General features: G+C 42.4%; 1 protein-coding gene and 1 non-coding gene across 4 annotated transcripts; both read right to left on the reverse strand.

Annotated features, from left to right (window-relative positions):
• Positions 1–33,540: 33,540 nt before the first annotated feature.
• Positions 33,541–92,776, reverse strand: ITGB8 (integrin subunit beta 8). 3 transcript variants are annotated; one of them, XM_048510825.1, is made up of 14 exons: positions 91,985–92,776; positions 66,871–66,956; positions 64,634–64,660; positions 59,939–60,185; positions 59,445–59,610; positions 57,625–57,783; positions 49,354–49,449; positions 49,163–49,252; positions 47,847–47,981; positions 44,799–45,201; positions 43,411–43,636; positions 41,031–41,131; positions 37,303–37,469; positions 33,541–37,197 (listed from the first exon to the last, which is right to left on the reverse strand). In XM_048510825.1, the coding sequence occupies exons 1-14, from the start codon at positions 92,059–92,061 to the stop codon at positions 37,075–37,077; spliced, it is 2,103 nt and encodes a 700-aa protein (XP_048366782.1). In that variant the 5' UTR covers positions 92,062–92,776; the 3' UTR covers positions 33,541–37,074. The 3 variants fall into 3 exon arrangements, with proteins under 3 accessions (XP_048366782.1, XP_048366781.1, XP_048366780.1); XM_048510824.1 differs by having other exon boundaries at positions 47,847–47,978; positions 64,489–64,660; XM_048510823.1 differs by having other exon boundaries at positions 64,489–64,660.
• LOC125441384 lies at positions 37,707–37,819 on the reverse strand. Its single transcript, XR_007245841.1, has one exon. It is a non-coding gene; the product is annotated as a U5 spliceosomal RNA (small nuclear RNA).
• Positions 92,777–115,778: the final 23,002 nt, after the last annotated feature.

A 115,778-nucleotide genomic window follows, 5' to 3' on the forward strand; every position in this document is an offset into this window, starting at 1 on the left:
CAGAGCAATCAAAAGGGGATGTAAGAAATTGACTTTAGGTACATTATGGCTTGTTTTTCCTTTCCTGTTAGTAAAATATATTTGTGCTGCCAAGGTACCTTGCCTCACTTCTTTGACTAGATCCATACAAAAAAGAATCCTTGCCTTAGACAAAAATGGCCTCTGGCAAAACAACAGGTCCGCTGAACCTCCCCCCCCCGCCCCCACCATTTCACTTACAATAATGTTATGAAAACATATCAGTTTGCCATCTAAATGTGTATCAAGCAGAGATTTTCTACAAATAGCTATAATAATGAGAACAATGCTGATTGCAATGAAGCCATGATTTAGGGATTGTGAAATTATAGTACAAGGGATCAGTAGTGTCTTAGTATTGGTTTTTACTGTTTTCTAGCCCAGTTTAATCACTTTGGAGACCTGATAAAGCAAATGAATGTGTGTTTAAGTGTCCTCGGTTTGCTTCTGACTTATGGTGACCCTATGCATTAATAGCCTCTCAAATGTCCTTTTGTTAACAAATATTGAAACTTATTACAACAGAGGCAGTTAGGGGACGCAATTCATACTGCTAGTTAAAAGTTTCATTTTTTCATTTGAAGACATCATAATAAGTATTAACAGAAATGTCCATATACTAGTAAACAATTAAAAATAGCACAGTTTTACCAGGTTTGGATAGGTCATCCATTGTGTGATTTTTCCACTGATCCTTCATTGCTCAGTTCTATATAATGAGTTAAGAGTAGAAAACTGTGTTCACCACAAATCTGCATAGAGAAACCACAATGAATCTTACTAAAGTAACACACTCATTCTAAAAACAGATACCCACTTGAGGCAGTTCACCAAATAAAATGGAAGAACAAAATCATATAACCACACAGCATAAGAACAGAATAAAACTGAGTGAAATATTCCAGTAATGTTTATAAAACAGTCCTTAGGCTAGAATCAAGATTGTAAATACAGGTAAAGAAGATGGAACTCCTAATGCGCAGCTTACCAAAGGTTTTCCCAATAGTCCAACCTTGTGTTATGGAAATGTTTCCTGTGAAATGATTCCCATCATTTCCCCACTTGAGTCTTCAGTTGCATTTATTCTACACTCTGCTGCTGAAAACGTATTATTCCTAATGGTGGCGGGATGTCATCTGTGATGCAGAAGAACAAGCCTTCTTCCCCTTTTTTCCCTTTTGCACAGGCGCTGAAGCACCACCATGCATGATGCAGTTACATTAAAGTGGCAACTCAAAAAAATGCCTCAGCTTCCATTTCTAACTGCACAAAATGGAAGCCACGCCACCCTCCCCAATCCCTGCTGCTTCATCATGATTACATGCTAATTCAGTTCCAAGGTTTACAACATCGACTATATTTAAAAGAAGAGGAAGAGTTTGGATTCCTTTCTCTCCTGTAAGTAGCCTCAAGGTGGCTTACAAACTCCTTCCCTTCCACTCTCTATGGCTCCTTCCGCATACGCAAAATAATGCGTTTTCAAACCACTTTCACAACTGTTTGCAAGTGGATTTTGCCATTCCGCACAGCTTCAAAGAGCACTGAAAGCAGTTTGAAAGTGCATTATTCTGCATGTGCGGAATGAGCCAATGACAGACATAGCCCAAAGTTACCACGCAGGCTTCATGTGTAGGAGCAGAAAACAAATCTAGTACACCAGACAAGAATCCACTGCTTAGGTGGAAGAGTGGGGAATCAAACCCATTCTCCAGATCAGATTCCACTACTCTTAACCACTACACTATGCTGGCTTTCCAATATTTCTTCAGTATTTACAAGTGGGTTGTGATCCAAGTATAAAATTAGTTAGCAAATTTCTGATTATACATTCTTAATACATGTAATCCTGTCTAGACCTACTTCAAATGGGAATTCAAAACTTTGCGTCTGATAGCATTGTTTCCTTATACCAGTCGTATGCAAAAATGTTTGCTCATAAAAACAATTTTATATTTATCCTACCAGTAGAATTGTGGCTGTTATTATAAACATACATCTTCCTTGTCCATTCCACATGTTGAGTAATATTATTTCTCACTTAAATACAGATAAATAAAAGTGCAGTAGAGATGCTAATTAGAATCAAGGCCAAGCTAAAATAAAACATTGGCAACAGTTTTAGAGTTAAGAACAGAAAAGCAAAATCCTGGGTAGTAAATACAATCAAAGACATTACACAGCCCTTCCATGGCAATTACACTACAAACCAGGAACCAATAGGACACATTTCCCAAAAAATTGCTCGGATTGGAAATTGCAACTGCTGCTTCTGCATGCAGATTTCTAATTCCCCCATGCTTACCCTCTGATATGTTTGTAGGAGAGGTCTTCAACTTGAGGACTGGCAGACCAGATTTCACAACTGCTATTTTACACACTATAATTTCAAGTGTCCAAATACCAGTGCTAGAAGCCTCCAAACTAACTGGAAAATTTGGTGCTAAATGACAACACCCATTCAATGTACATTTCAGAAACCCATTCGAGTCGGGAAAACCAATGGAATACAGCTACCTTATCTCACTGAGGAGGTATTTATACCCCTCTTTCTCTTTGCCTTTGGCCATTCAGCAGAAAGATGAAAGGCAGTTTCAAGTGTTTTTTTAAAAATCTCCTATCTGAAGAAAAACTAGAAACGTTTGAAAACCCAGAGTTGAAGCATACCAGGCAAAAATATTATTCCTTTCGGAAAAGTTCAAAAAGGGTTTGAACATTTTTACTTTTCCCTTTTGCCCTTTTCACGCATTCTAAAATTAAGCATTTTTGTCATTTCATAATTTCCAACACAAATTTAAACCCCTACAATGTTAAAATGTTTAAAATCTTCAGGAGTCCTGACTGTTTGAGCTGTCTGACAAGATAAGCTATCTACATTTGAAAACTTCTGTCTGTCAATGAGAATGTCTAAGAAGAGGCCATTAACTCGGAAGATACTGCCCACCTCTCAGATGATAAGAAGGAAATTCCAGGTTGCAGGAAGTCCTATTGTCTTACTTTACCTGAAGTAGAAAACCACAGCAGGCGATCGATCACAGAGGTGATTCTATGAAAGCATTTGAGCTCTCTTTATTCTTGGGCGGAGAGGCGAGTAAGGGGGGCGGGGGAGTTCCGTAGACTTTGAGCAACTTTACAAGAGCCTGCAAGTGACATAAAATGTTCACAATCCATCAGGCTGTGAAAGAGATGCTGCTTGTCCCCTGCTGGGGTGAAAAGAAAGGGTCCCAGTAGCTTTCTTCTAATAGGAGGATGGACTTCGTTATTTGGCTTACTCGTCCCATCCCACATCTGCTCACCTGGGCTGGGCTGAACCAGATCAAGCCAACGCCTGCGGCGATTCTTCGGTGGCCGAGCCGAGGCTTCGACTGTCTTCTCCCCAGCTAGGCGACAGCGCTTTAGGCGCTTTAGGCTTGCAGGGTAGAGGTGACGCTCCTCGCGCGACAAGCCCATGCCCGGGGTTCACTGCACAGGATGCTTGCAGAATTCCTCAGAGGACCCTTTCCTTAAAAGACAGGAACACCCCGCAACGTGCATTCGATTCCTTGGCCAATTTGAATCCAGTTTGGAGAGGGTCTTCTAAAATGCAAAGATACAAACAGCTCTTGTAAAAGACGGATTAAAATAAGCGACACACTAGTAAGCCTAGCATTTTGGAATGGTCGAGAATACAAACGATTAGCTGAGAGCTGCTGAGGCTGCCTTGCTTCCAACTTTACTAAGGAGGATCCTGGATTTCTCACTTGGATCCGAGGAGTAGGAAAGTCAGTAAAAACGACAACAGACTTCTTACAGAGGAACCTCTGCATCCCAGTCCAACTAGAGCAATGGTGGCGAACCTATGGCACGGGTGCCAGAGGTGGCACTCAGAGCCCTCTCTGTGGGCACGCACAGAATGCCCCACCCCAACATCTAGGCTGGCCTGGGCCGCTGGGCTCGATTATTAGTGTTAAACTAAGACCAAGTTTTGGGGAAGCAGTGTAGGTAACCCTGTTAAGCGCTGTTAAACTCCACTAATTTTCATGCAAAGAACAAAAGCACAGTCCTTTACCTGGGAGTAAGCTCGCTTGCTGGCAATGGGGCTTGCTTCTGAGTAAACCCTCCTAGGGTCTTGATTCACCCGTTGGAAGAGATGCACAGCTGCTTCAAAGCAAAGCCACCGACTACCACCAAGCTTACTCCTGAGTAACGCATGCCTCGGAGCCAACCGTTTTTTCTAAACTAACACCTCAGTATTCAGGCTAAATTGCCGTGTTGGCACTTTGCAATAAATAAGTGGGTTTGGGGTTGCAGTTTGGGCACTCAGTCTCGAAAAGGTTCGCCATCACTGAACTAGAGAGATTCACAGGTGGAAAGTGTTTTTGACATTATGCAACCAATACAGATGTGTCCCCACAACCTCGTGGCTCCAAATAATAATAATAATAATTTCAAAAATGTACATTTAGAACTCCAAGTTCTAAATCATTTCAATTAAAACTTAATGAACTGAAAACTAAGAAATGAAAACGAGATGACTGGATTTAGAATCCACTCTTAAAAGGTTAAAAGATCACGAAAAGGTTTCATGGAGAGATGGTTTTGTGTCCTCTGATTTGGCGTTCAGTGATACTTTCTACCTCTAATAAGGAGGGTTTTCCCAGTAGGTTTGAATCCCATAGGGATAACACTGGGAAGAGCTCTAGAAATAAACAACAGCCACATTTTTGGGGGGAACTCCGCTAACTGGTATTTCGACTAACTAATGCTTGCATGTGCTTATTGCCTGAAGAGAAATCCAGTTGAACCTCTGGCAATCGGAATCCTTCCTACTCATGCTATTTTTGGATTTTCCCTAAAGTGATATTTCTCGTCTTATACAGAGACTTGGGAGTTCTAAATCTACATTTGGGAATCCCCTTGTTTGTTATGTGTTATCCACCTTGTGTAATTTTCTTTATTGTTGGTATTTTAGTTTTTTGATATAGACTTCTAAATTATTTCTATTAAAGGTATAGCTTTAACGCTGTTTTTTGAGCCAGACAGAGGTTTTCTTTTTGCAGTATCTATACTGTTTCTGGCTCATTCTTGTATATGTTTTGGGATCCCCTTGTTGTTTGTTATGTGTTATCTACATTGTGCAATTTTCTTTATTGTTGTTATTTTTGGTTTTTTAATATACATTCTAATTATTTCCATTGAAGGTACAGTTTTAACGCTGTTTTTTGAGCCAGACAGAGGTTTCCTTTTTGCACTAACCAAAGGTCACCCAGCTGGCATGTGTTGGAGTGCACAAGTGGTGGCGAACCTTTGGCACTCCAGATGTTATGGACTACAATTCCCATCACCCCCCTGCCAGCATGGCCAATTGGCCATGCTGGTAGGGGCTGATGGGAATTGTAGTCCATAACATCTGGGGTGCCAAAGGTTCGCCACCACGGCACTAGATAAACCTATACAGCTCAAGTGCAGAGTGGGAAATCAAACCCAGTTCTTCAGATTAGAGTGCACCTGCTCTTAACCACTACACCACACAGTGCACATGCTGACCTGGAAAGCTGTAGCCCTAGCAGCATTATTAGAAACTAAATAGGGTCAGTCCTGGTTGGTATTTGGACAACCAATCTGCAAGGAATACCAGAGTTGTGAAGCAGAGGCTGGCAATGACAAACTAGCTCCCACTGTCTCTTTCCTTGCAAATTCTTAAGAGGAGCAGCAGTGGCGTAGTGGTTAAGAGCAGGTGTGCTCTAATCTGGAGGAACCGAGTTTGATTCCCCGCTCTTCCACTTGAGTTATGGAGGCTTATCTGGGGAATTCAGATTAGCTTGTGCAATCCAACATACGCCAGCTGGGTGACCTTGGGCTAGTCACAGTTCTTCAGAGCTCTCTCAGCCCCACCTACCTCACAGGGGGTTTGTTGTGAGGGGGGAAGGGAAAGGAGTTTGTAAGCCCCTTTGAGTTTCCTACATGAGAGAAAGGGGGGATATAAATCCAACTCTTCTTCTTCATCATCATAATTCAGCTGTGACTCGATGGTGTGTGTGCACGTACACACTCACAGTGTGCAATGCACTAAACAAATCAGGAAGCTGACCAGAATGCTGGAAACAAGCAGCCAATTTTCTCCATGTTGCCACCTGGAACATGCTTTCTAAGAGCACAGCTGAGCAGTGTCTGGATGCCATTTTGAATCTCTGTATGCACTAAGTGCTAGGTCACTTTTTAAGGAGTTTTGGTTTATATTTCAGAAGTGACTGCTCAGAAGGGCAAGTAACTTGGTCTGTGGGCTTCTCTGAAATGGAAAGCAAATAGGAAAAGCATTCTCTTATTAAAAATAAGAGACACAAAATGGAAGATAAAACGAAGAAAAGAAAGGCTGAGAAGAAAAACAAAGATAAGGGGGAAGCTGTTTTCAGGAGCTAAATGGCTGACTCACAGTGCTGACTCCAGATTTTTTCAGAACGAGTGGGTCTAAGACCCAGACCCTTCCACTCCACCTGTCAAATTTGAAGGCCCCCAATATCTGGAGAGGCAAAAGCTAAGAAAATCTTGCTCTGCAGCCAGCAAAAACAGCATTCAGTCAGGGAGCACTCAGAGTAAAAGGCCATTCCACCGGAAGTCCTGAAACAAGCATTCTTGATATGAAAACATTTGTGTTATAGGAAGTTATGTTCGGCTAGTTTAGAGTAGCTTCTGTAGAAAATACTGTCGTGCTGAGATTAAAGAGGGGGATTGTTTCCAAGCCTTTCATCTCCCTGACGAGAAGAGAGTCACTTGCTAAAATTTCTGGGTGTACTCAGATTTAAAAAAGCTACCAGCTTTCACAGTTGTTATGTAACTGCTTAGACCTCCCCGCTTACTTAAAACATGCTTATCCTAAGGGGTGTGTATGTGTGTGTGTGTACTATTCATAATTCAAAAAAGGAAAGGGAAGAAAAACATGGTGACACCCCCCCCCCCCTTTCCTTTTGAAAGTGCAGGTTTATAATGTGTCTCTTACAAGTCTAAGCACAGTTTTAGTTTTCACTAAATGTTAAACGGAACGTAAACTCTTCCAGAATACTGTAAACATAAAAAAGCTTTGTTCAGTCTTCATTGTTAGGACTATATCTGCTTGAGACATAAAGAGACTTTCTTACGTTTTATGGATCTTATTCTGCCCGTCTGTCTAATGATACAATTTTGCCTTCTTAAAACTGAGGATATTGTGGAAATTAATTTGAAGGGCAGAAAAAGACCATTCAATTTCTAAAAATCCAAGCCCCCATATTGATTGTGGGAACCAATCCTGAAATGTGCACCACTCAACTAATTTAGGAGAGAAGTATCAGTGTGCCTGGGGGAGAGGAGACAGAATACACATGCCAACTTCCCTTGAGACAAGGTTGTTTATTTTTCTGTAGATTTCGAATAGCGCTCTCCTCCCCCAAGCTAGGGTTGATGACTCTGGTTTGGATGCACTGATGTGGAAGGGGCTGCATTTGCACATGTTCGGTCTCTTTGGGTCAAGTGCACATTAGCTTGGGGTCAGATTCTCAACTGCGCAGGTTTCCCCTTTTTCAGAACTCAACAAGATCAGGCAAAGCGCATTTTGCTTCCTTTGGCATTTCCACTCATCCCTGCCTTCCTCCATCTCCACAGGAGCAGTTCTGCCTGCACTTCAATAGGCCCCCTTTTTCTGCTGCTTCTGCTCCCTTTGTGCCAAATGAGTTGCTGCCCTAGTTGCAGTCTGAATTTGCTATACAGCTGTTGAAAACAACCAGTCAAACTTGAGAAAGCAGCTAACCAATCAAAGGCCAGAGATCAGAGGCATATCTTTTTTCCATTTAGTTTTTATTGAATTTTGTTCAAATATTTACATCAGTCATATAACAATCAGATTTATAACTGTATTTGTCTTATCTTTATAAAATAATATATAATACTATTAATAATCCAATAGTAATAAAATAAATAAATAAAATTCTAAAAAAATGATAATACAATAAATTTATCTCCACTTTTACTATTTCTAATTTAGTATATTGTCTATAGTATCTATTCAATTTTGTTTGTAGTTTCTTAACTTTACAGTATTCTATTGTTTTAATTTTTAATATTCTATCAGTAAAACATATACACCCTAACTTTGTTCATACCATTTACATTCCAAGAGGTTATTTTGCATTTCATTTTTAATAAAAATATTTATTTATTTGTTTATTTATGTATTACTTTTTGTTTTTTAAGATATTAATTCATTGAAGTTTATGAATTTTTATAATATGCTAAATCAGAGGCATATCTAGGAAAAATGGAGTCCGAGGCAAAATCTGTTTTCCTTCTGCCACCCATATGGGCAGCCACCCTCCCCCATCATGACCAAACAATTTTTTTTGCACCAGTTCATCTCAATGTCATCATCACATTATAGAACATGCCCCAACTCACAAATCTGAACTCAGCAATGGTCCATGCGGAAATAAAAATTTTGACAACATGTTCAAAATGCTTTCAAAATGTTTAACAACTGTTATAACACTTTAAGGTGTTTTAAGTGTCATATGACTGAAAATACTTTCAAAATGCTTTATTACTGCTGTGAAAATGTTTTATGGTGTTATATTCAGCACCCCCAATTTCCCCCCCAGCATTAGAAATACAGCACAGAGCCAGGAATGAAAGGAGAGAGAGAGGGAATGGACAGGGACAAATTTCAAGTTATGTTTTTTAAAGTAGTTGCACACATTGAAATTTAATACTGACAATACAAGGCACTTACTAACAGTCTTACTAACTCACAGTCTGTTTTCAGTGATCAAAACACTTCACTGGTTGTGGTGGGTTTTCCAGGCTGTGTGGCCATGGTCTGGCGGATCTTGTTCCTAATGTTTTGTCAGGGATGTAGGTATAGATTTTTTTATGGGGGAGATTCGGAGGGTGGGGCCCCATGTGACAAAACAATGTATGCCCCAGCAGCACACCACTGAACCCTGCATGGAGGCCTGCACGGAGGCTGGGGGCATGGCTTGGGGACATGGCACCACTCCCAGCCTCCATGCAGGTCAGCTTTTGTCCTCCCCAGGGCTTGGGGAGGGCAAAAGCCAGCCTGAACGAAGGCCGGGGGTGGGGTTTGGTGGCGGGCCATGGGGACAGCAGGAGCTGGCCTGCAGGGAGGCTGGGGGGCAGGGGTCGAGTTTTGAACCCCCTGGATCAAACTTCACAAAGCCTGGGTTTTTCATTGTCTGCATAGAATTCTATGCCAAAAGTTACTTGAGAGTTCAGATTTCAGAAACCTTTAATAGGCATTAGAAAAAAACCCCAAACAGTTGAAACTAAATAAAGTAACAGTTAAAAGAACATTATTACAGTGCAGCAGAACACGTTTTGAGAATGTGGCTACAGCTTCGGATAGTTCTACCTCAGGATTATTCAATAACTTAATCATTTTTATCTTGTCTGGAAGAGATGCAAATCCTGCAGGAAATAATGCAACCAGGTCAGATCTAAGATTATTATGTTTAGGGCAGTGAAGTAAGACATGAGCAGGTGATTCTGGTATATGGAGACAGAACAGGCAGTGTCGCTCACAATGAGCGATATTAGAAAAATGACTGCCAAAAGGTACTTATTGTGCCTCACCTGTTTCTCCTCATGTTGTTCAGCAGCTAGGGATCAGTTCTCATAGCTTGTACCAGAGGAGCCTCCCATCCTAAAAGTTCTTTAGCCATAACAGCTAATAAGCAGCAGGACAGGGTGAGCGCACATTGTCATTACATGTCTCATAATATTTCTGAGAGCCAGTGTGGTGTAGTGGTTAAGAGCAGATGACCTCTAATCTGGAGAACCGGGTTTGATTTCCCGCTCTCCCACTTGAGCTGTGGAGCCTTATCTGGTGAACCAGATTAACTTGTGCACTCCAATGCATGTCAGCTGGATGACCTTGGACTAGTCACAGTTCTTCAGAGCTAACTCAGCCCCACCCACCTCACAGGGTGTTTGTTGTGGAGGGGGGAGGGAAAGGAGATTGTAAGCCCCTTTGATTTTCCTTACAGGATAGAAAGGAGGGATATAAATCCAAACCCTTCTTTTCAATTATGCCTTTCCTATTTACCAGCAATCTACTATAGCTCTGCTACTTAGTAAGAGCCTAACCAACCATAGATGAGGCCAGTTTACGAAACAACCACCTCTAACAAGGCAATATGAAGCAGGCAAAAAAAGAAGTTGCACCACAGCCAATCAGGCTGGCTCTCCATTTCTGCTCAGCATACACTCATCTAATAAACTTTTGAGGGCACCAAAGAAGGGACCAGGCTAGAGCCTGCAGGAGCCACTTTGAATAGCAGTATCTCCTCCCCATTGCCCAAGGTGTGAAGCACAAACTCTCAGCCATGGACAGCACGCCAAGCTTGGCTCCCATTTTGTGGAGGGAGCTGTGCTTCTTCAGGAAGCTGTTCCCCTTCTAGACTTACTAGAGGTTAAAGCTCATGCATGTGTTGTTGACTTTTGCACAGCTAAACAGAAATTCACCATTGCAATGTAGTCTCCCATTTCACATATTGCAGAAGTGTATCAGGGATGGGGGGAATGGTGCCCAGGGCAAAACCTGCTCTGGGCACCCCCACCCCACCATGCTTGTGGGCAGGGGTGGCTCAGTAGTGAAGAAGGTAGAACTATGCTGAGTGCTCACCCCTCATCTTGGTCACAAATCTGGCCCCTTCGGCGCCTCCATGAAGCAGCAAACAGGCACCAGGGCTGGGCGTCAGGCAGGGGAGGGACGTTCAAGCCACCCCCACCCCCGAGCCCTGCCCCCGAGGGTCAGTGCAGGGGAGGAGGGGGTGGGGGTGATTTTTGCACACTCCCACTGTTGCGCCCAGGTCATCTGACCCCCTGTCCCTGTGGCCCTGCATGCCCCTGACATACTGCCACTTGCTGAAGAATAGGACATAGAACAATTTTGATTTTTTGGTTATATCTTCAAACACATGAACAAACACATGGCTAGAATCACTGACTGTTGGGGGCTTTTTGGGCTGTGTGGCCAAAGTCTGGTAGTTTTTGCACAACGACCAGCAAAACTATCAGGTCATGGCCACACAGACCAGAAAACCCACAACAGCCAAATGAACAATCACTTTCTTATTCCTCATTTCAGATGTGAAATTATGGGGAATATACTCTTCCATTAGAGACTTTGGGGTAAGGTATTTAACAGAATATTCTAGAGGTAATGGGTCTAGTAACTAAAACCCAACTGGAAAAAAATAGGTGAAGGATCTCATCATACATGAACATCTAATTAACATATAATTAACAAAATGTCCACAAATAGTATGGACAGCAGGCTTGTAGACATGCCATGCCATTTTGTTGACAGAACCCTGCCTAGATTGAGGAGTATTCCTTTAAGCTGCATGTAGAACTTTAACCAGCAGCTCCTTTAATGTAGTAGACAGTGGAAACAGGGCTCTCTTTCTTATGTGATAAAGATGTTTGCCAAACTGCCCAGTGGGCCACATTCACAATAACCCATGTCTAGTGTACATGGTATCATACGGTCCTGCTGCCCAGGCCTGCAAAGTTGCCCCAAAGTGCTATTTTAAGTTTCAACATATGGCAAGTCACCGTCCAACAAAATTATAAACAGAACTTGTTGAATGGAATTGAATTGTACTTCTTTTGTGCTCTCACTGCAGTCTATTGACTTTTCTGAAATTCTATTCCTTGATGACAGGGTGATCTTATTAATTAATTAATTATATTCAATGTATTTGCCACCCATCTCTTTAGAAAGTAAGCCCAACATATAAAACAAATAAGTTTCAGCCAAGAACTCCTGTTGACATGAAGGTGATCAGATTGTCACCTTTTAAAACTGTGACAGGGCAGAAAACGGGAGCATCCCAGAAGGCAGTGCGGCAGTGCAGGAGGCTGCTGCACTGCCTTCTGGGGTGCTCCCCTCTTTCCTGTCCTGTCACAGGCAGTCCCAGCAAGCCCAGAGAGCGCCAGGCAAGAGAAAGTGTAATCCTGTGGCCGCGTGCACAGAAGGCTGCCACACTGCCTTCTGGGGTGCTCCCCTGCTCTCACGCCCAGTGACAGTAAGTGAAAAGGGCAGCCACTCTGGTGAAGGCAATTTCGGGACAATTATAAAAAACCCCTCAAGGATCTATATGATCAGATTGGTTTAAGCCATTGGGACTGTCCCGCCAAAAGCGGGACATCTGGTCACCTTACCATAACACCCCCCCCACTTCCAGAAGACCCACTTAATCCATTGAAATAACACTTAAAACTCTTGACAATGCACTCAGAAGAGGATAAGGGGAATAAGCCAGATCACTTGTTTGTGTCATTTTGTTGTTCTTTAAAATCATGATTCATTGACACAATTTAGCACAAATGAATTTTTCTTTTCTACCACTTCCTTTTACATTTTGGGCGTTTCCACATGGCCACAATTGGGCTCATGACATCGATGTTGTGGGAGAAAACAACCGGGAAGATCTACGCCTCCGGAGCGCTGCTGTCTGGTCGACCTACTGTCGCTGCTGCTGTCTGGCGTGCTGCCTGTGCCCTGCATACGCCACATGCCCTGGGTGTCCGCTCTGGTGTCACCAGGCCATCGGCGACAAGCCCAGGGAGGGAGGGTGCCTTCAAGCCACTGCCATTCACACGGCAGCAGCTCGAAGCCACTGTTTTCCGTAAACCTCGCTCGGGAAGCGAGGTCGGAAAACGGCGGCTTCGCGCCACTCGGGAGGCGTGAGGGCGGCACGGCTGCAAAGCAGCTGCGCCCCCCTTGCGAACAGCTCCCTGGGGATGGCGTTTTTGCTGTCCCCAGGGTGCTGTTTCTGGCCCGTGCGGAAAGGGCCTTTGTAACATTCTGCTTGATGAATGAGTTTTGAAAACTTGTACATTGGTTTGTATCCTTTTGGTTGGTCCGAATAAAAGATGGATTATGTTTTTGTTTTTCATTTTGGATCAGAACAGCTGCAAACACCTTAGGCCTATGTGAAGAAATGGCTCCTCCCCTTCTTCCCCTCTCAAAGCAGGTATCATAGATTTGGAGGACTTAAAAATGGCAGAGGGACATCAGGAAGAGCTATCTGAAAAAAAGATATATATTAACCTAGAGTGACCCTGAGAGAGGAGTGGGACCTGGGAACTGACAAAACTGCTGGGAACAGAGTGGTGAGGTCTCTTTCTGCTGGGTCTCTGAAGGGAGCAGAGCTCTTGCCTGGGCTATGGAGAGAGCAGCCATTTTTGGACCATGTGCTTGCCCAGGGACCTGACCCAGCCTTCCAGGTAATGGGAGCTCTGTCAGAATTGTAACCTTCTAAGCTTAAGAGCCTATCCTGTTTTAACAACTGTTAGGGTATGTTTAAATTAAGGGATAGAGGAATTGTGTTTATATCTCATTTGTTTTTTAAACCCTTGCTTGATCTGGTGCAGTGCTAAAGCCTACTTGTAACCATTTTATTTTTAATAAATACTTTTGACCCTTAGATGTGGGGAACAGTTCTCTGTACCACCTAGGCCTCCGCTGTTGTGGATGTGCTATCAGAAATATTTTTCATCTGTTATCTCCATGAAGGAACAACTAAAGGCAGACTTAAGATGCATAAATAACAAACTTCAAACAGCTAGTATTTGTTGAGGTATTTGTTTCCAAGAACCTCATACAAGTGCCACTTATGACAAAAATCTATAGTTTGAGAGATGAAGGGCCCCCACATTGTATGACATTTTGTTCTGAGCGCACAAAAATTCAATACCACACTATTGTTCCATTGCGTTTATAGAGAATTTCCAAGTACATTTTTGAGAAGACACAATCATTATGGGGCATTTTTAGTCGCCATCCCTGTGGCTTCATGGTGTATGATGCAGCTGACTAAATTTAGAGAGATTTTCAGATAGTGTAAATGTTGGCTCAGATTTGTCTGTTCTCATGTGAAGGAAAAACTATGAGGTGGTACCACGTTTGACTATAGAATAGTTGCTATCACCTGTAAAATCAATTTTTGAACCCCCCCTCCACTTTATGTGTGAACAGGCAGACACAAGAATACTTCCATTTTACCTACTCACATGTCTAACACATTTCATAACTCATACTGCTGAACTGTTGACACAATGACTGAGATGACATATAACCTAGAAGCAATTTGAGCTAGCTATAGCTTGTAGAAATGTATTCAATTACTGACAAGGTCAAGCCAGTTTGTTTGGGAGCAAGGATTGTTGACTTCAGAAACCATTTTGGCAACTATTGCCAAAGATGTCAATGCAAATTCCTGTTAGAGTGGGTGAGGGGCGAACCATACAATAATTTGAGGATAGTATAAGGATAGTATAAGGTCCAGTCCCTAGCATCTCTAGTTAAAAAGGACCAGACTCTGAAGAGTCGCCACGAGTCCAAGCATTTAAGACTGACCTTGATGGCCTGATGGTCTGATTCAGTATAAGGCGTTTTCATGCGCGTGTTTTCCATTATCTTTGACTCCTCCTTTCAATGCTGTGCCTCTATCATTCTTGTTCATTTCAGTTTCTGCTTTTCAGGTGCCTACTTGCTTTTGAAATCTCAGAGTATTTATTTCCCATAGCACCTGGGAAAATAGGGGAGTGCTGGGGAAGATGAGACAGGATGACAAAAGCAAGCTTTTTCTTATTTCACAGAAAATTTAATCAATCTGCAGAGGTGTTGGAGATATATATATATTCAACACCTCTGCAGAATCTATCTATCTATCTATCTATCTATCTATCTATCTATCTATCTATCTATCTATCTATCTATCTATCTATCTATCTATCTATCTATCTATCTATCTATCTATCTATCTATCTATCTATCTATCTATCTATCTATCTATCTATCTATCTATCTATCTATCTATCTATCTATCTATCTATCTATCTAAAATATTGATGTTACCTAAAAGGCAAGCCAAGGCTCTTCACCTTTCCAAGGAAATAAGGAAAGTGATCTTTTCCCCTCTTTTGAGGGTCTACAAATCATTCCAAGTCTGAAGTCGCTTTGTGATTTCCAGAGAGCACCACCTCAGGCTACAGCAGAAAAATGTGCTCTGGGCTACATCTTAACAAATTCTTTCTAGCTTGAAATATTTCTCATTCATCAGCTTTCTGCTCTATACTAAATGAAGATAGCTTGAATTTATACTGATAACCCACAAGATGAATGAGAGGAACAATATTAACCCAACATAGACTTTTTTTACAGAGGTAGGATGTTATATTGTTTCAGTAAATCCTATACTATATTTGGAATACTAGTGTGTGTTTAGTGCCTTCAAGACACAAGTAGGCTTTTACAAATCCGTTTTGCTACTGTTAGGCAATCATGTATTTGAATAGGATTGCAACTTATCCAGACTAGACAGTATGATTTGGGCCATTCATAATAATAATAATTGTAAGTATTGTTAAGTTGCAACCTTACAACCTTACAACGGCAACCTCTCATCAGGTTTTCAAAGCAAGAGATAAGCAGAGGTGGTTTGCTGTGGTCTTCTTTGATGGTCTCCTGTCCACAGGGGCTAACCATGCTAAACTTCTAAGTATAGATGACCATGTCCTGTTCTGGGTTTTTCAAATTACTATTTGTGTTATTATAGTTATGAATATTTATGTATGGACAGTTTTAAGTTAACAAAAGAAGTAGGTGAACTGGCACCATACCTCATTTTGACTAGTATATACCCTGTATCAACTGTAAACCAAGATAGAAATAAAGCAGGTCAAAGGACCTGAAAAAATATTCATATGATGTTTTCACCATACCAGTCTTTCTTGGGGCGTAGCTGCCTAAAAGGGCACCTGGGTCAAGCACAATGGCTTGCCCCACCCCCAGGCACCGCTTGTACTGAGCCTTTCAAAAGCAACATCTCACACATTACCTTTCAATTGGCCATGCTGGTAGGGGCTGATGGGAATTGTAGTTCCTGAACATCTGGAGAGCCACAGGTTCCCTACCCCTGCATAGAACGTAACATCATCTATTCCTGTGTACTATTTGATAACTCTGCATGGGATTGGGGAAGGGGGTTTACACATGTAGGTATCCTTCCGCATTCATCCTTCCTACCATCTGTATACTCAGGCACATCTATGGAGTGCTGTTTTACAAATAGAGAGAGATTTCTAATTAAATGAATCTATTTTTATTAACTACAATACAGGACAGAAAGGAGAGGCAATTTTCAAAATGTAACACAAACAAATAACCCCCCCCCTCTAAACATCACCAAAATCCTACAAAGATAAATTAAATAATTCATAGTGGATCCAGCAACATAATCTAGACCCCTTCCGCACATGCAGAATAATGCACTTTCAATCCACTTTCAGCTTGGCAGTGAAAGAAGCCTGGCTGGCCCCTTCCGCAGCAGCCATGTAAGTGTGCCAGGGTGGGTGGATGGTGCGGGAATCTACCGAACCGGTAGATAAATTAATAGAATCCCACCACTGCCCTAGTCCACAGATATTTATGCAACAATAAATCTATTTTGTTTTTAAGAAGCCATGAGGCTCTTTGTTCCTTTTGCTACAGCAGATTAACATAGCCAACTTGTAGAAGTTTCCTTCCTCACCATTACTATTAAAAGACTGCATTTTGCTAAAAGGAAAAAAAAGTACAGCTTTCTTTTATGGCTTCCTGGATGCCTCCTGTTTAATTTTTATGAAGGCTATCAAAATTATAGTTTTTTTTTTTTATGGGAGCCAACATTCTAAACACTGTCAATGAACTCTTAAAGTAAATATAGATTCATCAAATGCACATCCTAGGCATTTTAACTTTTCTATTCCGTGTTGCTTTTGTATAACATTTGGAAGAAGATTTGCTCACTTAATGTGCCAATTAATGTCAGTATTTTGGATTCAAATCACAACTTGTGCTGAAGTCCCAGTCTGAGACCATGGAAACTTCTGCTAGTCCTAGGTGGTGCTTATATTGTCAAGAGTGTTTTCTGTCCAGAGTGTATTCTACTGGTGAGTCCTGCAATACATTCTGTCAAGTCATGCCTACTCTATACATAACCAGACAGCACATAATGCTGGCTGACATGGCTGGTCATTCAGATGGGTGGAGATGGCTAATATAAAGTTAAAAATTAAAGATGTTTCCAAAAATTGCAGGAAGAGCCTGGTTTGCAGGCTTATCAGGGGAGTGTGTTGGCAGCACATAATTTTTTTGTTATTCCCACAACACCATTTAACTGTGTCCAATTTAACTCTTTCATGTAGATCAAGATATTTTAAACACTAATTTTTAACGAACAGATGATGCTGAACTGTCTGCTTATCACTATATTTCTTTTACTTGATCCTTGCTGATAGTCCCTTGTAGTCAGTCCCAGATTGGGATCACGCTGGTTATAGAAACTGTACTAGCCGTGTCAGAAGCTACCATTTGTCACAGTTTCTTGGATCATATATTTATTCTGCCTCCTGACTAGTTTACCTCATCTTTATCCATCTACAAGTTGTTATTTTCTCTTTACTATCTCCTGTCTGTTAACTAAATCTTTATTCTGTTTAAGTTCATATCTGCCGCAAGCATTTATTTTATTTGTGCCTTTGTGAGGGGAGCTCCTGTAGAAAAGAGAAATAAAAGTCAATTGGTATCCTTCACCTTCTGAGTGTGAACAGGGGTGAGGGAAAGTGCTTTCCAAATCACACTAACGCAGTGATGGCGAACCTTTTCGAGACCGAGTGCCCAAATTGCAACCCAAAACCCACGTATTTATCGCAAAGTGCCAACACAGCAGTTTAACCTGAATACTGAGGTTTTAGTTTAGAAAAAACGGTTGGCTCCAAGGCATGCGTTACTCAGGAGTTAGCTTAGTGAAGCAACCATGCGTGAATCACGATCGTAGGAGGGTTTACTCAGAAGCAAGCCTCATTGCCAGCAACCGAGCTTATTCCCAGGTAAAGGATCATGCCCAGGCCAGCCGAGATATGTGTTTGTGGGGCAGGGGTGGGGGGTGATTTTCCACCCCCCTCCCACATGATGAACTCTGTGTGCGAGTGCCCACACAGAGGGCTCTGAGTACCACCTCTGGCACCTGTGCCATAGGTTCACCACCACTGCACTAACGTTATTAGAGGCACTTTAGTTCCTGAAGGAAAAAGGCAGGAGAAACCTGAGTGGGTGGTTTCTCTGCTAAAGGATTATAGAAGGTGAAGTGGATGCTTGTTGCCCTCACCTTGACTCCAAATTACTGACTTTGTCCTCACCTGCATGCAATACATGCTGAGAGGAATTGAGGCTCATATACCATGTGCCTTTCCAGCAGCTGAGGGCTTGGTAGATGTTGTGCAACCACCAAAGATGTCCCTCTCCAACTCACAAGATCACTAAAGCCAATGAAGGGCTAGTTTGGAAATAGCGCCTGATCTTTAGAGACCTCTGGCTTAGAGTTGTCGACTCTGGATTGGGAAATTCCTGAAGATTTGGGGGTAGAAGATTTTGAAGAGGGCATGAAGTTCAGCAGTGAAATGGTGAAATAGAGTCCACCTTCCACCAACACTTTAATTTTTCCAGACAAACTGATCTCTATCAGTGACATGGCAGGAAAGGCACTGGGTTTCCTCCTTCCCCTCTGTACACACTAAATACAGGTACACTTTAAACCAGCAGTGTATATACTCCCTGTTTTATATGACAATAGGGAAGATTATGAGTTATGGAGAAATTTACAGCTATGAAATTTACAGATTTCGAGTCTCCATATCTCCACAGCTTTCAAGATAACTCACAGATTTTTTTTAAATGGAAAGAACTGTTGTTGCCAGAAACATCTATGTGGTTGCATAAATGAAATACGGTACTAATAGACTCTGTGTTACAAAAGTTGCTCTCGCTGTTCTCTATCCCTCCCCCGCCTCACTTCCCCCGTTAGGCCAGAGGAAACATAGGTCCTGTCCCTTCTACCCATCCTCCATGTGTTGGCTCCCCCTGATTCCAGGATAGCGGGGTGAACCAGCTGGATGGAGTGCTGGCTGAAGCAGCAGCTTTGCAAAGGACAGGCAGGAGCAGAGTGAGCTTCCCGAGTTCCAGGTGGAGGCTATATTGACAGCCTCAGAGGTTTGATGGGAAATGTAGGCACTTGCAGCCTGTACCAGACATAAAATGGACATCATTAGTGGGTGATCGGGTCAGCCTGAGCATGAGGTGCGATCAGTGCCAAAGGGTGGCAAAGGGAGCTGAGCAGCTTTGGATTCCCTGGCCGATACCAGAAAACAGCAAGACGTGCCTTGATGTCTAACCGGCATAAGGCATGGCTGTCAACAAGGCATTGTAAATATAAATCAATGCAAACAAAGCCCTCGGGTGCAACGTACTCACTAGGCAAGGGAAAAGGAAAACGTGTTGCACACCAAATGCTGCCTAAATTTAATATATATGTCAGTACAAAAACATATACTATCAACTTATCTAAATATAGTGTAAACATACATATATACAAGATACAGTCATAAGTGAAACATATGTAATAAATATACTCTAATAAGTCACATCCATGCACACTATTTAAGAGATGGAACATAAATCTTAAGATAAGAAAAAATATGCCATGGAAAATCCTACGTATGCTAGTTCATATTATGCAAGATGTATATTAATGAAGAATCTGGTATCCAAAATTGTGCAATAAGTATCTTCCCTTAAGCTGATGTATAAGTTCTTAAAGAAGCTGATGAACACAGGTTCTTTGATAGATGTCACGTATGATAGTTGCTCATATCTCTTAAAGGGAAAATTCCAGGACCAATGTGAACAAGAATATTTCAGTCTGTAGTCAATTAGATTGAATTAGGTCCCCTCCCTTGTTTCCAAAGAGGTGAGGCTAGTTAACTGGAGCATTTCTCTTCCTGCTACAATTGGGAAAAAAGTTAATAACTTTTATCCCCTTTAGCTATGCAAGATCTTGAATAATCAGGTGGATGAGCCTTGCAATCTCTTGTCACCCGAAGGTGTGGTTCAGTGGCTCTGTTTACTCTACTAAGGCAGTTTGGAAACAGAGAGCTTGATTTACATTTCCCAAGAATCACTGTGTTGGAAACTGGAGGTTCTACTTTTTGGCCCCAAGCTCTCTGTTGTCTGGGCAGGCTTATGACCACACCCAAGACCTTGATCATACTCAGGGGGTGGAGGTTCAGTGTGTGGAAATGGATAATTGACACTTTTCATTGCACGGTGGTAAATAATATCACCTGGTGATAACATACTATTAAGCCTCTATTAAAGGGACAGGAGATTTTTCTCCAGGTCTATTAGTAAACTGAGTCAGCAGGGCACTGTTATACTGTTTAAACAGAGGTAAAGATAAAGTGTTTTCAGAAGATCCCACCTTTAAGTTGACTAGTGTGATGGGACAGAAGTGCAGAATTTGCTCTGGAACTTTTATGTCCTACACTTGAACTTTGCACCAGATTAAATGCTCCTAATTTTAGCTTTCCAATCATTGCTGGTCACTGGCCTGGATAATTCAGGATAGGGCCAGTTCTGTCTCCTGGGGCATTCCTGAGGAGGATATTTTCTTCTGGAGTGCTACTGTCCAAATGACATCTCAAGATTTTTGATCAGCCTGCTCTGCTATTATATATCCCTTATATTGCATGGAGCCTGGAATGAGCTTTTCAAATGCATTATGTAAACTAAACAATTTATGTGCCTTTGCTGATAGATAAAATGTATGCATATGTAGTTGAGAAGCAAACCTCTGCACACCATAATCTTGATGATGGCCTTCTACCAGGAAAGAACAGGGCTAAGTAAGAGGTGGCCCAAGGCTTCAAAAATGGCTGCAATTTTGTACCAAATTGTTTTTTAATTTCTGTTATCCAATTGCTGCACTGTTTATATAACAAGTACTGTTGACCTAACGTTCTAATCTGTTTTGAGTCTCAGTTAAGAAAGTGGGACGATAAGGACAGCACATTAAAAAAAATATTTCAACACCTTAATAACCACTGTTTTCTTTTGTTTTCTTCTGTACAAGGGACCTGGGCCACTCTTTTAGCATCAGGGACACACTTAAGGTCAATTCTGCACAAGATGTCTGCTGTGCAATGGGGCGAATGTCCCTCACAGCAAGGTTTCTTGTAAGAATGAATTTCCTTGAGCCCCGGTTTCACTTTCCATTCTCTCCACTGCAAGCAAGACCACTTCTAGCCTGGCTTTTATTTTGTTTCACTGCAAGAACGGGCAGATTTGTCAATGAGCACAGCTTTGCCCTGGACACGTTCCCTCTGTCCATGTTCCCTCCTTTCCACTTCCACTTCCTCCATGTCTTGCCTCTCACCCCCTTGTTCCATATTGCTGGTGCCATCTCTAAATGGTCATATCCAAACAGTACAAACAGGATCTCTTTTTTTTCTCCACCCCACCTCCTCCACTATGCTTCTTTCCTCGATGATCAAGATGGCTTTTTACAACTTTATTTCAAACAAGCCTGTATTTTAAAACACCTGGCTGCAGCAGTAGTGAGGAAGTGGAAGTGTGTGTGTGTGTTAACATTAGAGGGAGTTTTTGTCCTCTGTTTGTTGGTCCTCCAGGTCAACTGGTTGGACAGTGTGTGAAACAGGATGCTGAACTAGATTGGCCACTGGCCTGATCCAGTAACTTTTCTTATGACTTAAGTTAATTTCATTTTTAGAAAGATCATAGTCTCTTCCAGCTTGCCTCATAAGTGCTAGAGCAGTATATGGTGAAGTGTGTGTGTGTGTGTGTATGTGTGTGTGTGCAGCATCTTAGCTTTACAGCCAACCAGAAAAAGTCAGGAGCATTGTGCTAATCCTCAAAGCTCAGTGGTTACAGGTACTCATGTTGATACAAAGAAAAATCTGAAACCAAAATCTACATAATACCTTTTAAGACTCATTAAAATGACACAGAAGAATAGTCCAGCAACAATCAGCATCTCCCAATCTAAATTTATCACGTAGGGGCTATTTCTGCAAAGTTCAAATATCAGGGGTTGAGCAAGAGAAATATCCCTGTGCAATCAAGATGTTTACACGATTCCTGGCTCTCAAGTGGGTTTGCCCCACAATATTTCCCTCATCCCAGGGTATTCAAAAATTGCCACATTGGCAATTCTTTTCAGAAATCCTAGCATAAGCCTGCTACCATGCAAACACCATGGGAGCAGAATCAGTTTATTTTTCCTGCCCAGCCGCCTGATCGCCCCAAGCCTACCCGCCCGATCTCCCTTCCTGATGTTCATTCAAGCTGCCACTCAAAAACAACAGCTAATCAAAACGCAGGACACTGGGCATGCTCAGATACACTTGCAATGTAAAAAGTCCAGGGCTCATGCAAGTCCAGGGCTCATGCAAAAGAAATTGGAGTATTTCTTCCTGGTCTTCACTGAATTCCTTCACAAAATGGGCAGCCATGCAAAGGGAGAAACCAGGATAGAACAGACCCGGATTGTAAGAAACTGGTTGTAACCAGGTATGATTGTGCCATGTGGAAATGATGAGGGATAAGAATAAATTGTTTTGAGCCTGTAGAAAGGAGGGGGCTACTACTGACAGCCAGTGTGGTGTAGTGGTTAAGAGCAGGGGGCTCTCATCTGGAGAACCAGATTTTAATTCCCCACTCGTCCACATGAGCAGTGGATTCATATCTGGTGAATAGGATTTGTTTCCCTGTTCCTGCCCACAAAGACTGCTCAGTCACCTTGGGCTAGTCACAGTTCATTCAGAACTTTCTCAGACTCACCTACCTCACAAGATGTCTGTTGTGGAGAGAGGAAGGGAAGGAGTTTGTAAGCCACTTTGGGACTCCTTACTGGACAGAAAGAGGGGGTATAAATCCAAACTCTTCTTCTACTGTGACAAATGCATTCTTTCTCAGTTGCACTTTATAACACTGTGAATCAAGCAGTTCTTAAGAGTTAGCCTATACAGCCACTGGATGGCACAGTTGCTCTGCTAAAATAAGACCACACTTTTCATGATATCTTTTTTTAAAGTCCCAGGTCTTTGGTAGAAGAAATTTAGCTCATAGCTACTCTATTATGGTGGAGCAGCTGAAAATGGCAATTGTGTTCTAGACTAATAGCTTATCCTCATATTTTTATATCATTGCAACTTTCTATATTACTATTTTTCTGTTTTTCTATCTTCAGGCAAAACATTATATGTTGACAAGAAGCCTGTATCTGCCTGACAACTCCTATTTTAATGAAGATTTCTGACCATTTTCTGAAATGTATAGCATTTTAATATGCGAGTGGAACTGTTTGGATTCTTTTCTGGATTCCATTGCTTTTCAGGGGTGAAATATGTGTTAAAACCATGTATATATTTGTAATGGGTGAGACATTGGCCTGGTGAAACTAACCATTGATCACTTTAAGTGAAAAGTATAGCCCAGTGGTTCTCAACTTGGGGGGGGTCAAATGACCCTTTCACAGGGGTCGCCTAAGACTCTCTGCATCAGTATTCTCCATCTGTAAAATGGATAAATGTTATGGTTGGGGGTTACCACAACATGAAGAACTGTATTAAAGGGTCGCAGCATTAGGAAGGCTGAGAACCACTAGTATAGCCTCAGACGTACACAACATTCATGTGTAAATGCATTGTGGGGGAAAATTAGTAATGTGCATAAATTAACTTTTAGGGAAGGCTGTTGCTAATTCTCTTGCAGGAAACCTGAGAAACTCTTAAGAAACTTCAAGGATCTTTTCACTTTTGAAAGAATCTGAAGAAAGTATGCACTTTCTAAGTTATGCTTATTGTTAAGCATTGCCCAACTTCTTCAGTTTACAGTTGCAGGCTTTACTTGAGAATCAAGTAAAATCAAGTCTTGGTATGCTGCCTCCATCCCCTGCTAGCCCAGTTGGGCCTATGAGGGGAGGTGGCCACTTTGAAGGAGGACAGCAGCAGTTGTTGATGGGTAAGTGGGGAGAGTTCAGGGGAGGTAGATGTGACGAGCTACCCTCTACCTTCTATAATTCTTCAGGGAGGGAAACTGCTCTCTCAGGGTTTTCTCCTTTTCCCCATCAGGGACTGAAGTGACTCTAATAATGGTAGCATAAGGTAGCATACCACTTTCCCTCAGCCTTGTTCACTCCCAGAAGGTGAAGGATGCCCACTGACTTTCTCTTGTCCACAGGCACTTCACTCATAAAGACACAAATAAATATTTGAGGCAGGTATAAGGTTAAACAGAATAAAGATTTATTAGACAGGAGGTGGAGGTGTATGAGTTAAACTAGGCAGGAGGCAAGAAGAGTATATATCAGGGGTAGGGAACCTTTAACACTCAAAGAGCCATTTGGACCCGTTTTCCATGGGAAAAGGAAACACTTGGAGCTGCAAATAATTTTTGACATTTAAAATAAAGATAACACTGTATATATTGGGGTTTTTTACCTTTTACTCCGCTCATTCTGAGAAGCGCATGGATGCGTCCGCCTTGCTGCCTGCAGGGCGGGCAAGGATGGGGCCAGCGGCTCAGCTCGTGGAGCTGCAGTGCAAGGGCAGAAGAGCCGCATGCGGCTCTCGAGCCGCAGGTTCCCTACCCCTGGTATATATATACACACACACAAATTACAAAAGAGCTTGGAACAGTTACTTACAGTTTTGGTTTCTTCAGTGCAGCACTTAAGATTACCTAGTTCAGTTTGGCTTAGATGCTAGTTTCATAGATGGTTCACAGTTTATACAGTTCCTTTGCTTAGATGTTATGGCTTATTCACATACAGAGTCCTACCACTGGCTTGGTTTTGTTTCACTGTATCCTCACACAGTCCTCACAGTTAGGTAAAACTCTCAAAAACAAAACATAAATTCTCTACTGAGGTAAATTTAAAGAAAATCCCCAGACCCACTGGTACACAGTGGCATATGGCCTTAAGGACATGGGGTAACCCATGTCCCCAGTCACATGCCTTTTGGGTACAGTGGGAGGGCACCAAATGCCCCCTCCCCAATGTGACTGAAGGTGAGGAGCTGAGCTGGGCATGCAGCCTGCAGCCTGCTCCCAGTCCTTAAGAGTTGGCTGCAGACTGTGGTGCCTGGCTCCCTGCTCTGCTCCTTACCTCCAGCTGGAGGTGCAAAGCTGAGCCAGCCACCGAAGCTCCCAGTTCTGCCTTCCCCAGATGCAGAGGGAAAGACTGGGAGACCCTGCAGCCGCAGCAGCCAGCTCAGCTTTTTGCCTCCAGCTGGAGGGTTGGGAGCCCCTGCAGCCCTGGTGGCTGGCTTAGCTTCTCGCCTCTGGCTGGGGCTCCCTGTCCTGAGTCAGCTGCTGGGGTTCCTAGTCCTGCCTTCCCCAGCAGGGAGACTGGGGGGGGGGGACTCTGATGGGCAGAAGTGGGGGTGTGTGCTTAGAGCAAATGTTGTCTCCAGGTAGCGTTACCCCCACCCCCACCCCTCTGCTGGTACACTAGAACATTCCTCTCTTTGGAAGCAGCTCTTATCCATGTTTATATAACCTTCAATTTGGCTCTCCCATAAACATAACCCTATCAATATATGGTGTCTGCATATGATTGCTTTCACACAGTACTCAGGCTGATAACCAGTAGAATCAGTCACTCCCCTTGGCTGATCTACCTCCCTCAGAGTTTAGTCTTTTTCACAGTGAAGGCAAGCAGCACTTAACATCAGGAATGTTTCAGACCAAAAGCCTCTCAGAATGTTATCACAAGGAGTTTAACCTCCTCCCTCACTGTATCATTTAGTTATTTGCCCAATCAGAGTCAGGAGGCCGCAGACAATCAGTTGATCCCCCTGTTCCTAGGTCTTTTTGTGCCTCAATCTGGAGGTAAACAATATTACCCTTTGACAAAACTGCAATTAAAAATACACATTTCTCTCCCGTCTGTTAGAGAATGCACTGGGGAAAGATTTCAGTTGTGGGCAGTCATTGGGGAAGGCTTCAATGGTCAATGGGGAGAGCTTCAAGGGTTGGGGTCAATGGGGAGAGCTTCAAGGGTGGAAGGTTATTGGGGGAGTTTCAAGAGAGATCTTCACAGATGGGGTGTCATTGAGGAGAGCCACAAGTGTGTGGTTATTGGGGAGAGCTTCAAGGGAGAACTTAAGGGTGTGGGTCTTTAGGGAGTGCTTCAGGGTAAAGGGGTTATTGAGGAGAGCTTCAAGGGCGGGCAGATACTGGGGAGAGCTACAAGAGTGGGGGTTATTGGGAGAGCTTCAAGAATGGGGGTCATGCGAGGAGAGCTTCATGGGAGGGAAAAGAGGGAATGAAGCAAAGTGGGGAGAAAGAATATACCCTTTCCACATATTTCTTGCAGTTCACCACTTGTCCTTCTCTATTAAATGTTGGATGGTGGTGGCCATAACGTAAGCAAAAGGAATTGAACATACCATTGAATTTTCATCTGCATGATTCTTATTGAACTTCATTGCCTCCATTAAAAAAAATTAGTGTTATTTCACTGTGTATTATAACTGCAACTTTATTGATGTTAACAAAATGTGGAAACAATTTTCTTTAAAAATACCATCAAAATAATTTATGAACAAGGTGAGGAAATGAGTGAGACTGATTTGTTATGGCACATAGCCTTAACTCTTATGGGAATATGCTAACTAGGTTAATGGTATCTGATTTAATGGTTTATTGAAGTTTAATAGTAGATAGCTCATAATAGATACAACTGTGAACTAAGCTGATAATATTATGTAGTGTTGAGGAATTTGTGCCTCTTACACATATTCTATACTGAATGTAATCTGTTCCTTCTACAAAAGGAAAACCAATTGAATTACATTACTCACCATCAGTACTAATATACACTAATATACTAACGTACACTAATATTCCATTTCAGTGCTGATACCCCCCCCCCACTGGCACAATGTGGAAAAACAGAGTGGAAGGACTTTTCTGAAACACAGAGTAAGGCACAAGATTTAAAGTGCTTGAACCCATTATCAAAAATTATATTTCTTGGTGTTCCTTGGGTGATGATGTTGACTTGGTCATTAGCCCAAACAGTTTCTGTATCTTCCAAGCTAATCCAGGGTTATCTGTCAAAATCAGTGTGCATTGCTGTTTCATTCTTACCACATATATAATGAGTTGCAGTCTTGCTGCTCAACCATTTAGCTGATCTTAGAGGAAGAAATATATATTTCCAGAGAACTATGAAGAAGACAAAGCAGCTATGGAAAGCTAGAGAATTACTGATAGAAGTTCTATGTGGAAACAAAGGCAGGGATCCAAGATTGGAATCCCAGCGTCTGCAGTAATAAAGCAGATTTTCAACAGACATAATCCAGCTACAGATGAATAAACAAAATGTGAATGAAAAACTGAGTGGAGGAGGAGAGATTCCAAGATGAAATTCCTCAGAGAGTTTTCAGTAGAAAGGACTGTGTCAAACAGAATTCAGTACTCCCACACAGACCTACAGTACAATTAGATAATTTAACAGCTTAGATCACCATGAAGAACAACTTTTCATTAAAAAAATAGTTGCAGGAAACACTAGCAGTTTCCACAACAGTGGTTGCAGAAGGCAGGTTGGTGATACAGGTTAGTGATACGTGAAAATTAATATTTAGGATCAACTTAAATAAACATGTTGCATTAAATGAAGGCCAGAATAACAGAGGAACAAATCATGAAAAGCATCGAGAGCAACAATGAAGAGTTCTTTAAACACATCAGGCACAGGAAACTAGCTAGGGAAGTTGGACCATTGGAAATAAAGGAATAGTTAAGGGGGATAAGGCAATTGCTGAGAAGCTAAGTGAATGCTTCTCATCTGTCTTCATTGCTGAAAATATAAGGCAGATATCTGTTCCTGAACTTTCAGGAGGGGAGCATGTGGAGCTTAGGCAAATAGTAGTGACAAGGGAGGAAGTTCTAGAACTTAAAGACAAACTGCAAACTAAGAAATCACTGGAACCAGATGGCATCCATCTTAGAGTTCTCAAAGAATTCAAATGTGAAATTGCTGATCTTCTAAGTAATGTAACAAGTCTCTAAGTTCAGCCTCTGTACTAGAGGACTGGAAAGTGGCCAATATAACACCCATGTTTTTTTTAAAAGAACTAGGGGGATGGGGGGAAATTGGAATTAGTCTAAAGTTTGTTCTGGGTAAGATGAATGAAAACATTATTAAAAATAAAACTGTCAAGCAAAAACCAACATATCTTCTGCAAAGGTAAGTGGTGTCTCTCTAACTTTTATAGTTTTTTGAAAGTGTCAGTAAATGTGTTAGAGGAATGAATCAGGTGACATTGTTTATTTGATTTCAAAAAACTTTTGACAAAGTCCCCCTTTTCTGAGAAAACTGCAGAATAATGGAATAAGAGGACTAGTGTTCTTATAGATTGGAAATTGGCTAAAAACAAAACAAAAACTGGAAGCAGAGAGTAGGAATAAATGGTTAGTTCTCACAGTGGAGGGATGTGAGCAGCAAGCTACCTCAGGGATCTATATTGGGACCAGGGCTTTTCAATGACTTTGGCCGTTTCCGCACGGCCCGTAAATGGCGCCCTGGGGACGGGATAAACGCTGTCCCCAGGGAGCCATTCGCACAGGCGGCGCTGCTACTAAGCAGCAGCGCTGACCTGGTGTTGCTCCCCCTCCCCCAGGGCGGCGTCAAGCCGCCCTGAAAAACAACCCTTTAAAGGGTTGTTTTCCTTCAACAGCGCAGAAACTCAAGCGGCTCGGTGCGAACAGCAATCATCGGGAACAAGCAGTTTCCTTCCCCATCTGACTAACCGTGTAACCTTCGTTGCCGCCTGTTAATATTGCCACGCCCACGCTGTCCCTCCCGACCCCTGGAGGTCGGAGGGCAGCGCATGGACCCACAGCCAGCAGACCAACGACGGGGACACGGTGAGTGGGACGGGGAGGGGGGAAGAGTATGGCTCCATGCGAGTCAGCTCGTCAGCTCGTCGGTGCCTTTCCAGAGGTCAGTCCGCGATGTTTGCATGCGACCGTTTCCACTTCCACCGGCAGAATTCTTGCCGGCGTGGAGGCGCCTCAACGGCCGTGCGGAAACAGCCCTAGAGTTTTGGATGAGTAGTGAGGTGGCTAAGTTTGCAAATGACACCAAATTAAGGCAAAAATAGATTGCAAAGAAATCTAAAAGGATCTCTTCAAACTTGTGGGAATGGGCAATGAAATGACAAATGGTATTCATTTTCCAAGTGTAAAATGATGCATTTTGGGGCAAATAATCCCAATGTTACATAAACACTGATGGGATTTGAGCTGCCAGTGACAGACCAGGAAAATGATCTTGGGACCATAATAGGTAGCTCAAGGAGCAGGTCAACCCAATGAGCAACTGCTGTGAAAAAAAGAAAAATTTATGCTGACCTTAATTAGAACAGGAAACGAGAACAAAATTGTTGCTTTCATACTGCCCTTATTTCCTTGTGTGACTGCATTTGGAATAATGTGCACTATTCTGATCGTTGTCCCTGAAAAAGCATATTGTAGCACTTGAAAAGATACTGATAAAAGCAACTAAATGATCGGGGGGATAGAGCAGCTGCCCCATGAGGACTGGTTAAAATGCTTAAAGCTATTTCACTTAGAAAATTGCAGAATAAGGCAAGACATCATAGAGGTCTATATAATTATGCATGGTGGGGAAACAGTGGACAGTGAAAAGCTATTCTCCCATAATACTGTAACTTGAAGTTGAAGGTTGAGAGTTTCAGGAATTCTGTCTTGTACTTCCAGCACATCCCAAGGAGGCTGTGTAATTGTAGACAGGAGCCTGGGGATAGTTTTGGGGTGGATGAGGCCTAACAAACTGAAACTTAATCCTGACAAAATGGAAGTGATATTGGTGAGAAGGGTAGATCCAAAAGCTAGAACATCTTCTGTTCTGGATGAGGTTTCACTTGTGTCGATTGGGAGTGCTGCTGGACTTAGGCTTCTTATTTGATAAACAGGTGGCAGAACTGGCCAGTAATGTCTTTTGCCAGATTTAGTTCATGAGCCAGTTGTTGCTCTCCCTGGGAAGGAAAGGTCTTGCTCCTGGGGTACACACCCTGCAATATCTAATTATATTACTGCAGTGCACTTTCTATCCCTTTGTAGATGGTCTGAAAGCTAATATAAAATGATGTGGCCAGAATGTTGACTTGAGTGGCCTGTTGAGATTATATATCTCCAAACGTGGCCCATCTATGTGAGGAAGTGCTGCTATTGACCTTTAAAACCTTAACAGCTCAGGGCAGCATACTTGAAGGGCAACCTACTCTAGATGCACCCTGGTCATCTTCGAAAGCCCTACTTCCTGTTCCCTGACCATCTGAGGCTAGGTCTTGGCACCAAAGCTTTGAACAGCTTCCTGGCAAGAGAGCAGCCATCTTAAGGGAATTTTCCAGTCAGTTCCAGCTAAGCTTGCTGTTCTCTGCAGGTATTAGACACCCCTCTATGTTACTGGCAGTTCTTGTCAAGGCCATCTTCTTAGCTCACACATTTCAGCTGTGAATCTGGCATGGAAAGTGGAACTCACTCTCAGCCGGGAAAGATCCCTAGATGCTGCCTAACGATTGGGCAAGGAGGTTAGGAAATTGCAGCTAGCATTTTTCTATAAATAATCATTAGACAGAATTTTTTAAAATTTCTTTACCCTTTCCTTCTTATCCCTCTTGGCTGTTTGTATTATCCTCTGGAACTCTTTAAGAACCAACTATGCTGTGTTGGGAGTATAGTAAGTAAGTCAGCTAGTCAGTTTTGTTGTTTTGTGCATTTCACTGCTCTAAACCATATGCCTCGTTTTAATGTCTATTCTTACATTTCTTCCATAAAGCCTTCTTTTACTTCATGGTGTGTATGGCTCATGGAGTCACTAAGACCAAATCGAGGTAAAGCTCAGTTACGTTACTGTACCAAGGCAGGTTCAGCCTTCCCAACTCACTTGGATGATTCAACATTTTCTGCCAATTGGCCCAGACTTTTTATTTTGTTTGATGTCCCTCCACTACTATCGGCCCTACTTTTTGGTTGTGTGATGTGTTTAAACATTTATATATTGTATTGGATGGTTCATTTACGTTATACGTGTCTATTAAATACTGTTATAATGTCAAAAAGTTTTAATGTTTGGACGTTTACTACCTTAGGAACCCTATTTGGATGGTAAAGTGGCTTAGAAATGTTTAGAATAAATACATGTATATCTCACCTTTTCAAGCAATTCAAGGTAACATGCATAACTTAATCTGTTGTTTGTGGCTTTCCTCTTAATTAGTCAGGAATAAGGAAAATCAGCTTGGAAAGTACTTGGGTGTCTGCAACTGAGGGGGACATTAAAAACAACAACATGAAGCCAATAATCTAAATATGGTTCAACAGGACCTACATCACAATAGTGGATGTAATGTCCTGGAAGACCTGGGAAGATCATTTTTACATGATCTTGTACTGAACATGTGGCTGGCTTCAATTTTCTGTTATATACAGTACATGATGATTACATGGTAAAAAGACAAACAGCTTTTCTTGTGGTTCTCTCAGTTCATATTAGTAATTACTTGTGGCCCTAGGCAATTTGGGTTAATATCACTTTAGATTTAAATTTGGCCAGAGTACTCCACTTAAAATCCTCAGAGAGAAACACCTATCCTCCGCCCCCAAAAATCTTCGTCTTTCAGTTGGCACTTTCCCCAGGGCATTGCATGTTTGTCACAGCCCTTTACAACTTCAATGCCATTTTGCTATATGTACCATGAAGTGTGTGTATCAAGAGTTAAGGAGTAGAAAATGCATGTTATTCAGTTTCATCAGGCACATCATTTCTATTGTTTGTGGTATTCTTGAGCTCAGTGTTCATTGTTTACGAACAACTGTACAAGACATATATGAAATTTGATTTCCTATATGACATATAAATATTTTCATACAGACATCTTTTTTATAAAGCAGTTTAGCTTTGTTTTGGCTGTCCAAGCTGTTGCAATTCAAGTAAATCCAACAAAACTAATGTTTTTGGGATCATGCAAAGATTGTGCTGAGCAAACAGTGGGCACTACTAAATGAAAAAGAATTCAAAAAGTAAAAGCAAAATGGTAAGATTTACTGCGATTTAGCTGTTCCCATTGTAATCTCACTGTTCATTTGCAGTAAGACCAAAATGTAGCAGACCAAAGTCCTATGGATTTGTTTTCATTTTTGTGGATAATGGAAACTGAAATTAGTTTTTGTGTCCTGGCATTTAAATAGGAAGGACTACATAAAGTTCTCCATCAAGATTCAAGTGCAAGTGTTACACTATTGTCTTTCAATGCTCCTATATAATGTGACTATTATGACAACTGCATAAAGATAAACTTGTCACTAAATACTTTGAGTAACCAATACAAGAAAATGGGAGCAATCCCCAGCATGTTAGACAAACTAATGCGGATGGGTGGGTGGGGCAGTAGAACAGCAGCCAGAGAAGGCACTGCAGCACCGCCTTCAAAGGAGCAATTGGTGGTGCAGGCACCAGGGGAGCAGGAGAAAATTCTCTTCTCTCCTGAGGAAGCCCATTGCCACAAATGACACACCACACTTTTTGGTGGCGTACGTCTGTGCCACAAAAAGGGGGCATTCCTGGACTGAAATTGCAATAGGAGATTACTAAAGTCACTTCCGCCCTAGAGAACACTCCCTGAATAAGCCCTTCATGCTGGCACAGGCCCCAGTGATACAGAAGCTATGTGGTGGTGCCAAATCTCCAGATTCGGGTTGCCTGACATACTGGAGATTATGTAGCTCCTCACCAGTGAGCTAACTGCCTCTGCACCAGCATCCATGACACTTTGCATGGCAATGGCACCGGTGCTGGAGTTATGCTGCCTCCAATAACGCGAGACTTACTGTGCAATTCAAAAATCCTTCCCTTTGGATTGCACATTAAATCTCACATTATTCATTTGGGCTTACTTCTGGGATGGTACCCTTAGGATCATGCCAGCTTTAGTGAGCCAAAAAGACCCGTGAAAACCCATGGCATATAAGGATGTTATTTGTAGTAATTTTCTTTCACACAAAAGGTCTAGTGAGATAGTGATGTTTTCCCCATTGATTCAGAATGGATGCAGTTCTTCAGTAAAGTACATAGGATGCTCCTTATTTGCATCAGGACCAATGGCTTGTGGATGCATTTACACTTCTTCCATCAAATGATCACTAATATTTGAGTTCCAAAACCACGCATATTCAAACTGTGTGATCTGTTTCTTATGTTCTGACAGTCTGCCCAATTTTGAAATTCATTTACTTGAAGATAAATTTCAGTTGTGTGATCCAAAGGTCATCTACTAATGAGGAATTATTTCTCCATTCCTTTTTTACTGGAGGAAGGGTTCATCATTACTGGAATACAACATCTGGATCCAAACCAAGACTTTAAAACCCCTATTATTAAAGAAAGCAAACCATGACCTCAACAGGATTTGCACATAAGTTAGGATGAGTAGAATTACAGCAATCATGCTCAAATATTATTTTTAAAAATAAAGCATATTGAGAAGGGAGATCTTTACAAGCATGTCACTTATGTTGGAAGAAACACACACATATGCACGACTTAACAAAATGGATCAGAAACATGTATCTTTTTAATTTTTAAAAGACAAAGTACAATAATTTTGCATTAACTTAATGCTAAGTCGAAGTTATTGCAGCTCTCATAGAAAAATAAACTATCTCCAGATATACTAAAGTGACAAATTAATAAATAAACTGAAATTAAAGTTAGTCATACACACTACAAAAATATACTTTAAATAAAACATATAGTAAGCTTTCAGTGATTTGTTTCAAATGGATTAAAAGATTATAGTGAACAATGAGTATTTATATTCTGAACTGCTCTTTCTTTCCTAGAATGATTCTACATATTAAATAAATCATAGCAACAGATGATTTATCCACACTTTTTTTTACAAAAGACAGTACAAAGGAAATATAAAAGCAAAAACATCAGAAGCCACTGCAAAAAATACATTTCACAATGGGTCTATTTTCTGTTTAAGTTATATAGTTATAAACAAGAATCAAACAGATTATAACATGGGAAACAGAAGGAAACCCCAGTTATTTGTAAGTCTTAATAATAGGCTGCATCATGTCCATAGTGACATTTAAGTATTTTGACACCATTTTGTACCTTTTCAAAAAGTGTGCAAAGGGGAAAGGAATTATTTAGGAAGAAAAGTTTCCAGAGAACAACATACATTCGAATCCTCAAAGTGCTATGATCGTGTAGTTTGAGCATTGAAGTCACAGGGACACACTTCATTATCTCCTAGGGTTCCCAATTCTAATTCCTGGAGATTTGGGATAGAACCTGGGGAGGGAGCTCAGTGGGAGTGCAATGCCATAGAATCCAGCCTCCAAAGCTGCTGTCCCCTCCCAGAAAGCTGATCTTTGAAGTCTGTAGATCAGCAGTCATTCCAGGAGAACTTCATGTCCCATCTAGAGGCTGGAAATTCCACTATCTCCACCATCTTGGCTTGATCAAAAGATCCACAGATTACAATGTGCAGAGTTTCATTTTATGGAAGTTCTTCCAATTCAAATCAGGGCTGAGGGCAGCTCCTTCAGTGCAATGGACATGAGAACTTACAACGCCACTACTCCATTGGGGTAAGAGCTCCATCGAGATCTGCATTTGCTGGGCCATTTTCTTAACATTTAAGAGACACTAGCCTGAAGTCTGAACAGGTGGAGATTTTAAGCAGCCTCTTCAAGTTGAAATGGTACGCTTCTCACAGATTGAAGTCCTAACTAGATGATACAGTGGGAGTTTTGTATTAGAAGCTCTTAGTCCTTTAAAAAACCAACAGGTACATGGAGGCCTGATTTTGATCAGGATGATGATGCAAAAGGAGAGGTTAAGTCTTCCCCATCCCCACCCTGTGCCACTATTTGAAAACTTGTGTGTATTGACTTCAGTACTCATAGGCTTTCCCAACAGTCATTTTGATGAGGAGAAAGGCCTGGAGGGGTAAGGCTGAATCTTTCTTCCCCTTGTAATTTTATCCCAATCTGAATCAGGCCACTATACATATGATAAATGACTTCAAGAAACACTGGAACTCATGATACATAAGAAGAGCCCTGCTGCTTTAGACCAGTGACACATCTAGTCCAGAATCTTGTTTCACACACTGAACAACCAACAGGACAGAAAAGCCAAAACCTTCCCCCTGATAGGGCTTCCTAGCATGGATATTCAGAGGTTTACTGCTTTGGATGAGGATGTTCCTTTCAGTCATCATGGCTAGTGGTCACTGATGGATCTATCCTCCCAGAATCTAATTTAAGAACTCTAAGAACTGAAGAACTCCCAGTATATCCCAGTTAGACCCTGAGTGATAATCCTTTTATATCAACTACATGACTGCAACTTAACTTTTCTGTGCTAACACAATATTTTGGAAATTTACTGGTGAAGTGGAGTGGAATGTTTTTATGCGCAGCCTTAATGCCTGTACAAATAAATTCTAACCGCTACAAAACGTTGGCTTTAAAAACCCAGGAATAATTACAATCTTGTTTATTCCAGTCTCTTACAAGAACACAATCTAGTCAATTTTAGAAAGACTTCAAAGCAAACAAGATCTTCACAATTAGTAGCAACTACAGAGAAAAATCTATAAAAGGTGTTGTGTACAAATATTCTTGCAGCTTCTAGTGCTCTTCAAAATACAACTTGGTTAAGTTTATCACATGATTTGCTCATTCATATAGAATGGTTTTCGAAAAACAAAGAGGGGGTCCCATACGATGGTTGCATAGCTGTTGGGAAGAACTATCTCCCACTGATGGCCTCTAAGAATCTGCAGCCTAATCCCAATTGTGCTTATTTGGAAGTACATGCCACAGAATTTAATGGGACTTGCTCCATAAACGTATGTTTAGGCTTACAGTGCAGTCTGAAGTTAGACTGTTCTAAATCCATTGAGGTTAATGGACTCAGAAGGATATAGCTCTGCTAACTTTGCTAGTGTTTTAGTTAGCAGGATGAATAAAGCTGACCTCTTAATTAGTGCAAAATAGAACCCAGAGATTTAACTATCAGTGCTGGAGGTGGAATAGGAATCAGTAGTACAATTTTGGGCAGAATTTTAGGGTTCCCTGTGGATTCATCTGTTCCTGCTTTCTTGTCCACTGATCTGTTAGCACTGACAGGTAAAATATCACTGGTTGTGTCTGTTGTATTTTTCTTGACACAGTTTGAGAATCCCTGCCATCGATCAAGCCTGTGTTAGCTACCTCTAAAGTGAAATCAGTGCTTTTGTCACACCAGTTTAGTTCAACATTTTATGCCAAAATGTTGTAAGTTACATTATGTTAAAGTGCTACAATGCTGAGTGGTGATGTGAACAGATACAAAGCCCCCTTAGACCAAAATATTCAGAGCCAGCAAGTGCGGCTTAATTGGCTCCAGTCTAAATTTCTCATCTTAACTACACTACTTTGTTAATCAGTAGTTAACGCTCATGTGTATTTCAAAATGGAGCAGCTCTGTTGAAGCCTAGCTGAGTTGAGCAACGGGCAGCCCAGTCCAGAGGCCTGGGCAGGAACTGTGCTGTTGCCACGCTGCTCCATCACTTCCAGAGTGATTTTTGGCAGTGTGGGGAGGCAAAAAAGAAAAGCAACCCCTCCCGCCTCCGGAAAGCCCTCCATAGGGCTCCATTGATCTACACCACCCAAAAGAGTGGTACAGGTTGGAACCTGGGGCTGCGACGCATCTGAAGGCAAAACTGGAGTAGAAGCCAATTAACATTGGCTCTGCCCATAGCCATTTCCCTTGGACACCTCCCCCCTACATTGGCAGAGCTGATGGCAGTGCTACGGCGCATAGTGCTGTGTCAGGGCATCAAAGGAGGCTACGGTGGCTTCTTGCTGGTGAATTTCCCCTTTGGCAGAATAAGAGCTACAGGGAGGGAATTTCCACTGGCGTCACAACTCCTTTCAGCTCCCCCACTCTGGATTGGGCTGTAAGGCTTTTAGGTCAGTTTTTTCATTGCAGTATTCATACCATGAAGTCCAAAGTATCTGACCAGGGCCTCTTGAATAAACTTTCTGGCCTGCAAAAATAAGGCTTTAAAGACAGTAGTTCATCTTCAGGAGTCGCATTTGAAAGTTTCATTTACTTGTAACTTGGTAGGGCTGATGTTTATTTCTTCAGGCTTATCACGTCTGTAAGTTACGGTTTTTGTACAAACAGCAGGCAAGAACATATTATCCTTGAAAGAGAAGATATAACCAGTCAGAAATCCCTGTACAATTAATATGGCCTTAAATGTTCAAGGGGGAAAAAGCATGCATTGTAATTCTCTGACATTACTTACCTTTTTTGCTGCAGATACTCTATAGTCAGCTGAAGATTTCAGTTTATTACTGCTCCACTGCAGAACTATTTGTCGGATTATAAGTACATTAAGCAACCCAAAAAGAAATGTAACTATAAAAATTATGAAAAAGATTCTACAGTGGCTTGGATCATTAGGAATGCATTCTGCAATAAGAAAGAAAACAAAAATATGCATTATCATAAAGGCCTAATAAGTGAAGCCTTCGTATTAGTAACTCAGTTACCATTTGCAAAATTATAATTATCTAAGCACTTTATGATGTTAAATTTGAATAAATACCATCATATCTATCTATCTATATGTATGTATCTATATATCTATATATAAATTTGTGTGTGTGTGTGTGTGTGTGTGTGTATACCTCAAGTATATTCATAGGAAGTTCTAACACTAGCAATACGGTATATTTATAAACACTCATAACTGTTCCTCTCCATGGAAATCTTTAGTAAAAGGCGAAAGAGTTATGCGATCTGAAGAGAAACCAGAGTATATTTATAAACATGTTATTTAATTTTCAATCCCTTGAATTATTGGTTGGTGGAATTATAAATAAAACATGAACAAAGGAATACAATAAAGCAAGGAATGCTAAAAAAATTTAAAAACATATTTAAAATCTGGCTATAGTTCTTATATTTATATTGAAAAGCCAAGTACCAATATCACAATATAAGAAAAAGTACCAGTATAACAAAAAGTATCAATATTACAGACTAGTTTTGTTAGCACCTCAAATCCAGAACTAGAGGAAAAGGTGATTTGGCTGAAGTATCTGAAAATATCACTAGCAAAGATAAATAAGCCATGTTTTCCAAATAATTTTTAATTTTTTTTTACAAGGGTTATCTAGTATGTCTGCCAATGTCCACAAACACCAGAATTTCATTTATAAAGTTTTCGAAACATAAAATAACAAATATGCCTTTCAGTTAAATTTGCTCTTAGTGACAATAAAGAACCTCCCCCACTCAAGAATTTATACTCCTTACATTGCAATCCTGTGGGGCGGGGGGAGGAAGCTAAAACTCTGAGGAGGGGGTATGACCCTTGAACTGGGGTAAATGTAATTTATGTCAGTATAAGGAGCATTCACACTGATCCAGAGGCATTTACGCCGTGCTGGGGAGTCTTTGCAGCCATGGTCCCAGTGCTCACCAGGTGCAAGAACATGTGCTGGCATTGAAGGGGGCACTTCCGGGAGCAGACCTGACTTTCTGAATCCTTTCAGGTGAAAAATGGCCCATATGTTAGCACACTCTTACACCAGCAAAATCAGCAATACAGCCCACTGTGCTAAATAGGCCATTTCAATGGAGAAAGGGCAGCTTTTGGTTTGCTGAACCTGGCACAGCAAGCCTCTTAGGAGGCAGCACGGCTGAGCTAACTCCAGCTGTGCTGCAACTACCCCCTTTCCTTCAGGACTGCATTGCCCATTCCTGAATTCCTCAGCATCTTGAGCCAGGACATAAAATTGTGGCACTGGCAGCTCTTTTGCACAGGATGTAGAAACTCAGATTTAGTTTTTGAAAAGAGAACAGCTGGATTCAAGATCCAGGGGCCAGATGATCCTCTGTACTTTAAAAATTAGAAGAAGAAGAAGAAGAAGAAGAAGAAGAGTTTGGATTTATATCCCCCCTTTCTCTCCTGCAGGAGACTCAAAGGGGCTTACAATCTCCTTGTCCTTCCCCCCTCACAACAAACACCCTGTGAGGTAGGTGGGGCTGAGAGAGCTCAGAAGAACTGTGACTAGTCCAAGGTCACCCAGCTGGCATGTGTGGGAGTGCACAGGCTAATCTGAATTCCCCAGATACGCCTCCACAGCTAAGGCGGCAGAGCTGGGAATCAAACCCGGTTCCTCCAGATTAGATATACGAGCTCTTAACCTCCCATGCCACTGCTGCTCCTTACTCACCTGTGTCCGAAATGTGATAAGAGTAAGACTGAAAATGTACTTTACACACAAGTTTGTGAAATGGCAGTCCAATCAAGATCAAGAAAAGCTACTGGGGAGGCAGTTTGGAGTGGGGAAAACAGTGGAGAAATGTTAAGCATTCCCACACCCCCTTCTCCACTCAAGATTATCTCCATCAGAGGTGGGTTTTCTGGATGTCAACGCACTGTCAGACAACCATGTTCTAGGATAACAGCCAGAATCAGGCATTTTAATGAAAAGAGAATGACGAACCCAAACCTCATTGATCTGAAGTAGCTTGAGGGCCTTTCATGTAGCCAGTGTTAAAAGCAAACCTGTCTTTCATATTTTCTGATGAACTGCATTCTGCAGCTCCCATCAAGCTATACAAAGGAGTGGAGGGGCTCAGTAATAGAGCATCTGACAGGCATGTAGAAGGTCTCAGGTTCAAACCCTGCCATTACCAGATAAAAGGATCAAGTTGTAGGTGACGTGGAAGAGCTCTGCCTATTCAGCACAGACAACCTAAGAACTGAACACCATTTACTTATTTTTATTGCTCCCTCCTTTTGCCCCTTGTGTTCTCAAAGTAGCTAATAATGAAATCATAGAAAACAGCAGAACCGCCACCATCGTGATGTAATAATAAAACAGGCAGCATGAAAGTCAAATGACAGGCAAGACAAAACCATCGTTACAGTCTGCATTCAGCAGCATGGATCTGGAAGAGTGGCCTCAAGAGGGAACTTGACAGAATGGCAGTTGCTACAGAGACAATGCCACTTCTGATGGAGGAGCTACCTTTGGGAAGCCTTGAAGTTCCTCATGTGTGTGACTTCACGAGGGAGTAAGCAATCCCTTAAGGTTTAAAAAAAGGGATGGCACAAAATTGTATTGAAACATTCATTCTGCTTTGTTTGTTTGTGCTTGGTATGAAACAACTATGGAAGGATTATAGAAATATTTCTTCCTGCATTGCTCTGACTGGCTTTGTCAGCAGCAGATTAGTTTCTCGAGGACATGGAAATGCCCAACCTAGCAATGTTTGCCAATTATATTACATGCTGTTATTTTGGCTTTGCTTTCCCTAGAGGGGAAAAAAGGAGATTTGCCTTATCATTCCTACATGGAAATATAAATACTACTGAGAGCAAGGAACGGAATCTATGGGACAAAATTTATTAAAGCATGAGCACTATCTCTAGAAATTCATGTCATGTTCAGTTGATCTACACTGAAATCAACCACTGATTCTAGGGTCCTGCAGGTAAAGCAGACCTTTGAACCCCCAACTGGATGGCAACAGGTAGGGTCTAGTTTCTGGTGTGAGATTCTGTTATACTTGGAAGATGAAAGCAATAGGGCCTAACCTCTCATGTGATGAGGTCTTATTGGAAAGAGGGTGAAGGTGGGGCGAGGGCCAGTGTGGGTAACAGGACTAACAAGCCACCTTATGAGGACATGCTGGACCTTAGCTCCTGATACTGGAAGAAGTAAGGCCAAAGGTCTCTGTTTTCCTCACTTCCAAGGTCATTTGGCAACAAGTTGCTTAGAAGCTAAGCATGGCTATGGGGAAACAGGGCCACCACCCACTCTCCCACAATAACCAGAACAATTCTAAGCTGCATTTCAGCAAAACATCATTCTGAACTTACTAAGAAAGGACACATGTTCCAATTACAGGTTCTAGGTGTCAAAAACTACACCTCATGCAAACTCAATGGGAGAGAATAAGAAACTCTTTCATGTAAAAACATTATAATAGGTTTATAGATTTTTTTTTACCTACCTGAAGATTTTTCGGTATAATGGATCCTGTAAGTACATGAGGCTTTGCACTGGTCAAGTGTAATTTGAGAGGAATTAGTATGATGACATGGCAAACAATTCCTGTAAAGAAAAGGGAAACTGAGTGAATTCTTGAAAGATTCCTCTCCCTCAGAGCTACAAAGCTCTGCAACACTAATTGAGACTCTCAGAAACTTTTGGTCCATATCTTCCTGGCAATAAAGGCAGCCCAGAGAATAGCACAGTCTTGGTTCAAGGTTGCTCAAAACAGGAGATAATCTGGAATCACAACTAACTGTAAATTGGATTCTTATCATTTTCCTTGTTTCAGTGCTTGCCAAGAGAAAAATGTAATTATCAAAATTACATAGTGTTTAATCAAGAATGCAGTAGAGAATACAAAAGTAGTGCAAAGGACATAAGCAATGCAATCCTATGAACTCTTTCCTGGGAATGGTCCCCACTGGAAAGACCTGAGTAGAATTCTCATCTGACCTGCTTAGGATGTTAAGTAATCCTATCACAGGCTCCTCGGGAGACTTCTACTCTAGAACAAGAAGCAACTGATTTGAGGCCCTGGAGCCATTCCTACCACACTGAGGCATTACCCATCAATGACTTCCTTTCCCACAGCCCTCTTTACATTTGGTGAAGGGTAGGAACAGCTGTGAAAAGACACACAGGAGTAGACATTTTTTTTGCTGTTAGAACTACAGAAGTTCTTTCGTGAACATGAGCAAGTTGCAAATAATGTCAGCCCTGCCCTGTTGAGTCTGATGGAGGTTGTTTCAGAGTGGGCCTTGAGGTTCTCCAAACTGATATTTTGCAGGGGAGTTCAAAGTGTAGATTCAATCTCTTCATCACAAGTTTAAGATCTGGTGTCATCCAGGCAGTGCTGGGATTCTTCTTAGTTAGCTCCTACACGCCAAGTGGGTAACATAGTGGATTTGATTTTTGGTAGGCAGGTTGATATGGATCTGGTGGCTTTAAATAGAGCACCATGGTCAGATCACTTTGTCCAGACTGGGGACTCTGGTCTCTCCCTGTGTAGGTGATGAACGGATTTATGTTCCGGCTCCCCCATGGAGATTCATGGATCCAACTAGTTTCCAGAATGCTCTCTGAGATCCAATGCCCCCCGACACCTCATTAGATGAGCTGGTAGTTGACTGGCACTGTCAGCTGTCTGAAGCCATCAACAAGGTTGCCCCCCAATGACCTCTCCATGCCCATTGAAATCCAGCTCCCTGGTATACTGGAGAAACTGAGGAAGATGAAATGGGAAGTGAGACATCTAGAGCGGTTTTGGCAGTGCACTTGCGATGAGGCTAGAAAAACATCTTAAAGGGTGTTTATGAAATCCTATGAGATGGTCTGAAGACCCACTAAGAGAGATTTTTACAGCTTCCATTGAATCTGCTAGCTCATGCCCAGTCCAATTGTGTAGGTCTCTCATGTCCCTCTCTGAGGGACCTGAAATGATTAGTGATTCAAACGTTTTGCTGGGAGGCTTTTGCAAACTTTTTCGTAGACAAAATTCTGTTGCTCTATCAGGACCTTCCTGTCAATATTGAAACAGTATGTGAGATGGAGACCCCTTGGCTAGCTTCAGGTTCTATACTGAACAAATTCAGCCGGCTTTCCCAAGCTGAGGTAGACAAGGCTCTGGCAGCTGTGAGGCCAACACTTGTCTCATGGCTGGTCATGGCTGGTGATGGGTTGCAATAGTCCCTGCTGGAGATTGTCAACTTGTCCTTAGAGAAGAGGACTTTCCCAGAGAGGCTGAAGAAGGCAGTCGTGAAACTGCTCTTGAAGAAGTTATTATCAGATCCTTTAAATCTGATCAACTACCACCCAGTTTCAAACTTGTCATTTCTGAGAAAAAAGTTGAAAAAGTGGTAGTGACACAGCTACAGATGGACCCTCAAAGGGGTAGCCACCATCTCCTGTTAGCTCCCATTGGAAACAATGGGGGATGGGGCACCCCCTTTGGGGGTCAATAACTTTGGTCTCCCCGAGCTAAACATCACCAAACTCAGGTGGTATCATCCACACAGTCTCCGAATGATACCCTGAAATTTTGGTGCCACTCGCTTTAAAAATGCACCCCCTGCAGGCCAAAATGCAAAACACCAAAATACAAAAAAACCCCAGACAGATCCGAATGTTTTGGGTATACCCAAAATATACCCGAATATTCGGGTATATCTGAATATGTTATTTGTCTTATTTGGGCATACAGATAATTTTATGCCCAAATAAATACGAATCTGAATTTTACCACATTTCTAGGGTATTTGGCCAAGCTTACTCAACATTCTCCCAGAATTACCAGCTACTTACAAGATGCTGCATGCAAGTTCAAGTTGTAAGAAACTTACCACTTTTCTCTGCAGATTGTACCACAAGTAGGGCAGAATTCACACAAGTGACCAAAACTGCTATAATCAGTGCACTTGCATTCTCCACAGACACAAGTTCCTCTTCCACTGCAGATCTGGCCATTTGAGTTAAGGCAGTGATTCCTTAAGGTTGATGAACACTGGCAACGGTCACCTTCCCAGCCATCAAAACATCTGCATTTGCCTGCTTCACATTCACCATTGCCTACAACAGCAAGAGAGTGAAGGGATGAGGCAGCCTACCTTTGTTACTCACTAGAGATGGGCCTTAAATTCTCCCAGTTATTAAGATCAGGGCTGCTACCATACTCTAAACTAAAGTCACTGTTCTCCAGTACTCCCAGGCTAAGGAGCTCCACAACCATGGATTCATTCAGTGGTCTGGACTGGAGTAAGTTTCCAGCTCCTGGCTTCCAAAACAGGAACTATATTGACTAACCTCACAGAATTTTATGTGAAAAGCAAGCTGGCTTACTTGTAATTACTTCTCCTGGAAAGTGATCCACATACAAAGAGAAGCTGCCAGGAAGACAATTTTGGGGACACCCCCCCCCCCAATGCCTAAAGGTTGAGACAGAGCTTTCCTGATACTTGTCTGGGTTTAGCTGATGATGCCCTAAACTATCTATCATCCTCCTTAAATCACAAATTACCAGCCAGAATGTCAATTCAGGTGTGAATTATCAACAGGAAGGCACGAAAAAAGTCACGACTATGTGCATTAGAGGCACCCTTGGTTGAACAATCTTGGGTTTTTTTTATGAGCTGTGTCACATACAGGTGACTAGTGAGCGTTCATGAAAAGCAAAGAAGCCAGTCTCTTTCGTGACCTTGATATATACCATATGTATATTCCACCCATCAATATATAGTGGTTGTTCAGATTTCCCATTAGTACCTACAGGAGGATGTTTGATCTTGTGAAGGACGCTGTTAAACAGATTCCCACTCTAGATGACATACCTGCAAAGCCATTCATTATATGATTTTTCTGGCCCCACCTTCAGTGATCAAATAAGTTGACAAATTACAAATATTCTCGACATTAAAATTTTTCTGTGCAGAAAATCTTTTCCTAATTAACTTTTTAAACACAAGCTATAGCAACTGCATACGGTATTTTACTGGCATTCTTTGTCTGCTTTATGGCTACAGTGGCATATGCTTATGGATATGTTTAAATTGTTAGTTTAATGGTCATTTAATTCTTTATGTTGCATATTGCCAATAATTCTAGCTGCTTTGAAAAGTAAATAACAACAATAATAAACCCAGCAGATTTATATAATCTGGGCTTCTGAAACAGAACAACCTACAAAAAAGACTAACAGTTGAACTGGTAAATATATTAGAGTTATAGGGCTTACCAGCACACAGGATTCCGAGGTGATATGGGCAGGAAAAGTCATCCTTCTCACAGTATTTCCCATATATCAGGCCAAGTTTGGTTTTATGGCAAACACACTGTCCACCTATGCAGTCTCCCTGACCACTGCAGACAGGATGGTTCTTCTGCATCTTGCACTGCTCAAAAAATAATTCATCACTGGAACTACAACTGTGGCCATTGCAGGAGGACATGTCGGCATCTAGAAATGTTTCCTCAGAACATATTATTCTGTGCTTTATGCTGTCCTCACACTGACAAGAACATCTTGTATGTATATTAACCTTGGTGGATTCATTGAAGCCGATTGGTTTAAGCATCACATATTTTCTTCCTCCAACTGCACCACATCCTTTCATGGCAATGGATATGTTGAACAGCACCTGTGATAACAGTAAAGGACTTCCCCTGTGTTTTATTGTAACTTTGGTGGGACACCTGCAATCATTTTCAAGTGCAAATACTTTCAAAGTAATTAGAAAAGAAAAAGCCAGCTGTCATCTTTACCTGTAATCTTGTTTTTGGTCACTGAGGTGTGAATAGATTATTATAATTTAGGCCAAACAAATGCTATCTAAATCATGCATCTCTCATAACCCTGCTATCTGAAGCCAGCAGCTCTGTCCCCACACAAAAGACATGTGACAAGAATTATCAGTGATGTAAAGAGGGAGGGGCAAGATTCCACATGGACCAAACATACAACCCTTTGAGCCAAACAGGAGGGAAGATGGTGCAGAAGGCACAGAGGAGCTGGGGAGGATGGATTGGCACTAGACCAGTGATGGCGAACCTTTTCGAGACCGAGTGCCCAAATTGCAACCCAAAACCCACTGATTTATCGCAAAGTGCCGACACAGCAGTTTAACCTGAATACTGAGGTTTTAGTTTAGAAAAACCGGTTGGCTCCAAAGCATTCATTACTCAGGAGTAAGCTTGGTGGTAGTTGGTGGCTTTGCTTTGAAGCAACCTGCAACTCTTTAAACGGGTGAATCACGACCCTAGGAGGGTTTACTCAGAAGCAAGCCCCATTGCCAGCAATCGAGCTTACTCTCAGGTAAAGGATCGTGCTTTAGTTCTTCGCATGAAAATCAGTGGGGTTTAACAGCGCTTAACAGGGAACCTACACTGCTTCGCCAAAACTAGATCTTAGGTTTAATGCTAATAATCGAGCCCAGCGGCCCAGGCAAGCCTAGATGTGGGGGGGGGCAGTTTCCCCCCACATGACAAACTCTGCAGGTGCCCACAGAGAGGGCTCTGAGTGCCACCCCTGGCACCCGTGCCATAGGTTTGCCACCACTGCACTAGACCCTGTACTTCTAGAAAGCCCAGCTTCTGGGCCATTGAGATTGGCAACCTTCCTCCAATCTACCTTTTGAAGAGCATCTAAGGATGGGCCAGGGAGGAAGAGCCGGATCACACCTGCAGCTAGCAGCAGGAGGAGAAGGCCAGTTACAGAGGAAAACCAGGGGTGGAACTGACTTTCCCTCCTTTCATTAGATTTATCCTAGGCTAATGACAGAAGGAAGGCAGGAGGGCTCAACAACAGAGAAGCTTGACAACTGCTTTCCCAGAAACGTTTTTCCTAAACTGATAATTTGAATGCAGTTAAAACATGTGCATAATTTGTACCCTGATACATGTGGAGATTATTCATATGTATTTTGACAGCTATATCAGGAACATGCTTCTATATAAACAGTTTTCTGATGAATGTACATGTGGCAAAAAGGATACTTGGCAATCTTCACTCATAGTTACAGAACAGTGTCCTGCAATTTTTGGTAGCAAGTGAAAAAGTACACAAAGATGTAAGCGAACTGTATTTGCAGCTGGGGCTTTTTAAAAAGGCAGATCTTCTCTGTGGGAATGGCCCCAGACTACAGTCCAGTTTAAGAAAGGCCTGTTGTGGGGAGAGGAAGGAAAGGAGTTTATAAGTCCCTTTGAGTCTGCTTACAGGAGAGAAAGAGGGGTATAAATCCAAGCTCCTTCTCCTCCTCCTTCCTCTTCTTCTTGCAGTGACAAAATTTCAAAGAAGAGTTCTGGATGCACACACAGGACCTTTCATTCCGTTAAATATTTTTTGTGACAATTCCAGTCTTATGGTGCGGCTCGTAGTAAAGTTACACCTTTCTAAATTAATTGAGGTCAATGGGTTTAGAAAGGTGTAATTCTAGTTAGGATTGACTTTGTAGTTTGGAATCGCATTCTAACTCCCCAGTCCAATGATCTATTGCAGGCAAATGCTTGTCATGTGCACAAGTTCTTACCCGTGAGGGCTCCTCTGTCTATTTTATCAGAGGTGCACTATGTGCATAAAGAACATATACCAATGGAAATGCTGGGGTCTATTTTTCCCTCTTCCATAATACTAGAACCTAGGCTGGGTACCTAATTAAATTTTTGGAAAACTGGTGCAGGGCAGGCAAAAGGAAATAATTCTTTACTCATTGAGTAATTAAACTGTGGAATTCACTGCCAGGGGAGATGGTGATGGCCATGAGCATAAACAGCTTTAAAAGGGGGTTCAACAGATTCATGGAGGAGAGGCCCATCAATTGCTACTAGCCATGACAACTGAAGGGAACCTCCTTATACACAGGTAGAAGAATTTGAACTACCTGTGCTGCAAGACAGTAGCACGGGAGGGCCTCAACTTCTGAGCCCTGCTTCTTGACCTTCTAGGGCAACTGTGTGAAACAGGATGCTGGACTAGATGGACCACTGGTCTGATCCAGCAGGTTCTTATGTTCTTAACAGGTACCCAGCAGTATTTGCGGAGGACTGGACATGCAAACAAATACAGCTAAATAGACTTGTTAGAACAAAGACAATAGCTCTGAAGGCTACCCATTAGAAACTGTGGAAACATGAATGGTGATTTAAATACTTGATACATATTGGTGTGGTGAGGCCTCCCCCGTCACAGTGGTTTAAAACCATAGAAAAACCCTCTTTACAAGATTAAAAGAAGTTTATATAAACATTAAAAAATCCATCCCTTTCAGGAACAAAAGAATGTTCATACTTCAGCTGAGAATTTCACATTTTTGCAACCTTCAAAGCCTGTTTTTCTACTTCCATCAGGACAGATTGCAGTAACATTAACATGTATATCTTGGATTGAGTTATCCACCTGAATTTTCACTTCAGAGAGCAGCTTCTGAAACAGAAACAGAAAGAATTCCACCACACTGCAATACTTTAGTATTCAACAAGCATTAGCATATCTGACTCAGAGGATGTCGTCAAAATGAAAAAAAAAATTATTTGCATCACCAATAAAGGAATAAATGGTTTTCACATAAAGACACCATTATGTATCATAGAGCCACAGCATGAGGGACTAGTTATTTTGTAAGTGGATAGCAATGCTTGTGTTTCTAGCTAATTATACTTTTTAAAGATTAAGTATGCATGGCAACAAGAAATGCTGTTGGAATCCTGACTCACCTCTTAGTGAGAAACTGTGAGCATGAGAAGCCCCTATGCACATAGGGTAGTCAAAAACCACTGCAGTGGTCAAAAGCCACTGCCGACCAATGACAAAACTGTCACTGTGTCCACTTACCACTGTGGGAGTCTTACTCTCTAGTCCTTGCTGGGGAAAGCAAGTTTTTCCTTCCTAGTTCCACCTGTTTTCCTTTCAAGCTCTCTTTGGTCGCAGCTAGTTTTTTCTGCTCTGACCTCTATTTCAGAAAAACAGCCAATAACACAGAGAACAGAGTGGGACACAGTTGTGTCAATGACTTCCTTGTTCCCTCTGAGCAATTTTCTTCCTTGCGGGAGCGCAGAGTGCCTATGACAGCAAAAGATTCTGTTCTAATCCTAGTTCACCACTTAATAAGGAGCTACGCATATTTTAAAGATTATAGTTCTAGTAGTCAATCTTCCCCTTTCCCCCTAGTGAGGTGCTAATTTTTAAATGTAGGGATTTTTAAAATAGAAAAAATAAGAACAAAAAGGCAACCCTGCATATGCAACAGAAAAGAGCTGTTACCGTATGATTATTCCAAATCTACTGATTATCTGAATTTACTAAATGTATGCTTTCAATATCCAATTCAAGGTGGAATACAGAGAAAAGTCATAAAGTTCAATAAAAATGGGAGATCTTTCTGGCTAATTCATAGTTCTATTTCTTTCATCAAAAGCAAATATGTATCAAGTATTTATGCCTTCATTCTTATACAGGAGATTACTGAGATTTTCCTTAGATACCTTGCTATATCATAGGTGTCCTTGGAGTCTATTGAATAGTCACTTCAATATCAATTTTAGCAAAGAAGCTAGTATAGAAAGGAAAATAATTTGCAATTGTACAAGGCCTTCAGAAACAAATACCTCATAAGAATCGACCACCAAATCGCTAAGATTTGCTGCTTGTGATTCTATCTGCCTTGCAATAGTACCGGGCAGCATAGGCAGAAGGTCCTGTGAAAGAGAAATATACTCAAAGTTACAATGCCAATATACAAGTTACAATCCCAATTTAAACCCAGCCTTCTTTCAAAAAATTTAGACGGTTAAAATACCTTATACCAATGAAACTGGCTTCCTTGGACAGCAAATATTACATTAATGTTGTTGTCTATGAGTTTCTCAGAAAGTTGACCAAGTGATGGATGTTCCTGTAAAAAATATCAAGACAGAAACAGGTTCAAAAATGTCACTACTTTCACTTTTGTAGACTAAACAAACAAACAAACAAGAAAACAGTACCAATCCAGAAAATCTAATATATGTTGTATAATCTCTGTTTGTTTGATTAATGGGGGTTAGGATAAATTAACAAGATTATGCTAATTACAAATATTGTTTGAGAACCTAAACACTGTCAAACATGTGGCTCACATTAAGACACAAAAGAAAACAGAAAAGTTCACAAAAACAGAACACAACAATATTATCAACAGTATCTGCATGAAAATATAAGTAGAATTCAATCAATTATAAACAGTAAGATCGACACACAAGATTTAAAGAATATTGCAAAATTCCACAGAGAACCTGAGTGTCAATTACAATCAAACTGAAAAGAGACTGGATTTCTGACTACAACTCTGAAAGGTCAATGAACATCTAGTGTAATAATCCATGAGGTGTCGAAAAATGACTTCAGATTAGAACTTCAGTGGGGTACCGTATATCCCTGTTATTTTTCATGATTCTCTCTGCATTTTATAGCTTCTTTTGGAGGCCTTTTCTCCCTCTCCAATATATACTGTAAATTCAACCACTGCAGATAGTTGCCTATCACATCAGACCAAAACCATTGACTAACAAATTAGCTTAGGTCCCTTCTGCACAGCAAATGTATAGTGGGTTGCAGTTGGGATAAAGTAACCTGCTCTCCTCTCTTTGCATTCGCATGCATCCATGCAGGCAGCTATCAGAGCCCATGGAAACAATCCAGGTTGCTGTCAACGGAGGTGCATCTTTTTTAAAAATTCGCATGGAGGTGCATCTTTTTAAAAAATTCACCGCCCACTGTTGCATAGCTATGCAGGCATGCATGAATGGATCCACACAGCCATCCTGTCTCATGTTATGACTGTTTGCGCCTGCGTGGCAATGCAGATGGAGGCTGGGAAATGTTAAAAAAGGAGAGTGCAGCTGAATAAAGCACCTCCTGCCCAGTCATTCACTCAAAAGCCTTGTGTGATTCTTGGAAAACCCAAAATATAACACGGGGCAGACCCGCTGTATGGGTGGGATCTGTGAGAAGTTCCCCCCAAAATGGGTTATTTTACCACATTTAACCCGTGTTTATTGGCCTCTGGGGATGGGGCCTTAGACGTGCTCAGATCAATTATTCCATTAGTCTTATGGAGCACCAAATGTCACCTCCTTGCACTGCATGCTTCTGTGAAACATAAAGATGAAGACATGCCTTTGCATCAAGTTTTAAGTGACTCAAGCAACCTCAGGTGTGATGTGGCCATGAACTGCAGCTTGGAGCCTACTGTTTTAGTCTGCACCTTACATAAATTTACTTGAGGGTGCAAAAAGGAGGCACAAGGAACTGCTACTCCTTATGGTGGTGGTGAGTGGATCACACATGCAACAACTTCTTCCCCATGTAATGCTCTTCTCTGTTGATGTAGGTTTTTCACTCCATACAATAATCTTGTATATGGACCAGATAAGAGAGCATGTTCAATGGGTACTCAAGAGTAGGATGGGTCCAACTATTCTCCAAGGAACCTTCCTCCAATTTACATGGCTCTTTGTCCAATGGAAGATCCACTTCAGATGGAAAAAGGCTCCTTAGGCTGGAGGGAACCTTCAAATTGTGCTCAGTTGAGTGGTAAGATGGGGTAGGGTCCATGGCAGTACTTAAGAATTCAGAAGAGATGTTGAAAGGAAACTGAATTAGGGAAGGTACAAATGAGACATGCAGGGAGCAATGCCACCCTTAAATAAGTATTGTGCAGTGATCCATTTAAGATCTTAAACTTGCCATTTTCTCAAGACTTTGGGCTATATAACTATTTTCTCCGATTCTCTTCTGAGGGTGCTCAGGTTTGTTCTTTGTATATACTTTCTGTTGTAACAAGGATAACTTACATTTAGAGGCAGATTTTACTGTATCTGGCTGGTTGTAATAGGATGAGTACTGAAGGCTATGCTTCAGTAAGGGAAAGGGAGAAAGGAAAGAAACCAGTGGACATCTGGCTAGAATTAATTAGGGCAAAATCTACCAAAATAAATTCCCAGAACTTGTTGGCTCAGAATCACCAGGCAGATTTTTGTTAATACAAATGAGCACAATTAGCATACCACAGAGCTTATTTTGGAACACAGTTTGGTAACAGTTTGTTGCTATTAAAGGCTTAATGTTGCTTCAGTTTCAAAGCTTCACCCACTATCCACAGATGATCTCTGGCTTCTCACCACAAATTAATGTTATGGACAAATGCTATGGACAGATTTAATACATATCACAGAAACTTCTTCTGCAGGTTGAATAGGGTAGAGTGTCTTCAGTCTTACATCTCACTCTTGTATTAGGTAGCCACATTTGGTTGATTACAACTTTTAAAATTAATTTTATAGATAGAAATTAACAAAACAGAAAACAGAAAAGGGAATTTAATCATAGTTACAGTTAGTTATAAATACTAGGTGAAGAAATAAAATTATACGTATAATATTATATAAAAACAATTATTGATAACGAGCAGTAAAGCCCGTTGTGTGAAAAAAACACAACGGGCTTTAGCAAGTGGGGACCTGGAGGAAATTATGAAGAGATTACTTTTGTTCTCTTTTTTCTCTGCCTTACATTTGCCATCCTGTTACCCCTTATGTTCTCTTCTTGCCCTGCTGCCACAACTGTCTTTCTGCCCACCCACCCTAGCTTTCTTTCTTACCCTCCCTAGAACTCATTCTGTTTCTGCCCCTATCTCAACTCGCTCTCTTTCCCCCACTCCCCGCATCAGCCCAGTTTTTGGTAGCTTTCCTGGACTGCTCTGGGTGGATGTGGTGAGGCATCTTTCACCACAGCCCTGTTCTCACCAGTTGGAGATGCAGGTGCAGTGAGGCCTTTGCCCCCGCTGCAAACAGATTGGGGCAGGGTGGCCATGCTGAGCATTTTGGGGAAGGTGATGACTTGCAGACAAGGCAAACTGGAATGGCAGCTTGCAAGCATTGCCTTCTTGCTTTCATTCTCTCTTTCTGCCCACCTACCCTAGCTCTCTCTTTTTCCTTCTGCCTCTAACCCTATCCCAACTTTCTCTTTCTCTCTTCTCCCCCAGCCCAATTCTTGGAAGCTTGCCTAGACTGCTCCCCCCCTGCCCTAATCTCACTGCTTCAGCTGAACCATTGCAGGTGTGGTGAGGCCTCCCCCGCCACCAGTCTTTGGTGGGGTGCCTTCTCCAGCGGGAAACATCATGCATGCTCCAGCCAGCCTCCTCCAACCCCTCCCCTCTTCAGACCTTCACATACAGCCTTCTGGAGGGAAAGTGAGTTGTCACCAATATGGCTAGGCTTTTACATAACAAGATGGCCATTTTTGATGTAAATTCCAATAATTCAAAATAAGTAAACATTGATGAATGACTAAAAAAATTTGATGACTATAATAGTATTCTTAATCATAATAAGCTTCTATAGGTGACATTAGTGGAGATATTGAAGGACACTGATTCCATGGCTTCCATTTTGTGCTGCATTTTTTTCTGATTGATTTTCATGACAAGCAATTACATAGTTTTTCTCCATGTCTGCCATTTTTAATTTTATTATTCTCTGGTCTGGATTCCTAATCCACTCCATAGTTTTAACAAGACCAGCTGCTTGGCAATATAATTCAATATTAGGTACTGCTAGTCTTCCTCTCTTTTTCTCATCTTGTAGATCTTTAAATCTGATCCTTGGCTTGCTGCCATTCCATATACACATATTTATCTGTTTCTGCTGCTCCTTCAGGGCTTTTTTCTTATATATAGATTTGTAACATTTGGAATGTTAAAGAAAGTTTGGCCATACATTCATTTTCACAGTGGAAATTCTACCTAGCCATTAACTTTTTCGTTTGGACCATTTTTGCAATTTGCGTTGTATCTTTATTCACATCATTTTAAAATTAGATTTAAACCAGCAGTAAATCTAGTTGTATGAACAAATACAACATGTTCTAGAAAACTGTTGGTGGGTTACCAAATTCTACAGAAGGGGCCAACTCCTCCTGCCTTTTCCCCCATGTCACCAGCTCCCTTCTAATCCTCCTCTTTCTGGACACCTGCATCAGAACACAAGGATTAATGGTGGCCACTGAGGAGGGGGGCTTCCTGACTTTCTTCTCCCTTGGTCCTTTGTCACCAGCTCCCTCCTCCTTCTCTGTTCCTGGATGCCTCCTCCTCTTCTGGTACACCTGTATCACCACACAACAGTTAACAATGCAGTTGTGACAACCAGCAGTGGCGACTCTCTCTCAGGGAGTGGCTGACCCCTGGGTCTGCTCCTCCTCAGGCAGCTGCAGATGGTACAGTGACTGAAATTATTCAGCAGTAAAGAAGAACAAGTGTGTGAGACAGTAACTGCCACAGTCAACTGTTTTATTTGTGTTGCTCTTTACCCTTTCTGTGTAAGAACTGCCCCCAAGCCAAGGCTAGAAGTGAGCTGTCACAACGACGTCTAGCCTTTTATATAATAGGATAGTGTCTTGTTTTGTTCAGTTAGGTTTATTCCCAAATATTTAACTGGATATCCTACTCATATCTTCTTCTTCCTCCTTTGGCAAGAATTTCAAATTAATTTTAGTCTTCTTCCTAATAATTTTGTAGCCTGAAAAGAATTCACACTTTTCAATTTGTTCCATTATATATTGCATTGACAGTTGTGGGTTTGAAATTGTCAGTACCACATCATCAGCATAGATTTTCATTTGAAATTCTTCTCTGTCCACTTTCAGTCCTTTAATTCTAGAATCTTGTCTGATCAGACAGCTAATTCCTGAAAGGGGGGAAGGGTCAAGGCACTGCAACTAGGCAAAGGGCAGTCCTGCTGCTTGCTGCAGCACCTGAACCAAATAGGTTTGGGTGCTGCAGCAAGCAAGTAAGAAAAGAAACATCACCAACTGCGCTGCAAGTCCCCTTTGCAGCCCAATGGGCTGACCCATCCTTTTTGCTGGCATAAGTCCTCACTAGCAAAAGAAGGCATTCTGGGCCTGAAAATCCTAAGGAAGCCAACTATAGTAGGCTCCACTTCTGGGAACATCCACAGTGATGCAGGCATAGACTTCTACACCAGAAGAGTGTTGGTTCCAAGGCAGTGTTGGCATCTGGGTGTCACACAGTCATGCGGCTCCCCAGTGCTGGCGTAAGTGTCCCTGCACTGGCATGGATGCCACTTACTCTGCATTGAGTCGCATCTATGCCAGTGCAAAGGTCACACCACATGCAGAGCTCTTTTGCTCCCGCACTCCGACTGCACTGTTAGTAGCCAGTAGTTCTAGCACAAGAATGAATAAGAGTGGAGACATGTTCCTTTTTCAGTTTGCAATCTATCAGTTATATTCAGATCTTTACATGATATTTTGTATAAATACTTTGTATCTCATTCATAAATCATGAACCACAATTTAAATTTCCAAGCACCTTCAGTAAAAATTACCCAGGCTATAATATCTAACACTTTTTCTGTACCTAAAAAAATTAAAAAGGTTAAGGTAAAGTTTCCCCTTCAGTCATGTCTGACCCTGGGACACCACTGTGAGCAGTAATTTTATAGGCAAGCTGTTTTTGTGGGGTAGTTTGCCATTGCTTTCCCTGACTATTCTTTATCCCCTAGCTATGAGCTAGGTATTCATTTACCGACCAACAAATGGATGGTTGGTTGCGTTGACCATGAGCCAGCTGCCAGGATATCTGACCCACAGGGGGCTCGAACTCCTGACCGTGTGAGTGGCAGTGCAGACACTTAACCACTACGCCATGTGGCTCCTCAAAAAATAATAATTAAACACTACTTTTTTCTTCTTTCCCCCCACAAATCCTATTATATTAACTACAAAACAGATGTTATCTTTCATATATCTTTTTGGTATGAAGCCTGTCTAATCCTCATGGATTAATTCTGTTATATATTTCCTTAATTTTTCACCACAAAAAGTTTATAATCCGCATTTAACAGCGAGAAGGATCTAAAAGATTATGTGATAATTGCCTTCCTTGTGAATCAATGTTATATGAGCTCCTTGCCACAGTGATGGCAATCCTTTCTCTTTACTTATTTCATTCATGAGTTAACATTAAAATCTCTTCCAACAATTTGTAATACATTGGTATAAGTGCACCTGGGCCCAGAGCTTTCTTTTTCTACTTTCTTTATGACTTGCAATATTTCTTGAATTGTGGTGGTTTGTTCAATCTATCCCCATGTTTAGGTGTGAACTTCTCAGTATGTATCCCTTTTATATACTCTTCCATTTCATCTTCTGTTGCAAAATCTTTTTGTATAAATTAGGAAAAAGAGAACAATTCAATCTCCTTTCTTCACTCCAGTGATTGTTCTTTTAGTTTCTTTCCTGATATAATATACCAGATATCTTCCAGGTTTATTTGCATGTTCAAAATGTTTCTGTTTTTAAAATCCTGGTTTCTTTTGTATTTATTCCATTTCAAGCATATATAATTGGCTCCTTAATTGCTTGATCTCAATTAAGGTTGCTTTATTTTGGCAGTTCTTGTGTTGTTACTTCAACATTTATAATCTATCCAATATTTCCTCCATTTGTTCCAATTTTTCTTTCTTTTGTTTTGCAGTATAGCTATTAAATTCCCTCTCATATAAGCAGGGGTATAAAAAGGGGGAAAAGCAGCCAGTGCACCGGTGCATCCTCCGCCCCGTCCTGCCACAGAACGCCCCGCCCCAGGAACGCCTTTGCCACACCCCCACAGGGGGGCACACCTGGTGCATCGTGTACCCCCCCATCCCCTTGGAGCTATGCCTCTGCATATAAGCTTTAATGGCTTCCCAAATCACTGCAATAAGAATGCCTGCTGTACTATGGATTAAAAAAAATCTTCTATGCTCTTACTACATTTCTTTACTATTCCTCTTGTAGTAAAATATTATAATTTAATCAACATCTTCCCCTTCTGCCTTTATTTTGCTGCCAAATTGTGATTTTCACAATGCTACTGGATTGTGATTTTCAAACATCTTTGATGGTATATGCTCACCCTCTAGATTGATAACTAGTATCCTTCAACATGACTGATCTCTATTAGAGAAAAATATATAATTATTATTAGGATTTTAAATCTGCCATGCATCTTCTAGCTGTAGCATTTCCATATAAGTAAACATATTTTAGGATGGCTTTCTCTATGCCTGTAAACAATTTCTGAATGATTTGATACTGTCTGACTTGCATGACCACACTAGGCCTGGCTGCTTGATACTGTTCAACAGAAGCCACTGTATGAAATCCAGTGTGGTCTGGTAGAGACAAGGGATCTCAGAAGGGTATAATGTTTTACAATCCACCCCCTGCAAAACAGTCAGTTCCTCTGGGTCTTTGAGTTGCCAACAGTCCTTGAGTTGCCAACTTCCAGGTAAAGGCCAGAGATCACCCAAAACTTCAACTGCTGTATAGATGAGAGAGCTCAGTTCCCCTGGAAAAAATGGCTGCTTTGGATGATAGACTCTGTGGCATTATACCCTACTGAGGTTGCTTCCTTCCCAAACTTTGCACACCCAAGACTCTACTCCACATTTCCAGGAATTTCCCATCTGGATCTGGTAGCCCAAGGAGGAACTGATCTTTGTAGCTGGAAGGTCTCCAGGGGATCTCCAGGCCCCACATGACGGAGTAAAGGAAGCAGGAAAAGGCTATGGGAGTTTTTAGGAAAGGAAGAGAGGAAACAGCGGAGTGGGGGGGGGGGGCGAGATGCCTCCCCCAGTCCTTGCAAGTTTCCACTTCTATAATATATTTATGATATAAACAAGGAACTTGTACTCAATGCTGAAGAAAGTAGCAAAAGGAAAAAAAGGAAAAAATCACCTATGCAACTATTGAGCCTTTGTGCTTTAAACTTCAGTCAGTTGGCTCGCTGGTATTCCTCTTCTCTTCCCCTCCAATTAACACACAACCCACAGTTACTCACACTGCATTGACTGGGAGGAAGCAGACTGCCATACTCCTTCCTGATCAATCAAGAACTTTAAACAGCTTGAGTGAGGAGAGATCTGGCAGAAGTTCATGTCTTCCCAGCAGTTGTTTCTCATTATGGAGGCCCTCTCAAGCTCTGGGAACTATGGTCCAAAGATAACACCATCTACAACATATACCTTACCATACTGGTTGCTTTGACGTACACATTATCTTTCAAATGGCAATTTCCATCATTAGGAACTACTATCCCTGCTAATTTACTGTCAAGGGCAAGATGAGAAGTCTGATCTGTCATCATGAGAAGAAGATGCTTTGCTTCCCTGCGCCAACCGATTTGGCTCTAGGAAAAGAAAAAGAAATAATTATGCACACTTTTAGAATGGAAAAGAACAAGTGAAGAGATTTCATTTGGTACTGCATTGCTCAAGCTCAAATGTATAACTAAAAGGCTACAGTTGACATCAATATGCAGCAACCATAAGGTACGTAATTATTGACTTAAAAATCTGGGACACACTCTTAGTTACCACTTTCAGCATGTAGGTCTTCTGAGCTGTTGTCACAAAACACACAGTCAGAATTCCATACATATTCTGCCACCCTACATTCTGGAAAGAGAAGAACGGCAGCCTGGAGCAAGCAATCACAGTTGGAGGGGCTGGAAGCAACTTGAGGAGACAACCAGTGTTGGAAGGCCCATCTTGGAAGCAACTTTAAGCCCACAGGACCTTATGTGGTAGCAGAAAAAGCAAGCCAGCAGAGGAAGCAAAGGCAGCACCCACAAGAATTTTCAAGGCTGCCCCAGTGACTCAGGTGAAGAAGGCCATAGGATGATGTCACATGGCTGATGAGCAAGGGGGAATCTTAGACTAGAATATGCAATCCTCCAGGTCCTTGATCCTTTAGCACCTTGATCTATGCCCAGAAACAAATTGGGATCCAGTGTCTATAGAGCAATATGGTCCCTATGACCCATTCCAGCTTCAGCTGTCTGTACCCAGCATCCATCAGTGTATACATGAAGGAGACAAGTTGCAGCTGAAAGGCTATGGGGAAATGCATTGCCAGTATTGCCATATGACTGACAGTTTTCCCATGCACTTATAACAGTCTTGTCAACAAACTGAGGAGTTTCAGGAGAGGGCAAGAGAATTAAAACAAACACACAGATCATAAGCTTCTATTTAACCTATGCTTGAGTCTGCTGGAAGGAGATGAAAAGAGGTGGAATTTCATAGTCACAAAAACCTTGGAGTTAATCTATTACTAGTATCAAAGTTACATATTGCTAAGAACTGGGAAAATGCCAAATTCCTATGATGATGTAACAGTTGGGAGACTGCCATGATGCAAACCCAACATCTGAAGTTCAGGGTTACATTTTCGGTTTATAAGCAAGGGAGAACATACATTTATCCAGTTATTCAAGTAAAATTATTCAAGTAAAATTATCATGAAAGGAAGGACCGCTGTATTTTGGTTAAGTCTTCTACTGAATGCATGGATTTGGAGGTGGGGGTTGGAAGGCATTTTTTCTTTCAATGTACCATAATACTTGTTTAACAATTGGAAATGAAACATTAACATTTTTTAAAAAGCAAAAGCAAAAACTACCTAACCTATTCCAGAACTGGAATGCTACTCAACAGACATATAACACATACTCACATACAAACACAGTTTAGGTGTCGCTGGGAATTAGTTTGAGATTTTCAAAGCCTGACAAACTTCCAATAAGGCCACTGGCCAAAATCTATGGGTTGTATCCAATATCTGCTTTATGCTAAACAAGAAGTCTTCCTTCACCAAAACAATTTTCCTGGCTTAGAAGAAACAGATCACTGGACCCAGCAATACATCTCTGGGAACAGCACAAGTTGTACAGTATCAATTTTGGTTGTGTGAAAAATTATCATCTGCTCCAAACCATAAGACTGTCCATTGCAGACATTTGGCAAAAGATCTGCACTTTCAACGGATTCTTCTCAGTTTACCTCTTACCTGGCATACAGCTGCCTGAAGCATAGCATCAAAGCCTCCTTCGGGTGTATCGATATTGCCAGAGATTTTTTGCCTATTAATTGCACTTCTGAATTCCTTTATCTTGTCAGTTAGTGATAATACATTTATGTAGCCATGAGGAGGAATACAATCCAGGTTATAATCACTGTTTGGGAAAAGGAAACACACCAAATTGGAATATAGCCACAGTGGAAATTAGTTCTAATGCATGCTTCCAGGGTCATTTCTGTGGTTGAACACAGCCAAACCTCTCAAAATGTCCAGGAGTTGCAGGTGTAAACCTGGCAACCCTTCATGGGTTAGCTATTTCTCAGCAGAAACTCAAAAATTAATTGTTGCTAACTTATTTTATACTCTATTGCTCTTTAAAATATAGATTAAGATAGATTTGAATTAGACGCGTGTGTGTACATTAGGCCTGAAATCAGTATGAAATTAGGCCTGAAATCAGTATGAAATTAACATATACCTACCTGCACTGATTATGGATTCTTCCTGGATGAATACTAATGTAAGGAGTCACTGTCTTATCCACATATGATCCAAATCCAAGTCTTAAATCAAGGGAAATCTTTTCCATCTTTTGAGATAAATCAAATCCAACGGTGTATAATTTTTCTATGTTTTTGTGCATAGATGCAGACACATCAACTAAATAATAGAGGTCCACAGGGTACTTTTCCAGAGGGTGGACTTTCAAAATAAAACTTGCTTCTGATCCTGATATGTAAAAAGACACAGCTATCATCAATATTTCTAAATACTAACAGATTGCTTTAAAAAACTCATGTGAGCAACTATTTTTAACACAATTTAATTTTTCTGAATGTGTATTTAGTAAATGGTAGACCACAAGCAGAATTTAAAAAAAGTGTGCTGGGGTATTACAGATGAAAGATGCATCTGTGTATAATATTGGCATGCCTTTCTGCAAGCAAAATTCCCAAGGACAGCCCAGGAAAATTTCCTCCAGTGCTTCATCAAAGCCTTGACCCATTATTTTCTTGAAGCCTAAGTTCACTCACTCAAATTCCAAATTATCCAACTGCTCTGAGATAATAAATCATTATTTTATTATTAAAAAGATTTTGCACTCAATCATTTCGGCAATGTACAAAGTCCATCCAAAATATAACAAATGGCCATCACACATTCAGGAGCAGCAGTGGCGTAGGAGGTTAAGAGCTCGTGGATCTAATCTGGAGGAACCGGGTTTGATTCCCGGCTCTGCCGCCTGAGCTGTGGAGGCTTATCTGGGGAATTTAGATTAGCCTGTGCACTCCCACACACACCAGCTGGGTGACCTTGGGCTAGTCACAGCTTCTCGGAGCTCTCTCAGCCCCACCTACCTCACAGGGTGTTTGTTGTGAAGGGGGAAGGGCAAGGAGATTGTAAGCCCCTTTGAGTCTCCTGCAGTTGAGAAAGGGGGGATATAAATCCAAACTCCTCCTCCTCCTCTCCTTGGCCTTCGAAGCCTTCGTATCACTGCTTCTCTCACTGTTTGATGGGTCTACCCATCAGTTACATTATTCTCCTGTCCTTCTGCCCAGGAGTTCAGGATGATACAAACACTTTCTCTGCTCTGCCATTTTACACTCACAACAAGCCTAAGAAGTAATTAAGGGTGAGAGTGAAAGGTGTAAAGTCACTTTGTGAACTTTATTGCGAGTGGGATTAGAACTCAAATCTCCTCAGTCCCAGACCAACAATTACACCATACTGAGTATGATGGTGTTCAATTAAACGACCACCTTCTAGAAGCAGGTTGCCAAGCCTACACTCACTAGTCAGATATTACCAGTCTCTTCACAGGTTTGGGGTTCCTTCATCTGTGCAGCCACCAAGGAAGCAGCTTCTCCTACCTGTTATCCTCAGTAGTAGCATAAGAACCTGTAGGGAAGAGTCTAGATGCTTGGAAGCTTTTTTTCCTTCCCTTTCTTGGCTGGCCTTATTAAATAAATCAAACTTTTTTCTCAGACCTATCTCACCACCTTTGATGTCTGCCTGAACCATTGTCATGAGAAGCAAAGCAGACCAGAAATTCAGAGCTTCTAGCTTGTCTTTTCCATGCTGACATTTGATTTTTATCCTGTCAGTGGAACGGCTTGCTCCTCCTCTTTCTAACAATAAAAGCAAACAGCAAATGCAAATGGGAACAGCATGACATAGCTGAATTAAGCAGCCTGTGGCTGCTGTGGCAACTCTAGCAGAAGCTGAAGCCTGGGCCAGAGTCCAAAAAGGGCCAGTAGCCTCAAGCACTACTCCCCTTGCTGAATCATTTAATGGGCAGGATGCCCTATACCAGGGGTCTGCAACCTGCGACTCTGGAGCTGTATGCGGCTTTCAGCCTTATACTGCGGCTCTGCGTGGTCTGGAGGTTGGAGGGTAGCGTGGGCATGTCCCTCCAGAGCAGCGCTGGAAGGAAAGGTTGAGTGGAGGGGCCAAACCAGAGGCAGCTCCATGCGTGAGGGCGCCACTTTTTGCGTCCCCTCCACTCATCTCTCCTTCCAGCGTTGCGCAACTCTGGAGGGCTGGAGGGACATGCCCATGCTGCCCTCTGGCCCCTGGAGGTCGGAGGGTAGCATGGGCATGTCCCTCCAGAGCAGCCGCCATTCCCCCTCTGCCATCCCTGCAGCACCAGGCAGGCTGTGAGCGCCATCCCCCCTCTGCCCCATGGAGCAGGCAGCTGCCTGCTTTGTCGGGTAGAGGGGTTTCCCTGCCCAGCACTGGAAGGAAAGATGAGTGGAGGGGCCAAATCGGAGGTAGTTCCATGCGGAGCCACCTCTCCGGCTTGGTAGATCTTTGGAGCCGTGGAAAACAGGTGCAAATGGCTCTTTGGGTGGTAAAGGTTGCTGACCCCTGCCCTATACCACTCACCAGAGATACAGCAATCCTTTCACAGAAAGACTCTCTGCGCTTTATTTCAATGTCTAACTGCTCTCACCAAGCAGGTAGAGAGATTTTACTCAGTAATTCACAGCATATTCTTAGTGGACATGAGTTACCTAGAATGTCAAATTGCCAATAACTGCACTGATCTTTCTAATTTCCATATTTAGATGTCTGTCACAGTGCTTCAAGTTACAGTGGATGAAGCGGGAATAAATCTTTGGAAAGTATGTAGGTAGCTAGTGTAGAGTTTCTGGGACAATGCTATCTAGGACATATTGTGTCATACTCTATATTGGGTCACAATCAGGAATAATGACCCACTCTTCCACAGAAAATCTATCTTCCAGCAGCTATCAGGCTCGCTCAGCAACTTTCATATTCTTTAAAAAGAGTTCAGCAAAGTAATGGTCTCCAAAAATAGAAACAGAAAATAGTTAGGATATGTGTGTGTAAAAATAAGAAGTTAAGGGTCAAACAAAGGGTCCACCTAGTAGTTGGACATCCTGCTTCCCACTGTGCCCATGAGAAGAATGCAAGCCAGGAAAAAAAAAGGCCATCTTCTTCCCCTGCTGTTGTATCCCCAGCAATGAGAATCCAGACCTACACTGCCTCTATTACTCCCAGTAGTGGTTGTGAGACCTATCCTCCACTAATATCTTCAGTTCTCTTTTAGAGCCAAGTAAAAAACGGCCATCATCAAGTCTTATTGTAACGGACTTCACAAATGAATCATGTATTCGGTGACGATCTGCTTCCTTTATTCTTTCCATAAATTACTTTCCATTAATGTCACTGGGTGATCCCAAGCACTATGGGAAGAGGCAGAAATATTCTACCTACTTTTTTATGCCAGACATAATTTTTATAAACCTGGCATGTCCCCTTCAATAGTCTTTTTCTCTCTTACGAAGAAAGCCTCTTCACTGATTTAAATTTCTACTGAGTCAGGAATCCAACAAAAGATGTAGTCCAGGGAACAAAGAGCCTCTGAGAGAAGAGGACAGGAAGTAGCGGGTGTGAGCTGAGGCTGAACAAATCCAAATCCCACAATGAACTTAACTGAGGGAATCTGTATATATTAGAAAAGTCAAGTTCATCAGTACACTCTTTATAGTGAAAGCCCATTGGGAAATTTGTGGCTACAACAGATGCTGCAATAATCTGGGACAATTAGGAGCTTACTCTCATAGACTTTGGGCCAAACATAACCACCCTGCTTTCTTTCTTTCCTGTGACAAACAAGTCACCGCTCATAAACAGAAGCAGTTGTTTTTCTCAATGTGGCAAGCATTTCAATGAGCAACAAAACAGCAATTTTGCTACAGTTCAGACAGCGTGGAACTTCCTCAAATGGAAGGAGGGAGAAGATGCACCTGCTTCAAAAAACCAACTGATAATCAATTGAACTATTATTCCTTAGGCTCTGCCATACACATAGACTCTCGGAAGGGTACCAGAGCATAAATCCATTCATCTTGCAATCAATTTGACAAAATTGAACTATTATACCTAAGGAAGCATCATGGTTTTCCTAGCTGCGTTCGGGACACTAACAATATCAATATTCGTAGTCTTTGTTAAGGAAACTACACTACATTTATATTTTGCTAGCTTCTAAGAGTACTTATTGTTGTTGTGCAGGTTTATGAAATCATGCCATAGTCTCACTCTTGTTATGGCTGCTGGGAGCCATGAGTTGCAGGACAATTATTTTCTCTGAGTCCTACCTTGGCCCAACCCAACCATATGATGGATCACTGGCTGCTTCTTTCAAGGTTGCCTCATAGTACAACACGAGGGGGAAACAATGGCGGGAGCATGTTCTCACTCATTGATGCCATCTTCCCATTCTCCCACAGGAGATCCTGATATGTCATCACCTCTTATGAATTTTCTAGTTAATGGTTCCTGTGATCTTATTTGTGGGAATGTTGCGACCTTCTTGAAATATGCCAGCAGCCTACCTGGCCTCCCCTTTCCTGATTTCTTTACATGCAACCCAAACCCCACACTGGATAAGGAGAGAATGGGATGGAAAAGGGGAAGGAGATCTACTCCCAACTATCAGCAGATTACCACCACCTCCACACACAAACAAAACTTCTAGGCAGTATTTTTTTTCTAAGCGAACCTGGATATAGTTGGATTGAGATTTCTCCAGGTGTCACCTGTATATTAACTTCACTGTTGGATACCATTATATCAACTTCAAGACTTTCTATGAAGTCTGGCCTGCATCCTCTGGCAATTAAATGGGAAATTATGTCACACCGCACCTTCTGCTTTGTTCCATTCATGAAATCCTATGTTGAGAGAGGTAGGGAAAATATAATAAAATAGAGCTCTAAAGAACATCTTCAAGCACAGTTATACAACCATGATGAATGTCAAACAATGATACATATCAGTATAATTACACAAATTTTCATAAACAAATTTTCAGTAACAATGACAAGGAACTATTTAAAATAGACCTCAATTGTTTAAATACTTTTTGAAGGGAGTTCATTTATATTTGAAGTGGACATTTTTGCACAATTTTATAACTTCTGTTTAATTTGATAAAAATGCTGTATATCACATTTCTTTTTAGGGGTTATGCAAAAATTAACAAAGGAGCTTCCAGCTCTATGAAAGTAAGTGAAGCTTTGCTGTTGACTTCATCAGGTCTATGCCCTAAAATAAAAAGTCTAGTGAACTTAAATTCATGAAATTTATATTCTATAGATCAGTGATGGCGAACCTTTTCGAGACTGAGTGCCCAAACTGCAACCCAAAACTCACTTATCTATCGCAAAGTGTCAACATGGCAATTTAACTTGAATACTGAGGTTTTAGTTTAGAAAAACGGTTGGCTCTAAGGTGCGCATTACTCGGGAGTAATCTTGGTGGTAGTCGGTGGCTTTGCTTTGAAGCAACCATGCAACGCTTCGAATGGGTGAATCATGACCCTAAGAGGGTTTACTCAGAAGCAAGCCCCATTGCCAGCAACAGAACTTACTCCCAGATAAAGGATCATACTTTAGTTCTTCCCATGAAAATCAGTGGGGTTTAACAGCGCTTAACAGGGTTACCTACACTGCTTCCTCAAAACTAGGTCTGAAGTTTAATGCTAATAATCTCCCTGAAATAATTACACTATTATCACACTGGGGGCCTAGCAGGGGAAGGGGGAGGGGTGCGGGGGGAGAGGGAAGTAAAACTTTCGCTTTCTGAAACCCAATAATCCCACTACCACAAAACAGAAGTAAAAAGGCAGTCAAGGCAATCCTGGGCAAGAATGCTGTGCAAGGGGTGGGATAACTTCAGGAAAGCTACATTTGTGGAGCAGCCATCTGATCTGCATTTTTTCCTTCACATGTCATCAAAGCATTTGACTTCCCACAAAAATGCAACAGGAACAGAAAAATAAAAGCATGGAGAACATTTTGAAATGGACCTCTCTGTCCCACATTTGCCTCTGTCAGAATGGTCCTAATTCTGACAAAGGTGTGGAAGGGATGCTCAGGGCGGTAAGGGATGCTCCTCTCCCTTTCCTGTCAGTTGGTCGGGGCCTGGTTCAGCTCAATTCTTTAGCAGTGTGAAATGCCTTTTGTCTTTTGTACTTTTGCTTTGATCCTGTGGGAATGGGATTGGCGTCGTGAGCCTAGGGACCTTGCAAGGTCTCTCCTCCCCACCCTGGGATCCCAGGCACTAAAAGCGCCATCACTCTCTCTCCTAGGGGAGGGGGACCCTTAACAAACAGTTCACTCCAATTGGGGCAAGCGCCTGAATTCCACCACTGTGCATGCCCTACTCTTGGCAGATGCACTCCTCCCAATGGAAGCCTCTCACCCGGACTGCTTCTTTTTAATCCTACCCCCAAAGTTTTAGTTTGGTCCCAAAAATTACATGCCAAGAAAAGCGTGCCAGCCTCCAGTCTCCTAAGCTTTGTGCGGGAGGAGGGGTACTTGTGGGGTGTTAGATGGTATTTATAGCAAATCAGGTCGACTCAAGAGGACCTCCCTGAAGCTCAGCCCCAGCCAGCAGAGCGCCTTGTGCATGGCCAGCTTGTGCAGTGTGACTCCCAATGTGTTTGCTGGCAGCCACCTCTGGCTGGGTGGGGGGGAGGGGGAGGGGGAAATGATGGCACGCATGCCCACAGAGAGGGCTCTGTGCTGCCTCTGGCACTCATGCTATAGGTTCACCATCACAGCTATAGATGGTGATCTGAATCAATATTTACAAGAATATGGCCTGAAGTTATGTTTCAAAGGACAAAGTGAACAGTCAGCTCCCAACAGTTCTTTTTGGTCTTACATCTTAGGTAATATTACTGTAAGACTGTAGCATCGGACCACCACATTAATTTCTCAGGCAAGTACAGTAACTCTCAAAATCGTAGAAAAAAGTTAATGGATTTTTCCTTAGTAACAGATTTTCCATTTTGACATGGAAGACTACTTGATTGCATAGCTCCTGTGCTAGAACTGTTGAAATCAGTAACTCTGCCTAGTTCAGAGAAACAGCTTACCTCTTGAGTACACCACCCACATTCTGGGCTCACAGTAAGACACTTGGTACATGTTTCGGCATTTGAGATGGTGCATCTGTTTTCTGCTGTAATAAAATATAAAGTCATTCAGCAATTTGCTAACATGCACAGGTGATTTCCACAAGGCAGAAATAAAACATCTTGAGAACATTTTAAAATCGTTTTAGGGAAGAAGTTTGCACAGCTCTCTCCCACAAAGTATCTTCAAAACGTTTTATTTCTCTCAACACGAATTTTTCAAACATCGCTAAACAAGCAACCTTTTCCCCCCAATCTGGACTGAAGATGTTTCCTGCCTGCTGAGTAAAAGCAGACATAAAATGTTTTATTTCTTCTGCCAAAACCTCTTACTTTCATTTTTGCTGCTTGCGCATGCCATGTTGCGTGCTGCAACAGAGATTCTCTGAAGAATCCCCACAAAAGTTCCCTCTGCTTGCAACTCATCTGCGCATGATTGCTGTGTAAAAAGTTGATGAACAAAGTTTGTTTTGCCTAACGATCCTGTGCATGTGTTGTTTTTCCTTTTTTTGTTTTCAGGGGAATGTCTGTGAAGCTATGGTGACACAATTAAAGAAGCTGCAATATGCACATATTTATGTCACCATAGCTTCACAGACATTCCCCTGAAAACAAAAAAGGGAAAAAAATGACACATGTGGGATTGCTAGGCAAAACAAACTTTATTCATCAACTTTTTATATGGAAATTGCACGCAGATCAGCTGCAAGCAGAGGAAAGCTCCATGGAAAACCTTCACTAAATGGCAAAGGCATGGACAGTCTCTGCAGCAATACACAAAATGATGGGTGCAACTGTGAAACTGACAAGGGTTCTGTGAAGCAGAAAGGGAAAAAAGATGGCTGGCCATACTTTCGGCAGGCTGCATGCGAGCTAAAAAAGCCAAAATGGATCTTTTTAAACATGTCTACAAAATGTTTTATTTCTGCTGTGTGGAAATCACCACAATGTACATCTACATTTTACATACAGAGGTGTTTTTTTAAAAAAAGATCTTAGACAAATGACATTTAAATCAAAGCAGGACAGAACAAAAATATTGGAAGAGGTAAAATACAAGATTAGTGTACTTTATGAAGAATCAAAATAAAAACATTTCTTAACTTGGCTTACAGTTCAATAATTCCAACTGCTACATGAACAGGAAACAGTTCAGGAACCCCCTAGAGCAGTGATGGCGATCCTTTTTGAGACCGAGTGCCCAAACTGCAACCCAAAACCCACTTATTTATCGCAAAGTGCCAACACGGCAATTTAACCTGAATACTGAGGTTTTAGTTTAGAAAAAAATGGTTGGCTCCAAAGCGCGCATTACTTGGGAGTAAGCTTGGTGGAAGTTGGTGGCTTTGCTTTGAAGCAATCGTGCAACGCTTCGAATGGGTGAATCATGACCCTAGGAGGGTTTAGAAGCAAGCCTCATTGTCAGCAACCGAGCTTACTCCCAGGTAAAGGATTGTGCTTTAGTTCTTCCCATGAAAATCAGTGGGGTTTAACTGGGTTACCTGCATGTCGTGCCCAGCAGCCAAGGCCAGCCTAGATGTGTGTGTGTGTGGGGTAATTTTCGTGCCCCCCCAACATGACGAACTCTGCGCATGCGTGCCCACAGAGAGGGCTCTAACACCCTGACACTCTGGCACCCGTGCAATAGGTTAGCCATCACTGCCCTAGAGCAGTGGTTCTCAGCCTTCCTAATGCCACAACCTTTTAATACAGTTCCTCATGTTGCGGTGACCCCCAACCCTAACATTTATCCATTTTACAGATAGAGTACACTAATGCAGAGAGACTTGGGCAAGCCCTGTGAAAGGGTCATTTGACCCCCAGGTTGAGAACCGCTGCCCTAGAGCCATACAAATGGTGGGGGGAGGTATAAAGAACTCAGAGGGGGTACAGCTCATGGTTGGCCTATATCTGCCTGACAACCTCCATTTTGGAGTTCAAGCTTTGTTCCTTTCAAGGAAAAGAACAAAATAGTAAGGAAAGGCCAGAGGTGGCTGTATTGCCAGCACTGTTGGTGAGAAAAGAAGGGTTTTTTTGGTCAAAGTTCTGACTTATTTGCATACGTGCATTATGATGTGTCCTCCAAATCCTTTTCATGCTTTTGGCTTTATGTTGCTGTTTCCCCACACCAAATTCCACTAGCAGTCTATCTGCCACCACTGATATCTCATTAGTCTGTTACGCATAGCACGAAAAAGACGTCTGTGGTACATCTCAAAAAGAGGCGACTGCCTCTTTCACTTTGCACATCTAAAATAAGACATCTAGGGGACATCTTAAAAAGAAGGGGCTTCTGGTGTGCTTTCCAGACAAGGCGTGAGAAGGGAAAAGAGGCTGTTTCCCATCTGCCCGTTTTGCTCTCTGGTCAGTTTCCCAGAACACGAAAACTAAGTTGGTCTGCAAAGAGCAGGTCAACACAATGCTTCTCAATGAGAGGCAGAGGGGTCTTCCAAGTGGCTAAGATTCTCGTATTTGTGTCTGCGTTCCTACAGAGGTAGCTCATCAATTTTTTTAAATAAGAAAACTATATTTTGCCAGAATCAGCAGGACCATCTGAGCACAACTATGTACTTTTTGTGCTAAAAAGGCACCCAGGATTGGAGCCTGCAGAGCAAATGTCCCGGGGCAACCTTCAGCAAATGGTGGCAGGGAGAATCCCTTCAGCTGCATACAAAATGTCAGGCATAAGCTGAGGATGAAGCTGACCAGAGGGCAAAACGACTGGGTGGGAAAAATAAGACACACACATAGGCAGGCTGGAGATGTCTTGCAGGATGCCTAGGAGGAAAAGGTGCACTTCGTCCCTTTCCACACAGCAAATGCCCAGTAGGTTGCAGCCGGGATAAAGTAATCCACTTTCTTATTTTCACATTCACATGCATCTGTGCAAGCAGTGATTGGAGCCCACGGAAATAATGCAGGTGGTTGTTGCACCTTCGCATAAAGGCACGTCTATTTTTTTTTACCTCTCACCGATGTGTAACTATGCAGGATGTACAAATGAACCCACACCGCCCTGCTGTCTCACGACACAACCCTTTGCACCTGTGTGGCTACACAGATATACACCGGCAATATTTTTAAAAAAGGAAAGTGCAGCTGAATAAAGTGCCTTCTGCCCGGCTGTTTACTTGCAAGTGGCTGCAACCTGGGATTTTAAAAAAGAGTCATGGAGGATAATGCAATTCTTGAAAAACCCAGTTTGGGGGATATAACATAGGGCAGACTCACTGTAGGGGCAGGATCCGTGCAAAGTTCCCCCCCAAAATGAGTTTTTTTACCATCCTTAACCTGTGTTTATTGGCTCATGTGGAAGGGGCCTTTGTAGTGTTCTCCAAAAAAGACACCTTGAGGTAAAATAAGGCATCCTGAGAACATCTTGGGGGGAAAAACTGTGCAGAATGCCTTCCCAGGACACCTTTTTTAGCCTCCCTAGGATGACTTAGGCTGTGTGGAACAGACCACCAGTATTAGTTCAAGCTTGTGTTTATTTAAATATTTTAGAAATAAACTACCTTTCTTGCATACATGGAACAGAAATTCATTTCTTTAATGCTTCCCTCTCCGTACCATCTGGCATAAACAATTGCCAGTGAGGGATTTTGTTTCTCAGGTTAATATACTGCAATGATTTACCCACAAACAGCAGCTACCAACTGTGACTACTATCCTCAGGAATATTTACATCCCTTTTAAGCTCGATGCCCTGTTGCATGTTTGTATTTTTAAAAGGGCAGCATGCCATTTGCTATTTTCAACTCTTTGACAGAGAGCTTTGGAAGACTGCCCTTGAAATGCAATCTGTGGTTCTTTGTTCTGTTAGTTCCCAAGCACATCCAATGCGGCAAACAATGAAACATTTGCTGTCTCTTTATCCATAAAGCCGCAAAACTGGAATGCTGGAACGTGAAGGGCCAACTACTCCAGGTCCTGCAAGAGGCAGGATCCTCGTTATTGTGACTGGCCCCCACAGGAAAGCTATTTAACGGCAAAGAGCTAACACTGAAATTAGAGAAACTAGGCCAAAGTGCTGAATGTCTTTTTTGCTTCAGTTAAAAGGTAAACTGCACTTCATTAAGAGGGAACAGAGCAGGAAAGGTATGCAAGCCAAGTCAGAGTAAGAACTTTCTTAGGGCCCCTGTGATACAATGGTTAAAGATTCAGAATGGGAACAAGGAGACCCGAGTGCCAATTTGGGTTGCCAGCTCTGTGCTTGGAAACACCAGGAGATTTTAGGGATAGAGATTGGGGTAAGGAGGGATTTGGGGAAGAAAGAGACCCAAGAAGAGAATGATGCCGTGGAATTCATCCTCTAAAGCAGACATTTTATTCAGGAGAACTGGTCTTGAGCTGGCCATCCTAGTTCCAATGCACAAGCAGAATGCACATTCTGAGGTATAATCTTATGGTTGGTCACACCCTTTCAGTCTAACTTACCTCACAAGGTTGTTGTTAAGGAGGATAAAATGGATCACACAAATATTATGCTGCCCTGACTTCTTTGGAAGAAAGACAACAGAAACATGGCAGATACTTCCAAATATTTTTGGTAACAAAATATCCCCAAACAACCCTCTCTGACAGATGGCCACTCAGCCACTGTTTAAAAACCTCCAAAGAAGGAGACTCCACTACACTCCATGGCAGTGTATTCCACTGTCAAACAGCCCTGACTGTCAGGAAGTTCTTTCCAACGTATAAGTGAAATATTTTTTTTCCTGCACCTTGAATCCACTACTCCTTGTCCTGGTCTCTGGAGCAGCAAAAAAACAAGCTTGCGCCCTCTTCAACATGACATGCCTTCAAATATTTAAACATGGCTATCATGTCACCCCTTAACCTTCTCTTCTCCAGACTAAACATACCGAACTCCCTAGATTTCTCCTTGTAGGGTATGGAATCCAGACCTTTTCTCATTTTGGTCATCCTCCTCTGGACCCATTCCAGCTTGACAGTATCTTTCTTGAACTGTGGTGCCCAGAACTGGACACAGTATTCCAGGAGAGGTCTGACCAATGCAGAGTGGTATTATTACATCCCTTGATCTTGACACAATATGCCTATAGATGAAGTGCAGAATTTCATTGGCTTTCTTGGCGGTCACATCACACTGCAGACTTACGTTCAGTCTGTGGTCTACTAAAATTCCTAGATCCCTTTCAAATGTACTGTTGTAAAGCCAGGTGTCACCCATTTTATATCTGAGCATTTCATTTTTTTCTGCCTAATTGTAGTATCTTAGTAGTAAAATATGTAGTAATGAAAAGAAGCATGAATGGTTCCCTTTGCATGTGTGAAAGTCTGAGTGGCAGCAAGGAACTCATAGACTTGAAGGAACCCAGGCATTTGTGTGCAAAGATGTCATCTGTGGCTCTTCATGTAATCAAGTACTTGTCAATAAAAACGATCCTGACACGTGACAATATAGTAACATGCTTGACTATGTTAGAATAGCTACAATATTATCAGTGGGATCACACCAACAAGGACTGCTCCCGATAGAAAGCCTTCATATAAAATGGTATATAAATAACTCAATCCAAGTTATCAATTTAAAAAGAAACATATGAATAAGGTGGACTCTTTCATTTCTTGCAAAATGAGATTAAAAATCTGTTAGGTTAATAATTTGTTCCAATAGATTCTTATAGAAGTAACATTTACAGACATGCATTCATTCATAAAGTATTTCTTCTTTAGCTGCCAGTCTATTTTTTAAAAACATAAATTAGAACTAAGGCACTATTAAATTAGCTATTTTTTAAAGAAAAAACCCCGCACTAAAGCTAGAAATATTTTTATGAGCTGGCGCTGTGCAAAACAGACACTTCTTTTGCCATTTTACCAAAAGAATCCAGACAAAACTGCACAATTGCATTGCCAAAAATCAAGAGGCAAGTTTCTACTGGCTTTAGTCAAATAACTGATATATGCCAAATGGTATTTTGAAACAAGTCCAGCCATATTTGGCTCAATGAAAAATCACAATTGAGCAGGCGCATATACATAATAAAGGTTAAATGTAGCTCGTTAGATCATGCCCAATTGTGTAACACGCTGGAGGGTTGTAGTTCAGTTCCCTAATTAAAGTTTAATGGAACCGGGTATTGCAAGAACAAAAAGGCAACATGCCTGGGACAAGACCAAACAGAAGAGCCATGTAAGACTGCATGCCTCCCCTGCTCTTCAGGCCTAGGTCAACTCATGGTCTAGGCAAGCAGCAGAATGAGTTGGAAACGAAGTGGCAGAGTCAACTGCACCACTTCATACCCCAGGTAAAGGGTTACTTTCCCCAATGCTCTTCTTTATTAACAATTCCTTGAAACTGATAACTATCATAGCCTTCTGCAATTGTACTGTTAGCATACCAGAGATTCTTGGGCATTCTGGAAAACGCACCAGAACCAGTTGAATCTGGCCGTGAAAGCCATATTTTTTCCTGCCCATATGACACTGGAATCAGGTCTCATGCATCTGCTGTTCTCAGTTCTGTGTAACATCTGAACGTACTGTATGTATTTGCACAGAAATTATTTTCAGAATGGGATGCTATTGAAAATGGAAAGGAAGAGGGCATTCCTTCTTGCCTATGTTTGCTTTCATCTTCCCAAGACAACTTATTTGGAACTAGTGCACACATGTTATTTGGAACTATCTGAAACTTATGTGGAACTAGAGTGCACATGCTAAGAAGAATGGGCTTGGTATGGGAGAATTGCAACAAAATATATGCTAATAGCTATGCTCTGAGAATGTGCTCTTACTGTGAAATAATTCTGGCAGAGTCTGTTTAGATTAAAAATTATGTTTGAATGCCTGTCATTATTCATGTCCTGGAGATTCAGGCCAATCCCTAGGTGTGAATAGATGGGTGATGATTCTACTGTTTTGGCTTGGATTTGCTTCACAGAAGTCAAGCTTTCTTGTTCCTTTCCATCCCACCTTCAGAAGTTGGTTACGCTGCCACTGGTTGGTTCTCTCTTTGTAAAGGAAGTGGTCGATGTGGTGATGGCAGGGAAGACTCTTATGAATCACCACAGACCCCACCCCCACACCATTTTTAAAAGAAGCCTCTGTATTCAGAAAAGTGAAATGCACATAACTCCCACTTTCATTGTTCAACATCCATCCATCCATCCATCCATCCATCCATCCATCCATCCATCCATCCGTGGAGATGGATCAGAATGTGTATAAATTTGTGTATTTAATCAAGGAAGATTAATCCAAATGAACCAGAGATTGCAATGAATCAAAATGGAGCTTCTGTGTAGGAGACCAGCAGAAACCTGCATGTTTTAGCAAAAGGTCAAAAAGCCAGTTTCTCAGTGAATATGCAGGCCAGCAAGATAACATCTTGGCACAGAGGGCCTACGTGACAGAAGACAAGATGCAATTTTATTACCTTGTTTTCTTGGTTAGGTTTTTGGGTTAGAACTAGCTAAACCAATGTGATTAGTTAAATAAGAGTTCTTCTATATAGTTAAATGAACACAGAGAAATGAAAATGATTCATATTCACATGTATTTGTATTTCACTATAATTCTATTGTTGTTAGAATCATTGTATTAGAATCATGTTTTAACATTTCATGCTGGGGAACTGAAGAGAGGTTTTATGATCCAATGGAATGCTGCATAGCCTAGAGGCATGGCTTTCTCTGAGAGCCAACCAAGAATAACAGGTTTTTCTTGAAGACAGTGAGCTAGCTTTTATGGTAGTCCTTTGTATATGCATATGGGCAAGGATGGCCATAAGCTCACAGCGTGCAGTTTGAATTACAGAAAGCGTGTGACGTAGAATAAGGGGTTTGTCTTATTGTGACCAGAGACAGATCTGACCAATGAGATTCTTAAGGGGAATGGATCATAATACGTAGAGTAAGGGGATGGACTGTGTGACGTCTTTGCAGCTACAAAAACTCAGGTTTTCCTATACGGGGTGTGCCTCTCACTTGAGAGCACCAAGGCCCCTCCTTCGGGAGAGGTCATCTCCTGTAACATTCTAAACGTTGTATTGGGGCGTGCCTCTCCTTAGGGAGAAGGTCACCTTCTGTAACTTATCTGTATTCTGTAACGTTCTGAATTCTGGGTCTATCACTCGAGGGCACTGGGGAGTGTTCACATTCTGTAACTTGCTATATTCTGCTAAGTAAACTGTCTGTTTGTTTTTCTAAATTTCAGATGCCTTTTGCTTTTATTTCTAACTTAGTTTTTCTTAAAACTAACCCAGCTGTGTAGGACCAGAGAGGCGGCTCTGGCCCCACACATCCATCCATCCATCCATCCATCCATCCATCCATCCATCCATCCATCCATCCATCCATCCATCCATCCATCCATCCATCCATCCATCCATCCATCCATCCATCCATCCATCCATCCATCCATCCATCCATCCATCCATCCATCCATCCATCCATCCATCCAATCCCTTGAAGGGCTGGAGGTGGCTGACATAGTTAATGTATGTTTTAAGAAAATATGCAATGGTTACTAGCACAACAACCAAGTGAAAATAAGGTATGGTCAACCTTAACATTAAATGTGAGAAAAAAGGCACTTTGCAGACTTGCAAAATGTGCTTTCTGGGAATTACGCACTGACAGGAAAAACCAGGGCGGGTGGGGATCAGTCTTCATTTAGAAACATTTAGAAAATAAATGATCAATCACTGGTAGCAGTAAGCCTAAATAGTTTAGACAGAAAAAATACACAGAAAAAAGGCATGTTACAGAACATGCAAAATGCCAATGGCACAATCACATCTGGTGTGAAGGAGCTGCTATGCACAGAGGGATCTTCAGAAGGCCCAGTGTTGCTCTCTTTGAAGTTCAAAGCAAACCCTGGATTGCAGGCAGAAATAAGAAACCTTCTGGCCTCCTGTTTGGTTCAACATGTGGGCTTAAGAAACTTGCACAAGACAAACATGGACTAAAAACAGAGAAGTGTTTCATCCCTTTCCCCTAATTTGATTAGCTTTTCAATAACAGATTCTCCACTGGATAAACTTTTGACACACATGCAAACAAAACGGCTTGGTGAGCATGAACATTGCCCAGGAATATGCAAAATCTTAAGCCAGACAAGAACTTCTCAAAGAGGGGCAAATGCCTGCATTACTCAGTACCTGCCAAGGGTCCTTCTTTCCAGCGAGCCCTCCACAGACACTTGTGGAAAAGCATCCATGTCCCTCTCTTTCAGCCTTTTTGGAAGGATTAGCTCCCAACTCCAGTGAGTTCCTCCATGGCACCCCTTCCTCCTTGTTCAGACACTATCCAGATTAGAGTGACATTTACTTAGGACAGTTTCTACTGTTCAGTGATAGTGCTGATCACAAGATGAGGGATCTGGCCTACTCCAGATGAGGATGTAAACCCCATCTTTTATGCTGCCAAATTCATGTGCATTTCATCTGGGCATTTTTAATCAGCTTTAAGTGGTTTGCCAGATACATCCCATCCTTGAAACTCAGGAAAATAAGCAATTATTCATGTCCCAGTCACCTACAGGCTAGATTGCTACAATGTGTTATTAGTGGGACTGCCTTGGAAGACAGTCCACAAACCTTTCATCCATATGCAGCAAGCGTAATCCACCAGGCAAACTTACGGGTGCTCATTTTCCCATGACTTCACAAAAGACAAGCTTCTGACTGAATAATCTCAATATTCCTTAGCAAAGTTTGCAGATCACTGCAGCTTGTGGCTGCTTTTGCCTAGTCAGAGAACTAAATCATCTAATTTATTGAAGAAGAAGCAACAGTCCTGGAGTCATGGTCAGGTTATTAAATTTACCAAACACTATTGTAAAGAATGGAACGGCTAGCTGTTTGCTCCCTGTGTGAAGAGATATTCTGACATGACTGATTATTCTATTTCATTGGACTGTCGTTTGTTGACTTCTGTGCCCGCTGCCATTTTACACTGTTTCTGTTTTGTATATTGCTGCTGGTCCAGTGTAAACCCAGACTGGATCTGGCATTATGGTGCTGCTATTTTTAATTGCATTTCATTTCATAATGGATTCTATCTGTCTTCACTAATCATTGGAAACCACCTTGAAAGTTTTTAAAGGCGAGATCTCTGACATATAAAATTATTAAACACACCTGATAAAATGTCGTTCTATAGAGCATTCAAGCCTTAATAGCCCCACATATTCTCAATCCTGCTTAGCTTCTGAGCCCTAATGAGATCTGATTAGCCCAGGGATCTGCAATCTGCGGCTCTCCAGATGTTCATGAACTACAATTCCCATCAGCCATGCTGGCAGGGGATGATGGGAATTGTAGTTCATGAACATCTGGAGAGCCGCAGGTTGCAGACCCCTGGATTAGTTTGCGCTATCCAGGTCAGGGCATCAATTTTGCTGCCACTTCAATGGCTGCTTACAATTTACAATCAGTGATGCAGTTCAAAAGTTGAGGATTAGGGCAGCAAGACAACAGAACTTGATACAAACTCAATGAAATATTCCTAAATTTCATTTCAACCACATTGTTCCTCCTACATATGTCCAGTGCGATTTTTTAAATTAAAGAACTCAAGTAACCAGCTGGGAGAGGAAGAGAAAGGGACTTACTATCCTAAAATACATTTCTCCTCATTCTGGCTAGTTTCTTTTAAAAGGAAAAGCCTTGCAGCTTGATCCCTCTTTGGTTGATTCAGAAATAAATCCCATAGATAGCAATGAAACTGGCTTCTCAGCATAGATATTTAGGACTGCAGCTCTCATCCCTTCCGGCAGCTCATCCAAGGTGGCACAGGACGAAAAAGAAGAAAAAGAAAGAAAAGGAAGAAAATAAAGGTTTTCTTCCTGCTGAATTGTTGTTTCAGGAAAAGCAATAGCAAAGCAGCCTGAATACTGAACATTCTATACAAAGCAGCTTTTATTGCATGTAAGCCTGGAGAGCGGCCCACAAGGAAAAGAAAATTAATAAGCAGGTCTCTCTCTGTGTTAAAACTTACCAAAGTGAATTACATGTTTGATCCACAAACTCCTTGCAACCCCTTCTCTGCTGTTTCCCACTTAAAACAGTTTCTTCACAGGAGGTCCTTTTTTTGTTTATCTTAGAGAAGTAATGAAGCATTTGGCCTTAAGCGACTAGATGCTGTGAGAAGATGCCACGAGACTGGCAAAGTACATGGAGGCCGATTACGCACAAAACATCTGCTCTGCAATGGGGACAAATGTGCATTGCTGCAAGATTTCTTGTATGGATATATTTCCTCAAGTCCCGCTTTCACTTTCTATATTCCCTGTGGCAAATAAGACCACTTGTAGCATGAATTTAATTTTGCTTTGCAACCAGAGAGGGCAGAGTTGCCAATGCACACAGCTTAGCCCTGGATCTCTTCCCTCTGCCCACAGCCAGCCCGCCTAGTCTCACCCCTCACATTCTTTCACCCTGCTTTGTATGCTTTCCCCTCCATCTTTCTAAATACTTGTATCAAAACATCAAAAGAACACCACAAGTGGGGGATGGGGAATGGTTCTACCAAAACAGATTACTAGCATCACTTCATGCTGTAGTGCAGTCATTTTGTTTTTCTCTCTTCTCAACTGCCCTTAATGTCTTTGCAGTGTTCTGTTTTCTTAAGATTTTATAAACTATTTTTTAAAACAAAGGAAAAAGAAAACAAGTAGCCCCTTGGTAGATAATTGTTTTTTGCTATGGATAATGTTACGCATGACAGACCTAGAACAGGTTAAAGGTAAAGGAAGTGCAAACATTAGGTCACCACTGACACATGGGGTGACATCGCATTACAATGTGTTCTAGGCAGACTATGTTTATTTATTTATTTATTTATTGGGTTTATAAACCGCCCTCCCCCGAAGGGCTCAGGGCGGTGAACAAATTAGATAGAGCACAGCATTAAATTAGATACAATAAATATGAATTAAAACAGCTCTAATAAAATAAACCCTACCCCATTTAAAATGCAGCATCAATTAACTTGAGATGGCGCCTGTTATCAATTCCCACAAGACCCCAAAAGGGGAGGGGTGGCAGGGTCCCCATGATGTCATAAAAGGGGAGAGGAAAAGGAGGGCCCCTTATCAACGGCTGGTCTCCCCAAAGGCCTGGTGGAACAGCTCAGTCTTGCAGGCCCTGCGGAACTCAGCAAGATCCCGCAGGGCCCGGACAGCTGATGGAAGAGCGTTCCACCAGGCAGGGGCCAGAGCTGTAAAGGCTCTGGCCCGGGTGGAGGCCAGCCGTATCATCGAGGGGCTAGGGATCACCAGTAAATTGGCCTCTGCCGAGCGCAGAGACCTACTTGGGACATATGGGGTAAGACGGTCCCGCAGGTACGGAGGTCCCAGGCCACGCAAGGCCTTAAAGGTTAACACCAACACCTTGAAAATGATTCGGAATTCGATTGGTAACCAGTGCAGACGGCGAAGCACAGGGGTAATATGTTCGCTCATGGCACCCACTGTGAGCATTTGAGCCACTGCATTCTGGACCATCTTCAATCTCTGAATCAGGCGCAAGGGAAGGCCCGCGTAGAGCGAGTTGCAATAGTCTAGCCTGGAGGTGACCGTTGCATGGACCACAGTGGCTAGGTCAGCTTGGGAAAGGAAGGGGGCCAGCCGTCGGGCCTGACGTAGATGGTAAAACGCGACCCGGGTTATATGGGCCACCTGGGTCTCCATAGAAAGAGACGAATCCAGGTGGACCCCCAGGTCGCGAACAGAGGGGGCTGGTGCCAATATAGCCCCCTCCCACACCGGTGGCTGAAAATCCCCCACCTCCCCCCCGCCCCAGCCAGAGGATCTCCGTCTTCGCTGGATTCAGTTTCAGCCTGCTCTGTTTCAACCACCCAGCCACGGCCACCAAACAATGCTGGAGAGCCGCAGGGGCAGCGGCCGCTCCCCCCTCCATCGACAGAATGAGCTGAGTGTCATCAGCATATTGGTGACACGTCAGCCCAAAGCTCCGCACCAACTGAGCAAGGGGTCGCATATAGATGTTAAATAATAGCGGGGACAACAGCGCTCCCTGAGGCACCCCACAATGAAGTGAGCACCTCCGGGATGCTTGGTCCCCACACCACACTTGCTGGGTCCGGTCCCGGAGAAACGAGGCAATCCATTTAAGGACAGTGCCCCGCACCCCGGAAGCAGCCAGGCGGTGGGTCAAAAGGTCATGGTTGACCACATCAAACGCTGCGGTTAGATCTAACAAAACCAGCAGCGCCGATCCGCCTCGGTCTAGTTGTAAGCGGAGCTGATCTGTGACGGCGACGAGAACAGTCTCCGTCCCATGCCCAGCACGGAAACCGGACTGGAAGGGATCAAAAGCTGATGTGTCCTCCAGGAAACCCCGAAGCTGCTCCAACACCATTCTCTCAATTACCTTCCCCAGAAACGAAAGATTCAAAACGGGGCGGTAATTGGCCAGATCACCAGGATCTAACGATGGTCTTTTTAAGAGTGGGCGGACCACTGCCTCCTTCAACCCACCAGGAAAAACTCCTTGCTCAAGGGAGCTATTGATGATACTCAACAGGTGGGGTTGTAACTCCGCCTGGCACGCTTTAATAAGCCAGGAGGGGCACGGATCCAGAGGACAGGTAGTAGGTCTAACAGCAGCCAGGGCCCTGTCAACAGCGGCTTCCGAGAGCAGGGAGAACTGGGCCAAACAAGGGCCAGAAGACGGCATGGGAGCCTCCAGTTCGCTTATTGTCTCTAAGGTGGCAGGTAGATCTTGGCGGAGCGACATGACTTTGTCTGCAAAGAAGCTCATAAATGCCTCACAGCTAATAGCCAATTGACAATTTGTAGACCCCTCGGACAATGAGGTCAGAGACCGAATAATGCGAAACAATTGTGCCGGGCGGGAGCTAGCAGACGCGAGGGAGGAGGAGAAGAAAACCCTCTTCGCCTCCTTCGTCACCATCTCATAGGCCTTCATAAACGTCCTATAAGATGTTCGTGCCGCCTCGTCACGAGCTTTCCTCCACACTCGCTCTAGTCGTCTAAGTTCCCGCTTCATATGGCATAGCTCCTCAGTATACCAAGGAGCCAGCCGCGAGCGGGGGCGTAGAGGACGCCGGGGGGCAATCACCTCGATGGCATCAGAAATATGGGAATTCCAGTCCTCCACTAGCTCATCGAGAGTGCCGGTGGGTTCAGAGTCCCGCAGAGCATTCAGGAAACCAATAGGATCCATAAGTCTCCGCGGGCGGACAAAAATACGTCCGTTGCCTAGACAGGGTGTTGCGGCACGTCCATCCGGACCTTCATGGCATAATGGCCAGACCATGGCACTCTATCAATAGAGGATAGGACCATATTAACCCCCGACCCGAAGACCAAGTCCAATGTGTGTCCAGCCTCATGAGTGGGGCCAGAATTTACCAGGGAGAGGCCCAGTGCCGCCATGGATGACACCAGGTCCGCAGCCACTGTACAGGAGGCGGTGTCGACATGGACATTGAAGTCCCCCAAGACAATCAGCCTGGGGAACCGCAACGCCCAGTCTGCCACCACCTCCAGCAGCCGTGGCAGGCTATCTCCCGGTGCGCTAGGCGACCGGTACACTAGGAGAACAGCCAACCTCTCCTGGGCCAACCACTCCAGGCCGACACACTCTAGACCATCGATCTCCGGGACAGGGGCTGCCCTGAAAGGGATGGCATCACGGATGAACATTGCCACGCCACCACCCCGGCCCCGTGTTCGTGACTGGTGCAGGCACGCGAAACCTGGGGGCAAGACCTCGCCTAAAGCGACGGTCTCTCCTTCACACACCCAGGTCTCGGTGATGCAAGCCAGGTCCATCTGCAAGTCCCCGAGAAAGTCCCGGAGAACTGTGGTCTTATTATTTATGGACCTGGCATTGATCAGCACCAATGACGAAGCGGAGTCTCTCTGAACCCTACCACCTATGTTCCTCGGGATAGGTCAGAGGTCAGAAGGTGAGCGAGCACGTCTACCTCTCCCCCACCTTCTCTCATATGGCCACCGCCTACCATCATATCTACCCCGTCCCATTAATACCGGGATCCCCAGACCCTTAAGTGGGGCCCCCATTACCTACTATCCCTCCCCGCCTATTCCCCGGCGAAAACTCTCCACCGAAGTGGACTCGGATTCACCACTGTCTCCAGCAATACAATGTTTGTATTAACTAAACAATTTCAGCCAGCACCTATAATCTATCAATCTATCTAGTGGCAGCAGTGATATAACATAACATTTACCCACATTAATTTACTAACTAACTAATTAACCGGTCATGAAAGTTCTTCACAGTATCACAGCCGGTTACAATATATTCCCATTAGAATTTACGTAACATCTGCAGAGTTGAAATCAATAGCAGAGCTAAAGTCCAAGGTCTCAGCATGGGTGTGATGAAGTTTTAATGTCAGCCCCGCCCACGATCTTCGCACCCACTGGGGGTTTATGAGATGATTGGCCATTGCCATCTTCTGCTAGTGGGTGAAGACTTTTTTTATTTCCTTCAGTATTCTTTATTTCCTTCAGTATTCTTTCAATGAACATCCTTTCCATGAATATGAATCTTATTGAATGATTTTTATTGTTTTACGTATGTATATGCATATATATGTGTACATATGCTTAGACATTTTAAAATTAGTTATGCTTTAACTATTTGCTGCTTTGAAAACCCAGGACCATATGGAAAGATGGCATAAAAATGTTAACAGTGAAATTGGGATAAACCACCAAATGGAGTATCTGTTCAACATGTACGCCGACCCAACCCCCATTGTGGCCGTGCGGAAGCGGCCCTAGAAAGGCATTCATTCTGTATGGGCCAATATGGCCAGTTACAACTTTATTCATTCTAATGCATAACCTAGTCCCATAGGACAAGGCCATGTTTGTTTTCCATAGAATGCCACATTAATAGTTACCATTTATTTTGTGTGCATATTTCTCTAGAACTAGGATGCCACAGACTAAGTCAGAGGTCGGCAACATTCATTACACATGTAGAAAGCTAGATGATTTTACTTGGCACTTAGGACCAAATCACTGCCCAAGCAACCAAAACACTAACTCTTCTGTTGGGTCTAAATGTGAAGGAGAGGGCAATGGGCACAGGTTATACTGGTCACTGCCTCCCAGACCTGCACAGCTACCAGCTACCCTGAGATGCTGGCAGCAGTGCGGAAGCTAAGCATGCTCCAAGGATGTCTCTAAGTACAACCTTCATCTCTCACTGCCATTTTGTTTGGTGGCATGTCAACATCTTCACAGGTAGAAGCTGCTTTTTTTCAGCACTTGACTTATTTCTAGGCTATGTCCTTCTACAGAAAAATTACCAATCAAAATTATTGAGATTTTTTAAAAAAATGTTTTTGTCAATTAGTTTACATATCACAAATAGCTAGCGGCTGAATTTCAGTCTGTAAACCATATCATGAACAATGCCAAACAGTTGTGCCTATTTCCATACTCATTATGAAATGTACTTTATTTGATAACTTCATCATAAAGTTTTAAAATAAGCAGAATTGCATTGGGAAATGCTTTTGGCAAACTTCACTATGCAGCACTCTCATCCAACTATCAGGTATTTGTTTCAATTGGCTTAGCTAAACAGTAATTATTCCTTGGTTAAAGTCACAGAACAAGAACTCCTTTGTCACTGGGCAGCAAAGCTGGAGGACGCTTGTTCCGGGACTCAATGCCCCAAAATGCTGCTCCACTGTTAGGTTCTGCTTGCCATTTTATCCCAGATTAAGGCTTATATACTCTACCTTCACTTAAATATATTAGTTGACAAGGAAAAATTAAATTATTAGCTATGATCAGATATACAAGTTGTTTACTTTTCTCTCACAACTTTTCATGAATGTTATGGAAACTATGGCTTGGCTAAAGAGCAAACTGCAAATCTGGGATGCTTGCTGTATGTAGAAAAGCAGAAAAAGCAATCCATGAATGTTATGGACAACGAGTTTCCATCTACTCTAACAAAACGGCTTACTACCAGATGAAATACCACCAAAAAGGAAAACAGAACTCATTTTGGAAAATTTTTTGTTCTTTATTAACAACTATTTTCCAACAGATAAATAATAACAAAAGAGGAATACAAACGAAGCTGCAAAGATAAGGGATAAAGTACAAATGTAAAGTTTCAGCTCTTATCATATAGGTAATAATAACACAGGAGTTCCATAGTGCAGAGTGATAAGCTGCAGTTCTGCGGTCAAAGCTCTGCTCACAACCTGAGTTTGGTTCCAATGGAAGTCAGATTCAAGTAGCCAGATCAAGGTTGATCCATCCACCCCTCCATGGCTAATAAAATAAGTGCCCCGTAAACATAGTCTGCGTAGTAAACATCATGATGTGACGCTACCCTACTAATAATTCTATTCTCTTTGTCAGATAGTAGCTTTGTCAGATCAGGCTTCCCTCAGTTCTGGCCAAGTTTATCGATTTTCCCTTCCCTTGGGTTGGGTTTTACAAAAGCCTCCTTCAGTTCTACTCTTAAAGAAAAGACTGAGAGGAAGGTACGTTCTGCAGCCAGCCAGCCATTCAAGCTTCACTTCAGAGGCCAGGCTAAGCACCAGGTATGTGGCGGTGTTAGTGTTTATGCTCAGGCAAGAGTATGGAGAGTGAGACCAAAAGAGAAGTGGTTTCAGGAGGTGAGTTGACATAAGATTGCTATAATTTATGTAGAACTGAGAAATGAAATCAAAACCAGTGTTTAAAATTTAAATTGGGGTCAGTGCAGAACCAATCTGTTCAACTCGCAATTTGTGAATATTTACCTTCTAACAAACCATTCATGTCATATTTTGTAACCTGTCCTTTAAACTAACTTTAACTAAAAAGTGGCCTAAGCTAAACCTTATTGGATAACGAAAATGCTCTACTTAGATGTATGGTAGCTGCTATTTCACCTACATTTCCATCATGAGTTGCCCATTCTCTGTTCGGTGCTGAAAACCAACCAGCCTATAACTCACAGAAGCATCACCCTTCTCAGATGTTCATTTTGCCTTATGAGGACCATCTCCCCATCAAACCTTCCAAGTCCATACCTCATTCAGCTGCACCCAGGAAAGCTGCAATTTTGTAATCTTCAGAGATTAATACTGGGTAGGAGTTATGGGAAGGTAGAACTATCAAGAAACCATATACAAGTGACAAATGCACCATCAGCCTAATTGAGCTACTGAACCACACTATCCTGTCTCTTGCTATCAAAGCAACCACCCTTAAAACAGAAAACCATCCTACTGGAGTGGTTCTCATTCTGTATCTCAAAGAGAGCCACATTCATATTACCTTCAACCCAAAGAGCCACATGACTGCTGTATGCCCTGGAGGCCACTCCACCAAACAAACACATAACGTAACTATTAAATAATAATGAAGCTTTTTCCATTGCTAGGCTACCTCTGAGCTCGTACAGTTGCAGAACCCTAGCCAGCCCTTATAGATCTAGAACTAGGGGAAGGGCTTCTCTTTCTGCCCTCCCACTCTCTCCTCAGCTTAATGAACAGTTGGATGGATGAGACTGTGAAATTACCAAAGTGTTCAGAATAAAACCAGTGGTTCTGCAGACAGGGGAGTAAAATCACTACCACCTCAGATTTCTCTTTTCCTTGATGTCCACCATGTGACAAGCTTGCTTCCTTCCTAGCAGTTGTCTGTATGCGAAGATAAAGAGTACAGAGGCTGAGGACAAAGGTGGGGGGCTGTTTTACTTCTGTCACAGACTTGAGGCCTGCAGCTCAGGAAGGTTGCAGATTACTTGTCTTCCAGTGGTAATTGTTTCACCTGCCAACTATGAGCTCACTAGGCAAAGGCCTCACCTTTGAGTAATCTGCTTTGAATCTCAGCAAGAAAGGTGCTATAAATGAACTGAATAATAATAAAAAGTCCTTACAGTACTTTCCATCCCAGTACAAGATCCCACTACAGCATCTTCCATTGAACTCATTTTCAGCACTCTGCCCAGGGCTTACTAGGCAATGAGTGTCTGGGTTGTTTGTAACACAGAAAAAAACATTGAAAATACATCCCAAAGAAGAATTTGTAACATGACTTATCAACCCTTCTAATCCTAAAAACGTAAGAACAGCCAAGCTAGAGCAAACCAAAGGCCCTCAAGTCCAGCATTCTGTCTATCATCCAAATCCTCGAATACACATTTTTTTGTTCAAAGATGATCCACTTAACTTCTTTTTGTTTTGTTTTTAAGGATATACTTCAAACACTTTAATGAAGAACTCACACTGGATTCAGACCTCATGTCTGCAACCAAGATAGACAACAGATGCTGCATAAAGGTGTGAAACGCTGCACAGGTTTGTGGGCAAGGGTGGTTGTGGCTCGATTCTGGTCTTCAAGCCTATCTGACAAGATTTTACCGTATTTGTAAAATGGAAAGCTGTATTTTTGTCTGAAGCCTAACTGTTCTGTTATTAAGTGGATACATTAAAGCTGTTATTGGTTAGTTCAAAAGTACAGAACACTGTGTCCAGGTTCCCAAGTAGTCCTTGCTGTGTATTTGGAGGGAAGGCCCATGACTCACTGGTAGAAAGTTCTGGATTGTACACAGAAGTCCCAAGTTCATTTCTCAGGATCTCCAATGAAGAAGATCGGGTAGTAAATATAAAGGGAATAGATGGCACCAAGATTGCAGAGAATCAAGACAGGGACTCATGACAATTATCAGACTTTGAACTACGCTGAATATATTTTCCAAGTATGCCCTTAGTCTGGTGGAACACCTGAAGGGTGAAACTTGCACAGGGAATAGAAAAGAGTTTCTATTTGGATAATCACTAGAAATGCAAAAACTCATACACACACTATTGCCACTTCCACGCAACATCCAAAATAGCTCTAGAAGAAAGAAAGCAGTGTATTTGGGTTTTGCAAGCTCTGTGGCAAATTTAAAACTGGTAATGTGAGCTCCTACCACTACACTTTTTTTTTAGTTTGATGCAATGAGTTGGCACAAGCATGTGCCAGAAAACAAACTGTAGATTTCCGAGCTCAGCCTTAGCCATTGCCCCAAAGTGAGAAAAAAATCCCTAACCAGTAGACTGAAGTGGAGCAACGAATATCTTCAGCTCCACTATCTCTGAGTAGGCTTTTTTCCCTCCCTAGGGCAAGTTAAGAACAAAATCTTTTGCACATGACAGGTATGAAGGGGAAAAGGAGATCAGTGCCTGGTTTTTATGGCGCAGTGACTCATTTAATAAGGCTGTAAGACACAATAGAATAAAGTTTCCAAAAGGGATCTTGCACAGCTATGTGGGCCAGAGACTTAAATCTGAGATTTTAGAGTTGAGAAAGTATCAGCAAGCACTGGACACAGATGCAAAGGCTGAGGACAGAAACCAATAATGCCTCACTAATGTTACTCATTGCTCTGAAATACTGCCTCTTGAATGTGTTTCAAATGTACCACTGAAAGAGGTTTGAAATTGATTTGCTCCACATTCAGATGTAAGAACAAAATGAAAAGCAAAGCAGTGAAGTTAAACAAGACAGAAGAGTAATTTACAGTGCTGGGTAAACCTTGTGAACTTGACAGCAAGACAATTTATAGAGTCTAATTTGACCAAGTTAATTAACTCCAGGCTAACTTTGGCATGCAAACTCAATGCGTAGGACTATGTTTTATCCCATGGGCATCTAAGATTAATTAAGTCCCCTTTTAGGTCAATAAGCACAAAGATAAGCAACTGAAACCAACTCTTCTAACCTCAAGTTATAAGAGCTATAAATTTTAATTCTGCAAGGGCTGAATTAGCTTGAGTACCATGTGCAGCCACTGTTATCTTTAAAAGAACCATATGCCAAACAGTATGGTGTTTTGTGTAGTGGTTAAGAGCAGGTGGACTCTAATCTGATGAACCAGGTTTGTTTCCCCACTCCTCCACATGAAGCCTGCTGGGTGACTTTGGACTAGTCACAGTTCTCTCAGAACTTTCTCATCCCCACCTACTGCACAAGGCATCTGTTGTAGGGAGAGGAAGGGAAGGCCACTGTATGCTGCTTTGAGACTTCTTTTAGCAGAGAAAAGTGGAGTATAAAATCTTGCACATCCTTCTATAATTTCCTATTATATCTGCTTATCTTCTCTCTCCACCTGCCCCCTCCTCCCCGCCAAATCACAGCTGACTTATGGTAATCCTGTGGAATTTTCAAGGCAAGAGACATTGAGAAGTGGTTTGCCATTGCCTGCCTCTGTGTCATGACTCTATATTTCTTTGAGGTCTCCCATCCAAATAGTTGCCAAGGTTGACTCTGCTTAGCTTCTGAAATCTGATGGGATCAGGCTTGCCTGTGTTATCCAGATCAGGGCCTGCTTATCTTGCACTAGATCTTATACAACTTTGCCCATCTAACAACAATCAGGAGTGGTCCTCACCCACTGTGAATAAACCAATTACTCTTTTTTTAATTTGGATCTCTCAGTATTACCACCTCAGCCACCTCAGAGGCTAGAGCAAGGGGAAAAAGCGCCTGAAAGTGCATCTCCAGTGCTATCTCCTCTTGTTCTCCCGCAACAATACTCTGCTAAGCACTAACCCCCCCGATTGCCCTTTTGCTCACAATTCCCCCATAAGTGGGTACACACCCAGTGCATCTCGCCCCTCCCCCATGGGGCTACGCCTCTGCCAGACACTCTTTGTGAAATCTCCCACACACCCATGTTGTAAATATAAAAGCATCAACCTGATGGATACACACTCCAATGAATCTGATGAGATGAGCTTTGACTCATAAAAGCTTGTGCTGGATTAAACCTTTAGACTTCACTGAGCTTCTCTTTTCTTTTCAAAAAGCCAACATATTTACTCTTATTCTAATAACTGTGTGCCATCAAGTCCCAACCAACTCATGGTGATCCCAAAACCATGGGGTTTCCAAGGCAAGAGATGAGTAGAGGTGGTCCGCCATTACCTTCTTCTGCTTAGCAACCCCAATTTTGGTTGGTGGTCTCCTACTAAAGTTCTGACTGTGGCTGATTAGAGCTTCCAAGCTCTAATGTGACTGGGCTGTTCAAGTTGCTGCTTTCATACTATTAATAGAGTAACAGTCAGTGACAGGAAAAGACCAAAAAATCTCTAAATCTGAACTCCTCCTGACCTCTGAAAAGTATTGCTCCCTACTGTATTGATTACAGAAGCTATGCACAGAAGCTTCAGGTGTGTGCCCTAAATGTCAGATAAGGTGTGTATGTGGGCACTGTAGTTAGATTTGGAAAATCTGAGTTCAGTCCCCACTCACATGGGACATTCACCTCTCTTGGCCTAACCTATAGAATTCAATGCAGTGAATGTCCCATCTGAGCACTAAGGTAAATACTGGTCCCCTTATGTTTAAACCTAGCAGCTTATTCACTGAATCACATTGGAATGTTATATAAAATCTGCAACACTGTGGGTATTATTTAGAATTATCACAGCTCTAGCAAAGAGAATTACTGACAAATATAATCTAGTTCATGCAGGTGATCCATACAAATGTTTACAGCCTCACTGCCTTTCATCAGGACAACTACAAAAGGTAACTTACAAAGTATTGTTCAGATTGTAAATATACCCCAAAAGGTGGTAGTGGCAATAAAAGGGGTGTAGGAAGTTGTTCGTAGTTAGGCTATGCAATGTTTGAAAGAATTAAAGTATTGTCAAAGGAGTGGAAATCACCAGACCACGATCACACAGACTGGAAAACCCACGACAGCCAATTAAAGAATTCTCATTTGTACAAAGCCTCTTTTCTCCAGTTAAAAAGTAGCTCGCAGTTCTGATCTGCCAAATTACAAATCCCATACACCACAAAAGATTTCATATCCTTCTATGAAAAAAAACACACCCATCTGTTTTCTGTTTCTGGAACGATGAGTGCAATCCTAATGTGATTTGCACCTTGCTAAATCCACTGGAGTCAATGGGCTAACAAGGGTGGGAATCTGTTTAGGGCAGTACTGTTCCCAAAGCAGCAATCACTGCTCCTGTTAGAGTTAGACCGACCCCACCCCTACTATTATTTCAGGGAACTAGAGGGAGAAATGAAACAATTAACTCTCGTGGATTTGGCTCAACAACAGGCAAAATACATCTAATGGAAAAATCTAACACTCTTGTCCTGTTTATGTGCTGCTTCTCTGCTTTCACTCCATCCAGCATGACAATAACTGCTCACTGTCCACTGAAAAGCTACTCTAGTCAGAGAACAGAAACAACGTCCACTTTACTCCCTTTTTCCTTTTTGGTTTTTCATAAGCATCTTGATGCTTAAACTTACAAACAATTGAGGAAACAAGTTTGATCAAACACACTTGGGAGGATGCAACAAGCATCCAGCAGGCAAGCAGAAGATTTGGGCCCATTGTGCATAGAACGCCTACCTCACGATTCTTCTCTGTGCAGCGCAGTCTCCTTGCGTTTCTCTGTTTACATACTGTCCAGAAACAGTGTTCACACATACAAGGAGGCACTCCCTCCTTGGTGTGCAGTTTTTCTACAGATAACTCTCCCAGCCTGGTTCTCTTAACTCTGACCATCAACTTATTCTTAAAGTACAGATCTCATTAGACCCAGTAATCAAGATTGCTGGCTTAGTCTTTAAACTGCACTGTTATCGATAGTCCTGTTTTCAAAATAACCCCCCCCCCCCCCCCGCAATGAAAGAGCAAAGCAATTCCCTGGACTACACATTGCTAAAGTGACCATGCCTTAGATCCAATATTCTCCCCCCGCCCTGGCCCAACTCCCTGCTGCTGCCACAGGAGCACAGAGAGGCTTGTTATATGGGTACTGTCAATATCTCAATATATTGATAGAAAGCAGGGGTCGGTGTGTTCTGGCTAAGCCCGTGTGAGTGAGCTTCTTTTCTTTCACTTGAAGAAGCTGGCAATATGAAGGGGGAAAGTAAAGAGGAAGGTGTGGATGGCAATGGGAGGGAGTGGGAAGGCTGGCTGTGGGCAGAGGGAACATGCCTGGGGCAAAGTTTTGCTCACTGGCAAATTTGTCCACTCTGCAGGCAAAGCAAAATTACAGTTGGGCTAGAAGTGGTTTCACTTGCTGCGAAGAGAATGAGAAGTGAAAGCAGGGCTTGAAGAAATATGTCTGTACACGAAATCTTGCTTCAACAGATATTTGCCCCCACCCTGCAGCAAACCGTTGTGCATAATCAGCCTCGAAAACTGGACTAAGAGCTGCTTATGAGTTGTCACAATGAAAGCAATTAGGAGCAAAGGGTCATGCATGACTGCATGATCCCAGCCCCATATTTAGAATTTCCCTACCCTATTTTTTCCCTACCCAACACATGTGCATGCCTCCTTAAGCATTCCCTATCATACTGGTGTAGATTAACCCAAGCTTTTCCCATGTTAATATCTTTTAATAATGTTATTTCTGTTTTGTAATCCACCTTAGCCAGGTTCCTGGAGAGGTGATATAAATTAATTAATAAATGATAAATTTTTGAATGTAGAAAGTAGAAAAGAATATTCTAGGTAGGTAGCTCAAAGACAAGACAATTTATGCCACAATAAATGCCACAATTTATGCCACAATTAAAGTGCCGCACACACCCCATCCTTGGCAGGTAGAAACATTCTCTTTAAAGAGAAGAAGAATACATAGTCCAGAATTTAAACACCATTTATGTCACAAACTCATGAAGCTTCTTCGAACTGGCATCAGGTTAATCTAGCAAGGTCTGCATTACCTGCTTTCTAACTGACCATGTCTCAGGTAGAGAGAGCCTTTCACACCCCCTTCCTCCCAAGCCTTTTAAGAGGAGCATCTGCCTAGAAAGCAGATGCTGTACTCATTGAGTCACGGCCACACCACTTTTGAACCATAACTGTTGGCGATTTAAATCCAGGCTGCCAACTTTAGTAACCATCAATTCCAAGCCCCGGTGAATCCAGCGGCTCTTATTCCTAAGCGGTCCTGCCAACTGCCCGATCCCACGCACACTTCTCGGGCAGAGGTCCACGCGCCCTATTCAGGTGAGTGTGCGAAGTTTCACAGCGCTTCCCCGCAACTTTTTTAAAGCAAAGCACAGGGAAAAAAACCCCACTCCCTCAAAAACTTACTGCGTTGGCACAACCCCGGCACGGCGGCTGCGAGCAGCCGAGCTGCCCCCAACACCAGACCTGGACCTCGTTGGCATTTTTGCACGGAGACGAGTCCGACGGCCAGGCCAGCCAAGAGCGGGATCCACATCCTGCGAGGCTGGCGGCACCTCCCGCTCTCCGGCTCACCCGCGCGCGGCGAGGGCAGCCCGGCTCTCAGAGGAGAGCTCTCCACCCCCTGCAGGGGGAGAGCTCAGCCGAGCGGCGGCACCAGGGGGAGGAGCGGCGGCCGCGGCCAGGCGAGCGCAGGTAGGAGGCAGAGCAGCAGCGCCGCCGCATGGCAGGGCGAGCGTGGCAACCTCCACCGCCCAGAGCAGGGGGCGCCCCGGCCCTCCTTAGCCCGCCGGACGCTCCATCGGGCAAGGCTCCTGCGCGGCTTTCCCAGGGAGTCGCCGCCGCTCCTCACAAAAGGCTTTTGTCTCCTTCCCTTCACCCGGCTCTCCCTGGCAGCCACAGTCCAGACGGGGGAGAAGGAGCGCCGCGCAGCAAAGGGGAGTCTCTCGGGGTCGCGCGAGCTCCCCACCGGCCGGAGTCTCCGCACAGAGCCCTCCTCCTCTGCGCCCTTCTGCCTGCTGGGCTCAGTCCCCGCCGGGGATGCTAACAAAGCGGCTGGGCAGGTTGCAAGGAGCGCGCGCCGCGGGGGTGCTGCTGTGCTCCGTGGGACGCGGGGGCGGGCCGCGGAGTCTCCGCCCAGCGCCTGGCTTTGTTTGGTCGGGCTGGAGCTGGCCAGCTCGGACTGTTTGGCTCTATTGTTCCCGGCGGGAATGCGGCTCCGGAGCCGGGGGAGGGCGGCTCGCTCGCGGCCCTCCGGCTCCTCCCCGCCCCGCGCCGTCACTTGACAGTCGGCCCACGCGCTCAGCTCTTGGAAAACCTTCGCGATTCCCCCCTCCCCCACCCCGCGCCGCGTAATGTCTCGTGCCATCGTCCCCGTCCTAAAAGGCCAAACAAGCGCTCCCAGGAGGGGAATGAAAGGGAACGGAGCCCCTTTCGGATTGGGTAGCTGTGTGATCCCTGTTTTAATGTCATTTTTTTTCCAAAGGGGAATTTGCCCGTAGAGCATTGTCCCAAATGCCCCAGCGTGACAGGCAGAAATTCGGCAGGGGAGGCAGTCCCTTGGCGTGAACGCAAAGTGCACTTATTGAATCTGGTGCTGCTGCTGCTTCTTAAGCAAGAGACAATGCAAGGGACAGGTATAGCACACAGGGAGGCGGGAGTGCTGATTCATGGAAGTGGTGGTTCCCTTCTAAAAAGATTGGTGCTGAAACTCAGCCCTATCTGGAAACTCCTTCTATAATTCCAAGGGTATTGAAGCAGGTATGGATGCAAAACAGTTGAAGATGGTGTCTGTCTTCTGCACCTAATAAGAGGCAATTCCTATTATTACGCTGTAGTGCCAAGGCTGAGCCTGAACAACTTTGGGAGCTCAGCCTGGGGTACCAATGTGCCTTGTTAAACTCAGGCCCGATTGCTCTCCTGCCTGCATTCTGTCCTCAGCTGGCCAGTTTCCAACTCCCAAATGCCACACTGAACGGAGACTGCTGTACTAAACATAATTCCCGTAAGAAACAAATGCTCAGCAATGAGCCATTCTGAAGTGTGAAGTCAACGTGAGCCAATGCCTTTTTTGGAATCAAGAAGCAGGAAAATTGCACTCTTTTGGGAATCTGTTATTTGAAAATGATTCTTTCATGTTGCTTCCGGGAACGGTCAGTACTGAATAATCTTACCTGAGTCAGAAAGCCTTAATTGCTTTTATATTTTATGAGTTCTGTACTGAATTTGCCCTAAAACAATGTAGAACAGTTTATGCTAGGAGCAGAATTATTTATGCTAATGTGTTGCAATTACAAAACTTTTCTCCTTATCAGCAGGGTTTGTGGCTTTGCTCAGTTTCATTCTACCAGTATGGTGCAGTGGTTAAGAGTGGTGCACTCTAATCTGAAGAACCGGGTTTGATTCACACCTCCTCCTCCACATGAGTGGCAGACTCTTATCTGGTAAACTAGATTTGTTTCCTAGGTGTTACACGTGAAGCCTGCTGGATGACCTTGGGCTAGTCCCAGATCTCTCTGGGCTCTCTCAGCCCCACCTACCTTACAAGGTGTTTATTATAGGGAGAGGAAGGGAAAATAATTTGTAAACTGCTTTGAGACTTTCAAACTATTGGACTGAGGAGAAACAGCCCCCCCACAGGAAAAATATTTCTACCATACCTCAAGGGAATCACAGATCAAATAGGGAAACTGATGAAAAAATATAACCTACAAACAATCTTCAAACATACCAGAATAATATAGCAGATGCTACGCTCAGCAAAGGACAAGAGAGACCCCCCTCACTTCTGCAGGAGTCTATTGCATACCCTGCAGCTGTAAAAAGAACTACATTGGAACTACAAAACGCAACATTCAGGCTCATATTAAGGAGCACGAAAGATACTCTCAGCTTAACCATCCTGAAAAATCTGATCCATCAGGCTCATTCTTATGAGAAGAGGTCATCCACGGTTAGTAGCCATGGTGAATAAGGGAACCTCCATATGCAGAGGCAGAAAACATCAGTGAAAAGCCATGGCCTCTGTGCTCCGCTTGTCCTTCAGACCAACTGGGTGCTAATTGTGTGAAGCGGGTTGTTACCAGACCAGATGGACCACTGGTCTTCTTCAGCAGGACTCTTCTGATGTTCTACCCCACACTTCTCCTGTGCACAGAACTCCGTGTCTTTCAGAGTTCTTACGTTGTGGTGTTGAGATATGAAATAACTCCTTGTTATGAATTGCAAACATATAATGGGCACATCCTAATCTCAAATACATTTTGTCGAAATAAATTACATTTAATTTATAATGAGTGGGTCCAGCCGCTCTGTTAAGTGAAGTCTAAGGCCATCCTCCAACCTGTGGAGTCTTTCCCCAACTTGCAGATTTTCTGTTTGCTGAGCAGATCCACCTGAAGGGATTCAGAAAGGAGGGATACAATATAATGTGCTTTATAACCCTTTTTTCAAGAATCCTTACGATCACACTCTTCACATCATTTTCATTTGCAGACAGGCAATGAAAGATGAGCTACAGGTTCATCCAAGAATATTGGTGAAGGCCAAGTCTGCCCTCTGGTCACAGAGGTTGCTTCCACATAGGGCAATTCCCCATTATCCTCTCACTGCCACTGAATGCAAAAGTATTCACGACAGCACAGGAGCGTCTGCATGCAGATTTTCTCTGCCCTTTCCCCTTGTCAACACTATTTTATCCTGACTCTGTTAGGCTTTTCTCCAGGTTTAAAAAGTTTTGTAAAGTGATTTTTCCCACCTTTGCTTCCTTTCCTCCTCAAATATTCTCCCTTCCCATTCCCTGACTATCTTACCCCTTCTCTTTCTTTCCCCTTCCCTTTTTCTGCCCATATCATCCTCCACCCTTCTCTAATATAAACCTCCTCTTCCCCCACTCCTCTGTCAATATTCCCCTGTCTCCCCCCACCCTGCCCCGCCTCGCCTTCTTATCTTGACCTCCTCTTCAGCCACTATGTGGGCAGCAGGGTTCCTAGGAGCCACTCTGTAACCTGTAGAGGTAAGTATTTATTTTATTTATTTATTCTTTGCAGGACTTAAGGTGGTGCATGTGTGCATGTGCACATTACATTGTTGCCTGAGGGGGCTTAAACCCTCAATATACTTTCTTAACTTTAAATTTTTTTCTGCAAATCTGGGGTCCCCCCCCAAGTTTGGAGAAACATCACCTTTCTCTCAGTGTGGGCCTACTTGAGTGTGTGTGTGTGTGTACGTACACACACACACACACACACACACACACACACACACACACACACACACACACACACACACACACACACACACACACACACACACACACCATAACGTCTATAATAGTTAACTCCTCCACCCAGCAAAAAGCTCCCCACCGTTGGGAAGCTGAATGGCAGGTATCCAAAGTAAGAGCTCTATGTTGAAGCGATCACATTTTTGTGAGTTGGCTGTGTGTATTTCATAGTGAGGGAAAGCACATATTTCTTTTTATTGTTTCAGATGCCCAAGGCCTAGACGGCTTGTTCGGTTATCCAGAGCTCTATGGGCTGAGTTGGGATTTAGAATCTTGTCTCTCTGATTTGAAAAAATCAGCACTGGATTACTTTGATTCATAGGAGTCACATACAGATTTCTTGTCCATTCAAATATATCATGGCTTTTAGCATATGGAATATGTCTTAGAAGCTGAACCGTTGTGGCTTTTCATATTTGGGAAGACATTAATCTGGGTTAGACAAGTGTGAAACCATGGTTTAATTAAACTAATGAGTTAGTATGATTGTCTGAATGTGGGCTACTTTGGTTGGTTAGGGTCTGTCAGACCAGGATGTGAAAGTAGTTTACTAACTATGGTCACTCATAACTATGGTTCTCCATGATGTTCAACATGGTTGCAAAATAACTCTGGCTTGCTCCCCAGCATTGCCCCCTGGGGATGCAGAGAGTACAATTAAACCAGTCTTTGTTGAGGCAAATGAGGATTAATCTGTAAAATTAATCTATTATCTGTAATTAATCTGTAATATTAATCCTGGTTTTACAATCTAGGCAAACACCTATGGTTTAAATTGATGTTTGAACTGAACCAATGTATTTTCAGCCCAGTCTTCTAGACGGAGTTAGAGGCAATTAAGTCAATTGATTTTAATGGGTATAAATGCAGCTAATTGTACATTTTATTTTATTTTTATTTATTATTTGACGTATAGGCCGCCTCACCCCCGAAGGGCACATGGAACAGGTGATACAATTTGCCATTGGTACAATCTTTGTTGCTGGAAACATCTGGCCATTTTTAATTTATGCACTGGACACAGGGTTATAGAGTCACAAGATGATACAAACTATGCATAGAAGTCAGTTTGCAATAACTGTTCTAGACAGGTGATAACATCTTTCAATAATCACAGTGATAAAAAACTGCTTTTAGTGTTAGTACTCGGTACTTTGGTGAATTTTTCTTTGTGTGTTTCGGTGACGTAAATACTTTTAAGTACTTATAAAGTTTATAAAGTTTATAAAGTACTTATAAAGTTTTACGAAATGTGCAAAACAAGTCACAGGATAGTACAAAAAAACTGAAATCGGAAGATGTAGATAATACGCACGCTGCTGCCAGAGCCTCACTGCCCCCACACATGAAGCCAGAGAGTAAGGTCTTTCATTAAAAGTTGGTGAATAGCCACCCATTTTCCACCCACTCCTAGTGAGTAATAGCTTGTGTTTCACTTGCTGTTTCAATTTTAAACTTAATGGTTTTTCTCCAAGGATGCTCTGTCACCAGTGGTGACACATCGTGCTCCATCATGAGCAATGTTTGTGCCTCCATCTCCTGTATATCACCTTTTCACATTTCAAAGTTCTTTATTTGGGCTGTCTGAGATTGGCAAAAAGAACTCGAAGTTACTGAATGGTCAGCTTGCTTAATTTCAGTGTTCTCGTGTGAGCAAACAGCTGTGTTCAAAGATTACTTCTAGCTGAGTTGAGTGGAAAGTACCTTTCTTTCAAGCGAGGGCAAGGAAATCCCCTCCCTGTCTTTTCAGGTATATTAATATCACAGTGACATTGTAGTATGACAACCTGAAAGCCACATTAGATTTTGATAAAGCCCACATTTTTTAACTTATTAGGACTCACCAAAGAACATCACAAAACCAACATCCAATGAGATAAAGAAAATGACATTACAGAAAGAGAAAAAGGGCTCCTGATTTACTCTGCGCTGAATATAGTCACACTTAAATGTTTACCACTTGCTCCCTGTTACAGCAAAAATAAAAAATTAACTCTTAATTGATATTAATACAATTCACATTTTCTGTTTTATACTTTTTCCTTGATCATCTACTCCTCAAAATCACAAACCATCCATTCATTTCCATTTGATACAAACTTAATTGTTTCCCCTGATCTCCTATTACTTTCATTTATCAATCATGCAAGTGGTGGATGGATTAGTGACATACACCTTTGGTAGTGTATTTTGTTGTTTCAGGGTATTCTTTGTATTGACAAAAAGAATTTAAATCCTGCACAAGCAAGGGAAACTTCAATTCCACCTTCTGTGGCAGCCCAAACTGCCCCCTGAAATGCTGATCCTGGGGACAGATAAATCTGAGGAATAGCTTGGGGGGGGGGGCAGGTTCAGAGATCTTCACAGAAGTGAGAAAATTAACAAAAATGCTCCCTTTCTCCATAGAAATTCTCTGTTGATCTACACCCATATATAAAGGATAAAACAGAATTTTTATAAGAAATCCTGAGGTTGTGGCATATGACTTGATCAAGGCCATCGATTGAATTTATCTATGGAAGTGGCTCTGTGCTTTACGTAGCAATTGTGGGTGTGTGTTGTAGATATTCTGGTGTCTTCCATTATCAAGCACGTCAAGTGTGAATACATGCTTACAATATGTATTAGGCAGTATTGATTAGGCTGTAGATCCCCAACATAGAGTTACAGATGTTTAAGTACATGTTTTCAAGTCAAGCTGTGTATTTTTTTTTTGTGGGAAACACCCAACAGCCAGTATATCTCTGTAACTGCTATGGAGAGTGAGTTTTCGACCTAAGCATCACAGTATTCATGTTGGCTCTTAAAATTACAGACTGCTTAATTTTCACAGAAGTATGAATATACTACAGGTTCAATGTATTGTCAAAGGCTATCTCGGTTGGATTTAACTGGTTGTAGTGGATTTTCCGGGCTGTGTGGCCGTGGTCTGGCAGATCTTGTTCCTAACGTTTCACCTGCATCTGTGGCTGGCATCTTCAGAGGTGTATCACAGGGGGAAGTCTGTTATACACTGTGTCCAGTGAGAAGGGAATGTTTTAGTGGGGTATATATTGTCCATGTTTCAGAGGGGAATACAGGTGATACTACAGGTTCCATTATGACCAAACAATGTATTGGCAGACATGTAAACATGGCAGACTAATTATTTAGAACTGGTGCCTAAATATTGTTCCTGTCTAGGAATCACATAGTAGCTTATCCTCATGTGATACAGAATATGAGTTGATATACAATGCATATTTACATAGTTGATTTTTTCCATGCTTAAGATTTGTAGTAATTCTTAATCAGAGGATCTTCCCACAAGGTATTAACTCTGTGGGTACAGGAACCAAACTAGAGTTTGTCTCCATGCTTGCTTCAGGAAATATTTAGGATATCCTAGTTTCTTCTAGAGTGACTAGTGTTGCATCTTTGAAGTTTCTCCACTCAGGAATTTCTGTCTCTGCCTCAGCTAATATCCTTCCAAACGAAGATGAAACCTAGCATTTATGGGGGTGGGAAGAAACTGAAATGTCCTTCATCCCTTCATAGTTGAAATTTGGCTATGCCTGTTCATGTCCTTTTTTCCTTTCTGCAAAGGACTGGAAAACATGAATAAAGAAAAGTACAAACTGTTCTGATGGGTAATATAAGAAAGATAAGATAGCTACTCACTCCTTTGTAGAAAAAGGCCTTTAAAATTGCCATAGCTCTGTACAGAGTTTTTTAAAAAATGATATTTCAGGACATTTCACATATGGTTGTTGTCTACAAAAGTTTATCTTTAGACATGAGAATATTAAACTTACACAGCACATCATTACTATCTCTATTAACATAATGATTTTAGTTAAATGTTCCATCTGTCTCTATTTTAAATCAATTACTGCAAGGCTTCCAAGTATGAAGATTGGAAAGAGCATGCATATCCCCAAAAGTAGACCAAATAGGTCTCTTTGTCATGCAGCCTGTGTAACTACAGTGGTTTGAGAGTCAAATCGGGATCTGGGAGACTCAGATTTGAATTTCCACTCAGCTATGGAAGTTTTCTGAGTGACCACAGGCCCATCACAAACTGTCACCTAGACCTATTTGGCAGGGTTGTTGTGAAAATAAAATCGGGAGAACAACAAAGTAAGCTATTTTGGGTTCCCGTTGAGGGGAGAATGGTGGGGTATGTGAAGCCAATAAATAAACAAGACTTTGTCCTATATCCTTAGGTGCTTCTTGAAAAAGAAATGAAATTATTATTTTTGAATTCCATGGTGCCCATTAAAGTGACACACAAAACCTTTAGGTGGCAGCCAAGGGCTATAGTTTTAACTTTCAGATGTACTCGTTTGTGTGGCTTATGGTTTCAAATTAGAACAGCATATTCAGCAATCTACACTATGCTTGTAAAAGCACTTGCTTGATTGCCAGCCAAATATGATGACTGGCGAGGTATGTTTTCCAGACTTTTCTAGGTCCTAATGCGTTGTAATGTTTATGACTGATGGTGTTCTTTATTAGGCAAGGTTATTGAGGCAGCAAGATCATTAACAGTTAAGGGGCAATCCACAAACAGTCCCCTGCTGAGGCGGCCTTGCCTTCTGTATTGCTGTACCAGCATAAAAAACCCACAGACTTTAGGATGGGTTTGAGAAAGCACATAGCCCAACTACCATGCAAGGACTGCTCATACTGCAGTGATAGGCTGGGATATTTGTAGCAGTTGAAAGGCTTGTAATTGTTCCCACCACTCACATCTGCACAGTCTAGTTACAAAGAAGATGCTACTGTGTGGTTTCCTAATTCTAAATGTGTCTGGGTTTAGAATTTGCTGTGATGTAGGAAAGCTGTGAGTACAGAATCTTAACATTACAGCACAATGCTGCTGCACTTTTATGCAGTGGCCCAGTGTGTCCCAAGTCAGCATGAGACCAGTAGCAAAGGAGAGAAATGGTAGAACAAGTGTCCCTGCCTTTTGAAGTAAGAAAGGCCTTGCAATAAATTCTCTGTTTTCCATTTGTTTAATTATTAGATGGTTATGAGGGTTTGGGTAAGATAGGATTGATATTTTAAAGAAAATAGGAACTCTAGCACTAAGTTTTTCTCTTCCCTCACTGCTTTTCCCTTAAGATCAGGAGCTAGGCTAATCATTGAGCAGTTAAAGGTAACTCCTCATTCCCATACCTTTTCATTTTTATACTAAACTGTAACTACCACACACTCACAAATAAAATGGACTGCACCTGCTCAGAAGTTCAGTTTTCAGTGCTTGACATTTCCCCCTCTTTATTCATGTTTATTATTTCTTGTGGGATACTGTCCATATATTACTTGCTCCCTTTCCTTCAACTCCATTTGAGGCACTTTCCTAATACATTAAGATACTTTAAGAGATGAAACATTTAAAAATGGGACTGGGCCTTGGTATTGGTGTGTGTTAGTATCTGTGTGATTCCTTGCACTGAGGCACTTGGGAATGTTCAGTCTGGAAAAATTGGAGGTTAAGGGGGGACTTGATTGCTGACTGAGTATTTGAAAGTCTGTCACATAGAGGAGGGCAGCAAAGAATAGGACTTGCAATAAAACGTTTAAATTATAAGCAGAAAGGTATTGGCTGGATATTAGGATTTTTTTTTACAGTAAGAGTTGTTCAGCAGTGGAATTAGCTGCCTTGGGAGGTGTTCAGCTCTCCCTCACTGGCTGTCTTCAAGCAGCTGCTGAATGAACACTTGTCAGGGATGCTTTAATCTGACCCTGCCTTGAGCAGGGTGTTGGACTAGAAGGCCTATATGACCATCTGTGATCCTATATTAACTGTGACTGACTCTGCTTAGCTTCTATTTAAAGTATCTATAAAACAAGTTGCAACAACCTAGCTGAAGCACTGTGATTGAGTACTGTGAAAGCATGAGAAAAATTATTGAACACTTCTCCAAATGCTTTTCCCATTAGTTCCCCCCTCCCCAAATATAGCCTTAGTTAAGCTGGGTGGTTTTAAATTCTATGCAGAGTTAGTTCTGTGGATTTAGACCACAATACAGAATTACAACATAAGACAGCCACAGCACAACCCAGTCATTGCCATGGGAAGGCACAGCTGGTCATATAAAGGAATAATTTTTTGTCCTTGCTATACATGAATCCTGTTCATACCACCAATCTCACAGACTTGCATCTCCATCTCTGTGATCAATACGTTTTATATATTACTTCCAGGTTTTACAGGCACAGATTTGAGCCATATATTTTGCATCAACAGGCTGTGCTCAACTGTACTAAAGGAGGCTAGCAGAATCTTGTGCTACTTTGCTGATGGTCTGGAGGTCCCAGCATTGAAAGGTAAAGGCATGGCATTTGCTCCATTTTTATGAGGGCATCTCCGTTCCCCCTCCTTTTCCCCTGCTTCCTTATGGGACTTTTCTCTTTGTGGAAAAGCTGATGCAGGAGCCTAGTCCTATAACCAGCTGCTATCTGGTATGAATTTCCTTTCATGCTGGCAAACTGCAGTTATCTACAAGTCAAACATTTAGTTTTCAGCAAGATCACCAACAAATGATTTAACTCAAAAATGAACTCATTTACAATTCAAACATTTTAATCAGACATCAGTGCATCACATTATATATGCAGTTCCTTCAGCAGCAATGTGCCTTTGGAACAGGAGCCCCATAGGACTGTGATGTTCTATATGGCTGTGACAAAGTGTCAGTGTACATTTTCTTTTCCAGGCTTGAAAGTTGAATTGAGATATATGGAGGGGGGATGATTCTAAAGAGCAGATGCACCCAGGAATGTAGATGCTTCTACTGAAATGGGGAAAGCCCTGAATCACAGAAGGTGATCCCCGTGCAAGACAGAGTTCTGCCTGTGACCACAGCAGGATGCTAGATTGGGCCAAATGCCTTTTTAAAGAAATTGCAAACCACATTAAACTGATTGTATTATATTCATGCAGTATTCTGGTCATACATGAAAACACATCACTAGGCCACTTTCCTTCCGAGCCAAGGCCCAGTCACCACAGATGAAGATTTAATTGTTTTTAATTGAACAGATACACATCCCACTAGCAGTGAAGATTAAGATTAAATACGTAATAATGTGTTAATATTCAAAACATCATTTCTACTGTTTAGTTTGCTAACGAAGTCAGAAGTTCCCTGCGTTGCATCATTTGTCTTGGATATTCTGTTGTGCACACACGCTCTTTTAAGGGCACCTTTAGTTATTTTCAAACACATTATTCCAAGCTACATCTGGAAGCAATTTCTAGGCCCTTACTTCACATTCTGTAGCCTCATGTCAAGTAGACTTTAACAGCATTCTTCATTGGCTCATGGTCTAGTACCTAACCTAAAAATGATATTAGTTTGTTTAGGCCTTAGAGACGAAGCAGTTTCGTCTCCAAGACTTTGCCAAAGAGATGTCAGTTATCTCTCTGAAACTTAACCCCTTCTTTTTTGTTCTATTTACCATCAAAAACACAGCTGCATAACTCATTGTTATGTAATTCAGGTTTCTGTACCTCCTGTCAAATAATGTGCCTACCAGCAGAAATGTGGAGAGTTATCACTGGGAAAGAGTTTTCAGACAGCATATATCTCCTTCACAAAAAATTCTCCTCTTAGGCAAAGATCTTAGAAATTGCAAATTGGAAATGAAAAAAGAGACAACTCAGCACTGGAAAAATACAGGTTGTGAGAGCCCATCTGCAAAAAACTTTTTGACACGTCAGATGTTGGACTTGAGTAGCTGGCATAGAAAAATGAAAGCTTCATTACCTCCAGATGAAGCAGATGCTGGATCTGTCTTAAACTATTACCAAAGTGCTTTTGTTCTGTAACAATAATAAATTAAGGTAGAGAAGAAAGTGCTGAGATGTCATTGACTGAGCTGGATATAGAAAGGCTTTTTCCTTTAATTTACAAACATTTTATAAGGTGGATTGATGCAATCCAAGAAGGATGACCATGATCAGGCAGTTTTGGCAGTTCCGTGGGGATTCCTGGAATTGCCTAGCAAAGTCACTGAAATGACTTGTTTTGGTATTAAGCTTCTAAAACAGGACCCTGTTGTCAGCAGAAAATACTCTTGTCAAATGGGTTACTTATACTGTATGCATACATATATACTATTTGATGTCTTTATAGATTTAGCTGCTCCTCGGAAGAGAGAGTGGTGGAGCAAATTGCCTGAAGGGTATTACTGGGTGAATGGTGCACATTTTCAATATGCAGATCCCTAAGGCTGGCCCCATAGACAAATGGGCTCCCCAACTGCACTTAAAGTGAAAGGGGAAGAGAGAACATGCCCTCAGTCCCCAAGCTTCACCACTGGATCAAGTTGGTTTGGGGTGTATCCTTGTGTAGAAGCCAACAGTTTTTCTCCAGAAATGACAAGAAGGAGCAATGTTTTGAGGATATAAAGCTCACTTTAAAATACTTTTTTTCTTCATGGGAGCAAACAGGTTGCTATGGAGACTGCCTGAAGCAGATGCAAAATATAGAGACAATATCCCCAGAGGAATGAAATGAGCTCATCATATGTCAACACTCACTCTCTACAGAAACTGAGCATAAATCCTTTCCTTTTGTTTTGTGGAAATGTAGTACTAGAATTGGGCTTTGTATCTCCAAATAGTGGAATGGCAAGTTAATAGCAAAGAAGGTGCTTTTGTTTTTGACTGGCATTTACAGAATAATTCTTTTTAATGGATAATTCCATAGTTACAAATGTTACCACCACCCATGACATTAACATCAGAAATAATTAAACAGTGAGCAATACATTCTTGCAAGTTGGTGTTATTCCATAGTCACTAGTGGGGCATGAGAATTTTTTGATTATGGCAAGCAACACTATAGGCTATTCCCATTATATAGTATGGAAATACTAGGCCCAAAGCTTAGGTGGTACCATATGGCAGGATTGAGGAAAAATAGGATATGATACATCTGCAAGTACAATTTTTTTATCTCCCTTGCAGATCCATGTATAGTCTTGGGACAAAGACCAAACCTGGGAGATGCAAAGAGATTTTTCCCTTTTTAATCTCACCAGTTTTCCTTTAGACCTAGACAGTTTCTCCTGCATTTTCTGTGAGATAAAGGGCAGAAAAAAAACCCTCGACATATGAAATAAAAGAACATCAGAGCAATAATATGAGATTTGAAAATATATGAATTGAGGAATCAGCTTTAATTTTAGAAATCAATGCTTACACATACAGATATCCCACGATAGAGTTGTACAGATATAAAACAAAAAAGTTCTAATGTTAGCATACACCAAATATCTGACATGAAAAGGTCAGAAAACAGTGTTGAATCATTTCTGGAAACACAAAAGCAATATATTAACTCATAAAACCTGTCATGGAAGGTGAGGGAGCAGTAATTTTGAGAGGTTACAACACAGCTTGTTGACGCATATTAAAAACTACTGTAATGACTAATTGTAATAAAATGAAATACAATTATTCCTCACACACACCAACTCAGGAAGAGCTGGCATAACCATCAAACGTGTGTGTGTGTATTTCCTAGAGCATCAATCCAAGAAGACATGCCAGCCTTTGTACATACTATTCATTTTAGAATGTTATCATGGTGGGTAGGAGAAGGATCAATGAACTGTAGAAAAAAGAATAGAGTTACAAGAGGAGAAAGTAATCCATGAGGTGACAATCAATACATTCTGAAATAGTTTCATTAGGGTATATTGTGTGAGGCAAAGATTGTGAAAAGCTAGCTAATATATGTCTTTACAGATTATCTTGACTTATTTCCATTTACTTTTAAAAGAGCTTGACTGGACAAATTAAAACAGGTTGGAAGCAACACTATAGTCTGAAGTTGGTTTATCAACTACATTTAGCCTTAACTATGATTTTCCATGACATATGGTGCAATTTTAAGAACACTTTTTGGAACTAAGCCCCATTGAAGAACCTTGAGTAGACCTGCTTAGGATTGCCCTCATACAAACATGGATATCTTGATTTAATGCTGGCTTGTTACTTTGTGCTAAATTTACCACCCTGCAAGCTGGCATCCCAGTCAGGTTGCTGAAGAGGAGGCAAGGAAAGAGTAAAGTGATATAACAAACATTTTTCAAGACAAATCAGGATTTGAATCAGGATCAGCAAGCCTTGTCTTACAAACTAATGCAGTGGAAATAAAATCTTAATGTTGCTTTATATCTGAACCAGGCCACAACTCTTTAACTCTTTCTGCAGATCTAGGGAAATGAGGTAGTTAAGAAAAGACAAAAATTCTCTGGTTCTTCAAATATCATTTCAACCATGATCTTGTTGAGTATCCTTAGGCAAGCCATTTTCTCTGCATCTCAGTTCATGTCACTAATAAAGGGGATAAGAATACAGTTCTATTTTATGGTGCTATTATAATGATGAATGTGATCATGAATTTTCAGAGCATTGAGTATTTTACAAAGTACTGTATAAATACTAAGTAGTAGTATCATTCTGGATGCACCTTATGTTCACTTTTTTCTATATGTGTTTTACCTTCTACTTATTCCTTGCTGATGTTGGATGTCAGTTAAATTTTCTGACTGAACATAACAGGTGACTTGAAGAATGAGTTCAAACTTGTCTCCATAATCAAGCACTTTAGCATCCCATTCTCCAGCAACCTCCTCTAACTGAAAGTCAGCTTCAGGCTGTTTGCTTCATATTGAAAAAGATAATGTTTGATTGAATTTTAAACATATAACAGTTTTTTCTAAAGAAGCACACACATGTCCAGGTGGTTCCTATTTACAGATTTACAGTGCAGTCCTAAGCAGAGACATACCTTTCAGAACCCAGTGGATTCAGAAAGGTGCAAATCCATTTAGAAGTGCACTGCCAGTCTCCATTTTTCCTGCTCCCTGGTCAATTACTGCTCTTATTTTGTTTCTCTTTTTTTTTCATTTTTGATGCCTTATTAACATTTTGCTAAATTTCAGGGTTCATTTCCCTCCCTGAAGCCTCTCCACAAGTTAATTGTTCATGGATACATTTTTCTCTGGTACACACTAAGGCCGTTTCCGCACGGGCATAAAATGACTGCCTGGAGACGGTAAAAACGCCGTCTCCAGGCCGCCATTCGCACGGGGGCGCAGCTGCAGCGCAGCCGCGCCGCCCTCGCGCCGCCCACCCGGCCTGAAGCCGGCGTATTCCCAGAGCGCTGGGAAGTGCTCTTTCTGGGGATACGCCGCCATGAAGCCGCTGCCGAGCGAGCGGCAGCGGCTTCATGCCGCCTCCCCCACCCGGCACTTACCTTGTCCCTGGGCCTCTGGCGCGTCGCCGAGGCCTGGGGACATGCCCCCCTGCCCTGCGCCGCTGGAGCAGGCACGCAGGGCCAGGGGGGCGTGTCCCCAGGCCTCGGCGACGTGCCGGAGGCCCAGGGACAGGCCGGGTCGGCTGGGTGCCGGCGCTCCACGGCGCCGGTTGCCCGGCTGCTTCAAGGACCGTCCATGCGGACGGTCCCAGTGTCTTCGGGTTGGCGCGCAATGCGCCGACCTCGCCGTTTCCGCTGCCGTGCGGAAACGGCCTAAGGTAACTACATATATAGGCCCCTTCCACACACGCAAAATAATGAGTTTTCAAACCACTTTCACAACTGTTTGCAAGTGGTTTTTGCCATTCCGCACAGCTTCAAAGAGCACTGAAAGCAGTTTGAAAGTGCATTATTCTGCAGGTGCGGAATGAGCCTTACCAAGGTGCCTGGCAGTGCACTACATTCTGCAGTTCAGCCGCTGATAACTTGGTAACATGATGTAGGAAGTTTTCAGAATAATCCGATGCATGGTTACTTCCGTCTAAACCCATTCAAATGCATGGGTTTAGACTGGAGTAATTCTTCACTGGCTTATACTGTTTATTTGCTGCATCTTAAATGCAATTCTTCTTGCCTTGAAATCAGTGAAGCAGTGTCCTTTTTACAGTGTCCTTTGAAATCAGTGAAGAGGAGGGTCTTGAGGAGTAAATATGTAGAGTATATATCCATGGCATAGCTATTCCATCTATTTTCATCTGTACAATTTTGAAGGATGTCTAAGGCCCCTTCCGCACAGGCAAAATAATGCCTTTTCAAACCACTTTCACAACTGTTTGCAAGTGGATTTTGCCGTTCCGCACAGCTTCAAAGAGCACTGAAAGCAGTTTGAAAGTGCATTATTCTGCATGTGCGGAATGAGCCTAAGTCTGTATCCATGATTATGATGACAGACTCTCCAGCTCAAATAAAGACTGTTGACTAGGTATTGGTAAGTGCTTGTGTTCATGTAGTCTTCTTAAGTTACTCCAGGCATTATATGAATGTGTAATGCCCTGTTGGATTTATGTATAATTTATAAATCTTTAGGACTGTACATGTTGAATTGTCTTTTGCATGCTGTAAAGATTATCTTAAAAACCATAGCCCTTGCCATCTGTCGAACATTCATCTTAGGGTCATTTAGTTGCACAGATGGAACTGGTGGATTGATCAAAATACAAAACATTCTAGAACATTTAATGACAAAGGGTAGAAGTGGGACAGCTTGGGACTGTCTTGGGTACAATACATATCATGTATGAACAATAAATATATATGCAAACCTTTTTTGTCCTCTTAGGAGAGTTCTGAAATGAAGTCAAAGTAGGAAGTTTAACAGCCCCATCCACACTGGAGACTGTGAAGCACGGCAAAGTGGCACTATCCTGCTGCTCCCAAAGAGGCTTCCCGGCAGCATGGTGAGGCTCACAAAGTGCAACAGCCTCCCTGCCACTGAGAAGTCTCAGTGGGCCATAATGGACTAAGGCTAGCTTAAGTCTGGACTGTGGCTATCAGCATAATGCCGGCAAAGGCTGGGAGGGAGTCGACTAACATTGACTCTTTCCCCAACTCTGCTCTTGTTATGCTGGTGGGGGCCCTGGGACACTGGTGCCATGTTCAGTACCAAGGGAGGGGGCGTGGTGGCTCCATACCAGTTGGATCACCCCTCTGCTGGGGTAAGTGCCCCAGGGAGGGCAAATCCACCAGTGTGGCTGGTGCACTACTACAAGAAGCAGATTTCTCTCCCCCCCCCTTGGATGGGGCTCTAAAAGGTTTAGGAACAAAGCAAGCCAAGCAACCACTGTGGTGGTGCTAGCCAAAACTGTGCAGTCTGCACAGCTAGTCAGCAATCCCAAAGATGGGCATCAATTCACCCTTTTAGCTTCCAAGCATGAAATGTCTTAGCCAATTGAAAAGATCACATCTATGAATTTATTAATAGGCATAGCATATCCCATGATAGTGACTTCAGAACATATGGGTAAGACTAAAATCTACTTCTAGTGCTAAGGAAGTGGAATGGGCATGAAATAGGCAACAGCGGCAAGCACATCCCATGTTTGGATTCTCTGCACTATTGTGGACTTTATAATTTTCTTAGTCAGTTTGGCTGGTCTTATCTGTTCAGCTATTTCTACACTTGTATTAAATCTTACTCATTAGTATTGTATATAGCCTGGGTATAGTGTTTTGTTCGTTTTGCTTATATTGAAGTTGGGGACAGATGGCAAGCCATACATTCTAGCCAGACAGAAGTCCCAGTTGGGGGTCTGCTCTCCCCCACTCTGTGCCCATGGCTCTTGGTGGCTCTGGGCAGAAGCCCCATTTCCTTTCAAGGCTGGCAACTGCTGGGAGATTCACCTGATGGTGATGTTGTGACATTGCTGGCAATGTAGTGACATCTCTTTCAGCAATTGATATAGTTGCCATACAGATTTCCATGCGGCATAAAGAGAGCAATGAGAGTGCAAAAAGAGAGAGAGAGAGAGGGAGGGAGAGAGAGAGATGAGAACCCCTTAGGTTGCAATCATGATGTATAAAATGGCACTTATTTTTAAGTAGAACTACTTAGGATGATTCCCATGCATTCCCATTTTTTAATAACAAAATCAAAAATTAATGCTGGCACAAGGTCCCAAAAAGTTCAACAAATTGGAGTTTGCCTACAGTTTCTTGCAATGAATTTCTGTAGAACTGTCTTAGGAAGATTACATTATCTTTAAAAATCCATTTTCCATCACCCTTAAAAATGGTACAAATTATGTCAAATTTTTACAGACCAATTAATTGTGAATTAAAAGGAAAGTCCCATGCACCAAACAGTTGATAGCAGCACTCACTGAACTGCTAGTCTTATTTATTTAGTATGTAGTTCAAGAAAACATTTGGGTTTCTACTTTGAAATATTTTAAATCCCATTTCAGTAAGGGGAAGAAATGCCAGTAATTGACACACAAACTTCTGACAGCCCTGAAATTAGGTTCACAGTTTAATCATAACAGAAAATGATCTTTACTAATGTCAGGAGAAATCAACAAGAAGCTCATTAAAACTGGTGAGGCCCTCAGTGGGTCCACATAAAGCAGTGCAAAAACCAAGACCCTCAGACCAAATAATGGCACTGTAGGCTCACTCTGAGGTAGTTAGTTGAGGATGAACCAGCCTCTCCTGTATAAGTAGGAGGGATGACGGTTCTAAGCTGGGTTTGCTGGGTATGGTGAATTCGCCTCTGGTTTACCCAGGCCAGCACTGCTGTGGCTCCCTTATCTGAGGCAGGACATAATAAGGACAGTGTTTCTTGACTGAGGAAAGAGGTCCACAGAGGTTTATTTGCTCCATAAAGGCATGCCATTCATTTTTGGGGAAAAAATGGACTTAGAAAATTGCTACTTTGGGCCTTGTTTTAAAATTATTAGTTGCTTAGAATTAGTATGACAATTGAATAAATCCTTTCCCAGATTAGTCCACACTAGTTATTTTCTAGGAATACATATTGGTTTTCATGTATATTATGAAAGAACAAAGTTAGAGGTAGAGGTAGAGTTGCCAATTCAGGATTTGAAAAAACCTGGAGCTTTTGGGGGAAGAAGCTGGAGAAGTTGGGACCTGAGGAGGGAAGAGACCTCAGCCAGAGTATAATGCCATGGAGTCCACCCTCCAAAGCAGACATTTTCTCTTGGGTAGCTGATTTCTCTTGTTTGGAAATCAGTTGTAATTTCAGTCTCACCTCGTTAAAAAGTACACTGCCCAGTAAGTCAACATGTAACTACTATGTGGCTATCCAAAAATAGAATCAGATTTAAGAAGTGCATGTTGTTCAGTGTTAACATTAATTACGGTAAATTTATCCTGAATGTTTTTCTCCTGTGAGAGGGACGAAAGTATATATTTATTATTGCATTTTTGCATCTTTGTATCTATTTATTATTGCACCACTTTGGTTTTTATATCTGAGGTTGTTCACAGATTAACCTGCTTACTTTGCTCAGACTTGGAGTCAGTAAAAATCAACATAACATGTAAAGCATGCATAGAAAGGATTTTTATGGTACCCTGTTCAGAAATCTTTTTGGAAGCACTATGTTTGCTCACAGATGTGGTGGGGGCTGCCACGGGGTTGATTGTTGAGCAAAAATAAGAGTACCATATGGGCAGCCCAATCTGGAGCCCCTGGCGGCAGGATGGAGTGCTGCTTCAGCACGCCCTGCTGCCTCCAGGAAGGCTTCAGGAGGGAGCAGCAGTGGCGTAGGAGGTTAAGAGCTCGTATATCTAATCTGGAGGAACCGGGTTTGATTCCCAGCTCTGCCGCCTGAGCTGTGGAGGCTTATCTGGGGAATTCAGATTAGCCTGTACACTCCCACACATGCCAGCTGGGTGACCTTGGGCTAGTCACAGCTTCTCAGAGCTCTCTCAGCCCCACCCACCTCACAGGGTGTTGGTTGTGAGGGGGGAAGGGCAAGGAGATTGTAAGCACCTTTGAGTCTCCTACAGGAGAGAAAGGGGGGGAATATAAATCCAAACTCTTCTTCTTCTTGGCATCACAGGGAAGCAAAAAAATAAATAAATTAAAAAGCCTCCTCGCTGCTGAAAAGCCCTCCATTAGACTCTGTGCATAAGCCCAAATCCTCTGTGCTGGTATTCTGGTGTGCAAAAACCAGGTGGAAGCTGACTAATGTCAACTACACTCCTGGCCATGCCCCTGCCATGCTGGCAGAGGCGGCGGGGTGCAGGAGTGTCAACAGGGCACTCTGCTGTGTCTGCCTGCTGTGGAGGGCCATGGTGGCTGCCCTCCAGAGGATTTGCTCCTCCACTGGGGTAAGTGCCCCAGGATGGCAAATCCACTCAGGCAGCCCCCCTGCCTCCATAGGTGTATTCAGCCCCCCACACTCTGGATCGGTCTGAAAGCCTTTAAAATAAAATAAAAATTCTTTCCTTATAAATCTAATTTGAACTGTGCCTTTTATGGGTCTTTGCTGTGCTGAACATCTAATTTATTTCATTAAAAATCCAATGAGTGTACTCTTGGTCAGACCCTGAAGGAAATTAATTAACACTGACAAGCCTGGTATACAAATGTACTTGACCTCATTGACAACACAGTTATATTTGGCCTGAAGTTCTTTGATTGCCAGAAGTGTGTATCTTTCTCTTTCTTCTCTGTGTTTTGCTACAGGCTTCACAGTTTCGTCTTGAACAATCATTTCTAAAAATGCCAAGGACAATTTGGCTCCACCTGTCACAGTATTAGCTTCAAAGGCAAAACAAAACAATCTGCAAACTGTGCCCTGAAACCATTCACCCATCTGCAAGGAAATACAATTAATCTAATTAATTATTCCCACCAAATATGAGGAATTTTGAATACACTGAAAACACACATACAATAACTAGTTTTGCTTCACAGAGAATGTTTAAAAAGCATAGTGCCGACGTATTATTCCCAGAACTGCACAGCATTCATAAGACCTAGGCCCAGTCTTCTTGAGAGAGGAAATAAAAGCATCCATCCCTCCTTAAGTTAACTATTCTGAATACACACTCCAAGTTCATTACCAACTCATTGGCTAGTACAGGGGTAGGCAACCTTTACCACCCAAAGAGCCATTTGGACCCGTTTTCCACTGCCCTGAAGATCTACCAAGCCGGAGAGGTGGCTCCCTCCACTCACCTTTCCTTCCAGCATGCGGAGGCGCCAGGCAGGGAAACTCCCTCTGCCCGATGGAGCAGGCAGCTGCCTGCTCCGTGGGGCAGAGTGGGGGTGTCTGTGGCCTGCCCAGTGCCACTGCCTGTCGAGCTGCGGGAGGCAGTGGTGCTGGGCAGGGAAACCCCCTCTGCTTAACAGAGCAAGCAGTGACCTGCTCCATGGGGCAGAGGGGGGATGGTGTCTGCGGCTTGCCCAGTGCTGCCACCTCTTGCACTGTGGGAGGCAGCAGCGCCAGGCAGGAAAACCCCCTCTGCCCGACAGAGCAGGCAGCTGTCTGCTCCGTGGGGCAGAGGGGGGATGGTGGCTGTGGGGATGGCAGAGAGGGGATGGCAGCTGCTCTGGAGAGACATGCCCAAGCTACCCTCCGACCTCCAGGGGTGTGTCCCTCCAACCCTCCAGAGCAGCGCTGGTAGGAGAGGTGAGTGGAGGGGATGCGAAAAGCGGCGCCCTCACGCATGGAGCCGCCTCCGGTTCAGCTCCTCCACTCACCTTTCCTTCCAGCACTGCTCTGAAGGGCTGGAGGGTCACGCCCACGCTATCCTCTGACCTCCAGGCTATGTGGAGCCGCAGTATAAGGCTGAAAGAACTGCATGCAGCTCTGGAGCCGTGGGTTGCAGACCCCTGGGCTAGTATAAATCAATGCCACTCCACTGACTTAATAAATCACATGTAGACATGGAGTTACTACTTCTGTTCTTAAATCTCATTCACTTCAAGAGGATTTTAAGTAGTTCTGTAAAAGTAGTTTAGCTAAAAAACACAAGCTTGCCCAGTGTCTAACAATGACAAGAATAGGGTGACAGAGAGGACTGAATCCTGGAAAGTAAACTGCTATTATTCACGTGATTTATGCTGCAGCCCTATGAGCTTAATTCCTCCCAAATGGTTTCAGTTCTGTTGAATGTCCTGAATCCACGTTAAGAGATTTCACAAGTGTCTAAGAATACATGTGAAAGGGAGCACATGTGGTAATACACTGGACTATGAAGGTAGCATTACAGTGACTCATGCCAAAACACCTGTTGTGCTTCCTCTGTGTCACTGATGTTTCTTTTGTGTGTGTGGTAGGATATGATGATATCAGGGTGTGTTCTGAGACATCACATTATAATAAAGTTGCTTTGATTTTGGCCATACAAGAACTGTGATTTGATCTGTCCTGCTTGTTCTTTCATAACTTGTGTCATAGGCCTTGTTCCTGGACTATGCTGCATCTGAATCCCAGCAAATCTACTCACATTGTAGAAGATCCTGCATCCATCATCAGAATATACTTGGTTGTCCCCAAAAGCCCGTTTGCAGAAAGCACATCTTGCAAACATGGAATTCCAGGTTAATTCCCTTGGCACCTCTATCTGAAAAGGAGTTTAGGTAATAGGGCTGGGAAACACCTTTGCTTGAGGCTTTGGTGAACTGTTGTCAGTAATAGTAGGTAATAGGGGGCCAGCTACAAAGTTCCACTCATTGCAACATAGCTTCACATGCTCAGGTATGTTAGCACATTCATTCTCCAGCTTTTGCTGCTGTGCATGTAAGACAAACCCTTGTTCTTTAGCAACTTGAGTCAACTGTTGATCCCTTCATTCAGTTTATTGTTCGAAACTCATGTAGTCTAACAATAGTAGCACAATACCCGATGGTCTACCTGATAAAAATGTGGCAAGAATGTTGCCAGATTAATCAGCAAACAGCTGCTGTTGCTTCTGTATAGTGTGTGGTTTCCTCTGCCCACAAATGCTCTGATCAATTAAACACGTACAAAATTATTTATTAGCCATCAACAAGAGCCAATGATGCCAATCTGTGAGAGGTATCTTGAGGGGCGGCGGCAGTGACATAATCTTTGTGGGTTCATTGATTGGCATTCAAAAGAGAGAGAAAATCATGAGGACTACCCTTTGAAATTGCAGAGGTTAGCTTTGAAATATCCCAGACAATCTACATTCAGAAATGTTTCTTAGGCCATTAGGAAAAAGCTCAACAAAAAAGTACTAGTGACTTGATCAAATAATAAATCAGTAAGCCCCCTATTTGGCACTCAGATTTTCCTGTAGAGAATTTAGCATGTTATTAATGGCATGAGGCATTTAGAAAAATCTCCTTGTAATACCAGGACCAGAGTGGAATTGTACCCAATGCAGAAACCAGGCATGGCGGAGTCCTCAAACATCAGGGCAAAGAGAAGGAAAGCAGAGAGAGCACAGTACAAGCAAGCCAGGCTGCAAAAGTCTCTGAGAGGCACAGCTAGGCATGCTCCATCCCTTGAGAACATTATATCAGAAAGGTTATCTGGAAAAGTATGCTTTGGCACTTGCAGCTCCTGCACTCTGATTAGGAGTGGGGATAGCAATACATACAGCAAGCAGAAGCAACAGGAATTCCTCTCCACACCCAGCGTCTGCTTCCCCAAGTAGCAAAAGTGACCGAATGGCTCCTGGTGTCTAAGTTTGAATCTTCACTCTACTTTGGAAGCTTGCTGGATGACTGTGAGTCCATCATGCTGTCTGTCTGTCTCTGAGTCTCAGCCATACCAAGTGCATAGGGTTAATATTGTGAGGATAAAGTGGATAACAATACCAGCTATAAATAACTAAAGAAATAATAACATGATTTCCCCATTTCCTCTCCAGCTAAGAATTGGTGCCACCCCAACTTGTCTACCTTCAGACAGCTCAGAGTGTCTCAGCCGCACAATCTGGTCGTTCAGGTTCTGATATTATTTTAAATCTCTTGCACACTCAGCACTGAAAGCCCCTGTTTTCTAACCAGAGCATTAGGTCTGCCAGTTTTGCCTAGCTGCTGCCTTCCAGTGCGAAGCCTGCATCATTCAATAGGCATTCATTCCCCTACAGGGTGGCCAAAGCAAACAAAACACACAGAAAACAAAATACAGAAACATAACGTACTTTCTCT

Source organism: Sphaerodactylus townsendi, linkage group LG11 (assembly GCF_021028975.2).
Source record: "Sphaerodactylus townsendi isolate TG3544 linkage group LG11, MPM_Stown_v2.3, whole genome shotgun sequence".
Lineage (NCBI taxonomy): Eukaryota > Metazoa > Chordata > Lepidosauria > Squamata > Sphaerodactylidae > Sphaerodactylus > Sphaerodactylus townsendi.

Coding starts and splice junctions, on each gene's coding strand:
- ITGB8 (XM_048510823.1), bottom strand. CDS start 92,114: ATGTGGATCCCGCTCTTGGCTGGCCTGGCCGTCGGACTCGTCTCCGTG. Junction 43,637..44,798: donor CCTCGGAATCCTGTGTGCTG/GTAAGCCCTATA, acceptor TTGCTGTTGTAG/GCAATGGTGAATGTGAAGCA. Junction 37,470..41,030: donor TTATACCGAAAAATCTTCAG/GTAGGTAAAAAA, acceptor TTCTTATTGCAG/AATGCATTCCTAATGATCCA.